The 144,179-nt window shown below is 44.4% G+C and overlaps 2 protein-coding genes across 5 annotated transcripts in view; one reads left to right on the top strand and one right to left on the bottom strand.

The window, feature by feature from the left end:
- Positions 1-6,011: 6,011 nt before the first annotated feature.
- On the bottom strand, positions 6,012-64,196 carry dclk2a (doublecortin-like kinase 2a). Of its 2 annotated transcripts, none has more exons than XR_003879931.1 (19): positions 63,139-64,196; positions 56,115-56,470; positions 29,308-29,437; positions 29,073-29,147; positions 26,531-26,638; positions 26,211-26,264; positions 24,545-24,639; positions 22,889-22,970; positions 21,044-21,149; positions 20,301-20,358; positions 19,387-19,506; positions 17,810-17,956; positions 14,869-15,002; positions 14,533-14,610; positions 12,274-12,370; positions 9,701-9,781; positions 9,496-9,606; positions 8,235-8,335; positions 6,012-6,158 (listed from the first exon to the last, which is right to left on the bottom strand). XR_003879931.1 is itself a non-coding variant. In XM_029766211.1 (19 exons), exons 1-19 carry the CDS (start codon positions 63,539-63,541, stop codon positions 6,142-6,144), a joined length of 2,265 nt encoding a protein of 754 aa, XP_029622071.1. In that variant the 5' UTR covers positions 63,542-64,196; the 3' UTR covers positions 6,012-6,141. The 2 variants fall into 2 exon arrangements, 1 of the variants encoding a protein (XP_029622071.1); XM_029766211.1 differs by lacking the exon at positions 8,235-8,335 and adding an exon at positions 6,742-6,754.
- Positions 64,197-127,853: 63,657 nt separating this feature from the next.
- LOC115202228 (mineralocorticoid receptor) overlaps positions 127,854-144,179 on the top strand; it is an 89,762-nt gene continuing 73,436 nt past the window's right edge. For 2 of the 3 annotated variants that reach the window (XM_029766212.1, XM_029766215.1), the window contains exons 1-2: positions 127,854-128,308; positions 130,220-132,166. In XM_029766212.1, the coding sequence (XP_029622072.1) occupies positions 130,239-132,166 (1,928 nt within the window). In that variant the 5' untranslated portion in view covers positions 127,854-128,308; positions 130,220-130,238. The remainder of the gene's footprint in view (positions 128,309-130,219; positions 132,167-144,179) is intronic. The other variant, XM_029766213.1, reaches the window with a different exon arrangement.

Consider the following 144,179-nt stretch of genomic DNA (forward strand, 5'->3'; position numbering starts at 1 on the left):
GAGGGGGACACCAAAAGTAGTGCTGTAACACATAGGCTACATTGTAATATGGTAAATGTATATTGAGGAACCAAAGAAATAAGGTGTTTGCCGTACTCCTAACTACCAGTACCCAAAACTACACAACTAATCACAACAGCAATACCATTGCCTTTAACAAATCTTAGTTCAGTCACCAGTTTAAGTTGAGAGTGGTGGTATCCATGGCATTTTCCAATTATGTTCCTATTTTACAAGTAAAAAAAATTGAGAACCTTTCATAATGTTGCCAAACAAAGACTCAACAAACTTACCTGAGACTCCCTGTCTCTGCCAGTCTGTCCCTGCATATCTGTCCCCAACTCTGCTGTCTGTGTGCCATCTGTTGCCTGCTCTGCCTAATGACATCATTGTGAAACATTTCCATTAGAATTTCATTTCTTTCTTATGAACATTTTATCAACTAGTCTGAGATATTAGGCTACTAGGGTTCTTACTTTGCGTTTGGTGTACTGAAAAATACTCTGATGTCCGTCTTTTATTTTTCTGCCATTTTTCTACCTGGCTGGCTGGCTACACACACACACAGTGTGTAGGTTATTTACAGTAGGAGATGGGATTCTATCATCTTATCTTTTATCATTCTATTTGGGCTTCGATCTAAAAGGTAGCTAGCAAATGTGAAACGGATTAAAATGACAAGAGTTGACAGCTGTATGAGTTCACCATTTACACAACATATGCTGCAACCTTTTGTAATTTTAATAGTTTGTTTCATATTGGCTGGCTTCCAACAATAGCTGAATTTGCAAAGCTAGCGAGCACCAATTCCATTTCAGTGGTGTTTGCTATAATCTTTGCTACCCGGGTTAAATAAAGGTGAAAATAAATGAATAAAAGTTCCCTTGCGACAATTTAGCTTTTGCAACGAGACCATTAAATATATTTAAGACAATGGTAGAAGAGAGTGTAGTTCTGTTCAGTTTGGACTTCAGTTTATTGCTAACCTTATCACAGGGACTTTGAAGCACTAATTTACATCATCTGCATGCTGATCTTGGAATAAATTGACTATAGCAAAGATTCCATCTTTGACGAGGCCACATAAATGGAATAGGTACTAGCTAGCTTAATAGTTAATATTTGCGCGGTAGCTCTGCATATTCAGCTAGTGTGGGGGCGCGATTGACTGGATTAACCTCACGTCAGTTACGTTCATTGAGTGCCTTTCAGACAGTGGATACAACCCCTCTGTTACCTTGCCAACTAAGGAACTGGCAGTGGATCAAGCCATTGTGAGGCAAAGGGTGGGGGGGTCGCAATCTTTTGAAACTTAAAAACGCGCTATTAAGTGTCTATAATCAGCACAATTGCTTTCATTGCGTATTATTAATATTATTTAAATTACATAGTTATGTTTCAGTGATATATTGGGGGGGACAAATCATATTTTTCCCAGGATGGGGGGGTCGTGTGTCCCCCGTCCCCCCGGGATTTCCGCCCCTGCAGCCAAGGTAGGTAGGTTTGACCCATAGAGAATGATAGAGGGCATATTAGCATGGGTAGTATCATTGAGGGCTTCCACCATTTTAATGTAGTTGACTGGGTGGGACTTCCATCTTCATTGGCTGATCCTTCCTGGTGACCCTGTTGGAGTCACATCCAACTGGGTCATCGGGCGGGATCAGCAAATTGCGAAAAACATTGACTTCTTCAAAATGGAGATAGCATGGGCAGCGCCATTGAAGCTGTCACAGACCCTATAATGGCACAGATACAAAGCCCTTTGTCCATAGGCAGTCCACTCATTGACTGAGCTACTATTCTCTGCCCAGTAACAGAAGGATGAAAAAACTTTCTAAAGGCTGTTGACAGCCAATGGAAGCCTTAGGAAGTGCAACGTGACCCCACAGACACTAGTTTCGATAGGGATTCAAAAGAACTACAATTCTCAGATTTCCTGGTTGGATTTTTCTCAGGTTTTTGCCTGCCATACGAGTTCTGTAATACTCAGACATCATTCAAACAGTTTTAGAAAATTCAGAGTGTTTTCTATCCAAATCTACTAATAATATGCATATTCTAGTTTCTGGGTCCGAGGAGTAGGCAGTTTAATTTGGGTACGTTTTTCATCCGGCCGTGATAATTCTGCCCCCTATTCTCAACAGATCTTGCCTTCCTGTGCATGAGTTATTCCTCTGCTGTCCTGATGGTGGCGTACACTGCACAAAGACTTGTCACATGTGTATCAGACAGTCATCATAGTAACAAGATGGCTGCCGGTGTGATTAGTTTGTTTGTATCCGAGTGTTGTCATGACGATCATTAGCTTTATTATGTATGTACTGTAACCATACTGATGAATAATATGTCTGTCAGTATAAACAAATGTCATGGGCTACGTCCTAATTTTGTAAAAGAGATGACAGTTGGAGAGTCTTCACCAGGACCTGCTCCTCTCCATGTGGCAAACCCCCCCCAACACAGTGCAGGTTCTGCCATCATAGACCACTCAGGCCAGGTGACCTGCAGAGCAGGGGGTTATGGGAGTCTGTGGTTCCCCATAGGCTCAATGTTAGAGCTAGATCTGGTAGATCTGGTAACTGTTTCTATCCTGGTGATTGGCTCAGATCTGATTCATCCGGATAGGTCTGGAGCAAAATACGTCAAATAGTTGTTTTCATTGGCTAATGGTTGGAATTAGGCCACGTTGTTGCTTCAGATATTTTCCACAGGAGGGCGCTGATGATCACATGGGTCTCAGTCACTTTACCTCATTGTGAATGGCTTATATCTGATTTCTACACCATCAACATTGGCACTGTGTTTTTGATTGTGTGAAAATGCCGAAGAAATAAAAACATTAAAAAAAAACACTGATTTGAATATTTTTTATTGCGTTTGAAGTTCTCCGATGTGCTCCTAATACAAAATGATAAAGGAGTCATAGTGGCTAAATGTCTGCACAAACAAACTACTGGCCAAAGCTGACAGCAGTGTTTTTCCTGTTTGAAATGTCATTTTCATACACGTATCCAGACTAAAACTGCAATAAAAAAGCATTATGATGACAGTGTAGTTAGACTAAACATTACACAACAGAAGAGCTACTGTACGTACAATAGTATCAGCTTAACGTTTGTGTGTGTGTGAGAGAGAGAGACCTGTTTTGTGGGGAGGCAGAGGGAGGAACATGACATGCAACTAAAGCCTCTTGGAGTAGTAGTGCTGTGCATCGGAGCCAATATCAATATCCGAAGGGTTAAACCCTAACCACTGCAGTAGGCTAGGTAAGGAGATACGGGATGCATCCCAAATGGTACCCTATACGCCTACATAGTGCACTACTTTTGGCCTATAACCTATGGGCCCTGCTCAAAAGTAGTGCACTATATAGGGAATAGGGTGCGATTTGGGACTTAACCATGGACTTTAAAACAAGTGCATTACCATTACAGACAAAGACAACAGCAAAGTGGAACAGCCTCACATTAGTATCAGGTAAATCTGGACTGATAAATGAGTCTATGAGGGGATAGAGCTCCCAGTGTTTCCTGACAGCTGGTTTCAGAAAAGGAATCTCTAACTACTGGGTCAGGTTCATTAGGGCACACAATGAAAAACCTTTTGCAACGGAGTGCGAAAATTAGCGTTTCTTACAGGACATGTCCAAGAAGTCCCTTCCTGTTTGTCTGTTTTCTTCCATTTTGTGCCTGAACATTTACATTTTAGTAATTTAGCAGACGCTCTTATCCAGAGTGACTTACAGGAGCAATTAGGGTTAAGTGCCTTGCTCAAGGGCACATTGACAGATTTTTCACCTAGTTGGCTCGGGGATTCAAACCAGTGACCTTTCGGTTACTGGCCAAACGCTCTTAAAACGCTAGGCTACCTGCCGCCCTGAACACACCCCTGATCCGGCAGCTATTTTCACAGGCACACCTCTCCTCATTGACACGTTCATCTTCTACTCTGTTGCGTCTCTCTTTTGGTGTTCAGCAGTTAAGCACTACAGGCGCCATAGTGGACTAATGATAAACAGGCTTACAGGCAAGAGAAGAAAACAAACTCAAACCTTCAACTTTCATTCGGATGCCTCATGTGTCTGTCATACAATACTATATACATCTACAGTAGTAGTTTATCTTACAACAGACGGCAAGCACGCCAAATAATACACTTCTACCCATAATCAACATGTGTGCGTGTCTACCAACCAACCACAGACAATAAATAAAACATTATCAGAAGTCATTCCAGAAAACCCATCTGAAACCACACAGACCCTAACTAGCCAGGCCTCGCTCTGTTTTCTCCATATCACTCATATATAAATACACACATACCGTATATACAAATCAACCAAAATGTACAAAACCCCTCAACTTCCCTCTTGGAGCGTGGATATGATGGGTTCTCTACAGAGATTGTACTGTAGGTTGTAGGAGCCATTTTGCTTTTCTTTTTTTTTTTTTGCCATTTGTTGCTTGGGAGCCTAGGAACGATACAGCAGTGGATATCAGCTGTTATACTGTTACTGGGGATGGAGGTGGAGGTTCTATCTGTATCTAGCCCCCTACATGCGAATCATAGGTCCGGGGATACGGCGGGTGGAGGTAAGGGGGCTGGAAAGGTACAAATTAGACCACGGTCCAGCAGCCAGTCTTCTCATCCATCATTCTTTCTCACAGCTCTCTGGCAGTAGCAGCAGCTTCAACGTCAAGGCCCACCAGGGGTGGGGGCACGGTTGGGGAGGAACAGGTAACAGGTGATGGAGGGGTGGGAGAGGAGGGAGAGGTGCAGGTCAGGGGTGAGGGAGGGCTGGGAAAGGCAGAGGAAGACAGAGGGTCGGAGGGAGAGGGGCAGGTAAAAAGAGAGGGAGGAGAGGAGGGAGAGAGAGGGGCAGGAGGAGAGGGGGAGGTAAAAAGAGAGGGAGGAGAGGAGGGAGAGAGAGGGGCAGGAGGAGAGGGGGAGGCTTTGCGTTTCTTAGGTGAAGAGGGAGAGGAAGGAGAGATAACAAGTACGGTAGGTGAAGAGGAAGAGATAACAGATTTGGTAGGTGAGGAAGGAGAGGGAGAGATAACAGGTTTGGTAGGTGAAGAGGGAGAGGAAGGAGAAGGAGAGATAACAGGTTTGGTGGGTGAAGAGGGAGAGATAACAGGTTTGGTAGGTGAAGAAGGAGAGGGAGAGATAACAGGTTTGGTGGGTGAAGAGGGAGAGGAAGGAGAGGGAGAGATAACAGGTTTGGTAGGTGAAGAGGGAGAGGAAGGAGAGGGAGAGATAACAGGTTTGGTAGGTGAAGAGGGAGAGGAAGGAGAGGGAGAGATAACAGGTTTGGTAGGTGAAGAGGGAGAGGAAGGAGAGGGAGAGATAACAGGTTTGGTAGGTGAAGAGGGAGAGGAAGGAGAGGGAGAGATAACAGGTTTGGTAGGTGAAGAGGGAGAGGAAGGAGAGGGAGAGATGACAGGTTTGGTAGGTGAAGAGGGAGAGGAAGGAGAGGGAGACATAACAGGTTTGGTGGGTGAAGAGGGAGAGGAAGGAGAGGGAGAGATAACAGGTTTGGTGGGTGAAGAGGGAGAGATAACAGGTTTGGTAGGTGAGGAAGGAGAGATAACAGGTTTGGTAGGTGAGGAAGGAGAGATAACAGGTTTGGTAGGTGAGGAAGGAGAGGGAGAGATAACAGGTTTGGTAGGTGAGGAAGGAGAGGGAGCGATAACAGGTTTGGTAGGTGAAGAGGGAGAGATAACAGGTTTGGTAGGTGAGGAAGGAGAGGGAGAGATAACAGGTTTAGTAGGAGAGGAAGGAGCTGGAGAGTTGTTGGGCCTGGTAGGGGAGGTAGGATAGATAGAGACGTTAGGCTTGGTAGGAGAGGAAGGAGAGACAGGGACAGAGGGAGAGGTAACAGGTCTGGTAGGTGTTGAAGGAGAGATAGGAGGGGATACAGGGACATCAGTCTGAGGACTCTTGGGTTCCTCCTCTGGCAGGGCAGGCTTGGTGGGTGATGCTAGCTTGGTGGGTACTGGCAGCTTGGAGTTGGGTGAGACTGGTGAGGCTTGCATGACTGGCATGGCTGCAGGAGGGACTACTTTCTTCCCAGGCGGTGGTGGGGGCAGAGGTGGTGCTGTGGGCCTCTGGCTGCGACGAGTCAGCTGGATCCTCTTCTTATCTAGAGCTGTGTTCTGGTAGAGGTGAGGGGTGTGGGGTGAGGGGTCAGGGAAAGAAAGTCAGACTGACACTCACCTGCTGTACTGTACAATACAACAGAACCAAACAGGTAGGGAGAGACAGAAATAAAATACTGTGTGTCAATATATAATGGAAAGAGAAAACTGCCCCAAGATAACATTCAACCTCACTGATCTCTGACAGTAAGGTCCATGGAGTAACGTTTTTATATAGTATTAAACACAGTAGATAAAACATATATATATGGACAGAAACATCCATAGATGGGATGATTTTACAGTGACAGACCCTTCACAGTAGTAGACTGACCCAACAAGACAGCAAATCATATCATCAGTGCTCAACATGCAGTGTAAGGGAAAATGAGAAATTGTGCCTCATCACAACCCAAACCAACTAGACACTGAAGATCACATCTGGAATTACAGATCATTTGGATTGCTATAATAATAATAACACTCAACTACGTAACAATCAGAAGGCATCAAGATTTCCCATGTTCCCTTAGCTGAGTGAGTCTTAGTGGCGTCAGTGAAGAAGCAGTAAAGAAGCGTAGCCTTCAGTGTTAGTACATACCATTGCCTTGGAGCTAATTCAGAGGGTGGCAATGTGGGCGTGTTGGGGAGGGGTGGAGGGGGCGAGGAGGAAGCAGAGGGGACAGAGACTAGTCTTACTCACAGCTCAACAACATTAGAGGAGACACAGAAAGCAGCGCTGTTTGATTCCTGCTCTGGTGTGCTGCAGCACTGCTGGTTTTCCTCTGTCCCTGGTAGCTAAGTGATCAGTTCATGCCATTGGTTAGCCAGAGAGTCCACTACTCACCTGGTTTCCAAGGTCTAAATCAAAAGAAGCAGTGGTGTCCCACTGGGCACAGACATCAATTCAACGTCTATTACACGTTGGTTCAATAGAATTGCATTGATATGACGTGGAAACAACGTTGATTCAACCAGTTGTGTGGCTCTCCAGGCCTGGAATTGATTAGCCTAAAGTCTGCTATGACAACCATCTCTCAGGATGCTAGTAAGCTCAATGACATCATATTAGAAATCTTAACTTCTGGGGAGTACTGTTCAATGTTAAATCCAAGGCAATATAAGCAATTTTCATCTGTCTCTCTCATCCAGTGCAGTAGTGCAGTTTAAATGTTTGACCACAAGGTGGTGGTAGAGCTCAACTGAACAATTATCAAGAGATGAATTGTAATGTATCCAAAGGGCTGGGACAGCAGGTTGAAATGTTTTGTCATGAATCTAGAGGCAGCTCTGCAGAGTGGTCAATAGCTGGCACAGCCACAAAGTAATATAATCTCATTTTAAACCTAACCTTAACCACACTGCTAACCTTAATTCCTAACCCTATCCTTAAATTAAGACGACAAAAAAAAAGCTCATTTTTGTTTTGCAGCTGGCCCATCTAGCAGAAATTGCTCAGCTCTGCCTCCAGGGTAAGATTCATAACAATAAATGTCAACCTGCCATAAACATTGCCAATACATGTAGGAGTAGGATCATGGCTTTACATAGACATCAAATATATTGTAAAATTGCCATAGACATTTCATGTCCCCAGGTTATTGTAGGGACATTAACTAGAAGAGCACTACTTTGGATGAGTGACAGAGACGGGGGCAAATTAAAAATTAGTTCAGCAGAAGCAATGAGGGCTTCTCTTAGGGCTAGTTAGTTAGCATGCCAAATAACCCCCCAGCCAGCCAAAAACAACACAGAATACAATAACATGTACAAATCTAACTCTCAACACAGCAGTGACATCATTGTCAACAAAGTCAGTCCACACAGAGACCAGTTGATTGATGAAGATGGTTATGAGAGAGATAAAAGTGGAGGATGAGAAAGGAGGATGAGAGAGAGAGAAAATAAAAGAGGCCCAATTGGAGGAGGAGAGAGGAGCTTAGGCAAATTACACCAGGGTGCAGAGCAGCCATGCAAACTGATTCAAGGCCACTGCAGAGAGTTACTGAGTTATTCTGCCCAGATCAATCTGTTAGAGAGGCATTATTGGAGCTGGCAGCGGGGGAGAGAGTGGAGGACGGGGGAGATCGGTACCCTGCACTCAGCTCCAAAGCTTCCCCTGTGGTCCTGGGATGAGGTGGGAGGAGGGAGTGGGATGAGCAGGAGGGGCGCGGGGATCTCCTTTACACCTCAAACTGTCGAAGGAGATTTACAACAAAATGAGGTTTAACCCCGAGTCAGGGGTATTCCCAAATGAACCCTTACGCACCCCTTAGCCCATGTTAATCCCCTTCTACTGCTGCAGTGGGTATACTGGACCCAGGTGGAAGCAGACAGCATGTGTGCATCTCAATAGTCTAGAGTGGCTTCCTCTCATTGTCTCCTTCATCAGGACCAGGGAAGGAGATGAGGGGGATCTAATTGAGATGTATCATTTGACAGACCTATGCTATATCGGTCGTGTGTTCGCAGGCCAGCTCCAGCTCAATAGACCTCCAAGTGGACCAGAGTGGGGAGGTGATGTGACCAGAAGAGTGCGGCAGATAGAGAGGAAGTTCACCACCCACAATAGGAAGTTACATAAATGTGCCAGGAGGTGCATAGGCTTGTGGGAAAAAGCTTAAAAACAGATAAAGATGATGGTAGGATATGACTAAGGATGTACCTCTTCAGACCAATGTGCTCTGGGGTCACTGAGACCACTAGCGTCAACGCTAAAACACGACATTTGTACTACAAGGATGAAAACGTGTTTTAGAGAAGATGATGAATCAGGATTTATCCATGTGTAATCCCAGCATTTTGAATAAATTCTGCTCCCTTAAAACCCTCAGTGATATGATTACATGAACAGAAGTTGTCCATTTCTTAGCTTTCCTGTCAGATAATCTCTTATGTTCTTTTGGATCAAACTCTTATGTAATCAACTGATTAATAGTACTATATGTGAAAATGGTTACTGTTCGTTTGAAAGTGAGTAGGTGTAGTGCAGAATTGACTAACATTTGTTACAGCTCATGTTGGTTTCCAATCAATCTTAAAATATAAGCGGATGTCAATAAAATCAAATCAGGAAGCTTATTTTAGCTTTGTTTTTGGTTCCTTCAGAAAACGACTGGTGGCAAGTAAATCAGGCCATGGTTGAACATTTCTGCAAATATCAAGAATCTACAGACGAGGACTCTGGAGTGTCTATGTACGACAGATGGTGGAATACAGAGAGTTCAGATGAGGGGAAAGTATATGGAGATACACAATGTGTGTATTGGAAACGTGACCAGAAAATAGTCTCAATAGAGAGTAGAGAGTTGTGTATAATGGGTTGTGATAGTGAATGTTGTTGTCCTGTTCTCACCATGATGACTGACACTCCTGCTGTGGTTGTGCCGGGCTTTGGTGCTGTGTTGAAGTGTGTCCTCAGTTTACCTGACACCTCCATCTTCATGTTGTTCTCCATGTTGTCATCCTGCAGAGACACACACACATTCTCCTTTATGCTCCTGAACACACACACACACACACACACACACACACACACCAAAGTCCACAAGACAAGTTACCGTGACCCAGGGATGAGAGAGGATGTCCTGTGCCGTGTAGCGAGCCTCCACGTTCACCTGCAGCATCCGCCCAATCAGCTCCTAGAAAACACATCAGGTCATGGTGACATCATCAGCGGTGACTTCTTTAGGGTCCAGTCTCTCTCAAGTCATGTCATCGCAACCTTTGACATGTCATGTCACACAGTGAGAACAATGTAGAAGTGTCACAGAAGGACATTACAAACACTGCTCTAGCACTGTTCGGCTACATTCACTGTGCCTCCAACCAGGGTCGTATTCATTAGGGCTTCCCATAACAAAACCTACCAAAATATTTAGCAACGGAAAACGAAAATGAGCATATCTTATTGGACAAGTTCAGGTAGTCCATGTCAGTCAGTCCATTTTCTTCTCTTCCGGTAACTAATAAATAGACTGTGACTGCAGCAGGCTGTTGAGATCTCTAGACGTAGGCCTCTCTTTGTTAAGTCGAGGTGCCACTGCAGCAGAGGATTTCATTAGTAGTTCAGCCTTGCTGTGAAATAGCTGTCGTCACTAACACATGGTGGTCATTTAGGGAGTAAGCGCCATGCCTTTTACCACACACTAGTCATTGTGAGTGAGTGAGTGAGTGAGTGAGTGAGTGAGTGAGTGAGTGAGTGAGTGACATTTAAATTCTACAACCACCTAAAAGGAAGCAATCCCCAAACCTTCCATAACAAAGCCATCACCTACAGAGAGATGAACCTGGAGAAGAGCCCCCTAAGCAAGCTGGTCCTGGGGCTCTGTTCACAAACACAAACACACCCCACAGAGCCCCAGGACAGAAACACAATTAGACACAACCAAATCATGAGAAAACAAAAAGATAATTACTTGGCCCTAAACAGAGAGTACACAGTGGCAGAATACCTGACCACTGTGACTGACCCAAAATCAAGGAAATCTTTGACTATGTACAGAAAGGCCACCGTAGGCAGACCTGGCTCTCAAGAGAAGACAGGCTGTGCACACTGCCAACAAAATGAGGTGGAAACTGAGGTGCACTTCCTAACCTCCTGCCAAATGTATGACCATATTAGAGACACATATTTCCTTCAGATTATACAGACCCACACATTTTTGTTGTTGTTGATAAACTCCCATATCTATTGGGTGAAATACCACAGTGTGCCATCACAGCAACACGATTTGTGACCTGTTGCAACAAGAAAAGGGCAACCAGTGAAGAACAAACACCCTTGTAAATACAAACTATATTTATGTTTATTTATTTTCCCTTTCGTACTTTAACTATTTGCACATCATTACAACACTGTATATATACATATGACATTTAAAATGTCTTTATTCTTTTGGAACTTATGTAAGCATCATATTTATTTCACTTTTGTTTATCCATTTCACTTGCTTTGGCAATGTAAAAATATGTTTCCCATGCCAATAAAGCCCTTAAATTGAAATGGAACATTTTATTGAATTGAGAGGCAGAGAGAGAGAGAGAGGCAGAGAGAGAGAGAGAGGCAGAGAGAGAAAGAGAGAGAGAGGCAGAGAGAGAGAGAGAGAGAGAGGCAGACAGAGAGAGAGAGAGGCAGACAGAGAGAGAGAGAGGCAGAGAGAGAGAGAGAGAGGCAGAGAGAGAGAGAGAGAGAGGCAGAGAGAGAGAGAGAGAGGCAGAGAGAGAGAGAGAGGCAAAGAGAGAGAGAGAGGCAGAGAGAGAGAGAGAGGCAGAGAGAGAGAGAGGCAGAGAGAGAGAGAGAGGCAGAGAGAGGAGAGAGAGAGAGAGAGGAGAGAGAGGCAGAGAGAGAGGAGAGAGCAGAGAGAGAGGCAGAGAGAGAGGAGAGCAGAGAGAGAGAGAGAGGCAGAGAGAGAGAGAGGAGAGAGAGAGAAGAGCGGAGAGAGAGGCAGAGAGAGAGAGAGATGCAGAGAGAGAGAGAGAGAGAGAGGGCAGAAGAGAGAGAGAGAGAGGCTCAGAGAGGAGAGAGAGAGAGGCAGAGAGAGAGAGGAGAGAGGCAGAGAGAGAGAGAGAGAGGCAGAGAGAGAGAGAGAGAGGCAGAGAGAGAGAGGAGAGCAGAGGAGGAGAGAGAGAGAGAGATAGAGAGAGAGAGAGAAGAGAGAGAGAGAGAGAGAGAGAGAGAGAGAGGAGAGAGAGGCAGAGAGAGAGAGAGAGAGGCGAGAGAGAGAGAGGCAGAGAGAGAGAGAGGCAGAGAAAGAGAGAGAGAGAGGAAGAGAAAGAGAGAGAGAGAGGCAGAGAAAGAGAGAGAGAGAGGCAGAGAGAGAGAGAGAGGCAGAGAGAGAGAGAGAGAGAGAGAGAGAGAGAGGAGAGAGAGAGAGAGAGAGAGGCAGAGAGAGAGAGAGAGAGGCAGAGAGAGAGAGGCAGAGAGAGAGGGAACAGAAAAGAGGAGTAATTAAAGATGTGAGAACAGAAGAGATGGTATGTGTACATCCCCTCTTTCTCTCTTTCCAAACCATCCCTCTCTTTCTTCACTCCCGCTCCCCTCCATTCCGTGAGACCTCAACGGGACCCTCCCACCCCCTCATTACTGGCACCCAAATTTAACGGGGGTGGTGTGTCTGTGTGTGGTGGTTACCTTGGCTGAGTCAGTGACGTTGTCCCAGTAGGGAGCAGGGAAGTCCAGTCGTCCCACCAGGATCTGGTCAAACAGGTCCTCTTGAAGGTTGTCCTCACTGTAGAGAGAGACATACTATGCTGTGAACAGATGGATATTTCAGCATAGACTCACAAATACTGTAGCGCACGCACACACACACATATTTTGGCATCACACATTATATTCATGTCACATTCAAAGACACACAGCGTCAGAATAACTCTGACACCATCGTCCTATCTATCCCCCACCCCTCCCCCTCACTCACTAACTTGCTGCATGCATTTTCCAATTTAGCACCAGGAATCAATTCAAGGACACACCAGAACATAACAAGGTAGCAACAGAAGAGGTACAAGTAGGGGGAGGATAGGACGACTGACTATGAGACATAATAAATCTCTCAGCTCTATTCTGGCAGACAATCCTCACTGCAATGACACTAATATCCAGAGACCTTGTCAATGCCTACCGGTTAATCTATGCGAGATCACAGTTACGCTAAACCGCAGGTATAAAAAAACCATCAAATGAAGTCATGTAAATGAACGTCTCCTGTATTTAAATAGCTGAATTAGTGTGCGAGGGCCAGACGCCTGGGTTTACACTAAGGTCGCCAAACGGATGTGCTAGGCTAGCCCACTCAACACTTGGTTTTCAGCGTAAGGACTGTCTATGGGAACATTTACAGGGCCTTCCCGAGACCAATTAGACATTTCTAACAGTTTTCCAACAGTAAGGATGTAATCCCTGTTTTCTGTAAGTTAAAGTACATGCCTTGACAGGCTAGTAGAGGTTTAACTGTGTGAATCAGATATGAAGCAGGTGGCCAATTGTAGAATTTCAGAGATTATCATGTTAACATTAAGCGTGGTGACTGTGTAATGAACGCTATCCCGTCAAGGAGCAGCCATGTTGGTGTGTGGTGTACCTGAGACTATATCCCTTTAGGTGTTCTGGAGGTTAAATAACATTGTGTAGTGTACTGTAGGTATCTGGAGGTTAAATAACATTGTGTAGTGTACTGTAGGTATCTGGAGGTTAAATAACATTGTGTAGTGTACTGTAGGTGTTCTGGAGGTTAAATAGCATTGTGTAGTGTACTGTAGGTATCTGGAGGTTAAATAACATTGTGTAGTGTACTGTAGGTATCTGGAGGTTAAATAACATTGTGTAGTGTACTGGAGGTTAAATAACATTGTGTAGTGTACTGTAGGTGTCTGGAGGTTAAATAACATTGTGTAGTGTACTGTAGGTATCTGGAGGTTAAATAACATTGTGTAGTGTACTGTAGGTGTTCTGGAGGTTAAATAACATTGTGTAGTGTACTGTAGGTATCTGGAGGTTAAATAACATTGTGTAGTGTACTGTAGGTATCTGGAGGTTAAATAACATTGTGTAGTGTACTGTAGGTATCTGGAGGTTAAATAACATTGTGTAGTGTACTGTAGGTATCTGGAGGTTAAATAACATTGTGTAGTGTCCTGGAGGTATCTGGAGGTTAAATAACATTGTGTAGTGTACTGTAGGTATCTGGAGGTTAAATAACATTGTGTAGTGTACTGTAGGTGTTCTGGAGGTTAAATAGCATTGTGTAGTGTACTGTAGGTTTCTGGAGGTTAAATAACATTGTGTAGTGTACTGTAGGTATCTGGAGGTTAAATAACATTGTGTAGTGTACTGTAGGTGTTCTGGAGGTTAAATAACATTGTGTAGTGTACTGGAGGTTAAATAACATTGTGTAGTGTACTGTAGGTGTCTGGAGGTTAAATAACATTGTGTAGTGTACTGTAGGTGTCTGGAGGTTAAATAACATTGTGTAGTGTACTGTAGGTGTCTGGAGGTTAAATAACATTGTGTAGTGTACTGTAGGTGTTCTGGAGGTTAAATAACATTGTGTAGTGTACTGGAGGTTAAATAACATTGTGTAGTGTACTGTAGGTATCTGGAGGTTAAATAACATTGTGTAGTGTACTGTAGGTATCTGGAGGTTAAATAACATTGTGTAGTGTACTGTAGGTATCTGGAGGTTAAATAACATTGTGTAGTGTACTGTAGGTATCTGGAGGTTAAATAACATTGTGTAGTGTACTGTAGGTATCTGGAGGTCAAATAACATTGTGTAGTGTACTGTAGGTGTCTGGAGGTTAAATAACATTGTGTAGTGTACTGGAGGTTAAATAACATTGTGTAGTGTACTGTAGGTATCTGGAGGTTAAATAACATTGTGTAGTGTACCTGCGGAAGGGAGGGAAGCCACACAGCAGGATGTAAGTGATGACCCCAGTTGCCCAGATATCCACCTTCAGACCATAACTGAGGGGAGAGAGAGACAGAAGAGATGGAGAAAGAGCAGAGAGAAAGAGAGAGACAGAGAGCAGAGGGGGAGACAGACCAGAGAGAGAAAGCAGAGAGAGAAAGACAGAGGGAAAGAGACCAAGCAGAGAGAGAAATATGAAGAAAGTGTTGTTACACATCAGTGTGGGTTTCCCCTTCAGCGGCGCTGGTCACTAGAATGTCTGAGTCTGATGCTATGGATACAAGTGCAGGGTCCCTGAGTTGGCAGTAACTCACCCAGCCTCAGCGATGATCTCAGGGGCCACATAGGTGGGGGTTCCACACACGGTGTGCAGGGGCCCCTCAACCACAGTGGCCAGACCAAAGTCCCCCAGCTTCAGAGACTTAGTGCCGTCAAGGTACTCACACACCTAAGGGACAGACACACAAAACATAGTTAACAACTCATGTCACCTCAATTCAAAAGGCATTGAGCATTTCATATGCAAATCTCATATGCAAAGACTTTAGCATGCCATATGAAAGTCTCAAATCTCATATCCATCATATACAGTCGTGGCCAAAAGTTTTGAGAATGACACAAATATTAATTTCCACAAAGTTTGCTGCTTCAGGTGTCTTTAAATATTTTTGTCAGATGTTACTATGGAATACTGAAGTATAATTACAAGCATATAATATAAGTGTCAAAGGCTTTTATTGACAATTACATGAAGTTGATGCAAAGAGTCAATATTTGCAGTGTTGACACTTCTTTTTCAAGACCTCTGCAATCCACCATGGCATGCTGTCAATTAACTTCTGGGCCACATCCTGACTGATGGCAGCCCATTCTTGCATAATCAATGCTTGGAGTTTGTCAGAATTTGTGGGTTTTTGTTTGTCCACCCGCCACTTGAGGATTGACCACAAGTTCTCAAATGGGATTCAGGTCTGTGGAGTTTCCTGGCCATGGACCCAAAATATCGATGTTTTGTTCCCCGAGCCACTTAGTTATCACTTTTGCCTTATGGCAAGGTGCTCCATCATGCTGGAAAAGGCATTGTTCGTCACCAAACTGTTCCTGGATGGTTGGGAGAAGTTGCTCTCGGAGGATGTGTTGGTACCATTCTTTATTCAGGGCTGTGTTCTTACGCAAAATTGTGAGTGAGCCCACTCCCTTGGCTGAGAAGCAATCCCACACATCAATGGTCTCAGGATGCTTTACTGTTGGCATGACACAGGACTGATGGTAGCGCTCACCTTGTCTTCTCCGGACAAGCTTTTTTCCGGATGCCCAAAAACAATCAGAAAGGGGATTCATCAGAGAAAATGACTTTACCCCAGTCCTCAGCAGTCCAATCCCTGTACCTTTTGCAGAATATCAGTCTGTCCCTAATGTTTTTCCTGGAGAGAAGAGGCTTCTTTGCTGCCCTTCTTGACACCAGGCCATCCTCCAAAGGTCTTCGCCTCACTGTGCATGCAGGTGCACTCACACCTGCCTGCTGCCATTCCTGAGCAAGCTCTGTACTGGTGGTGCCCCGATCCCGCAGCTGAATCAACTTTAGGAGACAGTCCTGGCACTTGCTGGACTTTCTTGGGCGCCCTGAAGCCTTCTTCACAACAATTGAACCACTCTCCTTGAAGTTCTTGATGATCCGATAAATTGTTGATTTAGGTGCACTCTTACTGGCAGCAATATCCTTGCCTGTGAAGCCCTTTTTGTGCAAAGCAATGATGACGGCACGTGTTTCCTTGCAGTTAACCATGAATGGCAGAGGAAGAACAATGATTCTAAGCACCACCCTCCTTTTGAAGCTTCCAGTCTGTTATTCGAACTCAATCAGCATGACAGAGTGATCTCCAGCCTTGTCCTCGTCAACACTCACACCTGTGTTAACGAAGAATCACTGACATGATGTCAGCTGGTCCTTTTGTGGCAGGGCTGAAATGCAGTGGAAATGTTTTTTTGGGATTCAGTTCATTTGCATGGCAAAGAGGGACTTTGCAATTTATTGCAGTTCATCTGATCCCTCTTCATAACATTCTGGAGTATATGCAAATTGCCATCATACAAACTGAGGCAGCAGACTTCGTGAAAATTAAAATTTGTGTCATTCTCAAAACTTTTGACCACGACTATACACTTACACTACCTATCAAAAGTTTGGGGTCACTTAGAAATGTCCTTGTTTTGAAAGAAAAGCACATTTTTCGTCCATTAAAATAACACCAAATTGATCAGAAATACAGTGTAGACATTGTTAATGTGTAAATTACTATTGTAGCTGGAAACGGCAGATTTTTTATGGAAAATCTACATAGGCGTACAGAGGCCCATTATCAGCAACCATCACTCCTGTGTTCGCTAATCCAAGTTTATCATTTTAAAAGGCTAATTGATCATTAGAAAACCATTTTGCAATTATGTTAGCACAGCTTAAAACTGTTGTTTTGATTAAAGAAGCAATAAAACTGGCCTTCTTTAGACTAGTTGAGTATCTAGAGCATCAGCATTTGTGGGTTCGTTTACAGACTCAAAATGGCCAGAAACAAAGAACTTTCTTCTGAAACTCGTCAGTCTATTCTTGTCCTGAGAAATGAAGGCTATTCCATGCAAGAAATTGCCAAGAAACAGAAGATCTCGTACAACGCTGTGTACTACTCCCTTCACAGAACAGCACAAACTGGCTCTAACCAGAATAGAAAGAGGAGTGGGAGGCCCCGGTGCACAACTGAGCAAGAGGACAAGTACATTAGTGTCTAGTTTGAGAAACAGACGCCTCACACGTCCTCAACTGGCAGCTTCATTAAATAGTACCCGCAAAACACCAGGTCTCAACGTCAACAGTGAAGAGGCGACTCCGGGATGCTGGCCTTCTAGGCAGAGTTGCAAAGTAAAAGCCATATCTCAGACTGGCCAATAAAAAGTAAAGATTAAGATGGGCAAAAGAACACAGACACTGAACAGATGAACTCTGCCTAAAAGGACAGAATCCCGGAGTCCTGTTTTTTTGCAGGTACTATTTAATTTAGCTTTTTAGCTTTTCTTTCAAAAACAAGGACATTTCTAAGTGACCTCAAACTTTTGAAAAGGTAGTGTATGTCTCGGCCAATTGTCACAACAATTCTGACATATTGTTAGGTAACTACTGTATGTCAATTCAACAACATATGATCTTACAGTGTACAGTGTAGCTGGCTACCCCAGTCTTCAGTGTGGTCCCTCACTACTCACCAGCAGGTTCTCAGGCTTGATGTCTCTGTGTACTATGTTCATACTGTGGAGGTACTTCAGGGCTCCAGCCAGGTTAAACACCATGACACTGGCATCTCTCTCTGTGTACTTAGTGGAGGATGTGATGGCATCAAACAGGTCGCCACCCTGCAGGAAATGGACGCATTAGACACATTAATGTTGAATTAAGTACTTACCTAAATGATAAGGTACCTAAAATATTAATGTTGCATGCACTGATGAAGTGCAGAATACTGCTGTAGAGGTCAGCAGTTGTTGAATAGATACTGTAGAGGTCAGTAGTGGTTGACTAGATACTGTAGAGGTCAGTAGTGGTTGACTAGATACTGTAGAGGTCAGTAGTGGTTGAATAGATACTGTAGAGGTCAGTAGTGGCTGAATAGATACTGTAGAGGTCAGTAGTGGCTGAATAGATACTGTAGAGGTCAGTAGTGGTTGAATAGATAATGTAGAGGTCAGTAGTGGTTGAATAGATAATGTAGAGGTCAGTAGTGGTTGAATAGATACTGTAGAGGTCAGTAGTGGTTGAATAGATACTGTAGAGGTCAGTAGTGGTTGACTAGATACTGTAGAGGTCAGTAGTGGTTGACTAGATACTGTAGAGGTCAGTAGTGGTTGAATAGATACTGTAGAGGTCAGTAGTGGTTGAATAGATACTGTAGAGGTCAGTAGTGGTTGACTAGATACTGTAGAGGTCAGTAGTGGTTGACTAGATACTGTAGAGGTCAGTAGTGGTTGACTAGATACTGTAGAGGTCAGTAGTGGCTGAATAGATACTGTAGAGGTCAGTAGTGGCTGAATAGATACTGTAGAGGTCAGTAGTGGTTGACTAGATACTGTAGAGGTCAGTAGTGGTTGACTAGATACTGTAGAGGTCAGTAGTGGTTGACTAGATACTGTAGAGGTCAGTAGTGGCTGAATAGATACTGTAGAGGTCAGTAGTGGCTGAATAGATACTGTAGAGGTCAGTAGTGGTTGACTAGATACTGTAGAGGTCAGTAGTGGCTGAATAGATACTGTAGAGGTCAGTAGTGGTTGAATAGATACTGTAGAGGTCAGTAGTGGTTGACTAGATACTGTAGAGGTCAGTAGTGGCTGAATAGATACTGTAGAGGTCAGTAGTGGCTGAATAGATACTGTAGAGGTCAGTAGTGGCTGAATAGATACTGTAGAGGTCAGTAGTGGTTGAATAGATACTGTAGAGGTCAGTAGTGGCTGAATAGATACTGTAGAGGTCAGTAGTGGCTGAATAGATACTGTAGAGGTCAGTAGTGGTTGACTAGATACTGTAGAGGTCAGTAGTGGTTGACTAGATACTGTAGAGGTCAGTAGTGGTTGACTAGATACTGTAGAGGTCAGTAGTGGTTGAATAGATACTGTAGAGGTCAGTAGTGGTTGAATAGATACTGTAGAGGTCAGTAGTGGTTGACTAGATACTGTAGAGGTCAGTAGTGGTTGACTAGATACTGTAGAGGTCAGTAGTGGTTGAATAGATACTGTAGAGGTCAGTAGTGGTTGAATAGATACTATAGAGGTCAGTAAGTGGCTGAATGTACCTTGACCAGCTCCATCACCAGATAGAGTTCAGTGGGTGTGTCCACCTCGTCTATCAGCTGGATAATGTTGGGGTGTTTGACTCTCCTCAGCACTGCCACCTCATTCTCTATCAGGTGCTCCTACACACACACACACACACACACACACACACACACACACACACACACAGAGGTTAGGTATTCCACCCTGCATTATTAACCCCCGGGCAGACAGACATGTAGTAGTTCATTGTGTTGGTCTTTGATCCTGTTAATCTCATGGAATCAGATTAGAGATTTATCATGTTTTATTCATGTCTTCTCTAATGTCAGCTGCTCTGACAGATACATGATATACATCACCTTGAGCTGAGAGGCTAAACCTTCATTAGATAGTTAAGAGACCAGAGCAATCAATAGTCATTTATTTAGAGTGTCCTCTTGTCTGAGTGAACAGTCTCTGTTGATACATGGTGCTGGTCCTCTGTCAGCAACACTGTCTGAGAGAACAGTCTCTGTTGATACATGGTGCTGGTCTTCTGTCAGCAACACTGTCTGAGAGAACAGTCTCTCTGTTGATACATGGTACTGGTCTTCTGTCAGCAACACTGTCTGAGAGAACAGTCTCTGTTGATACATGGTGCTGGTCCTCTGTCAGCAACACTGAGAGAACAGTCTCTCTGTTGATACATGGTGCTGGTCCTCTGTCAGCAACACTGTCTGAGAGAACAGTCTCTCTGTTGATACATGGTGCTGGGACTCTGTCAGCAACACTGTCTGAGAGAACAGTCTCTCTGTTGATACATGGTGCTGGTCCTCTGTCAGCAACACTTTCATTCATTCACAACCTGGGTTGCTGAGCTCAGCTGCTATTGGGTGACACAGTCAAAGAAATACAGTGGCAACAACATATTCTCTCCCTCTCACTCTCTTACCTTTCCACTGCACTTGGCCTTGTCAATGATCTTTAGTGCATACTCCTTCCCAGTGGACCTATAAAGACATACAGCAACACTAGTCCTTCAAATCATGGTGTATTGTATTTACTGTAAATCCTTCAAAACCAACCCAAATCATGTGCAACCATCTGCCAAACCATAACATTTTTTAACAAGTTTGAAAGGCACTTTGAATAGGTTAGCCAGTTTGGTTTCATCACAAACTAAGATTCTAAGTTCTATCCAACAGTAGACTGAACAGTGTTGCATCCCCATACACAGTCATAGGCTGAAGCATCAGACGGTGCGTGACAGTGTATTGGAGCGTCTAGCCCTTCTGATTAGAGGAAGGAGTCTTCTCTCTGTATATTACAGACAAACTGCTGAGTCAGAAGGGAAACGGTAATGAAGTGGATTTCATGGGCTGAACCCCAGACACACATACACAAACAGTAAATGCTTACTTCAATTCTATAAATGCCTGCTGTCATTAAGCCTTAGAAGCAGTTATGACATGTGACGTGGCGCTTATTAAGTCACATTGAAAGCTACTGATCAACGTGGTCATTTATAAATTGGGCTTTTTAAGTCCAACAGCCTAGTGAACATTCCTTACAAATATGAAAGTACAATTGGTATGCTATGAAACTTCCGGTCAAACGAGAAGTTAAAATTAAAATAAGGTTTTAAATCCATCAATGAGATGTAAAGAAATGTAATATCATTCTTAATTTACATACCGTTCTACACAGTCTTTCACCACTGCAAAGTTTCCGTCTCCTATGACCTTGCCGACCTTGTACTTATCCAGGACGGTTGTGATAGAGCTACAGCTGTTGCCGTTAACTGATGAGGAGAGACGTGTTACAACGGGGCACATCAGAATGCTCTTTCAGTTGCTTCCTGTGGCCCACATATATACAGACTGAACAAAACATTAAGAACACCTAATATTTTTTTTATTTTACCTTTATTTAACCAGGTAGGCAAGTTGAGAACAAGTTCTCATTTACAATTGCGACCTGGCCAAGATAAAGCAAAGCAGTTCGACACATATAACATCACAGAGTTACACATAGAGTAAAACAAACATACAGTCAATAATACAGTAGAAAAATAAGTCTATATACAATGTGAGCAAATGAGTGGCAAAGTAAATAAAATATAGCAAGTAAAACACTGGAATGGTAGATTTGTAGTGGAAGAAAGTGCAAAGTAGAAATAGAAATAATGGGGTGCAAAGGAACAAAATAAATAAATACAGTAGGTGAAGAGGTAGTGATCTGTGAGCTGCTCTGACAGCTGGTGCTTAAAGCTAGTGAGGGAGATAAGTGTTTCCAGTTTCAGCGATTTTTGTAGTTTGAGTTTTTGAGTTTTGAGTTGCACTCCCACCTTTTGCCCTCAGAACAGCCTCAATTAGTCGGAGCAAGGACTCTACAAGGTGTCAAAAGAGTTCAACAGGAATGCTGGCTGATGTTGACTCCAATGCTTCCCACAGTTATGTCAAGTTGGCTGGATGTCTTTTGGGTGGTGGACCATTCTTGATACACACAGGAAACTGTTAAGCGTGAAAAACCCAGCAGCGTTGCAGTTCTTGAAACAAACCGGTGCGCCTGGCACCCACTACCATACCCTGTTAAAAAGCACTTACATCTTTTGTCTTGCCCATTCACCCTCTGAATGGCACACAATCCATATCTCAATTGTCTCAAGGCTTAAAATTCCTTCTTTAACCCGTCTCCTCCCCTTCATCTACACTGGTTGAAGTGGATTTAACAAGTGACATCAATAAGGGTTCAAAGCTTTCACCTGGATTCACCTGGTCAGTCTATGTCATGGAAAGAGCAGGTGTTCATAATGTTTTGGACACTCAGCGTAGAATGACGTACAATACCTACAAGTACTTACTCTGGCAAAACTTGCATTGCAGTGAAATTAATATGATCTCTTTGGAGTTTCCACAACTTATGTTAAGACAAAGCGGCTGAAATAAAGAATCAATATTTTTTAATCTGATCAAAGTATAAAGTCATTAATTGCCCATTATCCCAGGCAGCCTAGCTCCTACCCTAGAACTAATATCTGGCCTCTCCTAAAGAGCGACCAGTAATATGATGCAGACACACAGCCCGAGGACGTGTTGATACCGCCTGGCTGTCTCACGCAGAAGCACACAGGTTTTTTCACTTGTTCTCCGCATCACACTTCTCTGTCCCTCTGTTGTGAGTGCTGCTGTGATGCGGCTTGTGTCGCTGAGTAAGCAATTCTAATATAACAACCTGAACCTGCATTGAGGCCCTAGGGGGGATCGGGGATGCATTGGGCCACGTGTTTAGGGGTGAGTGAGTGCAGGCAGGAGCTGTGAGAGTTGGCACAGAGACAGGATGACACAGGGTAAAGAGAGGAGAGGAGTAGAAGAAGGGAGGAGAGGAGAAGGGAGAAGAGCAGAAGGGAGGGGAGGAGAGGAGAAGGGAGAGGTTGAGAGGAGAAGGGAGGGATGAGGACAGGAGTGGAGTGGCGAGGTGAGGAGGAGGAGGAGTAGAGAAAACAGAAATGAAGAAAATGTCAAAGAAGGGGACACCTACCCTCAGGACTTATGTTATTGGCCAGCTCCAGACTGTGTGAAGACCCGTTCACATTGGTGGCAGATGTGTGATGTGTCGGAATCTGGAAAGGAGGACAGAAAGAAAGTAAGAGATGAAGAGAGGAGGGAAAGAGAAGAAAAAAAAAATAACAGAGGTCAGCATCCTTCCCCTTTCAGCCAACACTCAAGTCAAAACCTGGACACATGCATCACCATGGCAACTATAAATATCAAATATGTCATACACAATGGATTGGAGGTCAAGGTTAGCTGGGCACAATTGTTGGTTACGCGACTCCCAATCCAATGCTTTGTTTTGACATCAACACTAGCAGGGCGATCGAATTAGCCAATTACATCTCCAGAGTAATACAACAGGACAGGTCCGCTTCATAACATCGATCCAGAACTAAGCCCTGGGATCTAGGGACATTGACTAATGGTTTTGCTTTAAGTAGCATGCATCTGAAATCCAACATAATGCCATGACAGAGTGTGTCAGGATAACTAGCTCATGGATCCCCGTAGTGTTAGATAGTGCTTCAGAGTTCTGACAGGAAACTAATACAAAACACCCCCGCAATTATATTGTATAGTTTGGTTCTGGCACTGACCCTGTATATGGCTTACATTCTTCTGTTTGTTTTTTTCCCCCTCTTATTTCTTGTGGGGTTTTTAAAAATAATATTTTGATATTGAATACTGCAATGTTGGGAAGGGCTTTCAAGTTAAGCATTTCATTGTACTTGTGCGGGCCTTTTGAATTTATTTCAATTGACTGATTTCCTTATATGAACTGTAACTCAGTAAAATCTTGGAAATTGTCGCATGTATATTTTTGTTTGGTAAGAAAATGTTTGATATTGGACTTTATAATCCATTATTAGATAGGTAGCTCAATGGAAAGACAGAAGACGATTCCACAAAAACACGTCTCTTCTGAATTGCTCTTAGAGTTCTCCATTCTGTGGACGTTGTGTGCCTACCCAAACTCAAAAGAAAGTGAGCAGGTATGTATATCACTGTGTTAATTATGCATTTGGCGTAAAATAAGTGTTCTGCCCTTCAGAACAGTACAGGGTGTAAGGAACTATCTTAATGGATAGGCCTCCCCTACTGTCACTTATCAGAGAAAGAAGAAACACCAACTTTAATGGATCGAAATGATGACCAATGTTGAAAATAATGAATAATTTGACGAGAGGCTTTTTCCAAAAGAGACATGGCTGTTTTAATAGGTTATATGGGTTATTATAAGACTGCTTTTTCAAGCATTCTTGGCTTTCACATGAGACAAAATCCGCCAAGTCATCTCAGTAATCTTTTCTATTATGGAAGAGAAGCTCTTTCAACACTTCTACAAGTACATGGACCATAAGGCTTATTTCTGTTACCTGGACTAGAAAAGTGTATGCATTATTTAGTACACTATCTAAAGGAGGAATCTCAAGGTGAAACACCTTTGAACTGGGCGGATTACATCATCAAACTTTCTTTTCAATACGTTATTTTGTGATGTCTTTCAGAGTAACTAAGTTCTATCAAACATAAAAATATACAATCACTCTTCCTATACAGGTACATACAGTACAATATCATTATCTGGAGATTATAGGTGGTGTGTGTGTGTGTGAGACACGGTGTGTGTGTGACTCACCTTGAAGCTGTGTATACTGCGGGGGCTGGTGGGGGAGGAGCTGTTGGATTTGGTGGACTTGGGGGTGGAGATCGTACTGCTGGGGACACCATTGACTGGAGAGGAGAGAGAGAAGAGGGAAGGAGAGAGGGAGGAAGCCATAGTAAGACAATGATAGGGCTAGGGCTGGCCCAACAGGACGTGCTGATGTGGGGAAGGGCAAACGAGAGAGGAAGTCCGTTTTCCTCTGGAGAGGTGTGGCTGGTTAAAAGTGTATTACTGTTATTACATTGTGTATTCTATTTTTCTTCATTTTTTTGAATACTAAAGGAAATGCCTCGATCACAGGAAGTGATATACGATAGGGCAGGAAATCCATTTGTGACACAACAAAGTTCACTTTGAATGGGTTTACTTTCACTCAGTTGACAAAACTCTGAACTAATAGTTCTCCACCAAGAATTCAAGTCCCTGACCTTTCCTTAAGACCGAGTGCTAGATTTTCATCAGGTGTAGTATGGCGTTTCGTGTCTAGAACTGTGTGTGACTGTCCAACTTCCTGTCCGGTCCCCTGTGGGGAGAAACGGGTTGTGTTTGGCTCCAGCAGATAGGCACGCAGGGTCACCCCAGGTGCCTCCGCAGGCTGCCTGGATAATCTGTCTGCAGCTAAGGCCACACGAAAGCTACAACCCTGAGGGTTCAAGGGTACCTCAAGCAGCCTACCTCCAGGAACCTCCCTGTGTCACAAACAGTCCTCTCCTCAAACAACAGGGCCAGGCATTGCCTTTATTTGGAGAAATAGGCTGTATTGGTAATGGTACAGTGTGTTTCTGTGAAAAGCCTCATCTGCCACACACTCTAGGATCTCGGCAGGTACACTGCCACACGCTGTACCCGTTCCCTGAGACAAACAATCTGGACCTGCGAACAACAGTCAGAACCACCAATACAGTACATCACCTACTGGGAAATGTGATGCCAGACAACTGATGAGATTATTCAATTCAATTAGAAGGGCTCAGTGAAAGCAGCTGAAGACTAAAGCACTGAGGCTAATTTAGTACATGGGTTTGTATCAGCCGGTCCTGCACCAGTCTGTGCTCAGATTAGATGCATACTGTAGAAGCCAGAGTTTCTGGGCCAGGGCCAGGAAGAGAGGAGAGAGAAAATTAGAGAGCGAAAAGGAGAGAGCAAGAGCCAGAGAAAGAGGGGGAGAAAGAGAGAGCGACATCCAGAGATCTTTAAATAGTCTTGGGTCATGGTGGCAGGCCAGGGAGATCCACAGTGGAGCAGAGCTCCTTCAGAGTAATTGATGGCACTTCCCTACACAGCAGGAGGCTGACTGACATTACAACATACTGTACTGAAAGAGACTAACTGGACCTCTCGCAGGGCCCCGTCAGCCACAAGGTCAACCTCAGGCCACGGGTGCACTGACCAAGACTCCAAGCAGTCAGGAACATCAAAAGGGTTTCATTGGTGCCCTCTCTGAGAAAGACTCATGTAGTGATTATTGTTAACATATTGTGGTGATGATTAAAACCAGGAGTTATTCCTGGTTAGGCTTCATGCTCAGGGGAAAACTCAAGGTCCTAGTAATGATAGCTAGCTAGATGAAAATGAGTGGTTTGTTGTGGTTGGGTAATGGGCCAATAGAGTGGGCAGTGCAGGATGTCAACAGGCTTACCTGGGGATTTAACAGGAGACTGACTACTGGTGGAGTAATGGATTGGTCTTCTTACTGCAGAGAGAGAGAGAGAGAATTGCAAAAAACAATTTTATAGCTCAAGGTTTCAATGTCCAACTTAAAGCCTCAAAATCGATTTTTAACTGAGCTTAAGATAAATGTTCGGTATTTGGCCGGTAGCCTGCCAAAATCCTAAAACTCTTTTTGAGGTGATTACACTAGTTAGTGTCAGATGAAAATCAGTTACTCAGTCCATCACCCATTAACTGTGTGTGTGTGTGTGTGTGTTTGTTTGTGTGTACGTGCATGCATGTGAATACCTATGCCAGGGGACTTGATACGGCGTGAGAGTCCAGGGCTCTTGCTCCCAGCAGCCCTCGTTGGAGTGGGCGAGCGAGCAGAGTATGAGGACTTGAGCACCCGGCATTCTGTGAAGACAACACACACAGGGTTAAAACCACACTCACACACCGACCTCATTTCCTATCTAGCACAATTCAATACAGTCCCCAGTGTTCAAGTCAAACTATTCTAAAATAGCTCCAGCTAGGAACTAGCGCCGTAATATAATTGGCTCTCTTTGAGAAAGCATTAAGTATGGAGTGTTCAAGAAGTTAAGAATGTTTAATTCACGCAGAGAGCTTTCCACAAAAAAAACTCAGTTAAGCATTTGCTTTTTCCAAACGAACACCACATGTGCAATCGTCTGTGGCTCTGTGCGCATCATAACTCCATGAGAAATTCACAAGCTGTGGTAATTACGCTATCGTGTGTGCTGCCTGCTGCGCTGCTACCAACGCCGTTGTGTTAGTAGTGTTTCGCAGAGGTGCGTACACCAGCTGACAGCTGACAGAGCTGCGCTGCATGCAGTAGGTGTCGGGGTAACGAGGTCGGTGGTTCAACTGTTGTAGTGGTGTTGCACAGACACATAAATCAGTGGAGGCTGCTGAGGGGAGGACGGCTCATAATAACGGCTGGAAGGGAGTGAATGGGATGGTATCAAACGTATGGAAACCATGGAAACCACGTGTTCAACGTATTTGATACCATTCCACTGATCCCGCTCCAGCCGCTACACGAGCCCTGTCCTCCCCAATTAAGTTGCCACCAACCGCCTGTGATACAGAGTTGTTGTAGCAGCGTTGATAACAGACAGAGCGAGCTGCGTTCAGGAGCAGCATATGACTGGTTACTGTAATGAGACTAGTGGTTAAACTGTCTGGGTTAATTGGGGGGTGTGTTAGACGCTATTATGACACCGTGAACACAGAGGAGGTACCAACCAGCTGTGGCCAATTGGAGACAAATGATTCCCTATAAAGTGGACGTGACCCAAGCCTGTTATTGGAGCAGACCCCAGGTGCGATTCTGTTTACTACAATGCTAGCTACTGTACCACGCAAGTTTGTTTACTTGCAGTGTTGACTTTTTATATCGTTCCCTAAACCGTGTTTGGATTTGACACTGTTCTCCACAATTGAGTCTGACAGTGCAACAGCCCATTGGGACTCCTGTAAGACACTGTGCAAAGACTTAGCAGCTGAAAAGAGGTACCTAGAGCAAACACTTGTTTTTGAGAAGACCTAATTCTTCAAATGGAGCATGGCAGGAGAAGTAGGACAAGGAAGCGCTAAAACAACTGAAGAACAGATTCAGCTGAAGAAACTAAACACTCATCGTTAGAACAAACAGTGTTTACACCTGTGTGTGTGTGTTTTAAAGATGCAGAAATCACTCTGCCATTTCCTTGTTGCTAACATTCTAGTTTGCCTAATTTCTGTTTATGTAACAAAACAAGCAAGTATAGTGTAGAGAATCATTGTACCATCTAAACCGCTGTGAAATATATTTTCAGCTGGTGTACAAAACCGAAAGTAAAAGACACAAAAACTAAACTTAAAAATGGGCCATATAGAAATAGCGCACATAGAACAGATTTACCGCTTCTTAGACTTGCTTTCAATGCGAGTGACAGATCTATACCTCACATTTCTATGTGCATTTTGACAGGTTGTCCAAAAAGTGACATATTGCAGCTTTAAATGTTATGTTACAGGACCAACACTAAGAAAACAGGATGTAGCTAGAACCTTGGTGTCTAAAATTAGCCTGTTTAGAAATTATATACAGTACATCCTGTCTCCCCCTTATCTAGCACAGAGGACAGGGGACTGCAGAGGAGTTGTACTGACATCGGCCTCCTTAAGATAACAATGGGCTAGCAATGGACTAAAGAGGCCATATCCTGCTGCAGTAGGGGGTATCGCTGCGGACATCTTTTAAGTGATTTTCAAGAACGTCTTCTCAACATGGGAATGGTACATATACACATAATGACATTCACTCAAGAACCCTGGAATGGAATGTACTACTACAACTACACCCTACAAAATGTGACTGCAGCCACTTTCCCCTACAGAAGTCAGGAATCTGGTTGTGTTCAGACCGATAGTCTCACACATACTGTAATCAATCGTTTCCTCCTCTTGGAGGAGAGGAATGAATGAATGAAGATATTGAGCGATGATCACACTATGTTAGAGTCATGATTAAGCATCACGAGTCACCGGAACCACTTTTAGAACAATTGAGTCTCATTCAACTGAGAAAATGAACGTTCACTATTGTATGGTTGACAGATAATTATCATGTTACACCTTTCAGACACACTTCCTCCTGACTTCTAGTATGAAAAGGGGAAAGTGGTTTGGCATTGACATCTCTTTAGGGAAGTTACACTATACTATGACAGACAGAAAGGAGGGGTGCGTCCAAAATGGCAACCTATTCCCGATATAGTACACTCCTTTTCACCAGAGCACTATGGAGGCTCTATCGGGGATAGTGTGCAATTTTTATGACCTTTATTTAACCAGGAAGTCCCATTGAGGTCAGAAGACCTCTTTGCCGAGGAAGACCTGGCATGTCCCACGCACCCTATGAAGGAAATCGGAAGGAAAGAGGGAGGGAGGAAAAGGTTGGGACAGAGAGGCCATAGAAATATAGACACTAGAACAGGAATCTACATCTATTTGTATGAGAGAGACCAAGGTTTCACAACATACAGGTGATGTTAGATTTAGTTAGTCAGGCCTACCAGTCACAAAGGCTACAGAAGCCTTACCACTGTGATCCAACAGGAAGTCATCCTGGGCGTAGCGGTACTTCTCTGGGCCGCACGCGATGAACACGTCGTCCTCGCCGAAGAAGTCCTGGAGACAGGTGATCTGGGGAGAGGGAGAGAGGTACAGAGGAAGGTAAGCTAGAAGAGGAATCATCTGTAGGTCCTTGAGTTTAGAGGAAAAACTCTGGTTATAGAAATATTATGGGCCCTCGCAAGCCATCTTCTAATGGGGTGTACCCATACCGTGCATCTCTGTGGAGAATCAACTCATTTCATTTGTGGAAACAGTAGCTCATCCACCATTTAATATGCAGACAGAAGACAAATGGGAATCCAATCGTTTTACACCCTATTGTACTCACTATTGCATAATCTCTGTGTGAACATCCCACTCTCCAGGACATAGTCTTTCAGATGATTCTACTAAACATCACAATTATATTATAGCTGGATCCCACTCTGGTAGAACTGGAGGAGAAGAACGGGCCATTATTATAACACATGTCATGTTGTTGAAGGATGTCTGTGGTATTTCATTATTTTCCACGCATCACTGTGTGTGTGTGTGTGTGTGTGTGTGTGTGTGTGTGTGTGTGTGTGTGTGTGTGAGTGTCGCTGCATGCTGACAGCTCGCTCGAACAGCCCAATTAAAATCTGTCTATGATGTGACAGCGTTTTCATGGTTGCTAAGCTCAGTGCCACAATGGACGAGGCAACACTTTACAGCTTACAGCAAAGAGCTGAGGGTCAAAATATCACAACAATAAAGTACTGCAGAGTCTAAATACACTGTCATGTGAGGAAATCACTGCAGCAAGCATTTCTGTTGCGTAGGCTGTTTCTTTATCGCGCTCTCCCTTTTTCACCTTCCATCTCAATTTTGTCTTCTCTCCACTTCCAGGTTAGTGTTTTTCGTCATGAATCTTGCCCTGGAGGCAGCTCTGCAGATTGGTCACTAGCTGGGACATGATTCTAAACCTAATCTTAACCACACTGCTAACCCTAATGCCTAACCCTAACCACACCGCTAACCCTAATGCCTAACCACACTGCTAACCCTAATGCCTAACCTTACATTCATTTTGACTTGCAGCTGGCCCATCTAGCGGACATCTCTCAGTTCTGCCTCCAGGGCAAGATTCATGACAATAAACGTCAACCTGCCTTCCACCTCTCCTTTCTCTCATGTAATATCTATAGCTACCATGATTTAATCGCACAAAGCAGAGGGAGTTGCGCCTACATTACTTATCCACACACACACTAGCTCCTCTGCATTACTGTGGTAGTGCATTCAGCCCAGGCAGGCAGGGAGTATCAGTGGGTGGACAGGCAGGAAGGGGATTCCTTCATCATCATCATCATCATCATCATCATCATCATCTCACCCCCACACATCCCACTCATACCCTGGGAGATGGGAGAGAGGGTTGACTGGTTGGAGCCAGTTAGGGAGGCAGATGGGACAGCCACAGAAGCTTGGGGGTTGAGGCAGTGGAAGAGGGACTGTGTGTGGTGGGCCTGGACTCTGGAGCAGATGGAGAGCAGTCTGCTGGAGGACCTTCTCTCTCAGGACTGCAGATTTATAAATATGCCAACTCAAAACAGCAATCATAACACATTGACCAAAATCCTCTTCCAATACAGATTCCAAATCTCCTCCATCCCCACAAATCATTTTTAGGGCTCAGACAGAAACTCTGTCATGCTGACTTAATACATGAATGGATGACTTGACTTGGCAGTGTGTTGTGAGGCAAAATCAAAATCAATAACCATTGGAGGCTGAAACAGACAGAGACAGACAGGAGACAGAGAGACAGAAAGACAGGAGGAGACCGAGACAGGAGACAGAGAGACAGGAGGAGACAGAGAGACAGAGAGGAGACAGACAGGAGACAGAGACAGACAGGAGACAGAGACAGACAGGAGGAGACAGAGAGACAAGAGGAGACAGAGAGACAGGAGGAGACAGAGAGACAGGAGGAGACAGAGAGACAGGAGGAGACAGAGAGACAGGAGGAGACAGAGAGACAGGAGGAGACAGACAGGAGGAGACAGAGAGACAGAAGACAGACAGGAGACAGAGAGACAGAAGACAGACAGGAGACAGAGACAGAAGACAGAGACAGACAGGAGGAGACAGAGAGACAGGAGACAGGAGACAGACAGGAGACAGACAGACAGGAGACAGAGACAGACAGGAGACAGAGAGACAGGAGGAGACAAAGACAGACAGGAGACAGAGACAAACAGAGACAGAGAGAGATAAACAGAGAGAGACAAACAGAGACAGACAGAAACAGAGACAGAGAAAGAGAAAGAGAAAGAGAGCGGTGAGGTGAGAGGAGACATGTTTGTTTGGCAGGCAGTGGCTCTTGGGTGGCATAGCTGAAATGGCTGCCATTCCTCAGCCGGGATCACTCACACTGAGCAGCTGATAACCCGGACAACCAGCCATATGTTGGCATCGTCATGGCGACTGCTTTAAGACCGGGAGCAGTAGACATTGTTGGAACACTTCAGCTGCCTTTGATGATCTTTCCCATTGGACGAAGGCCTTCACAACACATATGTAACCTACAGGCTACAGATCCTATGAGATGTGATAGTGTACATGCACCATGGATTAAGTCCAGTACCATGAGTACATTGTTAATGAAAAGGACAAACCATATAAGCTAATGTCGTAAGCTGCTCAGTGGTACTGCCAAGTATTAGTATTTTACTAGGATTCCCATTAGCTGCTGCAAACATAGCAAATACTCTTCCTGGGATCCACACCAAACACACTACAGACTCATGTAAAACATTCTAAATATGCACTCACAGTGACACATCAGATATTCTCAGAATCTAGGGTCAGATCCAGGGTCAGATCTATGGTCAGATCCAGGGTCAGATCTAGGGTCAGATCCAGGGTCAGATCTAGGTAGGGTCAGATCTAGGTAGGGTCAGATCTAGGTAGGGTCAGATCTAGGTAGGGTCAGATCTAGGTAGGGTCAGATCTAGGTAGGGTCAGATCTAGGGTCAGATATGCCAGTAGTTTTCCATCCATCCAGGGCTGAGCTGTGTACAGTCCAGACAGAGTCTGCATTATGGGGACACAGTACAGCGTGTGACAGAGTCTGCATTATGAGGACACTGTGTGTGACAGCCAGCAGCCTCAGACTGCTGAGGTGGCCTTGTCACTGTGTCCCCTGCCTGGGTACAGGCCAATGGTGATGACACCAGCAGACAGGACAGGAGACGTTGGTGACAGTGCGGGGGGGAAATCTCTGGGATCTGGAAAAGCAATACGACACTATTATGGGTACAGTACACAACACAAGCCCAACACTTTTCACTTTCACACAGAAGTTTGACAATTTGACCACAGAAGAGGTACTAGTTAGTCTCTTCTGAATTCACCTTTTAGTTGTCAGAGAGGAGAGTGAATTAGACAGGGTCATTATGTATCGCCCCTAGAAACGGTTGCCCGGTTGATTGCCACCTGGGAAACCACTGTGGCGACCCCACAGTGGGGCGATGTGATTGTCCAGGAGGCTTCAGGCCTGGCTACCATCGTGGCAGCCTCCCAGAGGCTGAATAGGACTACTGTAGATCACTGTGGGTCATTTAAGATGGCCTGTGGTTCCCAGGAGGCCAAGGACAGACGGAGATAAGGGGGATGCACTCACAGGGTTTTGGAAAGAAAGAGAGGTGAGAAAGAAGGGATAAAAGAGGTCTTTAAACAAGGTTGTTTACAAAATGTCTGCTCCCACAGCTTGCCAGAAGAAGCACAGTCCCAATTTTGCCGATCAGATCCTCTGGAGAGCATCCTCTCTAAGTGCATACTGAGGCCACGGTACCGTCTGGGGGAATAGTAGTGAACAGATTAATAAGGCAGGATAAGGATGTCAGACCTCATAGTCCATGTTGCTGTTTGTGTTCCCTTGACAACCGCTGCCAGGATCAACAACAGCCAATGGCACACAGACCCTGTCAGGTTGAATTAGTCCTATCCGGGAGATGAATCGTTTGGGGGAGGAGGGGGGGGGGGGGATCTTGTGGCTGTGTGTCTTTGGAGTGTGTGTCTTTGGTGAGTGTGTGCATCTTCTGTATGTGTCTGTGTTTCTTTGGGGTGACATCTGTAACCTCAGTTTGCCCTCCCATCTCACACACTTCTTCAAATGTTGACCTTTCCTTGTTCTCTGTCTATCCCTCTCTGCCTCTGCTCTTCCCATCTCTCCTATTCTGCCCTGGCCAACCCAGCAACAGAGAGAAATATGGGTTGAGGACTTGGGGGGGGGGCAAAACACACCCCCTAAAACAGCTGCTGTTGTATGAGAAAGTCAGAACTAAAATATCTGATTTGATATATAATTAACGACTGTTTACTAGTGGTTCAATTATGAGGTTGGCATTTAGATGGACAATGGGATGTTCCTATGAGGATATTGATGTGAAAAATCCATCATTGTCAGACTCATGCTGTGGGCTATAAAACAACAATTTAAACAGATTAAAACATTCAGGATGATGTTATTACTTGCTAGAAGACGGCCTGTTTGGAAAACCATCAACAAAAAACATTGCTCATCCTAATTTCTTAATTCCATTATTTTAGATTTGTGTGTATTGTTAGACACTACTGTACTGTTGGAGCTGGAGAATCAAGTATTTCGCTACACTCGCAATAACATCTGCTAAATATGTGTACGCAACCAATAAAATTTGATTTGACATTGATGTGAGCTAAAATATATGTGTACGCAACCAATAAAATTTGATTTGACATTGATGTGAGCTAAAATATCATATGTGTACGCAACCAATAAAATTTGATTTGACATTGATGTGAGCTAAAAAATCCCTTTCACCCAATGGAGAATTGGGCTAAATTATCCCCGAAAGGGACGTGGACTCTGACTGAACTGACAGATGTGAAGGCCATTGAGCTAACAACCACTGTGGGACAGAAAGAATCCTACCCAGCTCTCATACAGGACAAGCTATACAGAACATCACAAGACCTTTTACGTCTTGAAACGGAGCTGGAATGTCATCACTCGTTCACAGAGAAAAAGATATTCATCAACTGAAAAGCAAGACAGCGGTTCTCATGAAAGGTGAGTGGAGTTGACTAGGCTACAGCTCTTGGTCGTTGCTTACTTCCCTTTCCATAATGAAGGTGGTAGCGGGTTGATTAGTGGGTGTACTCTGAGGCGCTGCAGTGGGAGTGAGGATGAAAATATAGACCCCATTATCATCATCATCATCATCATCATCACAGGCCTGACAGCCCAATCGCTGTAATCATGGGGTGGGAGGGTGACAGTAATAAGAGGGTACGAGGGGGTGGGATCTCCCGGAATGGAGGAGAGAGGGAGTGAAGAAAGAGAGGGATGGTTTGGGAGAGAGAGCTGGTTTATGCAGGAGAGAAGAGAAAGGGAAAAAGAGGGGGATAGTTTAGAAGGAGCGAGAGAAACTCTGTGCCTGCTGCCTTCAGCGAGGTCGTAGTAGCGTACTGCAAGCACAGCACCATGGAACAGGAGTCAGGACAGAGTGCATTGTGGGATATTGGGGTTGTCCTCACACGGGTTATCAACTATTCAGAGCCGTAGGCTACACACCATAAGTACGAACATGCAAATGAATCCTCCTCATTCCAAAATATGATAATTGTATTCCTCTTTTTAAGACTGGTGAGCTAGTTAGTTACTCTACGGTGCAGGATACATAAACTGTTGCTTAATCTGTGAGTGGAGTGTAGACTACTGGTTCATTATTTTAGATTAGAGTGGTAACTCTCCTCACTCATGTTAGACAACCAGCCTTTGACGAGACGGATGGAGAGGAAAAACACAGAACTAGGGGGAGAAATTAAGCTCATCATTAGCTAGCTGCGCTGAATTAAGACTAGCGATTAGCGGCTAAACACCGTAGGCTTTTTACCAGCGCAAATTCCAGTTGGGCTCAAATCCATACGGAGGTGGCTTTTGAATAGCCTAAACCACCAAACAACTGCAAAAAGGAGCTGGCTTTAGTATTCATCAGGCCTTCCTCAGTGAGACCGGACAACGGCAGCAGCAAGCAGAAACCAGTCAAAGTAACTCGCTTACATTCAAATCACAGTTGAGGGAACATTAATTGTGAGAACCTTTAACAGAGCAGTACCAAATGAACATGTCACTGTGGATTCTCTGCTACCAGGCCTTTTAGATGGAAAACCACGGCAATATAACATGATACATACTTAATGAGTGGCATTTTATATTACAACACCTCAAGAAAAATGTCTATTCCTCAGTCAAGGCGAATAGCTCCGAGAACGGTGACAATAAAATCTAAATGTCAGAGAGCTTCTCGCTCCATAGAAACACTAGTATTGCTGCCTGCTGGTGAAATCCCTGTAGCTAAAGACTAGCCTAACTCCCCCGTAGACAACTGAACTCTGGCACACCAGACTACAGAGAACTCAGCCCAGCAGGCCTATCTCTTACACACTCAGACAGCCAGCTGTGTCTCCCCTCTGAGATCTGAGTCACATCCCTGCGCAGTGACATGATCCTATACCCTAATAGTCCACCCCCTCTGATCCTATACCCTAATAGTCCACCCCCTCTGATCCTATACCCTAATACAGTCCACCCCCTCTGATCCTATACCCTAATACAGTCCACCCCCTCTGATCCTATACCCTAATACAGTCCACCCCCTCTGATCCTATACCCTAATACAGTCCACCCCCTCTGATCCTATACCCTAATACAGTCCACCCCCTCTGATCCTATACCCTAATACAGTCCACCCCCTCTGATCCTATACCCTAATACAGTCCACCCTCTCTGATCCTATACCCTAATACAGTCCACCCCCTCTGATCCTATACCCTAATACAGTCCACCCCCTCTGATCCTATACAGTCCACCCCCTCTGATCCTATACCCTAATACAGTCCACCCCCTCTGATCCTATACCCTAATACAATCCACCCCCTCTGATCCTATACCCTAATACAGTCCACCCCCTCTGATCCTATACCCTAATACAGTCCACCCCCTCTGATCCTATACCCTAATACAGTCCACCCCCTCTGATCCTATACCCTAACACAGTTCACCCCTATGGCAGTCTGAGTCTATACTAGCTGCAGTGCACTGAGTTTTAGGGGAGATGAGAGGCTGCGGGGCTAAGGCTAGTGCTGCAGCATGCAAAGTGAAAACATCTTCCTGCACACGCCGTACTGATTGATCTGCACACATTCACCCCCATCCCCTGCAGAGAGAGGGAGGGAGAGGGTAGCTGGATGTTGTATTGAAGAAAATGGCTGCGTTAATAATTGATACTTCCTGAAATGCAGCGGTGAGGGGGGATTCTGGCTTCACCGATATGAGAGAATCATTTCAAAATACAGTCAATAAAACTAAAGCATGAAGTTATACATTTACAATATGAACTACGCAAACAGATGCAGTACTACTATAGCTACCATTCTCAGTAACACAGTAAAACATTCTTAATCCCATGTACTTTCAGTCAGCACACCAGTCTCAAGTGTGATTCACGAATCTCAGATTTTACCCACGCCTGAGTCGTGCTCCGTTCCTCTGTTCCTCACCTCCTCCAGAATCCCTGAGCCTCCCTGCTGCCCCTCGTCCATTCCCCCTTTCTTTCACTCATCCTCTTCCTCCACTCCCGCTCTCCTCCCACGGTCTAATGATGGAGCCCAGGGGTCTATTCTACTCATTGGTACAGCATTACAAAACGTACATGGAAATAGGATTAATAGAAAATCGTTGTTATCTCTATGTACTCTACAATACATTTCTCATTTGTAGGTTGTGTAATGTTGAACGCTGTTGAATAAGCCTCTGATCTAGCCTCCACAAGGAGATCTGTGTCCCGTGTGGGTGAAGTCTGACGATACTGCTTCCGCTATCAAAAACTGTAGGAACACACTGGACAACACGGTCTGTCTATTCACCTAAACATCACAGCCCTCTCCAGTCCAGCTGACAGGCCAGGGACGCACCGGTCAGACAAAACAACTCTGCCATACGCCAATGAAAAACAGGCTTACGCGCGGGCCACTAACATCAGCGTCACACAATTACATCTGTTTTGGATATTATGTACCTTCATATCTACGTATAAGACATAATCCTTTGTGATATTAACCATTCTATTAGGGTAATGTACTGAGAACAGTGGGTGAATATGATTATGTGATTAAGCCTAAACAGTGTGTGGGCTGGGCTCTGGGCCTGTATTCACAAGAGTAGGATTGCTGCTATAGGATCAGTTTTAAATAAGATTAAATGGACAGGAGGGACCGGATCCTAGATCAGCTCTACTCAAACTCTTTTGAATACGGGCCCAGATGAACTGCGGAGTTATTTCAGAGCGTAAACTATCCCAGAGCCGCAGTCAGCTTCACAGGGATGCTGATAAGAAGAATGGCCCCCAGCCCCGGGCTGGACAAACAAAACATGGTGTTGACAATGACATCACAGTCAAACAATGGGCTCCCAACAACCAGAGAACTGCTGCATGTTTTGGGCCGTCCGTCAGCCACGTGCTCTCTCTCTCTCACTCTGTCCTCCGCCTGCTTGCTTTTTGGTTTGTCTGTTGTACACTGTCTGGTTGATGGTGATGTCAGTGTCAGAGAGAAAACGGCGGTTTAGTTTTGTTGCTTACTGGATATCCTATCTAAAAACATTGACCCCTAGTGGTCTGAATATTGACTTTGATCCCAGGCCCTTCATATGAAAAATACTCTCTTTTATGAACAAGTCTTATACATGGATACAATCTTTCTACAGATTATCAGCATACACCCAATATGTTCCCCATGTTGATGCTTATTATGCATTATGGTTGAACCAAAAGATTACATGTAACAACAAAAAATAGGAAATATATATTTAACTATGTGACATTGAATTAAACAATAATGTATGTTGATGCTAATATTATGTACAATATTTCATTATGTTTCCATATGATAACAATAGTCTGAACTGTCTCAACTGAGACTGCTCTTCTCTGTGTCACGGAGGCTCTCATCCTTCTAGACCCATCTGCTGCCTTTGATACTGTGAACCATCAGATCCTCCTCTCCACCCTCTCCGAGTTGGGCATCTCCGGCGCGGCTCACTCTTGGATTGCGTCCTACCTGACAGGTCGCTCCTACCAGGTGGCGTGGCGAGAATCCGTCTCCGCACCACGTGCTCTCACCACTGGTGTCCCCCAGGGCTCAGTTCTAGGCCCTCTCCTATTCTCGCTATACACCAAGTCACTTGGCTCTGTCATATCCTCACATGGTCTCTCCAATCATTGCTACGCAGACGACACACAATTAATCTTCTCCTTTCCCCCTTCTGATAACCAGGTAGCGAATCGCATCTCTGCATGTCTGGCAGACATATCAGTGTGGATGACGGATCACCACCTCAAGCTGAACCTCGGCAAGACGGAGCTGCTCTTCCTCCCGGGGAAGGACTGCCCGTTCCATGATCTCGCCATCACAGTTGACAACTCCATTGTGTCCTCCTCCCAGAGTGCTAAGAGCCTTGGCGTGACCCTGGACAACACCCTGTCGTTCTCCGCTAACATCAAGGCGGTGACCCGATCCTGTAGATTCATACTCTACAACATTCGCAGAGTACGACCCTGCCTCACACAGGAAGCGGCGCAGGTCCTAATCCAGGCACTTGTCATCTCCAGTCTGGATTACTGCAACTCGCTGTTGGCGAGGCTCCCTGCCTGTGCCATTAAACCCCTACAACTCATCCAGAACGCCGCAGCCCGTCTGGTGTTCAACCTTCCCAAGTTCTCTCACGTCCCCCCGCTCCTCCGCACACTCCACTGGCATCCAGTTGAAGCTCGCATCTGCTACAAGACCATGATGCTGGCCTTCGGAGCTGTGAGGGGAACGGCACCTCCGTACCTTCAGGCTCTGATCAGTCCCTACACCCAAAGAAGGGCACTGCGTTCATCCACCTCTGGCCTGCTCGCCTCCCTACCTCTGCGGAAGCACAGTTCCCGCTCAGCCCAGTCAAAACTGTTCGCTGCTCTGGCACCCCAATGGTGGAACAAGCTCCCTCACGACGCCAGGACAGCGGAGTCAATCCCCACCTTCCGGGACACCTGAAACCCCACCTCTTTAAGGAATACCTGGGATAAGATAAAGTAATCCTTCTAACCCTCCCAAAAAAGATAGATGTACTATTGTAAAGTGGTTGTTCCACTGGATATCATAAGGTGAATGCACCAATTTGTAAGTCGCTCTGGATAAGAGCGTCTGCTAAATTACGTAAATGTAATATATTCAATATGCTATAAACTATTGTTTAACAGTTTCACTCAATTCATTCAAATGAAGTTAATAATTATGACACACCCCTCACTATTGTCATTGGTTGCACTAATTGCACCGTTTGTCTACATAACCTGGTTCAAGCATTCATGGCATCACCCTGAAGGAGGCACGGTGATGCCCAAACATTGGTGATTTACCCAATAAATTCATATATATACAGTGTGCAACTCTATTTTTATAGCTTGTAGTTTCTTTGCCTTTAGTCAGCACCTCTACATAAAGTAATTATCTCTGGGTGTGTGCCAGCTCATGTTTTTTATTTGGTTTTGTTGCTTTAACAGGAATGTTGGTGGTCTTTGTATCTCTCTCTCCCGGGTAAAGGCTGACAGGGTCTGGGTGTCATCTGCCAGGGGTGCAGGGTTATTTCTCCTCCCCCATAGTGGGCACTGCCACCAGGCACGCCGTCTCCACATGAAGCCAATTAAGTTGGCCATTTGTGGTCTCCACACTCTGATTCATATCGATACTATCCTTCACAGAGCCACATATTTACTCAGGAAATGAAAAGTGTGATGGGATTACAGTGCTATCATTCACTCTCCAGAATTACCATAAACTCAGAGCTGACGTGGCATGCTATACTGTATGTATGGTGCATTTCTCTTCTACAATACCGAAGGTGGGAATATTTAACCCACTGTTTATCAGATGGTGCTGTATGCTAATGAGTAGGGATGCACGATATATCAGTGAACTTATCGGAATTGACCGATATTAGCTAAAAATGCCAACATTGGCATCAGCCCGATGTCTAGTTTAACGCTGATGTGCAAAGCCGATGTCAAAGCTGACGTGCAGACCTATATAACGTAGGTACATGACGTAATGACGCCACGTCAAATTTAGCGCTACACGTGCAACACAGCATTCATTTGAAAGAGTGAGAACATTTCAGCGAGACAACTCAAAGGCGAAATCCATTAACGACAAGATGATGGAATTCCTTGCCCTTGAAACATCAACCGTTCTCTGTCGTGGGTGATGTTGGCTTTCACCGACTGGTCGAGCACCGGTACACACTACCAAGTGCGCTATTTTTCAGATGTTGCCCTACCGGAGTTACACAGTAATAGCATCACTGCTGTAAAAATTGTGTCACTGCTATTAGCTTTACGACTGACATTTGGACCAGCGATTTCAGCCCAATGAGCATGCCGAGTCTGACAGCACAGTGGGTCGTCGAGGATATCGTTCTGAGGAAAGTCGTATTGCGTAAGAAATACGTTTTGATTATGTTTTACTGGTAATGGGGACATATGTAAATGCCCCCAAAAATTACTTTTGGTCAGTGTGTGTAACCTTTGTTTAACTAGGCAAGTCAGTTAAGAACAAATTCTTATTTACAATGACGGTCTACTCTGGCCAAAACCCGCACAACGCTGGGCCAATTGTGCGCCGCCCTATGGGACTCCCAATCACGGCCGGATGTGATACAGCCTGGATTCGAACCAGAGACTGTAGTGACACCTCTTAGACTGAGATGCAGTGCCTTAGACCGCTGCGTCCATGTGTGTGTTAACTATTTAACTGTACTAGAATGCTTAAAAAGGCCACAAAAATATTAAATATCGGTATCGGGTTTTTTTCGTCAAGGAAAATATTGGAATCGGCGAAAAACGTCATATCGGTGCATCACTACTAATGAGTTCAGAAAAAATATATATTGTCACATACACATTCCTAGATGGCTGTTGACCTAAATGGTGCTCTGCTCTCTAATCCACACTTGGCCCTCAAAACAACTCATACCTAACAGGGGTGTGTGTGTGTCTGTACCCTCTAGCTACAAGGGGAGGGGTGAAGGTGGGTTCCCCTCAACTAATCCCTATCTAAAGTCAAATACCATCTCCACCAACGGCAAGAATAAACTTCAGAAACGACAAGACGTCATACTCATCAATACCAATTAATCAGACGACTAGAAACTGTAGAAACGGACAATGAATTGCAGTATGAAAGATCCACTCCAATTCCGAGGCCATCATCTTACAATAACGTAATGAACAGTACAGTATCTTCCAGTTAATGCTGCAATATGAAGCCTCCCGAGTGGCGCAATGGTCTAAGGCACTGCATCACAGTGTTAGCTGTGCCACTAGAGATTTTGGGTTAGAGTCTAGGCTCTGTTGCAGCCAGCCGCGACCGGGAGACCCATGGGACGGCGTACAATTGGCCCAGCGTCGTCCAGGTTAGGGGAGGGTTTGGCTGGCAGGGATGTCCTTGTCCCATCGCGCACTAGTGACTCCTGTGGCGGGCCGGGCACAGTGCACGCTGACATGGTCGCCAGGTGTACGGTGTTTCCCTCAACACATTGGTGCAGCTGGCTTCCGGGTAAAGTGAGCATTGTGTCAAGAAGCAGTGCAGCTTGGTTGGGTTGTGTTTCGGAGGACACACGGCTCTCGACATCCACCTCTCCCGAGTCCGTACGGGAGTTGCAGCGATGAGATGACTAACTACCAATTGGATACCACAAAAGTTTATTTTTTTATAATAACAATACTTTTTTTAATTCACAGAAATATGGGTTATAGATCTGTCATTCTCATTGAAAGCAAGTCTGAGAAACAGTAGATCTGTTCCTTGTGAGATATTGCTATGCTTCCATTCCTAAATTCCGTTTTTGTGACTTTTACTTTCGGTTTTCTACACCAGCTTCAAACAGCTGGAAATACAATATTTTTGGTTATGGAAAATATATTTCACAGCAGTTTAGATGGTACAATGATTTTCTACTCTATACTGTCTTGTTTTGTCACAAACTGAAATAAGACAAACTATTAGAATTTTAGCAACAAGGAAATGGTGGAGCGATTTAACATAATATATAGATGCAATATATTCTAAAACAGACCTTTGTTGCACTAAAACATCCCTCAGCATTGAGGTCATCATGGTTAAGAGCGTATCATGTGAGGTGATGCCATGCTTTATCACGCAGGGTGCAGCTCCATGCAGAAGACCAGAGCCCTCCTCCCCATGGAATGCAGCTCCGTGTTGCGACCCATAACGCCGCGAGGGCCGCATTGTCTGATCTCGGATCAGCACCACGTGGAAGCTTTGTGATGGTTTGTACCAACAGGCTGAAAGTGATTCAGCCTTTTCATTCTTACTAATCCATTCCTGCCGAAGGGCACTCAAAAACAGCTTTCCCCATGCTATCTGAACACGCACATGCGCACACACACACACACACATTTCCCTCTTTCCATCTAGACTGGTACATTGAGGAATAACAATTTAGAATAATAACAAACTAGAAATGGCAAGTATCATTGCCAAGTATATTATCATGCAAATGAATTTGGTTGAGTTGTCAACTAAAGTGTATTCAAAGTGAAATCCACAACAACAAAAAAGAAACGTCGACTCAAATAGTTTTTGCCCAGTGGGAAGTGCTGTAACCAGACCCCATTCATTTCATCAGCTATAGAGGAAGAATGAAGGACACCCATCCTAATGAGATAAAAATGGACTCTGTAGCCATGCCAACAGTGGCCCTCATCAACCGGCCATTTGGCTCATATGGATTAAGTAAATTTGTATTGAGCCGGTTACTGCACCTTCTCATCAATGACCTCTAATACAAATCGGCACTATACCACATTCGCACTATGGACGTACACCTCTGCAAAGCACTGTACATACTCTGTACATTAGCCACGTCAGCATCCTGCCCTGGGCTTATACAGATATAGCCCCTCTTTAAAAATGGTATATAGCCCTTCTGTAAAAGTGGTATATTCCCACGGTACTTGATGTTTACTGTTCTGATATTATATATTCTGTATGATGTCTATGTGGACTTGTGTCTGTATTCTGATTGGATATGGTCTACTGCTGGCAGCACCTTCAGCAACACAACGATTTACTATGCAGCAAGGCCTACATCCTCAGACTACATACATGTAAACATAAAACCGTAGGACTAGCATCCCAGGCCCAGCTATCCTACATGATGTTCCCAGAGAGATGTCCATCCATCTCTAAAATGAAATATACACAACGTTGATCTAATTAACTATCAGTCAGTCAGGACTTCCTTTATTCCTGCCCCTACCTAACGGTTTGGCTCCTAGTCCCCTTCACAATGTCTCCTGTGTCTAGTCCCCTTCACAATGTCTCCTGTGTCTTGTCCCCTTCATCTAGTCCCCTTCACAATGTCTCCTGTGTCTTGTCCCCTTCATCTAGTCCCCTTCACAATGTCTCCTGTGTCTTGTCCCCTTCATCTAGTCCCCTTCACAATGTCTCCTGTGTCTAGTCCCCTTCACAATGTCTCCTGTGTCTAGTCCCCTTCATAATGTCTCCTGTGTCTAGTCCCCTTCATAATGTCTCCTGTGTCTAGTCCCCTTCATAATGTCTCCTGTGTCTAGTCCCCTTCATAATGTCTCCTGTATCTAGTCCCCTTCACAATGTCTCCTGTGTCTAGTCCCCTTCATCTAGTCCCCTTCACAATGTCTCCTGTGTCTTGTCCCCTTCATCTAGTCCCCTTCACAATGTCTCCTGTGTCTAGTCCCCTTCATAATGTCTCCTGTATCTAGTCCCCTTCATAATGTCTCCTGTATCTAGTCCCCTTCATAATGTCTCCTGTGTCTAGTCCCCTTCACAATGTCTCCTGTGTCTAGTCCCCTTCATCTAGTCCCCTTCACAATGTCTCCTGTGTCTTGTCCCCTTCATCTAGTCCCCTTCATAATGTCTCCTGTGTCTAGTCCCCTTCATAATGTCTCCTGTGTCTAGTCCCCTTCATAATGTCTCCTGTATCTAGTCCCCTTCATAATGTCTCCTGTATCTAGTCCTCTTCCTAATGTCTCCTGTATCTAGTCCCTTTCATAATGTCTCCTGTATCTAGTCCCCTTCATAATGGCTCCTGTATCTAGTCCCCTTCATAATGGCTCCTGTGTCTTGTCCCCTTCATGTCTTGTCCCCCTGTGTCTTGTCCCCTTAAAGAGTTGAGCGGGCAGGCCATTTCAGCCTAATCATCTCAGCAGTCCTAACAGGGCAGGCCTGTGTACCGTTCTGCTCAGGATAATGAACAAAATGCTATCCTGATGACATCACACACTGAAATAGTTGGATCGTGAAAGACCGTGGCATTTCGTTTGTTTTTCTTTTGACCATTTTCACTGACATAAAGGCAGAGGATGTTTGGAGAATGAATTTACAATGTGGAATGCGAAGACCTACAGTGGGGGAAAAAAGTATTTGATCCCCTGCTGATTTTGTACGTTTGCCCACTGACAAAGAAATGATCAGTCTATAATTTTAATGGTAGGTTTATTTGAACAGTGAGAGACAGAATAACAACAAAAGTATCCAGAAAAACGCATTTCAGAAATGTTATAAATTGATTTGCATTTTAATGAGGGAAATAAGTATTTGACCCCCTCTCAATCAGAAAGATTTCTGGCTCCCAGGTGTCTTTTATACAGGTAACAAGCTGAGATTAGGAGCACACTCTTAAAGGGAGTGCTCCTAACCGCAGCTTGTTACCTGTAAAAAAGACACCTGTCCACAGAAGCAATCAATCAATCAGATTCCAAACTCTCCACCATGGCCAAGACCAAAGAGCTCTCCAAGGATGTCAGGGACAAGATTGTAGACCTACACAAGGCTGGAATGGGCTACAAGACCATCACCAAGCAGCTTGGTGAGAAGGTGACAACATTTGGTGATTTCTGAATGCATTGGTTTCCAGTCTTTTTCCTTTGAGAAGGCTTTCCCGCTCACCCCTCTTCACCCCTCAGATGTCAATGGTAGCCTATAGTAACCTGACATCTGAGGGGTGAAGAGGGGTGAGCAGGAAAGCCTTCTCAAAGGAAAAAGACTGGAAACCATGGCCTAAGGACATTGATTACCAATGCATTCAGAAATCAGGCTTCAATGGAAAACACACACACACACCTATGGCAATTGACAGTAGACCATTTACAATGGACAAAATACTGATGTGTTTGGCATGACAGTAGATCAACGTCAAGGAGTGCAACCTTCGGCTGTCGTTAGTCAAAGTGGAATAGTGGATATGACTGTAATTGAATGAAAGGAATGAGAAACATACGAGCAATGGAAACCAGCCATCTTTTACAGACTACATGACAGTTCCATTCCCACTAACAATGACACCTACGCTTCTCCCAGGGGAAAAAATGCTTAACTGCTACAGTAGACTTTATTGGTGCGCTATCGTATCCTGCGGCATTTTGAAACGCTGTTGGGATTTGCTCTCTATTACCACTTAGAAGATTTCCCCTGAGAAAATAAAAATGTCTACCTCTTTATAAGAGCTCTAGGTAGGCTAGCTGGATGCGGCTGTCTCACACACACGTGCACACGCTCTCTCGCACACAAACACAGTGTGTAGGTTGGATTTCCTTCAGTTCCTCTTCCTGTAAGGATAAGGAGAATGAAAATGCTTGGTCTAAACGAGCAAACCAGCACATGGGGAGATTGGGGCCTACAGGTCACCCTCCGTGGATATTACCTCCAAATCCTCCATGTATTTATCTAATATGTCATCACTGTCCACAGCATCCCCAGATTGATGATATTCATCATATCCCCACGCCTTACATGTACCAAATGGATTTACATTTATAGATTTATCTAAGGTTAAAAAGGTTCATTCTGGGAGGGATTGTCAAATGTTGGTAGACCTGAATTGGCTGTCGGTTGCTTTGCTCAGTGGGGAACCTTAAGAGGGGGAGGACACAGGAGAAGCAGTAACAAGATAAGCCACAGGAGGAGCAGGTATATGTCGATGTGCCCTTGAGTAAGGCACTTAACCCTAATTTGCGCCGTACTACTATGGCTGACCCTGTAAAACAACATTTCTGGTGTACACACACACACACACACACACAGTTGAAGTCGGAAGTTTCCATACACTTAGGTTGGAGTCATTAAAACTCGTTTTTCAACCACTCCACAAATGTCTTAACTACAGTTTTGGCAAGTCGGTTAGAACATCTACTTTGTACATGACACAAGTAATTTTTCCAACAATTGTTTACAGACAGATTATTTCCCACTGTATCACAATTACAGTGGGTCAGAAGTTTACATACACTAAGTTGACTGTGCCTTTAAACAGCTTGGAAAATTCCAGAAAATTATGTCATGGCTTTATAAGCTTCTGATAGTCTAATTGACATCATTTGCGTCAATTGGAGGTGTACCTGTGGATGTATTTCAAGGCCTACCTTCAAACTCAGTGCCTCTTTGCTTGACATCATGGGAAAATCATAAGAAATCAGCAAAGACTTCAGAAAACAATTGTAGACCTCCACAAGTCTGGTTCATCCTTGGGAGCAATTTCCAAACGCCTGAAGGTACCACGTTCATCTCTACAAACAATAGTACGCAAGTATAAACACCATTGGACCACGCAGCCGCCATACCGCTCAGGAAGGAGATGAGTTCTGTCTCCTAGAGATGAACATACTTTGGTGCGAAAAGTGCAAATCAACAGCAAAGGACCTTGTGAAGATACTGGAGGAAACAGGTACAAAAGTATCTATATCCACAGTAAAAGGAGTCCTATATCAACGTAACCTGAAAGGCCGCTCAGCAAGGAAGAAGCCACTGCTCCAAAACTCCATAAAAAAGCCAGACTACGGTTTGCAACTGCACATGGGGACAAATATCGTACTTTTTGGAGGAATGTCCTCTGGTCTGGTGAAACAAAAATATAACTGTTTGGCCATAATGACCATCGTTATGTTTGGAGGAAAAAAGGGGAGGCTTGCAAGCCGAAGAACACCATCCCAACCATGAAGCACAGGGGTGGCAGCATAGTGTTGTGGTGCTTTGCTGCAGGAGGGACTGGTGCACTTCACAAAATAGATGGCATAATGAGGGAGGAAAATTATGTGGATATATTGAAGCAACATCTCAAGACATCAGTCACGAAGTTAAAGCTTGGTCGCAAATGGGTCTTCCAAATGGACAATGACCCCAAGCATACTTCCAAAGTTGTGGCAAAATGGCTTAAGGACAACAAAGTCAAGGTAATGGAGTGGCCATCACAAAGCCCTAACCTCAATTCTATTGAAAATTTGTGGGCAGAACTGAGAAAGCGTGTGCGAGCAAGGAGGCCTACAAACCTGACTCAGTTACACCAGCTCTGTCAGGAGGAATGGGCCAAAAATCACCCAACTGGTTGTGGGAAGCTTGTGGAAGGCTACCCAAAACCCAAGTTAAACAATTTAAAGGCAATGCTACCAAATACTAATTGAGTCTATGTACACTTCTGACCCACTAAGAATGTGATGAAAGAAATAAAAGCTGAAATAAATCACTACTACTTTTCTGACATTTCACTTTCTTAAAATAAAGTGGTAACTGACCTAAGACAGGGGATTTTTACTAGGATTAAATGTCAGGAATTGTGAAAAACTGAGTTTATAGTAATTTGGCTAAGGTGTATGTAAACATCCGACTTCAACTGTATGTGTGTGTATATGTGTTATTTCATAGTTTTGATGTCTTCACTATTATTCTACAATGTAAAAAATAAAGAAAAACCCAAAGTTTGGGTTTTTTGTTATTTTTACAGTGTAGAATAATAGTGAAGACATCAAAACTATGAAATAACACATGGAGTCATGTAGTAACTTTGAGACCCCTTGACCGAAGGCACTGTAGATACATAGGTGGAAGAGAGGGTCTGGAGTGGTGATGCTGCAGGCTGACTAGGTTGGGGGAGGGGAGTCTTTATCTCCCCCTCTCCCTCCCTTCCTGTGCTCTCATCCCTTGGCCTTGGCCAGATCCTCATCTGTGCTCATACAATTCTGATGATGTAGTCAGGTCCATCATAATGGTCCTACTGGCAGCCATTCACTGTGATAATGATACACTGGTGCCATAATATAGCCAGAAATATTACCAACGGTTGCTGACTGGGGGGGGGATAATAGAACCATGTGCTGTTCATACGCTGTGAAAAAGTTGTAAATGAATATGGCTACAGGTGTGTGTGTGTGTGTGTGTGTGTGTGTGTGAATACACATGCATGCTTTCTTACAATCCCACAAAGGGGGACATCGATTATCAAAATCAGCTCCTGCAGTGGACTGCACTATACTGTAGCTCCTACAGCATCTCTCCATCTATTTCCTTCCAGAGGCCAAATGTCAGTGAAGTTAAGCGGGAATAAACTAAATATTTCACTCTACAATGTTTACAGGACAGCTGGCACTTTCTTTCTTCAATACCACCTCCTGCCAAAAAGCTCCCGTTTTTTCTTTCTCCACACGGCTTTGGGATGTAAAACAGAGAGAAGTTTCTCTCTCAAAGCAGCAGCTGATTCTGTTGGCCCTGATGTAGCCCAGGGGATATCAATTAACATTCATCCAGGCTAGCAGCTTAGCAATCAAGTAGAGAGAGAGAGCGAGCTGGACTGAGAGTGCATTGTGTTTACAAATGGAGTACCCACACAAGCTGCACTTTAACCCCCTACACACATAGGCGCGCACGAACACACACACACTCCCTCAATTTATAAGTCTAATTACCCAGTGATGGTCAGGGCCCTGGTAGGGGAGCTAGGGGAGGGTGTTGGTTGGCAGACCCCTACAGACACAGACATTGCCTGGGATTGTTTGGAGGAGGAGCAGATGTCAGGCTGGGCTAGGTTGTAGTCGGCCCGTGGGGCCGTCCTTCATGTGTTAGCGCTGGTAGCTTGTTAGCGCTGGCTGCTAAGCCCAAGGGTGAGGCATTTGATGGGCTTTTTGAGACGTGTCTCTGGGGCTTTGGGTTCTAATACGCTAGCGGCTACGCTAACCGTACAAGGCTCTCATTTGAAGGATTTATGATGTTCTTACACAGCCAAAACAGTGTGATAGCGTTAAAGACTTAGAATCCAATGTTTTGGATTAAATACTGAATTTAATTATTTGGAGGGGAAACTAACACTTGAGAAAAGAGAACCCGTTCTCTCTGATAACAAAAGCATCCACTTTACTATAATACAGAGCTTAGATAAAAAGGACACACTGAAATGGCTCAACTCAAGGCCATGCCTCTCACCGTCACAGGACACATCAGACGTAATAGTGAGTGACATCATGTTACAGCCATGGGGGGACAAACAACAATACCTCCTCACTGCCACACACAGACAACCCCCTCCAGTCTGCTTTAGAGGGAATCACAGGAGACACGCCCGTCCAGAGACGTGAGCATGGGGAGCATCTCAGAGCGTGAAAAGCAGCTTAGCTGGAGGAGAGAGGCTCTGTCAGAGAGAGGGCAAGTCCTGTCAGATTATCCAGACAAGTCTAACGTAGAGAGAGTTCACTTGGCAGACAGGCAGAAAGGACAAGGAGAAGTGGAAAAGCAAAAACCCATAGATTATGAAGTTAACCATTTAACTGCTAAAGATTTAACATAATCAGAAGTTCTAGGTATAAGCATTGCTTATTTACTCAGACACAACAGTGTGATGACTCTATAAAGGCATGAACCTAAAAATATGACCAGAAATCCAAAGTAGTATTTGTAGTTATCTGAATAATTTTCATTCAGAACTCAAAATCAAATTATATTCCACTGACTGAATAGCGGTCATTAAAGTGGACGGAATCCATTATAGTCCAATTCTGTTCTTTAAGGGTAAGGATTCAGGCTTCTGCAGTTATTGTTTTTATTTCACCTTTATTTAACCAGGTAGGCTAGTTGAGAACAAGTTCTCATTTACAACTGCGACCTGGCCAAGATAAAGCAAAGCAGTGCGACACAAACAAGAACACAGACTTACACATGGAATAAACAAACAAAGTCAATAACACAATAGAAAAGTCTATATACAGTGTGTGCAAATGAGGTAAGATAAGGGAGGTAAGGTAATAAATAGGACATGGTGGTGAAATAATTACAATTTTACAGTTAAATCTCTAAATTGACACGAATCTAATTTTGATAGCCTTTAGAAGCCAAACAGAGTTAGTATTATGGTCATAAAACACAGTAGATAAAAAAGGCCACTCGTGTACTACAAATACATCCCAGTAAAACCCCACAGAACACTAAAGCAAAGCAGTGCTCTTCTCAAGGCCATGCCTCTCACCCTTCACAGGACACATCAGACGTAATACACTACCAGAGAACACTACCACAGTACATACCAGTACAGAGATATTGTATATTGTATTACATGTAAAGGATTTGACAAGACTACAGTTACAGTAGACAGCAGGCCACAGTATGGTCTGAGAGAGAAAAGGCCAATGGCCGGTTTCCTGTCTGTTCCAATGGGGCCGGTTTCCTGTCTGTTCCCTTATCCCATGCCAGAGAGGGGCTGGTGCCTGGTGGTTTCATGAGCAGGTGGCAGGGACTGATTTAGCTAAACTCTTGATCTCCGCCTGGTCAGGGACAACAACTGTTGGGGGGAAATTCCCAGCCGAGCATTGCAAGTATGATACTTCATATAACATAATGTGCAATCAGTCAAATGTCAATGTCTGAGTATTTATATGACTCACTTATGGTAAGTACACTTATGGTAAGTATTTGTAAACACAAGGTTATACAGACAAGTATGGGATCATGCTGGGATGATGTCCTTTAAACAAGATATTTACAGCCATAATGCCCCTACATTGACCTCCATTTTGAATGCATGTTTTGAATGACACAGCATCATGAGTGTACATCCTGTTTTGCGCCCAGCTCTGATTTGATACACACCAGTGGAGGCTGCTGAGGGGAGGACGGCTCATAATAATGGCTGGAACGGAGCGAATGGAATCAAACACCTGGAAACCATGTTTATTCTATTTGATACCATTCCACCTATTCCGCGCCAGACATTGCCACGAGCCCGTCCTCCCCAATTAAGGTGCCACCAACCTCCTGTGATACACACATAGATGGCCTTTCCTAGGATCTGCCTCACTGAATCAAAAGGACAGTTACTCAGCTATAGGGCCATGAATACCTCCCCATTAACCTCCAGGGATTATCTGCTTTTAAACAGTCCCCATCGATCCTCCTCAGTGACAGAAAACCGTTGTATTGGAGTTCTCATTCAATGGAGTCGTGTAGGATGTGGTATCCTGGTATATGCCATTACATGCAACAGAGGAGCCCCAACCAGCACTCTATCAAGACTGAAAGGGCTGATTATATGTCGATATAAATCAACCAATGGAGTGGATCATTACGAAAGCATGTGACAGGAAGAAGAGCGATCCCTCTCAGGAGTTGAACATACAGTAAATGGTCTGAGTAACTAATGGAGAATGACCTTATCATTAACAACCCATACTCTGAGTTACCAACTCAAACTCATCAAAACAGCTCAGAGAGAGTGGAACAATATGGGCCTTATCAATTTATAATGAACAACAAGAAATTACAGCATCTTACGTATGAAATATTGATCTGCTAAAACTCTAAATGAGGAGTGTGCATCCTATCCCTCAACGATGGTAGGAGTTACTGTAGGCTCCATTCATTATGCTATGCACATTGGTGAGATGGCTGTAGTGCCATTGGCTGCCAGGTATTTTTAAATGGTGTTTAAGCACATGAGCCATCCCTCAGAGCTCCACAGGCCTGGGCTGCTGTTAGGGTTGTGTACTGTCCTTTGAGCTAGCCTGGGTCCCATACTGTATGTGCAGTAGCCAACTATTCTATCGTTGTGATGGTTATAGATGGGTTGGTTGTTTAGCAACAAAACCGACGCGTATGCAACTATGGGGCAAAACAGACGGGGTTGGTTTAGATTGTTGGTAACACAACCTATATTTCGTCGCCAATGTTTACTGAAAACATAAATACATTTGCACAATTAGCACGTGTTGTCTCTCAAATACATTGTTACAGTTGCTAGCTAGTGAATTTGAGCCATATTAGCATAGACGTGACATCAAGAACAAGATAAAACTAGCTTACGACTCCCCACATGGCAGCTTCTTGTTACTAGCTATCTAGACATCCAGAATCACAACACACGGACTTCTGCCCCATTGAAGCGTGTGCATTGTTTGTGACGTTGTCAGCTAACCCGTCTATAAGTAAATGCAGTAACCCATAGTTTGCCATAACAAATTGCAAGCAGCATAATAACAAAATGCCATAGACCTGACAGTAATCTAACTGAAAGCTTCAGACAAAAAAACACACTTAACATTCTCTGTGAGCGAGAACAACTGTATTGTTGGAGCCAACCCGTTTCATTCATACATTAGCATAATCGTGTCATTTGCATATGCCTGGCAGCTCATGGACAATCTTTTGCATAGCGTTAGAATATACAAAAGAAACAGGGAGATTGGAAAGAGGAGGTTTCCCTGTGAAATCCCAGAGAGAGTCCACTCCAGACAGCCCTGCAGCGCTCGTTTGGATTTACCACCGGCCTCTTCAGGCAAATCCCCGGTGACATCATCAGTGCGCGTCGCAGTCAAACCGCCCGCCACATTGCACTTCAAACAGCCCTGGCGAGTCGCCTGCCTGAAGCGGTCCCCAAGGACATAGTAGGAAAGGCACTCCCTCTTTCTCTCACACCCCGTCTCTCTGCTTCATCTCTACACAAAACATGATTCCTCCTCTCTCTCTGTCTAGTGCCGACAACACTGAATGTTGACGGATGAATGGAGAAAACGTCCCAGTCAACTTGCAGCTGTGTTGCATCATCATTTATGAAGTCTTAGCCCACAGCACAGTCAAAACTGTTTAAGTGATCCATGAAGGGATAAAGACAGACAGAGTCAGTAGTCTTTCTGTCACAGACATGGGGACTGAATTAGTAACGGGGTGGATATCTAAATGGGGCATTCTCAAGGATCCATCATGCTGTAGCCTATGATTGGCAATTTTTGAAAGAGCAGCAATGTTGAGTACCAGAGGGAGTAAGCGAGACCATCAATTCAGAGGTGATGGCTGATTTTTTCAGTCATCGCTTGTTTCTCCTCTCGTTCCATCCCTTACTCTCTGTGGATGGCCGAGTAATAAGCGGCCAGAGTTGGACTGAAGGGGTGAATCACTGATCATGTACCTAAAACATGCTCTCTCTGGGCTGAAAATCAAGCTTGGTCAGCCATTTCTGGTCCAATACTGCCATGTATTTCAGTTTGTGCTGCAAGACTGGTTCATTGCCACAAAACAAAAGCAAACAGGTGCAGATACTGCAAGTGTCTACTGTACACATTAACTGTCTTCTCTGCCAGAGAGAGAGAGAGAGAGAGAGAGAAATCATCCAGACCATGCCTCTCCTCTTGATACAGAGCCTCCTCTGAGTAGAGGCATCAATATATTGGGCTGGCCGGCCTGACTGTCTGAGAGGATAAGGATCCTTATTTTTCATGAGTCACTTCTCTGGACCGTCCGTGAAGATTCCCGCCGGCTCCGGGAATCTGTCAGGAAAGAAGGGTCAACTGTGTTCTCTGCCAGGACAATATTCAGAGTTCAGATAGAAGGAATGGGATTTTGGGGGATACTGCTTCTCCTTTCTTTAGCCTTGCCTAGCACTGAAACCTTCACTGCAGCATTAGATGTCTCAATGTCTTCTATACTTCTAAGCGAACAATCCTTTACAAAAACTTGACAGGCATCATGATCCTGCCGTTATCAAAGAACCACTTGCCTAACACCTCTCAGCAGTGTCATAACCATTGCTTGTGAAATAAGAGGTCCAACCGTTAAAGCTCTGTAAAAAAAAAAAAAAAAAACAGACTGCATTTCAATACAGATTTATCAGAAAATCCACTTATCTTTAACAACTGTGGAACTTGACTTCTAGGAAATGTTCTAAATCCACTCCCCCTTAATCCATTATGATGGAATCTTCTTCCTCAGATGAGGCTAGCAGCATTTATATCAATCTAAAACTAAAGCACCTGATGGAAAATTAAATGCATCATGTGTTCATCACTAGCACATTAGGTTTGCGTCCCAAATGGCACCCTATTCCCTATGTTGTGCACTACTTTTGACCAGGGTCCATAAGGCTCTAATCAAAAGTAGGGTGCTAAATATGGAATAGGGTGCCATTTGTGACACACTGTAGATGTCTAGATGGAAATACTAAATAGGACCATACAATGCTGTCAAAAAGTATGCCTCCTTTCTCATTTCCTCTACTTTTGCATATTGTTGATACTGAATTTTATCAGATCTTCAACCAAAACCTAAAATTAGATAAAGGGAACCTGAGTGAACAAATAATACAACAATTACATACTTATTTCATTTAATTCATAAACAAAGTTATGCAACACCCAATGCCCCTGTGTGAAAAAGTCATTTCCCCCTAATAACCGGTTGAGCCACCTTTAGCTGCAATGACTCCAACCAAATGCTTCCTATATTTGTTGATCAGTCTCATGTCGCGTGGAGGAATTTTGGCCCATTCTTCCATGCAGAACTTCTTTAACTCAGTGACATTTACACCAATCTAAACTAAGCTGGGGGGAAATGCAAAGATAAAGTTCTTGATAACTAACACTGCGTAATCCTGGACTGCTCGTTTCAAGTCCTGCCACAACATCTCATTTGGGATTAGGTCTGGCCATTCCAAAATGTCATATTTGTTGCTTTTTTGCCATTTTCATGTAGACTTAATTGTGTGTTTTGGATCCTTGTCTTGCTGCATGACCCATCTTTGCTTCAGCTCACAGACGGATGGCCTGACATTCTCCTGTAGAATTCTCTGACACAGAGCAGAATTCATGGTTCCTTCTATTAAGGCAAGTCGTCCAGGTCCTGAGGCAGCAAAGCATCCCCAAGCCATCACACTACCACCACCATGCTTGGCCGTTGGTATGAGGTTCTTACTGTGCAATGCAATTTTTGGTTTTCACCAGGCAATCTGGGACCCATGCCATCCAAAAAGTTATACTTTTGACTCATCTGTCCATAGAACATTATTCCAAGAGTCTTGATGGTCATCCAGGTGTTCCAGGGGCTTTTTGGTAAACTTGAGTCAACGATGTCTGGCCAAAACCAAACACTGTATTCCAAACAAAGCATGAAGTTTGTTGATTAGGTCGACTCTCGTGGAGATACTTGTAGTGCACCATGGGGTTTGTGTTGATTAGCGATAGTATAATGGTTGAGTGCTGATACAGCTGAAACTCATAAATCATGAAGCATCTATGCTATAGATAAGACCTTTGGCCAGAGAACTCAATCTGGATATCCCATCTGGTACTGATTCCCATCTCCAGTACAGCGTTGGGTTTAACCCAACATACTCTAATATAGAGTCCCTGAAGTATCGTTATTCATTACTTGCAACAGCAAGGTTGAGGGTTTGATGCCTGCATGGGCCACATATGTTGAACACAACTGTCTGTAAGACATTTAGGAGAAGATAAAAAATGGCTAAATAACCATATCATATACCTCAGGATTGGAGTTGAGACCCTGTGCTATAGGAAGTAACCATGTTGTTGCATTTACAGAATTACTACCATCTTACCTGTTTTCCCTCCAGTGTGTAGAGCCGTTTGACCGCCCCGGAGTCCAGCTTGATGGCGTCCGTGATGTCGGTCAGCACCTGTTCGAAGGAGTGGGCCGTCTTCTTATTCAGCAGGATCCTCACAGCCTTCCTGGGCTTGACCCCGCTGCGGATGACCGTCACCAGCTTGGGCTTGATGAAGTCTCTGGTGCCGAGGCTGGCCTCGCTACGCTGCAGCTCGCCCTTTACCAGGGTGCTGAGGGAGGACAGGGAGCGGGACTGGCCGGCCTTGATGCCCACTGACCAGTTAGGGTTAACGTTCTTGGTGTAGTCCACTCGGCGGTAGGGCTCGTTGGAGGCACACACGTAGCTCTCACCTAAAGGGAGGAAGAGGGGAGAGCTAGTTAGAATTTAAGCTTCTTTAAAAAATATATATTTCATAAAAATTGTGGAATCAACTGTTTATAAAAACTGCTATCAAATCGATCAACTGCTTATCAAATGTAGGGCAATTTAGTTATTGAAGCTACAGTAATCAACTCCATCGCATTTTCCAGCTCTGAATGCTACTTTAAAACTGTCAATGGATAACCATAATTTTTTTACATTTTAGTCATTTTACATTTCATACATCTTTTTTTTGTTTTTTTTTCCCCCTCTCCCTGTACTGGTCCCCCATGGGAATCAAACCCACAACCCTGGCGTTGCAAACACCATGCTCTACCAACTGAGCCACACGGCCATGACTAAAGGAGTGTTAATTAGCCACATGACTTGGAAAGTAACTCTAGTCGGCTTGACTGTGGATGACAAGGAGTTAAGGTTCCCCAGTGGAAACAAAAGTCACATTGAGACGGAGGCCAGCCAGTCAGCGTAACTCAGCCTTCTCTGTGAGCTCACTCGGCCTGCCGCATTGGACACTCTCCAAAGCTAAGTATTTTCCTTTTCCTTGCCCGCATTCCATTCTAGCAGTTAGCAAAATGTGTTTGTGTGAGCGTTTCCCCTCAAGCCAAGACCAGATTAATTTGACGACTGAAAAGGCTGATAAATGGAACCACAATAAGGGAAAGAGGAGGATGTGAGGGTGGGTGATTGTGTTTGAAGGCGGTTTGTTGGAGGACAACACATTCAGGATTTTTATTTTCACATTCTGGGCATGGCTAACCTCTAATCTTTCATCATGGATTTTACTGTTTGTCACAACACTAATGAAACCACAGAATGGCACACTGTAGCAGCATGTAATATGCTATGCATGCAACTAAGTGAACCCATATTGCTGCCTTTAATGTCCTTGCTCTGTCACGACATAGCGCTATACTTGAGTATCTGGCCTTCTACCAGTTTAAGCTCAAGGCACCAATCGATGACAACATGACTGAACTAAGAAAGATGAGAAAATGTTATTATATGTAAGAGATAGAGATGTGATGCTAAATCACACTAAATGAACTAAGAAAGGCGAGAGAACATTGTTATTGTGTGTACAAGAGGGAGAGAGGGGAATCTGGAGGACCTGAAGGGGAACGAACAATGAATGAACAGAATCTATCCATCTAGAATCGTATAGAAAGCTTACAGAAGCTAAGGTAAATTTGAGTTTTTTTCCTAATGCAGTCAAGCTTGCTCTTATTATTTGATAACCAAAACATCTTATTCTCAGCAGTCAGTCATCCAGGAACAGGAAGACAACAGTGAATGAGTCACCTAACGACAGTGGAGACAGAAGAACAGCTTGCTTAAATAAAGGTGTCATCCGTCAGGGAAAGGAGTCACTTGCGAGAGTGGTGTGAAGACGATGTCTAAACCTCCAGAATAGCTCAATACCCAGCATTATTTTCAAGACCCACGACTGAAAAAGATGAAGGTCCTTAGGTCATAAGACCACCACGCTGAGATCAACCTAAACCAGGACCATCGACCTGAGGTTTACATCAATCTGTCTTCTCAACTACCTTTTCATGTTGGACATTTCAGTATTATCTGCTGCTCTTCTCATGGTTCCTCTCATTTGCTTTAAGACAAAGAAAAAGGGATGGAAAGGAGGAGGACAGAAGGAAGGAGAATTCCGAGACAGCGAGTCCCACGACACCTGGATTTATTCATCTACCAATTAACCAAAGGCTAATTAACGACACTAGGCCACAGCTGGGGGACCCGAACAGATGAAAACAGTGACACCAAATGAGACCCGGAGCCATCATCAATTCAGATCAGAACGCCTGGAGAAACAGAAGTGGCCTTCTGAAGGGGGCTCAGGGGTGACAGTCCCTAACACCCCTGGGGACGAGAGGGGGTCTCAGGTGCAGCATCACCAGAGAGGTTAGCGGACCCTGGGTGGGTGATACCCTTCAGTGGCCCTACAGCGGGGACTCAAGTGGACCACAGCTGAGATCCCAGCCCCTTAAACAGCTCCCTAACCAAACATCAGCTGGTCACTATGGAGGAGAGGGGGCAGATCCATCAGTGTGTGCTCTGATCCATCACTGAGCAAATACACACAGGCGCCATCACTCAGTGGGGTAAGTGAGAGGTCATGGATTGAGAATGTGTTTGTCTGATGTAGTCCCTAACACTATGGTGTCATCTAAACAAGCAATGTTTTCCCATGAGTGAAGTCTGATGTTGAAACAATCAGCTTATTACATACACTGGATCTTATCAAAGGACCGACGCGGGGTCAGGTGCATCATACTTCACCAGTGGGTTGAAGATATCCCTCTAGTGAAGATATCCCTCTAGTGGTCTGAGGGCTCTGCTTTGGCAAAGTGGGTGGGGTTATATCCTGCCTGGTTGGCCCCGTCGGGGGGTATCGTCGGACAGGGCCACAGTGTCTCCCGACCCCTCCTGTCTCAGCCTCCAGTATTTATGCTGCAATAGTTTGTGTCGGGAGGGCTAGGGTCAGTCTGTTATATCTGGAGTATTTCTCCTGTCTTATCCAGAATTTAAGTTCTCCCTCTCACTCTAAATGATCGGCTGTGAAAAGTCAACTGACATTTACTCCTGAGGTGCTGACCTGTTGCACCCTCTACAACCACTGTGAATATTATTATTTGACCCTGCTGGTCATCTATGAGCATCTTGGCCATGTACTGTTATATTCTCCACCCGGCACAGCCAGAAGAGGACTGGCCACCCCTCAGAGCCTGGTTCATCTCTAGGTTTCTTCCTAGGTTCCTGCCTTTCTAGGGAGTTTTTCCTAGCCACCGTGCTTCTACATCTGCATTGCTTGCTGTTTGGGGTGTTAGGCTAGGTTTGTGACATCGGCTGATGTAAAAAGGGCTTTATAATTACATTTGATTGAAAGTCCTCCTCAAATGGCACACAATCGGTGTAGCATAAGACTACTATCGTGGTTTGGCTTGGTTTGGATCCAATCCAATGCCTCACTGTCATTTCAATAAGCACACTACAGCAGAGACAGTGTGGTGGATGTCACAGGGTAATCCCATTCATCCAGCCATCCATCCATCGATCACATATGAATGAATGAATGAATGAATGAATGAATGGATGGAGGCTTGATGAGGTTCACACAACAGGCCAGGCTGGGCCAGTAGTCCTCAATCAATGGGGCTGGGAGCACACACACACTAATCCATTTGATGGCTGAGTACACAAAGACAAGACTCTGGTGTTCGGCCTCCAGCATCTCCAGTCAAAAGGCCTCGTTCACAGCCAGGCCAAGACGCTCCTCTGACGGATTGACTGCATTCCTCCTGTCTCTGTGACCTGACCCCTGACAACAGCCGTGCCCTATTTCTCCACATCACAGCAGGAGGACAAGGGGACAGCCACTGAGGGTACAGCCGCAACCCACTGACAAAACAAGTTACTGAAGAGGCTACGATAATTAGGACTTATCATCCTGACCAATGGAGTCTCCACTGTAAAGAGGGGACTTCTTGAGTGGAACCCAATCCGTGTACTGTTTATGGAACGACTTTGGAGTCCAGTCATTGTTTTACAGTAGAAAGAATGGAATGGTTAGAGGGGTTCCAAAATAAACTTGGCACCATATCAAATGTCCAATAGGATTGGCTTAAGAGCTCAAACTCTACTCCTATAATAAGGTAAAACCTATACAGAACTCTTCATTAGCCACAGTACCTACAGTATGACCTCACAGGCCACTATACCTACTGCAGTATAAACCCAAATACCCCCAAGATGAGAACAACAAGTTTTTACAGACAGAGAAAGTGAGTTGGCCCACTTTCCTTTCAAATCAGAGCAGAGAAAGTGTGATGCCTGCCTGGAGGATTCCAGCTTTGAACGGTTACTTGGCAGAAAACAGGCATTACATCCAGAGGTAAGGCAGAAGAAGTAGGAAGTAGTAGGCCTGGCTATGTGTTGGTGCCAGTCCATCTTCTACCACACTCACTGTCCCACGGCAGCACCCATTCTCCTTCCTGCCAGCCCAACCAGAAGTGATGCAATGTGTCTCCCAGCCACGGGATTGGGCGCTGACCTAAATCTACCACCCCATCCTCTCTGGGGACATGGGCGGAGGAATGAGTGCAGAGGCTTATATTTGGAAGGAAGGATGTCAGCTGAAAATAAACAGGGGGATGAGAGAGGAGAGGGGGATCAGGCGAAAAGGACAGCGGTGAAGTAGAGACAAATCACAGCCTATAGCTGGAGGTGCTGACTAATGGGAGTCAGGAGATAAGCTACAGTATACAAATGAAAAGACAAGTCCCACACTCATCTCTCTTTGCTGTGGATTGATTTGAATATGACAGCGCTACCATGGTGCGATAACCGTAACCTTTCACGCTAAGACAGGATCGTAGAGAGGTCACAGGTCAGACAGCAGAACTCAACGCGAAGATTAACGTATTACCCAGACACCGGCCACTGTCACTGCTGCAGCCTGCGACACAGAGAGGAGAGAGTGGCTCACGCACAGACAGAACCACTGTGGAGCAGTGGAGGCTGGTGAAAGGAGCTGTAGGAGGACGGGTTCATTGTAATGGCTGGAATGGAATCAATGGCACGGAGTCAAACATGTGGTTTCCATACGTTTGACATCGTTCCTTTGATTCCAGTCCAGCCATTAAAATGAGCCTGACCTCCTATAGCTCCTCCTACCAGCCCCCATTGCTGTGTAGGTCTATATATAGCAAATCTACCGAGTAGGGAGAGAGATCTACAGTAAAGTAAAGAAGGTCATGTTGAAATTTCTCAACCTTTGCATACTTTTCTGGAATAATACTCACACACTTCAGAATTAATTTGCCTTTAGTTGTGTAGGATCTAGTCGGGACAATATACATGATTGTTCATTAAGCATTCCTGTGAAATGACTGAGCTAATAAGTCATGTTGTAATATAACAATGGTATGACCTGACCATGTTCAGTTCATTGAAGGCAGTTGTACATATCTTATTTGGACTATTAGTACAGTTATAATAACAGCTTCCTCTACACCTCAATGTTGACCTTTTCCATTCTCCTCCCTCATTATGTTCGAAGTGAACAGATCATCGGCAGAGGTATGAAGTGGGTGCAGAGGGGGACACTTCCATGTTTTATGCCCAGAGGGTGAAAAATCACTCTAAGGACTGTTTTAACAGCCATGAAGCACAGAACACTGGCCAGAGCACACACTAACACACACACTGCTCTAAGATCAATGGAGGAGAGTGTACATTCATGAAAACTGTGCTGCCTACTACTACAGCGGGTCTGTCATCTATGTGGCTTGCGCACACACACACACACACACACACACACACACACACACACACACACACACACTCTATGATGGCTGCACACTACTACTGGGTCATGTGTGTCTCACAACTGCTTAACCAAAAAGGAAGTCCTGCTGATTCAAGCCAGACTAATGACCTCAAGATTCTCAACCAAATGTAATCTACATTTTAGTCATTTAGCAGACACTCTTATCCAGAGGGACTTACAGTAATGAGTGCATACATTTTCCATAGTGGTGCCCCGTGGGAACGGAATGCACAACCCTGGTGCTTGCTCCATGCTCCATCAACTGAGCCACACGCGACATCATCTATCCTATCCTAGAGTTTGAGAGGCATGCCCATAACTCACTACATAGGTTACAATTGCATTACAGTAGTAAACCTGTTTACTGTATTTACATATGTCTTTACTGTAAAATGCCTAAGAGAGGAAAATCTCTACATGGCATATACTCTATAGGCCATGTAGAGGCTATAATGTAGTATAATTAAAATCACTTTATTGGTCAATTGCACACAATGTCCAACCGAAATTTGACTTCCGCTTTTAACCCAACCCTTCTGAAAGACACATACATACAGGTTTTGGAGAGGTTCCCAGGTGGTAGCCCCCCACACCCGGGGAGGTGTTGTTGAGGGGGTTAAGTGACTTGCTCAAGGGCACCATGGCAGGCAATTGCATCTAGGATTTGATATCAGCAACCCTCTAGTTGCCAGCTAACTTCCTAACAGACTTTTTCCATCGGACCCAGGATCTGAACTGGCAACATCTAACAGCTAGGCTACCTGCTGCCCAATGAGGCTATAATGTAGTATAATGAGGCTATAATGTAGTATAATGAGGCTATTAATAATTGCTTCATTATACTACATTATAGCCTCATTATACGGCATTATAGACTTATACTACGTTATAGCCTTATTATGCTACTATATCATATATCATAACTGCCTTATACTACTATATCATATAATGTAGTATAATAGGCTATAATGTAATATAATAAGCCTATAATGCAGTATTAGCTAGTCTTCTTCCCAAAGGGAAAGCTGATAGCAGAATACACCTGCATATGTATGAACAAGGAGTCAATGTAAAACAGCTGGTGGAACTCTGATGACAAGCAGGACATGAAATGGTTTATAAGACCGTATGATGAGAGATACGAGTCTGTCTGGTGAAATCTAATAATGAGTACTTTGGATTAAATCAGCTCATTCATCAATATGCGCGAGTATTGATCTCTACCTGATTTATTATGTCATTTGTAGGACTGGGCTGTGTGTGGGGAGGGGGCCGTGGGTGACTGCTTGTCCTTACCCTCCACTAACTCGTCCAGGCTGCTGATCTTCTTGCTGCCGTCCACCGTGTAGATGCTCCGGACACCTTGAGGCAGGTTGACGTTGTCCGAGAGAGACCGGGTAAGCTCCATAAGCAGGGCGTCTAAGGACCTAAAACGGTCGTTGGACACGGCATACACCAAACCCTTGAAGTATTTGTCCCCATTTCGGTAGAACCGCACTTTTTTGGCTTTCTTCTCGGAGGTGAGCGACTGGAGCGTGCGCGTTCGGTAAAAGCTACAGTGCGCGCTGTGCGCCGGGCTGGGCACGAGACCGTTGCCTCTGGAGCCTGACTGGGATCCCGAGCCGTTAGCCCGTGATGAACGGTGCGTTTTGTCCCGTTCCTCAAAGTGTTCCCATTCAATACTTCTGCTGAGCGACATGTTCGATCTGTTAATATTTTGATCTATCCACAGGAGAAAACAATAGCGGATGGCTCCTCCAGGCAAGCCCGATTGTCCAACGCGTTCCCAAAGACAGCTGTCAAACAACGCTTTGGCAATCACTGATACAGTAATCGAGAGGACAGTGCACGTGTAGGCTAGTTCCTCCTTGCGCCGTCAAGATAGAATGTTGTCATTTTCCGGGGATACAGTCCGCTATTAATATAACTAGGGGTACAGTAGCCTGAGTTACGGTTACAATCTTACCTTGTTAATAATAAGGCTGCACAATAAACTCTCGGTTATTGAAATACCAAAGGCTAAACGAAAAGGATTGCTCCAAAACTCAATGTCCACAAAAATTCACCGGCAAATTTAAATGAATACCAGGTGCAGAGAGCCCAGACTTGATTGACAGTCGACTGATGCAACCGCTAGTTTACCAATGAACGGAGCCGCACAGGAAAACACTCGATTCCAAGCTATAAGAATGTATCCTGTAGAAAACACAAAGGGGAAAAACGAATTCCATTTAGCACAAATACATTGCATGTAAAGCCGGTGTCCAAAATCCACAGAATCTAACAAAGCCGCATGCTTGCTACAGAAACCGCAAGCCTCCTCTTCTCACATCCTTTCTCTGACGGACGAACCGTTCAACACTAACACTGTAGACGAGAGGCCATCCCAGTCCTGTCATCCAATTCAACGAGGGAGGGAATGCTGCTTCCCCTCAGGGTCCTAACGGTAGTCGCGGTCCAGATGCAATTTGGCCTCCAAATTTGAACTTATATGTTATGTCATTATTTCTGATGTGCCATTTAGGTATTTATGGTATTTATTTGGCAATACCATTCCCTCGAAAAGCTAAAGGAAAAATGATAACCACAAATAGGTGCTAATGGCCAAATCCAGCCACTCTTGTGGGGGATTGAAAGTTAAGAAGCAGTGAGAGTGAGACACCCTGATTAAGTATTTTTTAGCTTAGTATTTTACTAGGATCCCCATTAGCTGTTGCTGAAGCAGCAGCCACTCATCCTGGGATCCACACAAAACATGAAACAATACAGAACATTAATAGACAAGAACAGCTCAAGGACTGAACTACACAAATAAGTGTAAGCTGATGCCCCTACTTGGCGTATTTTAATGATGTCTTAGCCCACACATTAGAGGCTTATTAACTTTCAAACCCACAAGAGTGCTTGGATTTTGATATGTCATTTAGCACCAAATTTGTAGTTATAAATCTTCCTTCAGCTTTTAAATTACGATTCCCCCCCAAGAGCACCTGTGGTTGTTTTGGAATACCTGAAGCACTCCTCCTACTTATTTTCCCTCAAGAATACTATTCCCTCATTGACATAAGTCAGTGCTCTTTAAAGGTTATAGACTCAAGCAATACATTGGACATACCACATCTCATCTACACTGTGTGTGTCCACTGTCCAGTCACCAGAGTGCTACCAAGGTCATAGGCTTACAGTGGCCAGTGGATTACACAGCGAGAGTGATGCCACTTTCTCTCTGCCAGCCTAGCGGGTGCCTACCTACCTGCGTCATCATCACCTGGCACAGCACCACAGGAAGGGCTCAGACCTAGGTCTCATGGTGCCACGGCATCCAATCCTTGAACCAGGAAGTATCAAGGCAGTTAATAACATCAATAGAGAAACATTATTAATATTGAATAATATTGCTCATTATGAAAATAATACAACAATACGACTTACGTGCATACATTTTTACTTATGGGTGGTCCCGAGAATCAAACCCACAATCCTAGTTTGCAAACGCCATGCTCTACCAACTGACCCATCCAGGACCTTTGAATCTAGTGCCAAAGCAAACAACATGAGCAACTGAGGACATTGATCAGGATGTGACACACAGGGATCAGTCCCACTGTCCCTTCATATCCCCCATGTGACAATGCCTGGACGTATGGAGGTGAAGAACAAATCCCAACCAGTGTGGTGGACCTCAGTTTACCTTCTTCTTAAAGATCCATCAACCGAGACACATAAGGAACTCTCCAGAAAACAAGCATAGCAGCTGCATCGGAATGATGCATTGTTGGTAATTCCTCTATGAGATGAAAGGGGATGAAAATGGGGATGAGGAAACAAGGCAGGAAACAAATAGGAAGTCACTAGTCCTCAGGAGAGAGGATATCCTGCACACAATGACAAAGCAGAAAATCCCCCTGAATAATACGATTGAGAATCCCTTTTTCAAAAATGAAAGAGTGAAAATGGAGGGATAATAATCAAGAGGATAGACAGTAGAATACCCTGAAAAGGTCTGTCTGTCTGGATATCGGCTAAATGTGTTATATAAAGGAGTTTTCATTCTGTTTTAGGAGGACTTTGGGGATGGATCCACTTAAAGACTTTCCCCCAAAAAATCCCTGAGGACATTTTAATCAGCTACAGTGGAAGAAATGCATGCAGTAGAAATTAGGAAGGTGACATGGACCGGGGTGACTTGTTTACGGTTGCTTGATAACTCATCAAAACAACTAGTTAACAACTATTTTATAGAAGTATAAAACTCTTTATACATGTGATTCACAGTGTTGTACAGTCAATAACATCCTCCTTAATCATGCTTCTACAAGATCAATTCAGTTTTCAGACTGGAGCTCAAGTTGTCATGCAGTTATTAAGTTTCCATTTCATTAGTTCTTCTCAACCACACGGAGGAGCAGATACAGGTGTAGGATCTTAATTTGAGCCAGTTTGCTACAGAAGGAAAATAATCCTGCAACAACAGGAAATGTGAATTATTATGTGGATTATAATTAATGAAAATGTTTGTAGGGGTTGATACATTTTTCATTAGGGCAAATCAAGTCTGACATTTTAAACCTTGAATACACTACATGTTTGCATTTCCTGCTGTGCAGGAACAAAAGAGGGATCAAATTAAGATCCTACATCTGTAGAAGGCATCTGGAGATTACAATTCAATTTCTTTCTAAGCTGACAGGCTGGTGTTGGATGTGTGTATGCATGTAAGTGTGAATGCACGCATGTGTGTGTGTGCAGGTTTGTGTGCACAAGCACATATGCTAATTTGGATCCAGGCATCAGGTGCTACAGCACAGTGTGATTTAAAATGGGGTGGGAGTGGCTGTAGGTCAGAGGTCAAGGGAGTGAGGAAAGGGGAGGAGTTGACCAGCTCATGTGACTGAGGAGGGCCGTTACTAGTTAACACAGCCACATAAACCCCGCCCATTTCCACAATTTACTTTCTTCAAATAACCTTAACCACACTGATAACCTTAAACCTAACCCTAAACTTAAATTAAGACCAAAAATCACCTATTTTTTAAAATGAATTTTTACGAGATAGCCAATTTTTACTTTTTGGCTGTGGTACAGGACAACTTCACCGCATCAAAGGGACGATGGACCGGGCCATGTACCGTCAAATCTTGGGTGAGAACCTCCTTCCCTCAGCCAAGGCATTGAAAATGGGTCGTGGATGGGTATTCCAGCATGACAATGACCCAAAACACACGGCCAAGGCAACAAAGGAGTGGCTCAAGAAGAAGCACATTAAGGTCCTGGAGTGGCCTAGCCAGTCTCCAGACCTTAATCCCATAGAAAATCTGTGGAGGGAGTTGAAGGTTCGAGTTGCCAAACGTCAGCCTTGAAACCTTAATGACTTGGAGAAGATCTGCAAAGAGGAGTGGGACAAAATCCCTCCTGAGATGTGTGCAAACCTGGTGGCCAACTACAAGAAACGTCTGACCTCTGTGATTGCCAACAAGGTTTTTGCCACCAAGTACTAAGTCATGTTTTGCAGAGGGGTCAAATAATTATTTCCCTCATTAAAATGCAAATCCTTTTTGACATGCGTTTTTCTGGATTTTTTTGTTATTATCCTGTCTCTGTTCGCTGCCCTGGCACCCCAATGGTGGAACAATCTCCCTCACGACGCCAGGACAGCGGAGTCAATCACCACCTTCCGTAGACACCTGAAACCCCACCTCTTTAAGGAATACCTGGGATAGGATAAAGTAATCCTTCTAACCCCCCCCCCCCCAAAAAGATATAGATGTACTATTGTAAAGTGGTTGTTCCACTGGATATCATAAGGTGAATGCACCAATTTGTAAGTCGCTCTGGATAAGAGCGTCTGCTAAATGACGTAAATGTAAATGTAAATGTCTCTCACTGTTCAAATAAACCTACCATTAAAATTATAGACTGATCATTTCTTTGTCAGTGGGCAAATGTACAAAATCAGCAGGGGATCAAATACTTTTTTCCCTCACTGTAACCAGTGACAACCAGAGTCTCTTTGAACCATTTTAAGAACCCTATGTGCATTACATTCATGGCTTCAGTAAACAATGTAATTGCAGGTCTACGTAACAAGCAGGAATGTTGACGGTTGGTATAATATAATCAATGTAAGCCTACAATACATGCATGGATGACCCTAATGAATGACTGAGACATTATACCAAAATAACTAACCATCATCCTGTTTAAAATTATCATAGACGAGCAAGCAATTCCACCACCTGCAAACCTACAGTTCCACCACCTGCAAAATCCCAAATAATTGAATTAGGTATTTACATTTGACTCCCAGATAGTCCATCCATGTTGTTCTCTCTTCAAAGCCCTGTGGTTACAGAGCTACTCTGTGTCCCTCTCACCCTACACACTTCTGGGTAAAACCATGCATCAGGCCTGCAGCTGCAGAGCTGGAGGTCATGTGGTCCATGGCCACACAATTGAATCCTCTGAAGGGTATTCTCCATAGCATGTGTGCAACTGGCATGCATGGGGTTCCATATTGGAATCAGAAGCAGGGTTGGGGAGTAACGGATTACTGTAATCCATTACATTACCAGCAAAAATATTGTAATCAGATTGCAGATACTTTTGAAAAACTAGAGTATTACTTCGAGCATTACTTTTAAATTCAGAATGGATGTTTGTGGACAAAAGTCTTTGACACTTCTCTGTTTTCTCAATGACATTAAATTAACATAGAAAAAAGCGCACATTTAAGTTTGTTCCACCTGAGCGTGTCCGACCACAAGTCAGAGACCGCTATGATGACACACCAAATGTGTTTGATGGATCGCGGGAAAAGAGCAGAAATAGGCTTTTGTAGGCTACAGTCCAAATTATGTCTTCCAATGGTGCGACTGCAGTCGGCATCCAAAGATGATCCAATTTGAATAAACGTTTGGAGGTAAGGATGAGCGCAGTGGTGTAGCCTACGGCGATACGGATATCACTTATTATTGATATCTACATGGCGCATTGATGTGAATCACACTGCTGCTCTCTCATTTAGCTATTAGCGCTTTACGGATTGTGGTTGTTGTGGATGGCTGTTCACAAATCTAAATGTGTATTTGAACCCAATAATGGTTCAATTCAAGAACTTAAAGCTGCCTATCAATCATTGTTATGAAACCAGCGGACAGCCTGTGAAAAATACCCTCTTGCAACAGCTGCATAGTGCGGATCCCAGCCTATGGAATAAAAGTGGGGTTTATATTGCTCAATCTAATTCATGCTGATAAAATAAATAATCCATAGGCTTAATGGACACATGCTCAAACTTGCACACTTTTGATAGACTTAAAAGGGCAATCTGTAGTGGCTACATCCATTTTTGGATTTCTAAATGATATATATTAATGTAAAGATATAATTTAATCATATTATTATATGTAGTAGAAAGCGATGGGTTAGAAGAAGCCTACATAACCAACCCATAAAGTAAAATTTAACATCCATATATGGTCAGCTATGTAAACTTTAACATTGATTTATTCTGCAATAGATGTTGATAAATTGGTAACATACATTTTTGTCTTCTTCTAATGCCTCTTAAAGGGAAAGTAATCTAAAAGTAACTGAATGTAATCAGATTACGTTACCGAGTTTGGAGTAATCCAAAAGTTATGTTACTGATTACAATTTTGGACAGGTAACTAGTAACTGTAACGGATTACATTTAGAAAGTAACCTACCCAACCCTGATCAGAAGTTAATGTTGTTGGCTCACTGGGACCTAGGGACGAAGGGGTGCGTCACTTGAGTGGGTTGAGTCACTGACGTGGTCTTCCTGTGTGGGTTGGCGCCCCCCCTTGGGTTGTGCCGTGGCGGAGCTCTTTGTGGGCTATACTCGGCCTTGTCTCAGGATGGTAAGTTGGTGGATGAAGATATCCCTCTAGTGGTGGGGGGCTGTGCTTTGGCAAAGTGGGTGGGGTTATATCCTGCCTGTTTGGCCCTGTCCGGGGGTATCATCGGACGGATCCACAGTGTCTCCTGACCCCTCCTGTCTCAGCCTCCAGTATTTATGCTGCAGTAGTTTATGTGTCGGGGGGCTAGGGTCAGTCTGTTATATCTGGAGTATTTCTCCTGTCTTATCCGGTGTCCTGTGTGAATTTAAGTATGCTCTCTCTAATTCTCTCTTTCTCTCTTTCTTTCTCTTTCTCGGAGGACCTGAGCCCTAGGACCATGCCTCAGGACTACCTGGCATGATGACTCCTTGTTGTCCACAGTCCACCTGGCCGTGCTGCTGCTCCAGTTTCAACTGTTCTGCCTGCGGCTATGGAACCCTGACCTGTTCACTGTGATTACAATTATTTGACCATGCTGGTCATTTATGAACATTTGAACATCTTGGCCATGCTCTGCTATAATCTCCACCCGGCACAGCCAGAAGAGGACTGGCCACCCCTCATAGCCTGGTTCCTCTCTAGGTTTATTCCTAGGTTTTGACCTTTCTAGGGAGTTTTCCCTAGCCACCGTGCTTCTACACCTGCATTGCTTGCTGTTTGGGGTTTTAGGCTGGGTTTCTGTACAGCACTTTGATATATCAGCTGATGTAAGAAGGGCTATATAAATAAATTTGATTTGATTTTGATTTATACCACCTACATGATCAAAACCTTGTGTAGTATGTCTCCACACAATGTAGGCCAGTGGCCTGGTAAGAAAGTCGAAATCAGTCTCTCTCTCTAACACAAGCACACCCTCTTGATTTGTCTTTCTCTCCCCTTTCACTATCTAAGCTAATTGAATTATAGCAGGTCTCCTCAGGTTCGGGCATCTGTGGGGGGACCGGGTTTCCCATGACCCACTTCTCTCACATTCTATTAGAGGCAGGAGGGTTGGCATTGCCGCGAGGTCAGCCGGTGTATTCCAGTTCCTCAGCAGTTTGGAAAGAGAGAGACATTCCTGAGACTACTTAGGCTAACAACAGACGAGAGAGAGAATCTGGCATGGGATTTAGAAAGGTAACACTGCAACCAGACAGTGTGGGTCGGCAATGGTCAAAGTATCACTACAATAGTATACAATAGTATAATATTTGGTTTTCTGTTGTGAAAATGTCTGAGATTACTAAAATGAACATAGAGACAATTTCCAACTTTGACCACAAGATGGAGCCCAAAATCTTCTATATTGAATCTTCAAGCCAAGCTGCAATGCATGTCCTTTTCATGTATGAAACATCTCAATAAAACATCAGACACCTTATCTGAAACAGAGGAGGCAGAGTGTGTGATTACACATGGGATATGATGACATTAAAACAGACAGTGGGAGTGAATGAGCTGACCGGATAGAGGTGCTGATTCACCCACACCATGTTATGTTTGATATTCACAGTGAAACCGTCCATGGATGCAACTGCTGCTGCAATGCTAAGATCTGGCACTGTATATTCTAGTGAGAGGAGTCATCATGATACAGACACTTAATATACACAGTAGATTATAGTCTAGACTCATTTACACGGTTTTTCCTGACCAGAGTTTTTTTTTTTTTCTTGTCAGGTGAAATGTTCAGGAAAAACTCCAAGCCATAATTATTAAGGCTACAACTAACATTTTTTCCTGGTCAGATTGAGTGTTCAGGAAAACTCCTGGAAATATCAAGTTGTTATAGAGGGGCAAAGAGGGAAGACCAGGGCCTAGAGACACTGTGTGGTTCTGTCCTCATTGCTCTCCCATAGAACCGCCACCTTGACATAAACCCATAACCCCATGTCACATGACAAACAGCCACAGATCAATGCTAGAATGTAGTCATTGTAGCTGATGGATAGTTGCATGCATCTTATCCCCCTCGGTTAGCCCAGACCTCCAGTGATTTATCCAGAACTTGTGCCGTTAACCCAGGGATGAGACACTTTTCCCCGGGATGAGAGAGATGAGCCAGGACCCAGGCTGGGGGTTCGTTTGACAAGTGTCAGCCTTGATTAGTCTGTCGTGAATGAAATTATGCCAACCTCCCCCTCCGGTAACAAATATCCGGCTTGACAGATTCATGATGGCGCTAATGGACTAATATTTTCACCCGGCTGCATGCTAGGACTGGAGTATGTTATTTATCAAATGTTATTCATTTAGTGATATGGAAAGTCCTCCATGAGAGGAGAGTATCATGATGCGTGATCAATTGACATAATTCAAAGGTCAAATCAAAGGTCAAATAGGGGTTGGTATATTTGTCCTCCACTGCATGTACAAGTGGGTAACCTGTCCGTGTGTGAGGTGTGTAATGGAAAAGTGTTTTTGTATATCCCAACTCCCCCTGAGAGCGGGGTCACGGCCAGGGAGCAGCCATTATTCACCGCGACCCTGGAGCAATTAGGGTTAAGTGCCTTGCTTGAGGGCAGATGGACAGATTTTTCACCTTGTCGGCTCAGTGATTCAAACTAGCAACCTTTCGGTTACTGGACCAACACTCTAACCATTAGGCTACATTTGTGGGGGTGGGCTGGGAATGGAAATAGGGATAGGTTGTGTGTGTGTTAAGCAAATGTCCCTCAAGGTCAGAATTTTAGGGAGGTTAGTTGCTCTAACGCATGGCTGTAGACACCATACGAGTCAACAGCCATGTATCAAGGAAAGAGGGTTACCTGAACCTAGATCTGTGCCTGCTGGAAGGCAACTTCCTGCTTGAGCAGCTGATATAGGGCTAGAGCACAGATAGACCTTCGCTGTGGAGCTACAGTCCAGAGCCAGACACATAGATGATCAATAGATGGCACTGTTACCCAGGCTCATTGCTCTCCCTTCCTCCCTCTCTCCCTCCCTTCCTACCTCTCTCTTTCCCACCCTCTCTCCTTCCTTCCCTCCCTTCCTCCATCCTTTCTCCCTCCATCCCTCCCCAGACCTACTCCAATCTGGCTGAGGTGAGTTAGGTTCAGGGAAATGAAAACTTTTCCAACAACTCCAGTATGATTCTCCTCACACAACCCAAACCATCCGTCGCTTAGAAAGCTACCGGGGTTGCCCATAGCAACGCACAAAAATAATACATTTAGTAGGCCATATTTCTCAACAAATTAACACTTTCAGAAATTATTGGCATGGGTTTTGAAATGCATTTTTAATTTCAAGACATTTCCTTAGTGAGAAAACGGATCCATTCCAAATTGGAGTCGGGCGCTAAAACGGGATTAGCGACATAGATCGTTCCACCCGGTGCCTGAGACAATAGTTGCTGTGGTTGCTAGGAAACCCGTCCCTACCGTCTTTACCAGGAGGCTTACCACCTAGCCGAGCCGTGTGCCCATGCTAGATAGATCATTCTTTCCTCATGATGGATAGAGGAGAAATGTAACCAGGCAACAGAACCTAACCTCACAGCTGTTTAGGTTGCATATGAAATGGCACCCTATTCCCTATAAATGCACTACTTTTGACCCTCAGTCAAAAAGGGGTCAAATGCAGTGCAATAGGGTGCTATTCCATAAGCAGACTTATACCTAAGAATAAATACCTCAACATGACAGGGAATATAACATGACAAATAATTTTCAAACTGATCAAACATTCACATCATAATAATGCTCTGTCATTGGTAAGAGAGGGTGAAGGGAAAATCAAATCCTCCCTTGATATATGGGTGATAAATACAGATATTGGTTTCATGTGCTTGAATATGTTGACTCTGAATGTTCAGATAAATGGTTTATTATGATAGCAATGACCAGGCTGTTTGAGTGTGTCTAAATGCTACCCGGGTCCATCTGAACGGTGTCATTTTGTCTTTTCATCCATGCTATCCATCTGTTGGGCATTTCCATCCCTCTATCCCATCATCCCTTCATTCCTCCCTTGTTCATCCCATGCTGGTCCAGGAATGTTGTATATTTTGCCGCTTTGGGTGCTTTTTGGAAAATATTCCCTATATCTAACACTGATGTGGTTTAGTGTAATCTCTAACAGAGCATGACGCACTGTAGGGCCACTTCAAATATGATAACAACAATACTTAACACAGAACTTGGACCGCCTCAGGGTGCAGTGGCATAACACAAAATATGACAGGCTATGAAGTTTGATCATCTTTCTCACGTTTGACTATGTTGTATGTCAATAAGCATAACACAAAACATGACATATGAAGTTTAACTCATGTTATCCGATGTTTTATGTCAATAACGTTTTTTCCCTCCCAGTCGTACAGTAGTTGGGTTTAAGTGAGGCAAGGCGAGACGCTATAAGGTGATATGGAGGGCCACTGCGGATTTGTCTTGAACAGGGACACCGTTTTGGTGTTGTGCCAGACTCTGGCTCCGACGGCACAGTTGCTCTCGTAAAATGTTTTGACACCCCCAATAAGTCGGCGAGGCAGAGTGCAGTGTTTTACTGTGATTAAATCCCCCGGCCTGTTTGCAGTAAAACTGTAGAGCTCTCTCTTTCTGCCGCTCTCGCAATGATCTCTCTCTCCTCTCTCTCACTATGTTGCTCTCTCTCTCTCTCTCTCTCTCGCTCCCTCTCTTCCTCTCTCTGTTGCTCCCTCTAACTCTATCTTTCGCGACCTCTCACTCCATCTCTTCCCCCTCACATACCCTTTAACCTCTCTCTCTCAGTGTGACCCAGACTCGGGGGGAGAGAGGTTAGTGAGGACAAGCCTGAGAATCCTGTTAAACATGATGGTTTAGACACTCATTACTGGACTGGATTCAAATAAAACTGACTGAATATAGATTATACACAGTTTAACTGTGTGTCCCTAGATTAGAATAACCTAGTATTATACAAATGTTTGGTTTGAGCAATATAATCTAAAAAATGTGTATACATGTAACCAATTGAATAATGAATAAAGGTTTTGCCGTAGGTTTATATTGTTTGGAATAAATCCTTTTTGACAACCCAGTTGTCAGTTTGATAATTGTTTAGATGAATCTGCACTAAAATGTGTGACTCGTTGCTATAGGCAACTTTCTCAAATTATGTAATCTTACACTACCTTGTTTGAATAGGAGTCCAACTGGCCCTGCGTTCTCTTCGTTGACAGTTTACAGTCGACGGGAAGAGTCCGGTAACAGTATCACATCACTGCCTGATTTCGGATCCTATCCTGATTCACAACAAAGTTTCAATGATACAGCTCTGACCTCCGTCAGATGCCATGGTCATATCATAGAGACTCTTCCTCCTCCTCTCTGCTGCATTCCCACCATGATGCTGAGTCTTCATAGCCCACATTTGTCCTTCCGATGATGACTGATCGTTAAACCAAACGGCCTAATTGTTTAATTAGGTTGGTCAAAGGAGAAGTGACAGCTGCAGGGTGATTCATGTTGTTGCTACGTTTCCTGCTGCAGTAATGGCCTGTCAGCGGGCGGTGGCGGGCGGTAGTGTGCAGGCGGGCGGAGGGGTGGCGAGGAGTGATGCGCCCTTTAGCAGGAGAGCTGGCATCTGTCACTCGTGTCAGGGTAATGGGGGAGCGAGACGCTGCCAGGTGGAACTGGGTGCTTGGCTTTCTTTGTTTGCTTCTACACTGGGCTTAAACTTTCTCTCTGTTTCTCATTCCTAACTCACTCGTTAGAGTCACAGTGTGCAGTTTAGAAGAAAGGGAAAATAAACAAATGTGAGGTAATCTGTTTTACAGTGTCCAGTATCCGATCTGTACTACTAACAATTCTCTCATTGGGAGATTCTCAATTGGGAAAAGTCCATCCTCGACTCCTCCATCCGGTCAAGAAGAGTGTCAATTTGTTAGTAGGCGAACTAAGTAGTATCCTCTCCTCCTGGATTACCTCCTTCGGTTAGAAGATGCACAAGAGTATCTAACCAGCGTCTATCGCAGAAGACTTTTTTACATTTGAGTCATTTAGCAGAGCAACTTACAGTAGTGAATGCATACATTTCATACATTTTTTTTCTCCATACTCATCCACCGTGGGAATCAAACCGACAACCCTGGTGTTGCAAACACCATGCTCTACCAACTGAGCCACACGGGACTTTTGAAACCACCCACGCCCCCTTTGAAACAGCTGTGGTTCTCTCGGAGGAGGAAAGCACATATTTAAAACTACGATACATATCCTTTTATCTATAAAAGGTCTAGCACAATTAGATTTGTTTTTAGAATTTTACACATTTATTTTGTTATTCCCTGTGAACGTAATTTGCACGATGACACTCTAGTGATTACGAAGAGTCTAATTTCTTACAAGCACATTTGTTTCCATGTTTTCTCTCCTCATTTATCTTTGACCTTTTTCAAAAGGAACATTTCCTGTTGTCCTCGGTTTCCGCCCAGTCTTTGTCAGCCTAGACAGTGGGAAGTCAGTCAGTCAGTCAGTCAGTCAGTCAGTCAGTCACATGTGTCTTCTCCGAGTGTGTAGTTTGTGTTATGCCTTGTTGAAATTAAAGGTCCAATGCAGCCATTTTAATCTCAATATCAAATCATTTCTGGGTAACAATTAAGTACCTTACTGGGATTGTTTTCAATTAAAATTGTAAAAAAAAGCAAAAAGCTTCTTAGTAAAGAGTAATTTCTCAGGCAAAAATTTTACTAGGACTCTCTGGGAGTGGTTTGAGAGAGGAGGGACAAACTGAAAACTAGCTGTTATTGGAACTGACTTTTTTGTTTGTCACCAGGCAGGCCAAAACTCCACCCCACCAAAACAGGCTGAAATTTCTGTATTTTCAAACAGCTCTTACACTAAAAGGGCATTTTCATCCTTTTCACAATTTCACAGCATTATTCCAACCTCATAGTGTGGAACCACTAAAACACAGGAAAAATAAAAATGTTGATTGCACTGGGCCTTTAATGCTCGGGCGCTTTTGGTTTAAATATTTCAAAATAAGATGATCGGATGAAGTTTCCTTGTTGTGTGGTGACATCCATTAGTGTGATGTTCCGAGCCCATCCTAAGGGGGAAGGGGAACGAAGCCAGCAGGGAGAGAAGACCCCTAAAAGGATTTCACTATCTGCCAATAGACTTTTCTCGCTGGCAGCTGTGTCACCCACAACAGCTAGGCTACACTACTTTCCAGAATCACATCACCTTAGGGCTGAAGTTGTTGATGCTGGGAAGGATTTATGTGCCAGCTTTCTCTGATGTTTGCTTTAAAATGTGACCTGATTAAACACCTCAAGTCTCTCTCTCTCCCTCTCTATCGACCTCCCTCTCTTTCTCACACCCCTCCCTCTATCTTTCCCTCTTCTCCGTCTCTCTCTTTTTCTTCCTTCTGTCTCACTGGTCTCTCTCGCTCCCCCTCTTTCTCTCTCTATCATACACTAACACGCTTCATCTTTTACAAGTCTGTAGATTGGGACAGGTGGTCTTTACATAATTGACCACATTGCTGTGTGGGCTCTTCTCCCTCCCCTCCCTTGGCGTGTGGGGCGGCTATGCCGGCTAAAAGTCAGCCATGCTGCTTCCATCGAACCCCTCAGCTGAACCCTTCACTCTGTATCTAGAGCTAAGAGCAGTCGCTAAGAGGAATCTCTCACAATCTCACAGACAAACTTTTGGGTAACTGCATAATGCATTATGATTGAGGTATAATGCATTGCAAGACTTGTCATAAGAATGTTATGACACCTTTATAATGGATTATTGATGACTGTCAGAAAAGCCCAACCTTGTGTGGTACTAGTACTATGGAATGTTCTTCACGAAGGAATGAAATATCAAATAACATTGGCTCTGGTCCAAACAAACTGCCATCCGTAATTTACTACCCTGGTAATGAGTTTATCAGGTAGAACAGCAGAATGGGTTGAGTAACAGTTGGGATAATTGTAGATTGACTCTGACAACATGTGTTGGTTGCATGGTTGGTGTTTTTATACTGGAGAAAAATACAAAGGCAACCTGTAAAGTGTTGTTCCCATGTTTCATGAGCTGAAATAAAAGATCCAGGAAATGTTCCATACACACAAAAAGCTTATTTCACTCAAATTTAGTGCACAAATTTGCTTACATCCCTGTTAGTGAGCATTTCTCCTTTGCAAAGATAATCCATCCACCTGACAGGTGTGGCATATCAAGAAGCTGATTAAACTGCATGATCATTAGTAAAAGGCCACTCTAAAATGGCCGATTTTGTCACACAACACAATGCCACAGATGTCTCAAGTTTTGAGGGAGCTTGCAATTGGCATGCTGACTGCAGGAATGTCCAGCAGAGTTATTGACAGAAAATGTAATGTTAATTTCTCTACCATAAGCCGCCTCCAAACTTGTTTTAGAGAATTTGGCAGTATGTCCATCCGGCATCACAACCGCAGACCACGTGTAACCACGCCAGCCTAGGACCTCCACATCCAGCCTTTTTACCTGTGGGATCATCTGAGACCAGCCACCCGGACAGCTGATGAAACTGTGGGTTTGCAGAACCAAAGAATTTCTGCACAAACTGTCAGAAACCATCTCAGGGAAGCTAATCTGCGTGCTCATCGTCCTCACCTGGGTCTTGACCTGACTGCAGTTCGGTGTCGTAACCAACTTCAGTGGTCAAATGCTACCCTTTGATGGCCACTGGCACGCTGGTGAAGTGTGCTCCTCACGGATGAATCCTGGTTTCAACTGTAGAGGGCAGATGTCAGACAGCGTGTATGGCGTCGTGTGGGCGAGCGGTTTGCTGATGTTAACGTTGTGAACAGAGTGCTCCATGGTGGTGGTGGGGTTATGGTATGGGCAGGCATAAGCTATGGACACCAACCACAATATATCAATGGCAATTTGAATGCACAAAGATACTGTGACAAAATCCTGAGGCCAAGTATTTTTTTTTTTACATTTTAGTCATTTAGAAGACACTCTTATCCAGAGCGACTTACAGTAGTGAATGCATACATTTCATACATTTCTTTTTCCGTACTGGTCCCACGTGGGAATCGAACCCACAACCCTGGCGTTGCAAACACCATGCTCTACCAACTGAGCCACACGGGACATTGTCATGCCATTCATCCCCACTTCTTCCATGGCCTGCATACTGACATGTTTGGGATGCTCTGGATCGACGTGTACGACAGCATGATCCAGTTCCCACCAATATCCAGCAACTTCGCACAGCAATTGAAGAGGAGTGGGACAAAATTCCACAGGCCACAATAAACAGCCTGATCAACTTTATGCGAAGGAGATGTACTGTGCTGCATGAAGCAAATGGTGGTCACACCAGTTACTGACTGGTTATCTGATGCACGCCCCTACTTTTTTAAGGTATCTGTGACCAACAGATACATATCTGTATTCCCATGTGAAATCCATAGATTAGGGCCTAAAGAAAGTATTTCAATTGACTGATTTCCTTATATGAAATGTAACTCAGTAAAATCATTGAAATTGTTGCATGTTGTATTTATATTTTTGTTCAGTAGTATCTTATTAGGATCCCCATTAGTTGTTGACAAGGCAGCCCCAGCACTTCCTGGGGTCCAAACAGGAATAAAACAATTCTTCATAACCTACATCGTAAAATAAAACAGTACATCAAACGAGACATTGTGCATTATACATATGTACACTGCTCTATTACTACATCCTGTATTTACAGTATAAAATGTACAATATTACAATGTGTGGGTGTGTGTAGAGTGTATGTGTGTGTGTCTCTTCACAGTCCGCGTTGTGATGCGAGGTGTTGTTTTATCAGTTTATCTGGTGTGTGATTTATATGGCCTACTGTATATTACAGTTGTAAGTCCCTGGAGCCAGTCGGTGGAGCCATGCCAGTCTCATGCCTCCGCGGCTGTAAATCACTACCATTGACAGACTGAATATCGGTCTGGGGAAATCTCTAGGTGTGTGTGTGCCTGCCCTGGGTTCCTCTGTCATGGGGAAACATGCAGAGGGATGGATAGTGGGTCGAACTGGGTTTTGTTACCGGATAACCTAGCCCTATCAAACATGGCTTCAACAGACTATGTCAAAGATGCTGACATAGGCGTTTCACACTCATGTCTTCTAAGCTTTACATTGGTTGATAGTTACATCAGTGAGCTCCTGGTGTTGAGTGTGTTTCTATATTTGTTGTGCAACCTGGCCTGCTCGTAAAGTTTGGTCGAAGAATCGAGAGTCCCATCAATACGATCAAACATCCCTCTCTTCTGAAAAACGCCACTCAAACAGACAAGCTATAACACATTCTCGTTTTGGATAACAACCTAAAGCAATACCAAAATGTCGCTATGTTGCCAATAGCATGTTAGGTAGCTGACTTGCAGCACTGCAGAACTACAATGACAATGCAATTGGAACAATTGTGATTATTCACCAAGGGGACAAATGAGGACTTGTTGAAACAGTCTAGACATACCAGGGGAATGTAGATGAGACAGTGCGTGCAGTAGAACTATAGACATACCAGGGGAATGTAGATGAGACAGTGCGTGCAGTAGAACTATAGACATACCAGGGGAATGTAGATGAGACAGTGCGTGCAGTAGAAGTATAGACATACCAGGGGAATGTAGATGAGACAGTGCGTGCAGTAGAAGTATAGACATACCAGGGGAATGTAGATGAGACAGTGCGTGCAGTAGAAGTATAGACATACCAGGGGAATGTAGATGAGACAGTGCGTGCAGTAGAAGTATAGACATACCAGGGGAATGTAGATGAGACAGTGCGTGCAGTAGAAGTATAGACATACCAGGGGAATGTAGATGAGACAGTGCGTGCAGTAGAAGTATAGACATACCAGGGGAATGTAGATGAGACAGTGCGTGCAGTAGAAGTATAGACATACCAGGGGAATGTAGATGAGACAGTGCGTGCAGTAGAAGTATAGACATACCAGGGGAATGTAGATGAGACAGTGCGTGCAGTAGAAGTATAGACATACCAGGGGAATGTAGATGTGACAGTGCGTGCAGTAGAAGTATAGACATACCAGGGGAATGTAGATGTGACAGTGCGTGCAGTAGAAGTATAGACATACCAGGGGAATGTAGATGAGACAGTGCGTGCAGTAGAAGTATAGACATACCAGGTGAATGTAGATGTGACAGTGCGTGCAGTAGAAGTATAGACATACCAGGGGAATGTAGAGGTGACAGTGCGTGCAGTAGAAGTATAGACATACCAGGGGAATGTAGATGAGACAGTGCGTGCAGTAGAAGTATAGACATACCAGGGGAATGTAGATGAGACAGTGCGTGCAGTAGAAGTATAGACATACCAGGGGAATGTAGATGAGACAGTGCGTGCAGTAGAAGCATTTGGAGAAATTCAAGAAATTAGAAGTGAGAGGTTGGGACAATATATCAAATCAAATCAAATTTATTTATATAGCCCTTCTTACATCAGCTGATATCTCAAAGTGCTGTACAGAAACCCAGCCTAAAACCCCAAACAGCAAGCAATGCAGGTGTAGAAGCACGGGGGCTAGGAAAAACTCCCTAGAAAGGCCAAAACCTAGGAAGAAACCTAGAGAGGAACCAGGCTATGAGGGGTGGCCAGTCCTCTTCTGGCTGTGCCGGGTGGAGATTATAACAGCACATGGCCAAGATGTTCAAATGTTCATAAATGACCAGCATGGTCAAATAATAATAATCATAGTAGTTGTCGAGGGTGCAACAAGTCAGTAACACAAGAGTAAGTGTCAGTTGGCTTCTTCATAGTCGATCTTTGAGAGTATCTCTACCGCTCCTGCTGTCTCTAGAGAGTTGAAAAGAGCAGGTCTGGGACAGGTAGCACGTCCGGTGAACAGGTCAGGGTTCCAGCAGGTCTGGGACAGCAGGTCTGGGACAGGTAGCACGTCCGGTAAACAGGTCAGGGTTCCATAGCCGCAGGCAGAACATTTGGAACTGGAGCAGCAGCACGGCCAGGTGAACTGGGGACAGCAAGGAGTCATCAAGCCAGGTAGTCCTGAGGCATGGTCCTAGGGCTCAGGTCCTCCGAGAGAGAGAAAGAAAGAAAGAGAGAAAGAGAGAATTAGAGAGAGCATATTTAAATTCACACAGGACACCGGAAAAGACAAGAGAAATACTCCAGATGTGACCGACTGACCCTAGCCCCCCGACACATAAACTACTGCAGCATAAATACTGGAGGCTGAGACAGGAGGGGTCAGGAGACACTGTGGCCCCATCCGATGAAACCCCCGGACAGGGCCAAACAGATAGGATATAACCCCACCCACTTTGCCAAAGCACAGCCCTCACACCACATATATAGGCCAATCATTTAATCACTTTCCCACTTTTCCTGTCCGTGAGAACTAATATTACAGAGTGAAATATATATAGTATGTAGATGCAGGGGAATTGCCCTAAACATTCACATATAGAACAGAGACAAAATGGCTGAAATGGATCGTTAGAGGAAAATTGCAAACAAGCACCATTCCAAGAAACACAGTATATGTAATGGCCTACATTATGAGATATGACAAGAATGTATGTGGGAAAGCGGTGTGTGTGAAAACAGTAGGACTTGTTTAGCATTAGGCTATATGGTTGCTGGGTCTACAGTAATGTATTATTTTAGAGTCTCCTATGTTATGATGTCGAGGTTTCTGGAGATAACTTGGGGACTTGGTAACAGAATGCCAAAATAAAGTATTGGGGGAGTGGATATAATAGGAGATGTTTAGGTTAAGTGTAAATAAGGACACTTCCTCGTTCCTCATACAGTACCCTGAGTACAACTATCCAAGGTGCTGGACACCTCACATACTCTACGTATACAGATACTACAGTAAAAAGGAATTTGAAGCAGTTGCCATCAAGAAGAGTCAGAAAAAAGAAACGTTTTCCAATAATTGGGAGATTGTGTGTGTGTGTGTGTGTGTGTGTGTGTGTGTGTGTGTGCAACTCGCAGGAAGCTCATTAACACTGGAGCCATGGCAAATTCAACAGCTGATATACTGAATGTGCTTTGGCTAACTATCTAAGACTCTGGACAGGCTTAGATTGGAGTCATAGGTCTCTCAATTATTGAGAATGGATATTGTCATAGGAAGAGCCAGATCAAGGTTCCTCAGGGGACCAAGAGAAACTTTCAGAGAAACCATGGATGAAAAGGAAAACTTCAACCAGGAATCAAACATACTGTTAAACTTGATAACCCAACCAATATATAAAACATCAAACAAAAACGGAATCTCTAGGGCTGTCAAGGAGAACAACAACTAAACAGCTCAACAATACAGCTTGAGTCTGAATCTCTGAGGTAAAGGTCAAGAACAACAACGTGCTGATTTGTGGTGCAGGAGTTTCCCCTAAATCCCCTCCAAAGGATGAGCTTTAGGCCTGGCCCTGTTATGTTTGTTAACTCACAACACACCATGAAGGGTGTGACCTTTCCCCTCCTACACACACGTGCGCACGCACACACGCACACGCACACACACACACACACACACACAGCTATTCTTTTGTGGCCTCAGGGCGGCTAACTTCCCCTCTGACTGACGAACAAGTCCTCTGCTCTGTGATTCTGACTCTGACCCAGTGGGGTCTGGCCTGGGGGGAAGGAAGGAGGTAGTATTTCCCATCAGGAAAGTCAAATCTTGCCAACGGTCAGCAGATCTGGAGTTATTCCTAAAACAACTAAAAATAAAACAGTCTAACCTTTATGTACCTGTTTTGTCTTCACTTACTGTACAACTAGTCTCAGTGGGCTTGAGTCCTGTTATCTGCTGTGTTATTGAATGGTGAGTTAGAGGGACGTCCCTGCTTCACTATACACAGTATCTGTGTCTTTATAACACACCAACATGGTTCTCCTACTCTTTTCACACTGTTTTGCTGACCCAATCCGTACTATGCTGCCTTGGATATTTTCAGCATAGTTCCAGAAACTATGTTGGATTGAGTAACTAGGCCAGCCCAGTACGGCTTGGTTGGGCTCAGTAGTGTAGAAAGGGTATCAGAGGATGTTATGGTCCTTCTAAAGGTGAAGTGTGTGTTTTCTGTCATGTGACTCTGCTTGAGGGCCCATGTGGGTTCCCTCTGTGGATTCCTCCCTAACAGATGGTTATGGGCTGTGTCTGTGTGTGTCTCTGTCTTTCTCTCTCTATCTCTCACTCTCTCGCTCTCTCGCTCTCTCCCTCTCTCTCTGTATGTCTCTCTATCTCATTTTCTCTCTGTGTCTCTTTCTCTCTCTATCTCTTACTCTCTCTCTCCTTCTCTGTGTGTCTCTCTCTTTCTTTCTCCCTCTATCTCTCACTCACTCACTCGCTCTCTCTCCCTCTCTCTCTCCCTCTCTCTCTGTGTGTCTCTCTATCTCATTTTCTCTCCGTGTCTCTTTCTCTCTCTCTCTCTCTCTCTCTCTCTATGTCTCTCTCTCTATGTCTCTCTCTCTATGTCTCTCTCTCTATGTCTCTCTCTCTCTCTCTCTCTCTCTCGCTCTCTCTCTCTCTCTGTATGTGTGTGTCTACTGTACAACAACCCTGTGGTACTGTATGTTATTAGTACAGTAGGTGACCTGTGGGCGACCTGATCCTTTAGTGAATGGTTTATCACTCCAAAGGGAATTATTTAGCCAGGTCCTTTATCCCAAACTGACCTATATTTTACATTGAATTACTTGTTGCTTATCATTTTGCTTTAATTGTAATGTTTTACCTCAGGTAACAATCAGGAACAGTCAGTCTAGACAACCCACAATCAATTCAGGACAAATACTCCTACGTTGACCTATTTTCTGACGAACTGAATCAACAGTGCATATTTTGGGGTAAATGTGAAATGGTAATTATTCTTACAGATAATTAGAGGGATAACAGTGAATATTAAAATGTCTTATGACAATGTCAGAAATAGTCAGCTAGATCAGGTGAAAATGTAAAACTTCACAGAGTCAAGAGATGTTAAAACTATTTTCCGAACCCCAAAAGGCACAATTAAAGGGGATAAGTGTCTATCTATCCCCTTTAAAACAGTATACTGAAATCAGTATTCAGACATTTCTCTTACACAATGACCTTTCCTTGAGGTATAGGTTGTGCTATATTTGATGTTGCACAAAAGCAGAATCTTTAGTAGCTTGAATGAAACTGACTGTCCACTGGTGCATTCAGCAGATGGATACACAATTATGTTGAACAGTGTGTGTGTGTGTGTGTGTGTGTGTGTGTGTGTGTGTGTGTGTGTGTGTGTGTGTGTGTGTGTGTGTGTGTGTGTGTGTGTGTGTGTGTGTGTGTGTGTGTGTGTGTGTGTGTGTGTGTGTGTGTGTGTGTGTGCAGGACAGGTATAAGCCAGAGGATCTGTTCTTGTCCCACTGTGCTGTGGACAGTGATGTTAGCCTACTTTGCATGTGTTTGTTGTCTAGGGGTTGTTCAGCTCAGGTTTGTGGCAGAGCTAACCTTTGTTTTGCATTTTCATTTGGGTTTAAACTACATTAATAAAATATTCATTTTGCATGCAATTTGCATTCATGTCAGTTCCCATAAGGGCACGCCAACGTCACATGACTACAATATTTCTGGCAAGCGTTACAGGTTATTTTTGGCGGCCTGGTTGCAGAATATGTTGTTAATGACAATTCAATTTTTCATAAGGTGTTAGAAATGTACACCGCTCAGTCTCACACTCTCCCTACAACAATAATATATTAAAGTGACAAGGAGTAATCAGGGGACAGAAATGTACCATTAGGAACACCCTTAGCGTTTTGAATATTGTTGCAATTTGGCAGAAACCTTACTTGAACTATGAGAAATGATTATGTGTTTAATCACTTTATTCTCAAACTGATGAGGAAGCCTCACAGCACAGGTGTCACTACAAACCTTCTTCTCACTACCCATCCCTACAATACTACTAGCTTCACAAGCATACCATTCTCCGACTTCTCACTGCAGAGCAAAACAGCACTGCCCATAATTAAATAAGTCTATCAGCTGAGTGAAAGATATGATTACATCCACTGACTATGTTTTTACAGTATATTCCGTAGGGCTGTAGCTCCTGCCAAGGAAATCTTGTTAACCTACAGGGCCATTCATTAATGTTGCATCATCCTCTCATACTGTCTGTCTGTCTGCCTGCCTGTCTGTCTGTCAGTCTCTGTGTGCGTTTGTGTGTGTGTGTAATGACTTATTGTGGAAAGGTGTTTACAGAGGAGTTGTCAGGACATGCAGAGTCAACGAGTGCCTTAGGGGATGCTTCACTCCTATGCAGTAGTAATTAAAGAATCCTCCAAATAGGCCTAGTTTGAGAGAAAAGACAATTACTGTAAATTATTCAAAGGGTTTAATATTTCAAATTAGAGAGAATCGAATTACCAAACTAATTTCCTACAGACAACCCCTCTATCTACGCAGCTCTCACACAGGAAGGATTCAAGAAAGGCAGTATCTTGGAATCACCTTCATGTTATTGTTTAAGATGAACTGGGCTGTTGCCACGACAATGCCTGGGAGGTGTGGGCTGCCTCAGCCTGCCTAATTTCTTGTTTCCTGAAATAGCCCCTTAGCGCTTTAAATTGTTTAAACAGATAACTGGAAATCTGGCCCTGTGCCAGGAGCATGCCCCACTGCCACATGGGATATTAGAGGCGGCACAAACAGAGGCCCGGCCACTGCGAGGGAATAGGTCCAGCAGCCAGCGAGTCACATCCCCCTGATCAGTCGCTTTCAACCAGCCCGGCCTGCTAATTGTCTTCATCTCAGTCAGCGAAGGTCTCCCATTTGCTATCGAATTAGACCAATAAGGAGCTAAGTCATAGGGGGCTGTTGTTGGAGTGGAGGGGGAGGAGGGTTGATGTCTTTGACTTTAGCCAAGTGTAGGCTAGATAATTAGATAATAAATGAATGCTGTCTAGTTCATCGAATAGGCTTGGCTGTCATAAGATACTAGAACAATAGTGTTACATTAAAACCAAGACAGGAACATGTTCTGTTGACTATTAGTTATATTGTTTTCATGGCATTATTACTCAGAAGAGGGCATTCCACACACACACACTCACTCACACTCTCTCTCTCTCTCTCTCCCTGGCTGCTGGGGTCTGGGGGAGATAATTATCAGCTACATTGGCAGCAGGCTCCATGTCCCTCCATTCCCCCAGCGAGCCAGCCAAGTCCCCTTGATGAAAGCCATCAGTCACTGCTGACCAACGGCTCTGGTCACTGGACTGTGAAGGGGATGTCTCTATAAGCACCTCTCTGCCCGCCGCCAAATTATGATTTAATGCCTTTAATTCCCACCTTCCCGGGGCTTATCAAAAGGTTAGTTCAGGAGCACCCTGACAAGTTTATAAGGGCCTTGTTGGGTGTTTGACTGGGGGACACTGCAATGCAATTGCTTTGGACTCCGGACACACAAGCTATGTATGGCTTGTTTAATGCATCTGTTGGTGGTTGTTGGTTACCACCGGGGCTGTTGGTGGTTGTTGGTTACCCCTGGGGATGTTGGTGGTTGTTTGTGGTTGTTGGTTACCACCGGGGCTGTTGGTGGTTGTTGGTTACCACCAGGGCTGTTGGTGGTTGTTGGTTACCACTGGGGCTGTTGGTGGTTGTTGGTTACCACCAGGGCTGTTGGTGGTTGTTGGTTACCACTGGGGCTGTTGGTGGTTGTTGGTTACCCCTGGGGATGTTGGTGGTTGTTGGTGGTTGTTGGTTACCACCGGGGCTGTTGGTGGTTGTTGGTTACCACCGGGGCTGTTGGTGGTTGTTGGTTACCCCTGGGGATGTTGGTGGTTGTTGGTGGTTGTTGGTTACCACCGGGGCTGTTGGTGGTTGTTGGTTACCACCAGGGCTGTTGGTGGTTGTTGGTTACCACTGGGGCTGTTGGTGGTTGTTGGTTACCACCGGGGCTGTTGGTGGGTGTTGGTTACCCCTGGGGATGTTGGTGGTTGTTGGTGGTTGTTGGTTACCACCGGGGCTGTTGGTGGTTGTTGGTTACCACCAGGGCTGTTGGTGGTTGTTGGTTACCACCAGGGCTGTTGGTGGTTGTTGGTTACCACCGAGGCTGTTGGTGGTTGTTGATTACCACCAGGGCAGTTGGTGGTTGTTGGTTACCACCGGGGCTGTTGGTGGTTGTTGGTTACCACCAGGGCTGTTGGTGGTTGTTGGTTACCACCAGGGCTGTTGGTGGTTGTTGGTTACCCTCGGGGCAGTTGGTGGTTGTTGGTGGTTGTTGGTTACCACCAGGGCTGTTGGGAGTTGTTGGTTACCCTCGGGGCAGTTGGTGGTTGTTGGTTACCACTGGGGCTGTTGGTGGTTGTTGGTTACCACCAGGGCTGTTGGTGGTTGTTGGTTACCACCAGGGCTGTTGGTGGTTGTTGGTTACCACCAGGGCTGTTGGTGGTTGTTGGTTACCCTCGGGGCAGTTGTTGGTGGTTGTTGGTTACCACCAGGGCTGTTGGGAGTTGTTGGTTACCCTCGGGCTGTTGGTGGTTGTTGGTTACCACCGGGGCTATTGGTGGTTGTTGGTTACCACTGGGGATGTTGGTGGTTGTTGGTGGTTGTTGGTTACCACCGGGGCTGTTGGTGGTTGTTGGTTACCACCGGGGCTGTTGGTGGTTGTTGGTTACCCCTGGGGATGTTGGTGGTTGTTGGTGGTTGTTGGTTACCACCGGGGCTGTTGGTGGTTGTTGGTTACCACTAGGGCTGTTGGTGGTTGTTGGTTACCACTGGGGCTGTTGGTGGTTATTGGTTACCACCGGGGCTGTTGGTGGTTGTTGGTTACCCCTGGGGATGTTGGTGGTTGTTGGTGGTTGTTGGTTACCACCGGGGCTGTTGGTGGTTGTTGGTTACCACCAGGGCTGTTGGTGGTTGTTGGTTACCACCAGGGCTGTTGGTGGTTGTTGGTTACCACCGAGGCTGTTGGTGGTTGTTGATTACCACCAGGGCTGTTGGTGGTTGTTGGTTACCACCGGGGCTGATGGTGGTTGTTGGTTACCACCAGGGCTGTTGGTGGTTGTTGGTTACCACCAGGGCTGTTGGTGGTTGTTGGTTACCCTCGGGGCAGTTGGTGGTTGTTGGTGGTTGTTGGTTACCACCAGGGCTGTTGGGAGTTGTTGGTTACCCTCGGGGCAGTTGGTGGTTGTTGGTTACCACTGGGGCTGTTGGTGGTTGTTGGTTACCACCAGGGCTGTTGGTGGTTGTTGGTTACCACCAGGGCTGTTGGTGGTTGTTGGTTACCACCAGGGCTGTTGGTGGTTGTTGGTTACCCTCGGGGCAGTTGTTGGTGGTTGTTGGTTACCACCAGGGCTGTTGGGAGTTGTTGGTTACCCTCGGGCAGTTGGTGGTTGTTGGTTACCACTGGGGCTGTTGGAGGTTGTTGGTTACCACCAGGGCTGTTGGTGGTTGTTGGTTACCACCGGGGCTATTGGTGGTTGTTGGTTACCACTGGGGATGTTGGTGGTTGTTGGTGGTTGTTGGTTACCACCGGGGCTGTTGGTGGTTGTTGGTTACCACCGGGGCTGTTGGTGGTTGTTGGTTACCCCTGGGGATGTTGGTGGTTGTTGGTGGTTGTTGGTTACCACCGGGGCTGTTGGTGGTTGTTGGTTACCACCAGGGCTGTTGGTGGTTGTTGGTTACCACTGGGGCTGTTGGTGGTTGTTGGTTACCACCGGGGCTGTTGGTGGTTGTTGGTTACCCCTGGGGATGTTGGTGGTTGTTGGTGGTTGTTGGTTACCACCGGGGCTGTTGGTGGTTGTTGGTTACCACCAGGGCTGTTGGTAGTTGTTGGTTACCACTGGGGCTGTTGGTGGTTGTTGGTTACCACCGGGGCTGTTGGTGGTTGTTGGTTACCACCAGGGCTGTTGGTGGTTGTTGGTTACCACCGGGGCTGTTGGTGGTTGTTGGTTACCACCAGGGCTGTTGGTGGTTGTTGGTTACCACCGGGGCTGTTGGTGGTTGTTGGTTACCACCGGGGCTATTGGTGGTTGTTGGTTACCACCAGGGCTGTTGGGAGTTGTTGGTTACCCTCGGGGCAGTTGGTGGTTGTTGGTTACCACTGGGGCTGTTGGTGGTTGTTGGTTACCACCAGGGCTGTTGGTGGTTGTTGGTTACCACCGGGGCTGTTGGTGGTTGTTGGTTACCACTGGGGCTATTGGTGGTTGTTGGTTACCACCAGGGCTGTTGGTGGTTGTTGGTTACCCCTGGGGATGTTGGTGGTTGTTGGTGGTTGTTGGTTACCACTGGGGCTGTTGGTGGTTGTTGGTTACCACCGGGGCTGTTGGTGGTTGTTGGTTACCCCTGGGGATGTTGGTGGTTGTTGGTGGTTGTTGGTTACCACCAGGGCTGTTGGTGGTTGTTGGTTACCACTGGGGCTGTTGGTGGTTGTTGGTTACCACCGAGGCTGTTGGTGGTTGTTGATTACCACCAGGGCTGTTGGTGGTTGTTGGTTACCACCGGGGCTGTTGGTGGTTGTTGGTTACCACCAGGGCTGTTGGTGGTTGTTGGTTACCACCAGGGCTGTTGGTGGTTGTTGGTTACCCTCGGGGCAGTTGGTGGTTGTTGGTGGTTGTTGGTTACCACCAGGGCTGTTGGGAGTTGTTGGTTACCCTCGGGGCAGTTGGTGGTTGTTGGTTACCACTGGGGCTGTTGGTGGTTGTTGGTTACCACCAGGGCTGTTGGTGGTTGTTGGTTACCACCAGGGCTGTTGGTGGTTGTTGGTTACCACCAGGGCTGTTGGTGGTTGTTGGTTACCCTCGGGGCAGTTGTTGGTGGTTGTTGGTTACCACCAGGGCTGTTGGGAGTTGTTGGTTACCCTCGGGCAGTTGGTGGTTGTTGGTTACCACTGGGGCTGTTGGAGGTTGTTGGTTACCACCAGGGTTGTTGGTGGTTGTTGGTTACCACCGGGGCTATTGGTGGTTGTTGGTTACCACTGGGGATGTTGGTGGTTGTTGGTTACCACCGGGGCTGTTGGTGGTTGTTGGTTACCACCGGGGCTGTTGGTGGTTGTTGGTTACCCCTGGGGATGTTGGTGGTTGTTGGTGGTTGTTGGTTACCACCGGGGCTGTTGGTGGTTGTTGGTTACCACCAGGGCTGTTGGTGGTTGTTGGTTACCACTGGGGCTGTTGGTGGTTGTTGGTTACCACCGGGGCTGTTGGTGGTTGTTGGTTACCCCTGGGGATGTTGGTGGTTGTTGGTGGTTGTTGGTTACCACCGGGGCTGTTGGTGGTTGTTGGTTACCACCAGGGCTGTTGGTAGTTGTTGGTTACCACTGGGGCTGTTGGTGGTTGTTGGTTACCACCGGGGCTGTTGGTGGTTGTTGGTTACCACCAGGGCTGTTGGTGGTTGTTGGTTACCACCGAGGCTGTTGGTGGTTGTTGGTTACCACCAGGGCTGTTGGTGGTTGTTGGTTACCACCGGGGCTGTTGGTGGTTGTTGGTTACCACCGGGGCTATTGGTGGTTGTTGGTTACCACCAGGGCTGTTGGGAGTTGTTGGTTACCCTCGGGGCAGTTGGTGGTTGTTGGTTACCACTGGGGCTGTTGGTGGTTGTTGGTTACCACCAGGGCTGTTGGTGGTTGTTGGTTACCACCGGGGCTGTTGGTGGTTGTTGGTTACCACTGGGGCTATTGGTGGTTGTTGGTTACCACCAGGGCTGTTGGTGGTTGTTGGTTACCCCTGGGGATGTTGGTGGTTGTTGGTGGTTGTTGGTTACCACTGGGGCTGTTGGTGGTTGTTGGTTACCACCGGGGCTGTTGGTGGTTGTTGGTTACCCCTGGGGATGTTGGTGGTTGTTGGTGGTTGTTGGTTACCACCAGGGCTGTTGGTGGTTGTTGGTTACCACTGGGGCTGTTGGTGGTTGTTGGTTACCCCTGGGGATGTTGGTGGTTGTTGGTGGTTGTTGGTTACCACTGGGGCTGTTGGTGGTTGTTGGTTACCACCGGGGCTATTGGTGGTTGTTGGTTACCACTGGGGATGTTGGTGGTTGTTGGTGGTTGTTGGTTACCACCAGGGCTGTTGGGAGTTGTTGGTTACCCTCGGGGCAGTTGGTGGTTGTTGGTTACCACTGGGGCTGTTGGTGGTTGTTGGTTACCACCAGGGCTGTTGGTGGTTGTTGGTTACCACCGAGGCTGTTGGTGGTTGTTGGTTACCACCAGGGCTGTTGGTGGTTGTTGGTTACCACCGGGGCTGTTGGTGGTTGTTGGTTACCACCGGGGCTATTGGTGGTTGTTGGTTACCACTGGGGATGTTGGTGGTTGTTGGTGGTTGTTGGTTACCACCAGGGCTGTTGGGAGTTGTTGGTTACCCTCGGGGCAGTTGGTGGTTGTTGGTTACCACTGGGGCTGTTGGTGGTTGTTGGTTACCACCAGGGCTGTTGGTGGTTGTTGGTTACCACCAGGGCTGTTGGTATTTGTTGGTTACCACTGGGACTGTTGGTGGTTGTTGGTGGTTGTTGGTTACCACCGGGGCTGTTGGTGGTTGTTGGTTACCACCAGGGCTGTTGGGAGTTGTTGGTTACCCTCGGGGCAGTTGGTGGTTGTTGGTTACCACTGGGGCTGTTGGTGGTTGTTGGTTACCACCAGGGCTGTTGGTGGTTGTTGGTTACCACCGGGGCTATTGGTGGTTGTTGGTTACCACTGGGGATGTTGGTGGTTGTTGGTGGTTGTTGGTTACCACCAGGGTTGTTGGGAGTTGTTGGTTACCCTCGGGGCAGTTGGTGGTTGTTGGTTACCACTGGGGCTGTTGGTGGTTGTTGGTTACCACCAGGGCTGTTGGTGGTTGTTGGTTACCACCAGGGCTGTTGGTATTTGTTGGTTACCACTGGGACTGTTGGTGGTTGTTGGTGGTTGTTGGTTACCACCGGGGCAGTTGGTGGTTGTTGGTTACCACTGGGGCTGTTGGTGGTTGTTGGTTACCACCAGGGCTGTTGGTGGTTGTTGGTTACCACCGGGGCTGTTGGTGGTTGTTGGTTACCACTGGGGCTATTGGTGGTTGTTGGTTACCACTGGGGCTGTTGGTGGTTGTTGGTTACCACCGGGGCTGTTGGTGGTTGTTGGTTACCACCAGGGCTGTTGGTGGTTGTTGGTTACCCTCGGGGCTGTTGGTGGTTGTTGGTTACCCTCGGGGCAGTTGGTGGTTGTTGGTAGTTGTTGGTTACCACCAGGGCTGTTAGGAGTTGTTGGTTACCACTGGGGCTGTTGGTGGTTGTTGGTTACCACCGGGGCTGTTGGTGGTTGTTGGTTACCACCAGGGCTGTTGGTGGTTGTTGGTTACCACCAGGGCTGATGGTGGTTTTTGGTTACCACCGTTGCTGTTGGTGGTTGTTGGTTACCACTGGGGCTGTTGGTGGTTGTTGGTTACCACAGGGGCAGTTGGTGGTTGTTGGTTACCACCAGGGCAGTTGGTGGTTGTTGGTTACCACTGGGGCTGTTGGTGGTTGTTGGTTACCACAGGGGCTGTTGGTGGTTGTTGGTTACCACCAGGGCTGTTGGTGGTTGTTGGTTACCACTGGGGCTGTTAGGAGTTGTTGGTTACCACCGGGGCTGTTGGTGGTTGTTGGTTACCACTGGGGCTGTTGGTGGTTCTTGGTGGTTGTTGGTTACCACTGGGGCTGTTGGTGGTTGTTGGTGGTTGTTGGTTACCACTGGGGCTGTTGGTGGTTGTTGGTTACCACCAGAGCTGTTGGTGGTTGTTGGTTACCCTCGGGGCAGTTGGTGGTTGTTGGTTACCACCGGGGCTGTTGGTGGTTGTTGGTGGTTGTTGGTTACCCTCGGGGCATTTGGTGGTTGTTGGTTACCACCGGGGCTGTTGGTGGTTGTTTGTTACCCTCGGGGCAGTTTGTGGTTGTTGGTAGTTGTTGGTTACCACTGAAGCTGTTGGGGGTTGTTGGTTACCACCGGGGCTGTTGGGGGTTGTTGGTTACCACCGGGGCTGTTGGGGGTTGTTGGTGGTTGTTGGTTACCACAGGGTTGTTGGTTACCACTGAAGCTGTTGGGAGTTGTTGGCATTACAGTCATAGATTCTTTAGTGAGAGCATGTTGGTGCTCTACACATTCACAAACACACCCAAACACACACACACACACACACACACACACACACACACACACACACACACACACACACGCACACACACACACACACACACACACACACACACACACACACAGACACAGACACACGCACGCACGCACACACACACACACACACACACACAGACACACACACGCACACATACACGCACACGCACACGCATACACACACACACACACTGGGAGTAAGAATGATGTTTGACTGAGTGAGATCAATGTGTGGGAAATGTAATATATGCTCTTGGTGACTGTCTAGATGAAGAGTCATGTCTTGGGGAGTGACATGTTGAAAATAACATGGAGGGAGAGCGGATATTCCCATGATTGTAGATAGCACACAAACATTTAGCGAGGATAGTTTTCTTGACTCTGTTGATAGCCTGCTTAAACCAGACTAAATGCCGCAATCAACATTGTGAAACAACGTTCAGTCGGTTTCAACCAAGCTAATCCACCAAAGTTTTTCCTACACATAAATGGGTCTCTGTCAATCACCCCCATCATGTCTTCTTATGGAGTGATTTACACAAAATATATTCTGATCGAAAGGTAGTCATAATAAGATGCAGCTGCCATACTCGTGCACACACACACACACACACACACACACACACACACACACACACACACACACACACACACACACACACACACACACACACACAGAAATGCTTCCATGATTTCATGAGTGGTGTGCAAAACAGATCATGCCTAAGCCTCAGATTTATCTGTCAGCACCAATTTATGACTGTCATCATCATTATCATTGGGAGTAATGTCTTTGGAGTACATATGGAGCAGTAAATTCTATTCCTGGGTGTGTTGTTAATGGTGAATATTACTCCTACACAGCCTATCTAACAGACATGTCATACACTGTCTGTCTGAGTACATAATCTGGTTATAGGATGGATATGCCTGAGGATCCTCCCTATCTACAACATATGGGAAGACAAGATAGCTTTTATTTAGGGGGAATTGGGATACTGTTGTATGTCCCTATAAGAATTTTTTTAAATGATGGTGATTATGTGGATGGTGATGATGATTTTGTTGTTGATGATGAAAACATCAATGGAAAATACAAATAGAATTGTTGAACTCCTCCTTTATATGATTAGGAATGACTTACAAAGACAATCACTTTGATATTCACTCTTAAAACAAGGGTTCCAAAAGGGTTCTTCGGCTGTCCCAATAGGTTGGGTTCTACATGGAACTCAAAAGGGTTTTACCTGGAACCAAAAGGGTTCTTTAAAGGGTTCTCCTATGGGGATAGTCGAAGCACCCTTTCAGTGTTCTAGATAGCACCTTTATTCCTATGAGTGTACTGTAGGGCTAATAAAGCATTGTCACCATATGCTTATGGCTGTTCAATATGATTATCCATAGGGGCCTCCTCTCCTCAGCCCAGTGACAAACCATCAAATGGAGAACATAAAAGTCTACTAGTAGAGTTGTGAGAATGGCACGGATGAAAGAACCTGTTTTCAAAGGGACTCCTTTTCTTTGTACTGTGTCATGCACATTTAAACCAATATTCTCCAACACATCACAGTGACCTGGATCTGATCTGAAGCCTGTGTGGAGGAAACCAAATAATGAAAGTAGCTATAGTTCCAGAGGATTTTTTTATCCTTAGATAATTAAAGATTTGCCAAACCGATTCCTCTGTGAGCCGTAACCATGTAAGTGAAAGTTTGATTTATTTTATTTTATTTTAGAAAAGAGGATTTGTGATTCTATATCAGACTCGTCATGGTTGAGGAAATAACTATCAAAGACTAGAGAAAAAATAATTCTCCCCAATCCCGAATGAAAAGGAAATGTATTTCTAAGATCTCTGAGCCAGATATGCCTTTTGTTTTGCTAGAGGTAATTACTTTGCTGCATTTAATAACTGCTCTTTTTACATGTTCTCGAATCAAAACAAGACTGGAAATGTTTTATTCAAAACAAGTTATTTAATGAATTTAGGTCAGATCATTCTCTATATATATAAAGACATCTGCATATTTCTCTATTTAATTTAAAAACAATATTTTTGTTGTTGTTGGATGTCTGCTATATCTGCCAAGATAGACTTTAACATGGACAAAATAAGGACGGAATTATGATACCACTTATGTAGAGTACTTGTGAATGTATTAAAATAATATACTGAACAAAAATATAAACACAACATGCAACAGTTTCAACAATTTTACTGTGTTACAGTTCATATAAGGAAATCAGTCAATTTAAATAAATAAATTAGGCCCGAATCTATGGATGTAATTTGAATGGGCATAGACTTGGAAGCCAGGCCCAACCTCTGGGGAGCCAGGCCTAGCCAATCAGAATTAGTTTTTCCCCACAAAAGGGCTTTATTGCAGACAGTAATACTCCTCATCAGCTGTCCGGTTAGCTGGTCTCAGACAATCCGGCAGGTGAAGAAGCTGGATGTGGAGGTCCTGGGCTGGGCTGGCGTGATTTCACGTGATCTGTGGTTGTGAGGCCGGTTGGACGTAGTGCAAAATTCTCTAAAATGACGTCGGTGGCGGCTTATGGTAGAGAAATTAACATTAAATTGCAAGCTCCCTCAAAACTTGAGACATCTGTGGCATTGTGTTGTGTGACAAAACTGCACATTTTAGAGTGTTGTTTTATTGTCCCCAGCACAAGGTGCACCTGTGTAATCAGCTTCTTGATATGCCCCACCAACAGGGATGTATACAAAGTTGTGCACAACATTTGAGAGAAATATGTTTTTTGTGAGTATGGAAAACTTTTATTTCAGCTCATGAAACATGGGACTAAGACTACATGTTGCATTTATATTTTTGTTCAGTATAGTCGTGCTGTACTTCGCTCCGCGGGTAATATTACATTTCATTACATTACAACGCTACGATTTGATTTAATTAGCTAGCTAGCTAGCTACATAGTTGTCTTTGCTGTCTTTGTATCAAGGATAATGGTGTAGCTTTGAGAAACTAACAAGGTTAGCTAGCCAGCTGTATTCGTTCGCAGCGACGCAGCAACGCCGTTTTACAAACGGCATCAACACCACAACACCACAACACCACAGCCACTGCTAGCTAGCCAACTTTACCAACTAGCAGTACTGTAGAAACTAAATACATTACAACGGAATGTTTTGATTAGTGTAATGTTAGCTAGCTGCATAGTTGTCTTTGTATCAAAGATAAAGGTAAACGCAGCCATTGCTAGCTAGCCAACTCTACCAGCTAGCAGTACTGTATCATTTTTAGTCAATAAGATTTTTGCAACGTAAGCTTAACTTTCTGAACTTTCGAGTTGTGTAGTCCACTTGTGTAGCTAGCAGGACTGACTTTGTGTTAGCTAGCCAACGTTTAATTACTTCTGCGTTATGAAAGGAACTAGACACGGACACGAATTATCCATTGGTAGTTTGTTGTAACCAAGTATTGGTGCTAACCGTGTGTTATTGGATGCTAGCATGCTAGTTAGCTACGGTGTCATAGGATACAGTGCACTGGGTGGGTTTCACGGAAGAATACTGTACCAAGTTATCTAGCTGAATAAACTAAGTTTGAGCCTATTCCTGGAAACATTGAACCACTGTAGTTTACATCAATTATAATTTCTAAAGTGGAAGTTGGAAAAGTTATATTTGAGTGTTTCAGTGAATGGTTAGTGAGGGAGGCCCTGCTCTCTCGCTTCCCCAGTTGTTTAGTTAATTTTCATTCCAATCTCCTTTGCATTAGCGTAGCCTCTCCTGCAGCCTGTCAACTATGTGTCTGTCTATCCCTGTTCTCTCCTCTCTGCACAGGCCACACAAACGCTTCACACCGCGTGGCCGCTGCCACTCTAACGTGGTGGTCCCAGTGCGCACGACCCACGTGGAGTTCCAGGTCTCCGGCAGCCTCTGGAACTGCCGGTCTGCAGCCAACAAGGCAGAGTTCATCTCAGCCTATGCTACCCTCCAGTACCTCGACTTCTTGGCGCTGACGGAAACATGGATTACCACAGAAAACACTGCTACTCCTACTGCTCTCTCCTCGTCTGACCACGTGTTCTCGCATACCCCGAGAGCATCTGGTCAGCAGGGTGGTGGCACTGGAATCCTCATCTCTCCCAAGTGGACATTCTCTCTTTCTCCCCTGACCCATCTGTCTATCTCCTCCTTTGAATTCCATGCTGTCACAGTCACTAGCCCATTCAAGCTTAACATCCTTATCATTTATCGCCCTCCAGGTTCCCTTGGAGAGTTCATCAATGAGCTTGACGCCTTGCTAAGTTCCTTTCCTGAGGATGGCTCACCCCTCCCAGTTCTGGGTGACTTTAACCTCCCTACGTCTACCTTTGACTTATTTCTCTCGGCCTCCTTCTTTCCACTCCTCTCCTCTTTTGACCTCACCCTCCCACCGTCCCCCCCTACTCACAAGGCAGGCAATACGCTTGACCTCATCTTTACTACATGCTGTTCTTCTACTAATCTCACTGCAACTCCACTCCAAGTCTCCGACCACTACCTTGTATCCTTTTCCCTCTCGCTCTCCTCCAACACTACTCACTCTGCCCCTACTCAGATGGTACTGCGCCGTCGCAACCTTCGCTCTCTCTCTCCTGCTATTCTCTCCTCTTCCATCCTATCATCTCTTCCCTCTGCTCAATCCTTCTCCAACCAATTCTGCTTCCTCAACCCTCCTCTCCTCCCTTTCTGCATCCTTTGACTCTCTATGTCCCCTAACCTCCCGGCCGGCTCGGGCCTCCCCTCCTGCTCCGTGGCTTGACGACTCATTGCGAGCTAACAGAACAGGACTCCGGGCAGCCGAGCGGAAATGGAGGAAAACTAGCCTCCCTGCGGACCTGGCATCTTTTCACTCCCTCCTCTCTACATTTTCTTCCTCTGTTTCTGCTGCTAAAGCCACTTTCTACCACTCTAACTTCCAAGCATCTGCCTCTAACCCTAGGAAGCTCTTTGCCACCTTCTCCTCCCTCCTGAATCCCCCCCCTCCTCCCTCTCTGCGGATGACTTCGTCAACCATTTTGAAAAGAAGGTTGACGACATCCGATCCTCGTTTGTTAAGTCAAACGACACCGCTGGTCCTGCTCACATTGCCCTACCCTATGCTTTGACCTCTTTCTACCCTCTCTCTCCAGATGAAATCTTGCGAATTGTGACGGCCGGCCGCCCAACAACCTGCCCGTTTGACCCTATCCCCTCCTCTCTTCTCCAGACCATTTCCGGAGACCTTTTCCCCTACCTCACCTCACCTCGCTCATCAACTCATCCTTGACCGCTGGCTACGTCCCTTCCGTCTTCAAGAGAGCGAGAGTTGCACCCCTTCTCAAAAAACCTACACTACAAACCAGTATCCCTTCTTTCTTTTCTCTCCAAAACTCTTGAGCGTGCCGTCCTTGGCCAGCTCTCTTGCTATCTCTCTCAGAATGACCTTCTTGATCCAAATCAGTCAGGTTTCAAGACTGGTCATTCAACTGAGACTGCTGTTCTCTGTGTCACGGAGGCTCTCCGCACTGCTAAAGCTAACTCTCTCTCTTCTGCTCTCATCCTTCTAGACCTATCTGCTGCCTTTGATACTGTGAACCATCAGATCCTCCTCTCCACCCGCTCCGAGTTGGGCATCTCCGGCGCGGCTCACTCTTGGATTGCGTCCTACCTGACAGGTCGCTCCTACCAGGTGGCGTGGCGAGAATCCGTCTCCGCACCACATGCTCTCACCACTGGTGTCCCCCAGGGCTCAGTTCTAGGCCCTCTCCTATTCTCGCTATACACCAAGTCACTTGGCTCTGTCATATCCTCACATGGTCTCTCCTATCATTGCTACGCAGACGACACACAATTAATCTTCTTCTTTCCCCCTTCTGATAACCAGGTGACGAATCGCATCTCTGCATGTCTGGCAGACATATCAGTGTGAATGACGGATCACCACCTCAAGCTGAACCTCGGCAAGACGGAGCTGCTCTTCCTCCCGGGGAAGGACTGCCCATTCCATGATCTCGCCATCACAGTTGACAACTCCATTGTGTCCTCCTCTCAGAGTGCTAAGAGCCTTGGCGTGACCCTGGACAACACCCTGTCGTTCTCCGCTAACATCAAGGCGGTGACCCGATCCTGTAGGTTCATGCTCTACAACATTCGCATAGTACGACCCTGCCTTACACAGGAAGCAGCGCAAGTCCTAATCCAGGCACTTGTCATCTCCCGTCTGGATTACTGCAACTCGCTGCTGGCGGGGCTCCCTGCCTGTGCCATTAAACCCCTACAACTCATCCAGAATGCCGCAGCCCGTCTGGTGTTCAACCTTCCCAAGTTCTCTCACGTCACCCCGCTCCTCCGCACACTCCACTGGCTTCCAGTTGAAGCTCGCATCTGCTACAAGACCATGGTGCTGGCCTACGGAGCTGTGAGGGGAACGGCACCTCCGTACCTTCAGGCTCTGATCAGTCCCTACACCCAAAGAAGGGCACTGCGTTCATCCACCTCTGGCCTGCTCGCCACCCTACCTCTGCGGAAGCACAGTTCCCGCTCAGCCCAGTCAAAACTGTTCGCTGCTCTGGCACCCCAATGGTGGAAGAAGCTCCCTCACGATGCCAGGACAGCGGAGTCAATCACCACCTTCCGGAGACACCTGAAACCCCACCTCTTTAAGGAATACCTGGGATAGGATAAAGTAATCCTTCTAACCCCCCCCTCCCCCCCAAAAAAGATATAGATGTACTATTGTAAAGTGGTTGTTCCACTGGATATCAGAAGGTGAATGCACCAATTTGTAAGTCGCTCTGGATAAGAGTGTCTGCTAAATGACGTAAATGTAAATGTAAGTATAGTTTGGGCTAAATTAAGAAAACGAACAGTTCTTATATGAGATTGGCACCCTGGCCCATCCTCTTTCCCCGCCTCCCCGGAACTTTTGTGGGTCCTCAAACTGACCTTTGACTGCAGTAGTGATGAAACATGACCTATACAGTAAGGCAACCAACTACTTTGAAGCGCAACTTTGTTTTAATGTTAGGATATTATGTTTACTCAGATAACCCAATTCCATCCTGTTTAATATTCATACTGCCAGTGCACACGTATGATCCTAATTTACTCCCAACATCACAGCATAATGTAACTGGCCACATAAGGACGAAAGCTTGTTTTAGTTTCTTTTTGTATTGTTCAATTCTTCATTTTTTTTAATCTTAAAAATAAACCAGAATTCCTAGGAGATGACTAAAGAACATGTGCAGCCACAACACTTAGCGATAATGAGGCAGACTACAAACTAAAGAGTGAAGAACTACAGACAACAACACAACTCGTTTCTGAAGTAGTTTGTGTGTGTGAGTGTCTTCTGGGCGGTTGAAGCAGCCTTGAGTGTGTAGCTAAGCTAAGGGCTGCATACCCACTGATGGCTCTGTATCGAACAGACGGTGTTGTCTGCCACTCCAGGCCATTCACGCAGACTCTCGGCAGAGGAGAGTGAAATATGAACAGCTGTCTCCTTTTGCAATTAATCTCATTCTGTTGTCCAGCAATGAGGTACGGTCCTGTATCAAGGTTACTAAAGTTCTGTGTTTTTATATTAGTTTACTACAATAAACTTGTCTTGTATTACCGTATTGATCGCTTGGGAGGACTGCAATATACTGTATTATTGACAGAGAAAAAAGGAAAAAGTTCTTGATAGAAACAGTTCTGAATGCCACCGAGGAAGTCAAAGGTTGATCTCACTGAAGGACAAGTTCATAGCACTGTATGACACTGTACTGCCCATAGTTCAACTATACCATCATGGTATTAGCCTGACCATGAACTTTCTTATTATCGCCATTGTCTCACGTCTGCACTGACTATCCAATGAGTTCTACAGAAACGAAGGCAATAGTTGACCACTAACACTGTAGCGTTCCTATCTTCTTCTAGACTTTGCTGAGAAACGCAGTGAAACTGGCTTTAGTGGAATCCTTCACTCAGATATTACAGGACCAGATGAGGTCATGTAATCATTTGAGTCTCACAATTTTGTAGTGCATTGAATATCTAAATACCTACTGCTCTGTGGCCGGCGAAGCCTGAGATGCACTGACAATATTACCTGTAATAATAGAGATCTAGACTGGATCTGTCGATGTTAATACCTGGAACAATTACCCTCCATCTCAACTTACAGCAGCCAGCCACTCAGGTCAGAACTCATATTCCAAAAACCTGAAAAGTTTCAAAAAGTTTTATTTCTCCTGTTGGCAAAGTGAGGACTGTGAAGTGAAGAAAATTATTGTGGAAGCAAGACAAATTTACACCTTGGCGGAATATCATGAGTCCTGCAATTTCACACAGACCCAGTTTTTTGCTCCACAGAAACAGCCAGGAAAACAGCCAAGTCTGCCACTTTCCAGATGGAGGGTATGCTTATGAATAATGACTAACTCCGAAAGTTGACTCTGACTGCCGGTGTTACAATGTTAGCCAAGGCGCAAATTTTCATCCACATTACTTATATAACAGAGGATAACTAATTGTGTGTTCGTTTGGGGCCAAGGTTTCTTCATTGTTACCAAGCACAGGGCTTTAAAGGTAACAAGAACATGCAATTACAGTATGACAGCATGGTAATATACTGAAGAGGCTATTTGTTTACTGACATGAACAACACATACTATCAGGTATGAAGGTAAGACCCAGATGCAGACAACGTCGAATTAACAATGGTTTATTAATCCAACAGGGGCAGGCAATAGACAGGTCAAGGCAGGCAGGGGTCAGTAAACCAGAGGTGGGGCAACGGTACCGGACGGCAGGCAGGCTCAGGGTCAGGACAGGCAAGGGTCAAAACCAGGAGGGCGAGAAAAAGAGAGACTGGGGAAAAGCAGGAGCTGAGACAAAACGCAGGTTGACTTGACAAACAAGACGAACTGGCAACAGACAATCAAAGAACACAGGCATAAATACACAGGGGATAATGGGGAAGATGGGCGACACCTGGAGGGGGGTGGAGACAATCACAAAGACAGGTGAAACAGATCAGGGTGTGACACATACAGTGCATTCGGAAAGTATTCAGACCCCATTTTGTTACATTACAATTTTATGCTAAAATCAATCTACACACAATGCCCCATAACTACAAAGCAAAAAAGTGTTTGGGAAATGTTTGCAAATGTAATAAAAATAAAAAACTGAAATATGACATTTACATAAGTATTCAGACCCTTTACTTTGTTGAAGCACCATTGGCAGCGATTACAGACTTGCGGTCGGAGACCGAGCATCATACCCAGGTCTTCTTGGGTATGATGCTACAAGCTTGGCATACCTGTATTTGGGGAGTTTCAAATCAAATTTTATTTGTCACATGTGTGGAATACACTGAAATGCTTATTTACAAGCCCTTAACCAACAATGCAGTTTTAAGAAAATACCCACAAAAAAGTACAAAATAAGAAAAAGCAGTAGATTTAAATGTTTTATTTTATTGAACCTTTATTTAACTAGGCAAGTCAGTTAAGAACAAATTCTTATTTACAATGACGGCCTATCAAAAGGTAAAAGGCCTCCTGCGGGGATGGGGGTCTGGGATTCAAAAAATAAAAAAATAAATACAATATAAATATATAGGACAAATAACACATCACAATAAGAGAGACAACACAACACTACATAAAGAGAGACCTAACACAACAACATAGCAAGGCAGCAACACATGACAACACAGTATGGTAGCAACACAACATAACAACAATATGGTAGCAACACAACATGGTAGCAGCCCAAAACATGGTACAAGCATTATTGGGCACAGTCAACAGCACAAAGGTCATACATCACAAAGCAGCCACAACTGTCAGTAGAAGTGTCCATGATTAAGTCTTTGAAAAAAGAGATTGAGATAAAACTGTCCAGTTAGAGTGTTTGTTGCAGCTTGTGCCAGTCGCTAGCTGCAACGAACTGAAAAGAGGAGCGACCCAGGGATGTGTGTGCTTTGGGACCTTTAACAGAATGTGACTGATAGAACGGGTGCTGTATGTGGAGGAGGAGGGCTCCAGTAGATATCTCAGATAGGGGGGGTGAGGCCTAAGGGTTTACAGAGATGACCAGTTTATAGAGGAGTATAGAGTGCAGTGATGTGTCCTATAAGAAGCATTGGTGGCAAATCTGATGGCCGAATGGTGAAGAACATCTAGCGGCCCAAGAGCACCATTACCTGCCGATCTATAAATGATGTCTCCGTAATCTAGCATGGGTAGGATGGTAATCTGAATCAGGGTTAGTTTGGCAGCTGGGGTGAAAGAGGAGCGATTACGATAGAGGAAACCAAGTCTAGATTTAACTTTTGCCTGCAGCTTTGATATGTGCTGAGAGAAGGACAGTGCACCATCTAGCCATACTCCTAAGTACTTGTCTGAGGTGACTACCTAAAGCTCTAAACCCTCAGAGGTAGTAATAACACCTGTGGGAAGAGGGGCATTCTTCTTCTTACCAAACCACATGACCTTTTTTTTGGAGGTGTTCAGAACAAGGTTAAGGGTAGAGAAAGCTTGTTTGACACTAAGAAAGCTTTGTTGTAGAGCATTTAACACAAAATCCGGGGAGGGGCCAGCTGAGTATAAGACTGTATCATCTGCATATAAATGGATGAGAGAGCTTCCTACTGCTTGAGCTATGTTGTTGATGTAAATTGAGAAGAGCGTGGGGCCTAGGATTGAGCCTTGGGGTACTCCCTTGGTGACAGGCAATGGCTGAGACAGCAGATTTTCTGACTTTATACACTGCACTCTTTGAGAGAGGTAGTTAGCAAACCAGGCCAAAGACCCCTCAGAGACACCAATACTCCTTAGCCGGCCCACAAGAATGGAATGGTCTACCATATCAAAAGCTTTGGCCAAGTCAATACAAATAGCAGCACAATACTGCTTAGAATCAAGGGCAATGGTGACATCATTGAGGACCTTTAAGGTTACAGTGACACATCCACAACCTGAGCGGAAACCAGATTGCATACCTGAGAGAATACAGTACTATAGACATCAAGAAAGCCAGTCAGTTGATTATTGACACGTTTTTCCAACACTTTGATAAACAGAGCAAAATAGAAATAGGCCTATAACAGTTAGGATCAGCTTGATCTCCCCCTTTAAATAAAGGACAAACTGAGGCTGCCCTCCAAGCAATGGGAACCTCTCCAGAAAGGAGAGACAGGTTAAAAAGGTTGGAGAGAGGCTTGGCGATGATAGGGGCAGCAACCTTAAAGAGGAAAGGGTCTGACCCAGATGTTTTTTGGGGTCAAGTTTAAGGAGCTCCTTTAGCAGCTTGGATTCAATGACTGCTTGCAGGGAGAAGCATCGGGGATAGTCGCATTAGAAGGGGTGGGAGATGAGGAAATGTTGGACGGGCAAGGAGACATGTCTGAGTCAAGTATAACAATAGCGGGGCTATATACAGGGGGTACCGGTCGGTACAGAGTCAATGTGCGGGGGCACCGGTGTCAAGGTAATTGAGATAATATGTACAGTTGAAGTCAGAAGTTTACATAAACCTAAGCCAAATACATTTAAACTCAGTTTTTCACAATTCCTGACATTTAATCCTAGTAAAAATTCCCTGTCTTAGGTCAGTTAGGATCACCACTTTATTTTAAGAGTGTGAAATGTCAGAATAATAGTAGAGAGAATGATTTATTTCAACTTTTATTTCTTTCATCACATTCCCAGTGGGTCAGAAGTATACATACTCTCAATTAGTATTTGGTAGCATTGCCTTTAAATTGTTTAACTTGGGTCAAACATTTCGGGTAGCCTTCCACAAGCTTCCCACAATAAGTTGGGTGAATTCTGGCTCATTCCCCTTGACAGAGCTGGTGTAACTGAGTCAGGTTTGTAGGCCTCCTTGCTCGCACACGCTTTTTCAGTTCTGCCCACAAATTTTCTATACGATTGAGGTCAGGGCTTTGTGATGGCCACTTCAATACCTTGACTTTGTTGTCCTTAAGCCATTTTGTCACAACTTTGGAAGTATGCTTAGGGTCATCGTCCATTTGGAAGACCCATTTGCGACCAATCGTTAACTTCCTGACTAATGTCTTGAGATGTTGTTTCAATATATCCACATCATTTTCCTGCCTCATGATGCCATCTATTTTGTGAAGTGCACCAGTCCCTCCTGCAGCAAAGAACCCCCACAACATGATGCTGCCACCCCCGTGCTTCACGGTTGGGATAGTGTTCTTCGGCTTGCAAGCCTCCACCTTTTTCCTCCAAACATAATGATGGTCATTATGGCCAAACAGTTCTATTTTTGTTTCATCAGACCAGAGGACATTTCTACAAAAAGTACAATCTTTGTCCCCATGTGCAGTTGCAAACCGTAGTGTGGCTTTTTTATGCCGGTTTTGGAGCAGTGGCTTCTTCCTTGTTGAGCAGCCTTTCAGGTTATATCAACATAGGACTCGTTTTACTTTGGATATAGATACTTCTGTACCTGTTTCCTGCAGCATCTTCACAAGGTCCTTTGCTGTTGTTCTGGGATTGATTTGCGCTTTTCGCACCAAAGTACGTTAATCTCTAGGAGACAGAACTCATCGCCTTCCTGAGCGGTATGACGGCTGCCTGGTCCCATGGTGTTTATGCTTGCGTTCTATTGTTTGTACAGGTGAACGTGGTACCTTCAGGCGTTTGGACATTGCTCCCAAGGATGAACCAGACTTGTGGAGGTCTACAATTATTTTTCTTAGATCTTGGCTGATTTCTTTTGATTTTCCCATGATGTCAAGCAAAGAGGCACTGAGTTTGAAGGTAGGCCGTGAAATACATCCACAGGTACACCTCCAATTGACTCAAATGATGTCAATTAGCCTATCAGAAGCTTCTAAAGCCATGACATAATTTTCTGGAATTTTCCAAGCTGTTTAAAGGCACAGTCAACTTAGTGTATGTTGAATTTTGATACAGTGAATTATAAGTGAAATAATCTGTCTGTAAACAATTGTTGGAAAAATGACTTGTGTCATGCACAAAGTAGATGTTCTAACTGACTGGCCAAAACTATAGTTTGTTAATAAGACATTTGTGGAGTGGTTGAAAAACGAGTTTAGCATAGCAATGTAAATGGTCGAGGTTGCCATTTGATTAGCTGTTCAGGAGTCTTATGGCTTGGGGGTAGAAGCTGTTTAGAAGCCTCTTGGACCTAAACTTGGTGCTCCGGTATCGCTTGTTGTGCGGTAGCAGAGAGAACAGTCTATGACTAGGGTGGCTGGAGTATTTGACATTATTTAGGGCCTTCCTCAGACACCGCCTGGTATAGAGATCCTGGATGGCAGGAAGCTTGGCCCCATCGATGTACTGGGCCATACGCACTACCCTCTATAGTGCCTTGAGGTCGGAGACCGAGCAGTTGCCATACCAGGCAGTGATGCAACTGGTCAGGATGCAGCTGTAAAACCTTTTGAAGATCTGAGGACTCATGCCAAATCTTTTCAGTCTCCTGAGGGGGAATAGGTTTTTGTTGTGCCCTCTTCACGACTGTCTTGGTGTGCTTGGACCATGTTAGTTTGTTGGTGATGTGGACACCAAGGAACCTGAAGCTCTCAACCTGCTCCACTAGAGCTCTGTAGATCCTCAAGCTCTGTCAGGTTGGATGGGGAACGTCGCTGCACAGCTATTTTCAGGACTCTCCAGAGATGTTCGATCGGGCTCAAGTCCGGGCTCTGGCTGGGCCACTCAAGGACATTCAGAGACTTGTCCCGAAGCCACTCCTGCGTTGTCTTGGCTGTACGCTTAGGGTCGTTGTCCTGTTGGAAGGTGAACCTTCGCCCCAGTCTGAGGTCCTGAGCGCTCTGGAGCAGGTTTTCATCAAGGATCTCTCTGTACTTTGCTCTGTTCAGCTTTCCCTTGATCCTGACTAGTCTCCCAGTCCCTGCCACTGAAAACATCCCCAAAACATGATGCTGCCACCATCATGCTTCAACTTAGGGATGGTGCCAGGTTTCTTCCAGAAGTGAAGCTTGGTATTCAGGTCAAATAGTTCAATCTTGGTTTCATCAGACCTGAGAATCTTGTTTCTCATGGTCTGAGAGTCCTTTAGGTTCCTTTTGGCAAACTCCAAGCGGGCTGTCATGTGCCTTTTACTGAGGAGTGGCTTCCATTTAGCCACTCTACCATAAAGGCCTGATTAGTGGAGTGATGCAGAGATGGTTGTCCTTTTGGAAAGTTCTCCCATCTCCACAGAGGAACTCTGGAGTTCTGTCAGAGTGACCATTGGGTTCTTGGTCACCTCCCTGACCAAGGCCCTTCTCCCCCGATTGCTCAGTTTGGCTGGGCGGCCAGCTCTAGGAAGAGTCTTAGTGGTTCCAAACTTCTTTCATTTAAGAATGATGGAGCCACTTTGTTCTTGGGGACCTTCAATGCTTCAGACATTTTTTAGTACCCTTCCCCAGATCTGTGCCTCGACACAATCCTGTCTCGGAGCTCTATGGACAATTCAACCTCATGGCTTGGTTTTTGCTCTGACATGCACTGTCAACTGTGGGACCTTATATAGACAGGTGTGTACCTTTCCAAATAATGTCCAATCAATTGAATTGACCATAGGTGGACTCCAATCAAGTTGTAGAAACATCTCAAGGAAGATCAATGGAAACAGGATGCACCTGAGTTCAATTTCAAGACATAGCAAATGGTCTGAATACTTATGTAATTAAGGTATTTCTGTTTTTTATTATTAATAAATTAGCAAACATTTCTGTCAACCTGTTTTCTCTTTGTCATTATGTGGTATTGTGTGGAGATTGATGAGGGAAAAAAATAATTGTATCAATTTTAGAATAAGGCTGTAACGTAACAAAATGTAGAAAAAGCCAAGGTGTCTGAATCATTTCCGAATGCAGTGTATATAGAAGAAATTTGACAAAATGACTTGTTGGATAGATGGCATTCTATGTCACGATACAAGTCACTGAGCTCTTCTTCAATCAGGCCATTCTACTGCCACTGTTTCTCTATGGAGATTTGCATGGCTATGTGCTCGATTTTATACACATAGCCAAATCCACTAATTTGAAGGGGTGTCCACATACTTTTGTATATATAGTGTTTATATTATATAAAATAAACAGGTGAAATGAAGGAGAAATACACAAGGAAAGCTTGCAGTGAGTGGTCACACTCCCTCCGATATGTTACATTTCACTGAAGAATCCACTTCCCTTTTACTCCTTTCAGGCTAGTTGGCATTCTCTCCATTCCTCCCCTCCACCCCACTTTCCCCATAGCTCTCAACATAGCAGCAGCTACTCCTTCCTCAAAATTAAAAGGCACTAAAACCTGACAGCACTTGCGGCAAGTCTCCGAGAGAAAGAGAGAGAGAAAGAGCGAGAAAGACAAGTCTCCAAGAGAGAGAGAAAGAGAGAGAGAAAGAGCGAGAAAGACAAGTCTCCAAGAGAGAGAAAGAGAGAGAACAAGAGAGAAATACAAGTCTCCGAGAGAGAGAGAGAGAGAGAGAGAGAGAGAGAGAGAGAGAGAGAGATGCCTGAGATACAAAGAGAGATAGCAAGTGATACAGAGATAGGGAGAGAGATAGAGATAGTGAGAGCAAGAGAGGCACTAAAACAGCCGCCCGGCTGTGGCCTAGATTTTCTTTTCAAATCCGCTCTGGAAGCCCTCGTCTCTCATCCTCAGCTGCACTGTACCGCGAGCTCCGAGCTCTGAGTGGAGCTAGGCAGCCGTCTCTCGCCTCGCCGATCTGTGCAGCACAGCACATCAAATCCCAATCTGTGTTAATTTGAGTGTGGGTCATTGTTTATTTTTAGCAATTGCCCTCGTTCTTGGGAAACAGGCAGTGATTTCTTTTTGCACCGGTGACTCCAAACCTAGAGAGAGACTGGCTGAATATGTACTGTGTGTAGACGCACGTTTCTAGTTTATGGATACTGTATTTGATACGGTCTGTATATTCATGCTGTTTCAATATGTTGTGATAAATCAAGACTACAGTAGTTGTAGTTAGTTTTCTTTTGTTCATCTTCACAACTTTTCGAATTTAGACCTATTAGGATTTAGACCAATTATTTTCTAATCCATATGGAGTAAAGTAATTGGCCTTAAATGCGTTATAATTAATCAGTAAGGCACGAGGGGGGGTGATATATGGTCAATATACCACGGCTAAGGGCTGTCCTTACGCACGGCGTAACGCGGAGTGCCTGGACACAGCCCTTAGCCGTGGTATTTTGGCCATATACCACAACCCCCTGAGGTGCCTTATTGCTATTATAAACTGGTTACCAATGTAATTAGAGCAGAAGAAAAAAGTTTTGTCATACCCGTGGTATACGTTCTGATATACCACGGCTGTCAGCCAATCAGCATTCAGGGCTCGAACCCCCCAGTTTATAATTATAAACAGTATTTACTTTCCTATCACTCCATGTAGTCCAAGTCAGGTCAGTCAGTGTGAGTGAGTCAAAGCAGTGCTGTACTGAGTTTGGTAGCCACCCCCCCTGACACATTGTATGGCATGTTATGCAACCAGTATCACCTAAATCACCAGTGACAACACATAGTGTTCTATACTATAGCCTAATCCCTACTAACAGTGCAATATTTTTGTCCAGGGCCCACTATTTAGGAAATAGGGTGCCATTTCAAACACAATCCCAGTAAGCAACCCAATTTGTGACGAGTTTGGTAGCCGCCCACCCTGACACATAGTATGGTGCATTATGCAATCAAGTTTCACCGCCTCCTAATTGCCAGTGACATCGCTCAGAATGCTTCACTGTGAAATTAATCACAACACAAGCGCCAGGCAGCTCTACATATTTTACACCCAGCGCAGCTTGTAATTCACAACAGACGAGCTAATTAATAAACCACATGCAACACAAATACCAATGAGCTACATTACAAGACACTTGATGTCTAAATGATCATCGGCCACCTGTAAAACGATGCGGGGGACTCCGAGTCAGAATACCAAGCAGATCATTTTTTAGATCTTTTTTTTCCACTAATTGGTCTTTTTACCAATCACATCAGATCTTTTCCCATCAGATTTGTTTCAGAGCAGATCTGATTGGGCAAAAGACCAATTAGTGAAAAAACGAATTTTGGCTGCCTGTGTAAATGCAGCCTTAAGAGCAATATCCAGAATCAGATTGCTTCTAGGTACAGCATGGACAGATAGAACTGATTGTATTTAGGACCACGGTGTATATCCAAGTCAAAAGACATTCAAAGCTCATTATAAATTGGGTGGTTCGAGCCCTGAATGCTGATTGGCTGACAGCAGTGGTATATCAGAACGTATACCACGGGTATGAAAAAACATAGATTTTTACTGCTCTAATTACATTGGTAACCAATTTATCTGGGTTTGTGATACACTACCAGTCAAAAGTTTTAGAACACCTACTCATTCAAGGGTTTTTCTTAATTTTTACTATTTTCTACATTGTAGAATAATAGTGAAGACATCACAACTATGAAATAACACATATGGAATCATGTAGTAACTAAAAAAGTGTTTAACAAATCAAAATGCAATTTACATTTTAGATTCTTCAAATAGCCCCCCTTTGCCTTGATGACAGCTTTGCACACTCTTGGCATTCTCTCAACCAGCTTCACCTGGAATGCTTTTCCAACAGTCTTGAAGGAGTTCCCACATATGCTGAGCACTTGTTGGCTGCTTTTCCTTCACTCTGCGGTCCAACTCATCCCAAACCATCTCAATTTGGTTGAGGTCGGGGGATTGTGGAGGCTAGGTTATCTGATGCAGCACTCCATCACTCTCCTTCTTGGTAAAATAGCCCTTACACAGCCTGGAGGTGTGTTGGGTCATTGTCCTGATGAAAAACAAATGATAGTCCCACTAAGCCCAAACCAGATGGGATGGCGTATCGCTGCAGAATGCTGTGGTAGCCATGCTGGTTAAATCACTGACAGTGTCACCAGCCAAGCACCCCTACACCATAACACCTCCTCCTCATGGTTGACGGTGGGATATACACATGCGGAGATCATCGGTCCACCCACACCGCGTCTCACAAAGACAAGTCGGTTGGAACTAAAAATCTCCAATTTGGACTCCAGACCAAAGGGAAACTTTCCACCAGTCTAATGTCCATTACTCGTGTTTCTTGGCCCAAGCTAGTCTCTTATTCTTAATGGTGTCCTTTTATAGTGGTTTCTTTGCAGCAATTCAACCATGAAGGCCTGATTCACACAGTCTCCTCTGAACAGTTGATGTCGAGATGTGTCTGTTACTTGAACTCTGTGAAGAATTTATTTGGGTCTGCAATTTCTGAGGCTGGAAACTCTAACGAATGTATCCTCTGCAGCAGAGGTAACTCTGGGTCTTCCATTTCTGTGGCGGTCCTCATGAGAGCGCTTGATGGTTTTTGCAACTACCTCATGAAGCTGGTTGAGAGAATGCCAAGAGTGTGCAAAGCTGTCATCAAGGCAAAGGGTGGCTATTTGAAGAATCTCAAATATAAAATATATTCTGATTTGTTTAACACTTTTTTGGTTACAACATGATTCCATATGTGTTATTTCATAGTTTTTATTTCATAGTTTATTCTACAATGTAGAAAATAGTAAAAATAAAGAAAAACCCTTGAATGAGTAGATGTTTTTGACCGATAGTGTACATGGCCAATATACCATGGCTAAGGGCTGTGTCCAGGCACTCCACGTTGCGTCGTGTTGTGCCTGGTATTAATAATATAGTTATTCTATTGTCACGATAGGTTGAATAAGATATAATGTGAAGATAGCGTGTCATGAAGTTACATTTTGAGAGCTTGGGACTATATCTGCAACAAGATGATTCTGAGATAATTGGCTTTAAAAGTTCCAAAACCTCATTGGTTTGAATGGTGTCAGCAATTTTTATATTGTATTCTTTTTTGAGTACTATATAGGTAGAGAACATTGAACAGAACAAGGCTATGTCAATAACTACATTTTGACAAAAATGCAGATATAACCTTATAGTCCCAAGCTCTGGATTTGTTTGGAGAGGTAATGCAGGGAAAATGGCGGCCTCAGACTCATTATAAAGTTATGCTGTCTGTATCTGGATACCTATGAAGAGTAGTTTATCCCCTCCCGTTTTCATAGCATTAGAAGTATATGAACGGTTCCCTCAGAAACACACACGACTGTACATAGGAGTCGAGCATAATCGATGTGACATGCATTTCACATTTAGTACACTTTAACTTCTGGAAGGGCTGGTTCTGACCGGTTTCTGATGTTTGGAACACATACGCCCGGCATGGAGAGATAGTAAGCTGCCCAATTTGGGACGAAGCACAGGCTAATTGGTATGACATCTCGCTTTTGTTTAATGAGTGTTAAAATTAGGTTGGGATCATGTTTACATGCTGGTAAACCGTGTTTCTTTTCATGGGTCTATGATTAGCTTTGATCTTCGGCGAGGGCTTCTAAGTCTAATTGCTCGGATTGTTTTTTTGTCTGAAAAATACAAAGAAAATAAGTTGCTGCCTTTTCCTTCGAGACATCTTTAAGACGGAGAGCAGACAGACAATTTGTTTATTTTTACAGCAATGAAAAAGATGTGAAAAAGTCAAACATTGCTCTTTAGATCTCTATTGATTCTGAAGTTCTTTATTGGTCTGAAGTTCTTTGTTATTCTCCACACGAATGCCCAATGAAGTCATGCTTCATCCATGAATGACATGAGATCTCAGTCTCAAACGTGATCACCAGTGCATCCTGACTGTCTTGTTCTCTGAATAGCATAGCTTCAAGGTGACTGTGTGAGTTAGTGACAGGTCATTTCACCATATTCACCATGTTTTTCCACCCTTCTCTGAGGCAATCCTTAGCTGCCTCCCACCTGCTCTGGCTGAGATGAGTGTATGTGTGTGTGTGCGTGTGTGTATGCGTACATTTATACGTGTGTGTATGTGTGTGTGTGTGTGTGTGTGAGTGTGGCTAGAATGAGTCAGATTGGGCAGACGGCGAGGAGAGAGAGAGATTTACCAGACATTCAGGAAGCTGGCTACAACCTCTGGCCGACCAGATTGAATACAGCACTTTAATCAACTAAAGAGATGTGGAGCGCCACAAATCAACTAAAGAGATGGGGAACACCACAGATTAACTAAAGAGATGGGAAACGCCACAGATTAACGAAAGAGATGGGGAACGCCACAGATTAACGAAAGAGATGGGGAACGCCACAGATTAACGAAAGAGATGGGAAATGCCACAGATTAACGAAAGAGATGGGGAATGCCACAAATCAACTAAAGCGATGGGGAATGCCACAAATCAACTAAAGAGATGGGGAACGCCACAGATTATCTAAAGAGATGGGGAATGCCATAGATGAACTAAAGAGATGGGGAATGCCACAGATCAACTAAAGAGATGGGGAATGCCATAGATTAACTAAAGAGATGGGGAATGCCACAGATTAACGAAAGAGATGGGGAATGCCACAAATCAACTAAAGCGATGGGGAATGCCACAAATCAACTAAAGAGATGGGGAACGCCACAGATTATCTAAAGAGATGGGGAATGCCATAGATGAACTAAAGAGATGGGGAATGCCACAGATTAACTAAAGAGATGGGGAATGCCATAGATTAACTAAAGAGATGGGGAACACCACAGATTAACTAAAGAGATGGGGAACACCACAAATTAACTAAAGAGATGGGGAACGCCACAAATTATCTAAAGAGATGGGGAACACCACAAATTAACTAAAGAGATGGGGAATGCCATAGATTAACGAAAGAGATGGGGAATGCCACAGATTAACTAAAGAGATGGGGAACACCACAGATTAACTAAAGAGATGGGGAACCCCACAGATTAACTAAAGAGATGGGGAACACCACAAATTAACTAAAGAGATGGGGAACACCACAGATTAACTAAAGAGATGGGGAATGCCATAGATTAACGAAAGAGATGGGGAATGCCACAGATTAACTAAAGAGATGGGGAATCCCACAGATTAACTAAAGAGATGGGGAACACCACAGATTAACTAAAGAGATGGGGAACCCCACAGATTAACTAAAGAGATGGGGAACGCCACAAATTAACTAAAGAGATGGGGAACCCCACAGATTATCTAAAGAGATGTGGAACCCCACAGATTATCTAAAGCGATGGGGAACCCCACAGATTAACTAAAGAGATGTGGAGCGCCACAAATTAACTAAAGAGATGGGGAACACCACAAATTAACTAAAGAGATGTGGAACACCACAGATTATCCATCAATAGTCTAGCTAGATAGAGATGTTTATCTTTAATCAAAGCCAACAACAATCCACAAAATCCACAGACAGATAGACGCACACACGCACACAGGCACACAGACATATACACAGACACACAGACACACAGACATATACACACACACAGATACACAGATATATACACACACACAGATACACTGGAGGTGGTTGTACTAATCCTTTCCCCCTCCTGCCTGGAAAGTTACATCACAGTCAGTCTGACCCATTTAGAAAGCTTGTCTCCGTCTCTGCATCAGGGCTCACATCCAACAGGTTCAGGTCAGGTCACTAGGATCTAAAACCACCCACGGAGCGCAGCGCAAGCCTATTCTATATGTTGTGTGTGTGTGGCTGAGTGTGTGTGTGTATGAGGAGAGAGAGAGATGTTGTGTGTGTTTGTCTACTGTATGTGTAATTGCATGTATGTATCTACAGTATATCTACGTCTGCATTTGCGCAGGTGTGAGCCTCTGAATCTTTACAAGGTACTGCCAAATAAGATGACCTTGCAAGAGAGATGCAGTATATTATGGATACCAATTCATGCTTGCATAGAAAAACAGTGACTAACGTGTCATGGAAAAACAAGGAACTCAGTTGAACCGCTATGCAAATGAATCTGTATTCACCTCAGCGGCTTAACTGAAACTGGCGCCCACCTATTTTCCAACAGATAATAAATCCTTTTTGTTTTCTTCAAGAAATAACTTTCCTGGACAGAGACAAAGGAGAACGGTAATTCAAACCACTAATTTGTCCAGATTGAACCTTGTCGTATTTTTCTAAGCCTTTCACCTCTCTAAGTGTCTCGTTGTCGCTTGAAATCAACCTGCACAAAAACACCACTTATCATGTCAACAATCAACTCTCTGCGACCATCCGCGACCATCCTGTTGATCCAAAATGGCCACTGATAATATATGATCCTCCCCCCTAAAATGCTGTTTAAATAAAGCTGACACCATGTGGCGATGCATAATTCAATTTACAGTAGTGTCCCGGGTGTTCGGATTGGAACCAGGGGCCTTATTTATAACTGTTGCGCAAATTTCACACTAAATATCTGCGTGCGGATATATGTTGACATTTATGAACTTGGCGTACACCATACATACGTATGATTCCCGTAAGCCTATAAATTGTGAACAAGCACTATAAGTCTGCCTGGAAAACGCCCTCCATTCACCTTTTATGGTGACAATAATGTCCATTATTTGCTGTATAATTTGGAACTATTGAAATCGGGTCACGGCAGTTTCTAAAAGAAAGAACAATTAAACATTTTATCAAATGTTTTTGTTGGTGTTGGCAGAATATTTTAATATTTTGTAGTAATTTATGCTGTATTTGCCAAAGGACTGTGACTGTAAGGTTCTGTATTTATTTTCTTAGTCAACCTTGTGTTCTGTTTCGTTGTGTTCTTGAACGTAGCCCAGTCTTTCATTTTTGTTCATTGATTTCACCTGTGTTAGTTACTCTCCTGGTCTCATCAGCTCCTTATTTAGTTCAGTTCCTTCTGTTTGTGCCTTTGTGAGGTATTGTTCGTTTCGACTCTACTAAGCCTTTTCCTAGCTTGTTTGTGAGAACCAGTTATAGCCTTCAGTCCTAGTTTTGATTCACATACCTGTTTGTCTACCTGTGTATGACCATTGCCAGCCTGTGACCACGATTCCTGCCTTCTGCGAAGGCGAAATAAACACCTGCCGCGCTCTGCGCGTGAATCTACACTTTTTTCTCCCTGAGTTTCATTACAGTGACAGGAGACTGGAAAGATGTGGCATGGTTCCTCAGATCCTCAAAAAGTTCTACAGCTGCACCATCGAGAGCATCCTGACCGGTTGCATCACCACCTGGTATAGCAACTTCTTGGCATCTGACCGTAAGACACTACAGAAAGTAGCGCGGACGGACCAGTACATCACTGGGGCCAAGCTTCTTGCCATCCAGGACCTATATATTAGGCGGTGTCAGAGGAAGGCCCCAAAAATTGTCAAAGACCCCAGTTACCCAAGTCATAGACTGTTCTCTCTGCTACCGCACGGCAAGCGGTACCGGAGCATCAAGTCTAGGACCAAAAGGCTCCTTAACAGCTTCTACCCCCAAGCCATAAGACTGCTGAACAACTAATCCCCCCCCCCTTTGTTTTTACACTGCTGCTAGTCACTTTACCCCTACCTACAGTGCATGTACAAATTACATTGACTAACTGTACACCTGCACATTGACTCGGTACCGGTACCCCCTGTATATAGCCTCGTTATTGTTATGTACATTTATTTTGTTACTTTTTGATAGATTTTTTAAAACATTTTTTGTAAATATTTTATTAACTCTATTTCTTGAACTGCATTGTTGGTTAAGGGCTTGTAAGTAAGCATTTCATGGTAAGGTCTACACCTGTTGTATTCGGTGCATGTGACAAAGAAAATTTGATTGGATTTGAGTTTCTGAAAGGAAAAAGCAATGGCAAGTTGGTGCAGACCGGTCAGCAGAATGTTTGAATTCAACAATGTTTTGCATTGACATTTTTTCCCCAACCTAAATATGCTGGACTGCCCACAGACCTGCAGCACTCACCTCGGTCATCATGAAAACCTTTGAGCGCCTAGTACTGTCCCATCTCAAAACCGTCACCTCGACCCACTGCAGTTTGCCTACAGAGATAACAGGTCTGTGGACAATGCTGTCAACATGGGCTTACACTACATCCTCAAACACCTTGATAACCCAAAAACAAATGCAAGGATATTGTCTGTGGGCTTTAGCTCTGCGTTCAATAGCATCATCCCAGAACTGCTACAAGACAAACTCTCCCAGCTGAATGTGTACAGCTCCATCTGTCCATCTTGATCCCTCAGCACTGGAGCGCCGCAAGGATGCGTGGACTCACCTCTACTCTACTCACTCTACACCAATACCTGCACCTCCAACAACGCATCTGTCAAACTACTCAAGTTTGCAGATGGTACAACTCTGGTCGGTCTCATCACCAACAACGATGAGTCCATGTACCGAGGCCCGGCTAGTGGCCCGGTGCAGTCGCAATAATGTGGAACTCAACACAGACAAAACCATGGAAATGGTGTTTGACTTCAGAAAACGTCCCCAACCATCTCTCCCCCTCGAGATTGATGGCTCAGCTGTTAGCACGGCTGAGTCATTCAAATTCCTGGGGACCACCATCTCCCACAACCTCAAGTGGGAGGACAACATCACAGCGTTCACCAAGAAGGCCCACCAGCTGATGTGCTACTTGCGGCAGCAAAATCTCCCAGTCAATCCCGATCCGGTTTTACATATCAATCGTTGAGTCCATCTTCACCTCCTCCATCACCGTCTGGTTTGGGTCTGAGTCTGCCCGCTGCAAGGACAAACTGCAACGCATTGTCCGGTCTTCAGAGAGGGCCGTCGGCTGCCACCTGCCCTCCATCGAGGAAAGATCATCGCCTACCCCTCCCACACCGGTCCCCCCCCATCCTCCAAAAATTCACCTCTGGCAGGCGTTTCAGGTCACTGATGACCAAAACCTCCCGCGACCTGAAAACGTTCTTCCCCCGGGCTGTGGGCCTCACCAACTGGCCATCTGGCCCATAAAGACTAAAGGACTATGCACTCTATGCTGCACACCGCATCAAGCCTTCTCTAAACTCTACACAAAATAACTGCACTATACTGCATTGCACTCTGTCCATCTCTCTGTAATAACATATATTCATACTGATGGTGTAAATGTGTACATCCACTGTATATCAACCATATACCCACTATACATTTGTATATCTGCTAATTCTGTATTAGCTCTATGCTCACTCTACCTAGTTGTGTACAGTATAATATAAGTCAAATTTGTTAACACTCTGTTGTCTGTATTATGACTCTAAATGTTGTCTATCACTAGCTGCACCATGTCACCACGTAATATTTCAAAAATATATATATTTACCTTTATTTAACTAGGCAGGTTAGTTAAGAACAAATTCTTATTTTCAATGACGGCCTATGAACAGTGGGTTAACTGCCTTGTTCAGGGGCAGAAAACGACAGATTTTTACCTTGTCAGCTCGGGGATTCAATTTTGTAACCTTTCGGTTACTAGTCCAACGCTCCAACCACTAGGCTACCTGCCGCTCAACATTCTGGGTATATGTAAATGTACTTAGTGAATAAAGGTGATTCTGAAACATTGTCTAGGCTATGGCCAAAAATGTAATAATAGTAGTTACAGTAGTTGAATACATACTTCAATGTAAAAGGTCAACTGTCTGTTCACCTGTTAAATTTGTATGTTATAAATGCACATAGCAAAACTTGAAGTATATATTTTTACTAGGCTACTAGCTCAATTAAATGAGAGATGTGCATGGTAATTTGTTGTATGGCAACTTCGGGAATGCATCACGCCAAAAAAGATGACACATTTATTCTGCAATGGTTATGAAGATTAAATAAATAGACATTATTTTAGATTCCAAAACCAAAACATGTCGATTTTCACTAACAGACAACGGCTGCATCTTGTTATGTTTTAATTTTGTAATACACAGTATTGCAATTAATAAGCATGCCATCATATTGTACTTACTTGCAATACAATACTTCAACCACTAGAAAATGTGCGTACGCATGGTTGGAAGTTTGGGTGGAGGTAAGGACATTCTCACGCCAAGTAAAATAAACAAAACATTTTTAGTTTTTATAAATGACAACTTTTGCAGGAAAACTTGAGCACGCACGTTTTGATGTATATTATGTACTTACACAATGTTTATAAATGAGGCCGCTGGCACCTTGGGCTATTTATGTTTTGAATGTTTTCCCTGCATCCCATGCTGCTTTGGCATCTGGTCCAACTCGGGCAAGGGGGAAGGAAACGTGTGCTAGAAGGTAACTGGGGAATATCAATTTGTAATCTACTTGACACAATTTCGTCAAACATCCCATTATGTAGTGATGAAAACGGACATGTTAATGTGCTGATCTGGAGTCAGGGGATGTAGCCTCTATACCCGGTGTTCCTACTAAATATTGATCATGTGTCTCATACTGCCAGGCAGCAGGAGTAAACAGGTTATTCAATAATAAACACGTTTCAGCTGGCTCGCCTATGCTTTAGTTAACAGTGTACAGCTGTAGGATCTTAATTTGAACCAGTTTAACCACTTTGTATGGGTTGATGCATTTTTCGTAAGGGAAAATCAATTTTCAGATTCGAGATTACAAACCTCAGAAGCATTTTTAAAGCTCAAGTACACTACGCATTTTAAATGTCCTGCATTGCAGGAAAGTTCTCCTGCAAAAGGGTGATCAAATTAAGATCCTACATCTGTAGGCTAAATCTCCTAGGGGTATTCAAATAAATACTGGCTAGCATTTTATATAGGGAGTAGGTTATTCGAGGCTTAGGTGTTATATCAACCTGTCATATTTATATCAATACAAAAACATGTTACGGTGTACAACTGTGTCAAAGGCTGGAGATGGTATTTGCTGATATTCACAAAGTACCTCAGAGTAGGAGTGCTGATCTAGGACCAGGTCTCCTCTTACATATAATCTTATTATTTAAAAGAAGAAACAGATCCTAGATCAGCACTCCTACTCTGAGATCCTGTGCTTTGTCTCTGAACAAACTTAGTAAAAGGAGACAGTGTCACGCCCTGACCTTAGAGCTTTTTTTTATTCTCTATTTGGTTAGGTCAGGGTGTGACTTGGGTGGGCATATCTATGTTTCTATACCTTTGTTGGCCTAGTATGGTTCCCAATCAGAGGCAGCTGTTTATCGTTGTCTCTGATTGGGGATCATACTTAGGCAGCCGTTTTCCCACCTGTGTTTGTGGGTAATTATTATTTTCTGTAAGTGTTTGTGTGCGCAACAGTTGCGTCACATTTGATTTCTGTTTACCTGGTTTTTGTGAAAGGTTTCACTCCCATTAAAGATGTGGAATTACATGCACACTACGCCTTGGCTCGTTTATGACAGGGAGTTTGAAGACAGTGATCGTGACAGACAGCTAACAGTCAGTTGAAGTCTCACATGTGAGGGCTTAAGGTACGTGGCAAAAAGGATATTTAGACAGTCTGTCTTTGATTTCCATCGACCTATTCTATTATGGGAACGAATCAAAGCGCTTAAACTTTTATTTTGAGGGATCTAAAGGCCATATATTGTAGAATTTGACTTTTTTTGATGACTCTCTCTCCCCATCTTTCTTTCACTCACTTTCACATACTCTCTCTCTCTCTCCTCCCCACTCTCCCTCTTTCTCCCTCTTTCTCTCTCTCTCTCTCTCTCGCTCGCTCTTTCTCCACGTGAGGTTATTATGTAGTCTGGGCACCTGTGAAAACACCGTAACCTTTCTCAGTGTGCCCTTCCTTGGTATTGCCAAGAGGGACATACAAGCCATGGCCAGCCAGCGCCCAACAATGGATTCCTCTGAAAAACATTAGTAATTGCCCTGAGGGGAGAAATAACGTTGAATTGAATCAGTTGTCCAATATAATTTTTAGTTTTCAAAATATTTGCACGTGAATTTCCACCAAATCAGACTCAAACGTATGAGATGATGCAACCTCCATAACCCCACCTCTGTTTTTTATGTTACTAGTATCACTGCTGTAGGTTTGCTTTGCGCATGCGTCCGTTTTCATTCTTTCTCTCTGAATCACAATGTAGTTCAATGGGGCAAATGGGTGGCTGGATGGATTATTACATTGTAGTACATTATGGCTAATTGCTCTTTTACCAAATTGATAAGTACATATAAAGGAAACACAAGTGTTATCAAAAGAATCTGACTGTCTGTAGGCTGTAGTTTCTACGTAGGCTTTGGTTATGTTATTTCCCAATAACTGGCATTATATATTTGATATCAACTAGGCACATCACGTTCATGTTCAACTAACTCCACTGACCCAATAACCATACGACACCTAACAGTCTTAACATGAGTTATACATCTTATTTTGACGAAATGTAATTACAGTTGAGTACCTTAGCACCATTCCCTGACCTATATACTGCACATTAAGAGTCTGGCTAGCTCCGGTTTCAAAAGAGATGAGTTAAGCCATCCTAACAACACATACCCTTTAGCTGACCTTTATGGACTAGCTAGAGAGTTAGAACCCCACAGTGAAGACAATACTGTGTGTGTGTGCTGTATATGCGTGTGTGTGCATGTACTACGCCCCGTATGCATTATGGTGTGACGCCGCAATGCATCATGGACGTGTTAACTAAAGTCGGACACACGCAGTGAGACCAGGTTGCTCATCCAATATGCTCCTGGCACGGCCGAGGATCCACCTCATTTACTAAAGAAATGGTTTGCGGTGGCAATCGGACAGAGGCTGTCGTTAGAGACGTATCGTTGTGTCTTGTGTGTTCCCCAAATGAGTCACTGTGTCCAAACAAACAACCTTAATGAAACCTACACCCATGGGCCCTGTTAGCCCACTGAAACGTAAGACACACATAGCACGGACGACGGATACAAAACGTGCCACACACGGGCAAGGCTGTCAAAGAACACTGCTTACATTTACATTTTAGTCATTTAGCAGACGCTCTTATCCAGAGCGACTTACAGTAGTGAATGCATACATTTCATACATTTTCATTTCATTTCATGCATTTTCTCTTTTGTACTGGCCCCCCATGGGAATCGAACCCAAAACACCATGCTCTACCAACTGAGCCACAGGGAAGACATTGGTGAAAGTGGGTACTGGCCTGTACACTTGACCAGTAGTGTGGGTTTATCGCAATCCAACCGTTTGACAGCTAAATATATTCATTGAGCTAAATAAAGAAGATGAGGTTGAGGAATAGCGTCATTAGACAAAACAAACTGTGTCATTAGACAAATTAAAGACACAATAACATAGGGAAGAAATGGCTTAAAGTTGTGGGGAAAAAACGTATTGTACTGAATACAACTGTTGACTGGTAGTGTCCCAAAAAAATCTTTTTAGTATTGCTGGAATTGAACATTAGCCAGTCTATGGCTGAGATGAAAAATGACACTGCCGACATTCGAGTGGGACATTAACAAAACAGGGGATGTCGGGTTGGCAGTTGGCTGATTAGAACTAACACCATAATTACTACATACAGTGGGGACAGTAACTTCTGCTGTTGCGGAAGTGTTTTGTTTTGGAGTTAACATGCTCCAATTCACCTGTCCCCATGAGGCACCCTGTACCTCTCCCTCTCATGATCACGTCGCTGCTGCTGCTACAGTAATCTGCCGTACCGTCTACAATACCGCCTGACTCCGATCACTGGAGCGGATGATGTCTCTAATCATAGTTATCATTCAACCAAGAGGACTAACTGTCACTACAGATGTTGGATGTTCATTTGATCACCCTGTTGCTGGAGAACTTTCCTGCAATGCAGGAACATTTAAACCTGTAGTGTATTTGAGCTTTAAAAACGCTTCTGAAGTCTGTAATGTCCCTTACGAAAAATGTATCAACCCCTACAAAAATGTCCGTTAATTATAATCCACATAATAATAAACATTTCCTGTTTCTGCAGGATTCTTTTCCTGCTGTAGTAAACAGACCTTAATCTTAGAGCAGTTTGAATCCTGCTTCGAAAATACATCAGGTTAAGTGCCTGAAGCAAGAGAGATCCCAGAAACTATGTAAAATCTTCATAATCAGAAATTCTATACAGTAAATGCATTGATATATACCAGTAAAGTCCTTATAGTGAAAGTTCGCCAAAGACTTTAAAGGTCATGTATCATAATAAAAAAATGTAAAACTATAATAAGAGGGGGGGTATTGCCACCTACAAGTGGTTTATATTCCATTTTTGGGGGCAAAATGTAATTGCAACCTGGTCTTTAAAGATCCATACCCTAGAGAGAAGTTAAGCCCACGAAACAGACATGTTTATGATCTGGTCTGTACCTATAGCAGGCAGCGATTGATTGGCGGCCATTTTGTGAGATAAATGAGGAAGAGCTGCCTGGCTGCCAGAGCGGAGGCGGGAAACTGTGGTGGTTATCTCCTCCTTGGGAACAAATTTCCTGCTCTTTTAAGCAGGTTCCCAACCATGCAGGATTAACAGCCAGCAGAGCAGACCAGGGAAAGGCAATGCTGCAGGTTGGGCTCTGTCTGTCTGTCTCTCAACACTGTCTGCTGGTAGATGTACTGTAGCTAGCTTCACCTTGGTCATGGCCCTCAAATGAACCTGTAAATACCATAGAGAAGTGTGTTTTTTTCTCTCTCTCTCTCTCTCTCTCTCTCTCCTCTCTCTCTCTCTCTCTCTCTCTCTCTCTCTCTCTCTCTCTCTCTCTCTCTCTCTCTCTCTCTCTCTCTCTCTCTCTCTCTCTCTCTCTCTCTCTCTCTCTCTCTCTCTCTCTCTCTCTCTGTCTCTCTCTGTCTCTCTGTGAAGGCTGGTAGGAGGAGCTATATATGAGGACGGCTCATTGTAATGGCTGGAATGGAATAAATGGAACGGTATCAAACACATAACACACATGGAAACCACGTTTGACTCAGGTCCATTTATTCCATTCCAGCCATTACAATGAGTCTGTCCTCCTATAGCTCCTCCCACCAGCCTCCAGTGCTCTCCACTGACTCCCAGCTGCCGATTCTCTTATTTGGGTTATGTCTGGCTCAGGGGAAACTGAACTGGGATCATGGTATACTGAATTCAGCCCACTGGGTACAACTGTTTTTGTTCCAGCCCAATACTTAGGGAAAAACAGTCGCGAGTTGCCCAGTGACACAAGCCTACCAGACGAGATAAATTACTTTTATGCTCACTTCGAGGCAAGTAACACTGAAACATGCATGAGAGCATCAGCTGTTCCGGACGACTGTGTGATCACGCTCTCAGTAGCCGATGTGAGTAAGACCTTTAAACAGGTCAACATCATTCACAAGGCCGTAGGGCCAGACGGATTACCAGGATGTGTACTCCGAGCATGCGCTGACCAACTGGCAAGTGTGTTCACTGATATTTTCAACCTGTCCCTGACTGAGTCTGTAATACCAACATGTTTCAAGCAGACCACCATAGTGCCTGTGCCCAAGAACACTAAGGTAACCTGCCTAAATAACTACCGACCAGTAGCACTCACATCTGTAGCCATGAAGTGCTTTGAAAGGCTGGTCATGGCTCACATAAACACCATTATCCCCCCCCCCTCCTCTCCCCTGTAACTATTCCCCAGGTCGTTGCTGTAAATGAGAACATGTTCTCAGTCAACTTACCTGGTAAAATAAGGGTAAAATTAAAAATCCCAAAAACCCTAGACCCACTCCAATTTGCATACCGCACCAACAGATCCACAGATGATGCAATGTCTATTGCACTCCACACTGCCCTTTCCCACCTGGACAAAAGGAACACCTATGTGAGAATGCTATTCATTGACTACAGCTCAGCGCTGAACACCATAGTGCCCTAAAAGCTCATCACTAAGCTAAGGACCCTGGGACTAAACACCTCCCTCTGCAATTGGATCCTGGACATCCTGAAGGGCCGCCCCCAGGTGGTAAGGGTAGATAACAACACATCCTCCACGCTGATCCTCAATACGGGGGCCCCTCACAAGTGCGTGCTCAGTCCCCTCCTGTACTCCCTGTTCACTCATGACTGCAGGCCAGGCATGACTCCAACACCATCATTAAGTTTGCCGATGACACAACAGTGGTATGCCTGATTCCTGACAACGATGAGACAGCTTATAGGGAAGAGGTCAGCGACCTGCCGTGTGGTGCCAGGACAACAACCTCTCCCTCAACGTGATCAAGACAAAGGAGATGATTGTGGACTACAGGAAAAGGAAGACAGAGCACGCCCCCATTTTCATCGACGGGGCTGTAGTGGAGCAGGATGAGAGCTTCAAGTTCCTTGTTGTTAACATCACCAACAAACTATCGTGGTCCAAACACACCAAGACAGTCGTGAAGAGGGCACAACAAAGACTATTCCCATTCAGGAGACTGAAAAGACTTGGCATGGGTCCTCAGATCCTCAAAAGGTTCTACAGCTGCACCATCGAGAGCGTCCTGACGGGTTGCATCACTGCCTGGTATGGCAACTGCTCGGCCTCCGACTGCAAGGCACTACAGAGGGTAGTGCGTACGGTCCAGTACATCACTGGGGCCAAACTTCCTGCCATCCAGGACCTCTATACCAGGTGGTGTCAGAGGAAGGCTTAAAAAATGTAAAAGACTTTTGCCACCCTAGTCATAGACTGTTCTCTCTGCTTCTGCAAGGACAAAGCAGTACCGAAGCGCCAAGTCTAGGTCCAAAAGACTTCTTAACAGCTTCTACCCACAAGCCAAAAAGACTCCTGAACAGCTAATCAAATGGCTACCCAGACTATTTTCATTGCACCCCCCCACCCTCCACCCCTTTTACACTGCTGCTACTCTCTGTTTGTTATCTATGCAGAGTCACTTTAACTCTACCTACATGTACATATTACCTCAATTACCTCGACTAACAGGTGCCCCCACACATTGACTCTGTACCGGTACCCCATGTATATGGCCTTGCTATTTTTATTTTACTGCTGCTCTTTCATTATTTGTTACTGTTCTTTTTTCTTTTTTACTTAACACTTCTTTTTTTCTTAAAACGTTATTGTTGGTTAAGGGCTTGTAAGTAAGCATTTTACTGTAAGGTCTACACTTCTTGTATTCCGCGCATGTGACAAATACAATTTGATTTGATTTAATACGATTTGGAGTGCCAGATCAGAAACCGAAATATAGCGCCATCCTGTGGACACAATTTCTCCAGTCATAACATGTTGCAATACTGTACTAAAACTGAGAGCTCCACTGTATCTCTCCACTGTATGTATATAGGCTATAAAGCCGAGAGAAATCACTGAATTCACCTCTATGACTTAGTGACGTGTCCAGTGTGCTGGTATTTATATATTATGGGTTATTAGTCGCTCCTATCTAAGATCAAAGGATGTAGTCAGAGGAAAAGCACCAACATCCTGTTTTGATTTCACTCTGCTAACACTACACAGCAGAATGGTTTTTTTTTCATCTGAACCTGACTTGTGTATTATCATGTGTTATTCCCACTACATATCATCTTTAAGGCTAATTTGATGCTTATTTATGATTCATAGGCACTAAACAGTTACTGTTGTTGATGGTTTTATCTTCATAAGCTATCTCTGACTAAGAAAGGTTGATAGATTATGCAGCCAGTTCCTGCCAAGGGGGAAGATGTAACAGTCTCATTAGGCCTATGCCCTATATGTCAGACAGCTATTAACATATATCCACTTCAGGGGCTGTGGGTGTTTTACTCAAACAACAAGTTGGCATACAGTTAGTATAACCTCACACCAGCACATTATTACAGATAAATGTGCAAAATGTCAGCCTTGCAAAGCACAGTGCCATTGTCAAAGAGCAATACTGAGATTTCAAAGTGGTAAACGATGCATAATATGCATAATATACCTGGGGTTTTTTTGCAACATGAATAGGCCTACTGTTGAATAGGCCTGCTGTGTAATTTATTCAAGTTTAATGTAGGCCTATTAGTAAATGTCGTATTTATAGCCTACTGCAATGTATTATTATGTTCTACACTATCTAAACAATTTTTTGACAGCTGTCATGTTTATTTCATCTCGTTCAACGCTCTTGAGACGGTCTCCTCCTATCCAAAAAGCATGTTGAGTATTAAGTATTAAAACGGAGAAACTCAACCATACTTCAAATGTAAAGGTGCCCTATTTCCAGCGCAATAGCGTACCTGTGCTCAGGAGCCTGCGACCGAACGCACTCCCTCCCTTCCTCTCCCTCCCCCTCTCTCGTCCCTGCCACCCCTTCAGAGTTTGTATTGCACTCGTTACAGGAGGAGGGTTCATGTGCACAGAATGACGTCGCACTGCAAGTCTGTCTGACTCCTTCGCTGTTTTTATCAGTCATTCTATCGAAGGGCTAGAAAATCATAAATCTGCGGAATTATGGTCCGAATGTGAGAATATCTGATGCGTCCGATCTATATGTCGCTCTCGACTGGTGTGTCAAAGCAGCGTCTTGATGTTGAGGATTACGAGTGATATAGGCTACGCAGCTCAGCAGAGTTCTAGCCTACTGTTCTGTGCGTTGAGCTGTCAGAACTGAAACTAGTGGATGTATGGCAAGAGAAAATGCAGAATAGCTGAAGTGGGGGATATTGTAAAGAAGAAGAAATAAGGTACAGGCTTGGTTTCGTGTCTTTATTCTCTCTTCTGGATTATTGCCGCCCAGCAACACAGCCACTTGACAAATCTGAATGTCGTAATTAAGGTAAGAGCGCAGAATGATATAGCTCGAGGTAGGTAAAAGACGTGTGGTTATTATAATGCTTAGATTAATATGTCCACTCCCTATACGAAATGTAAACCACTTGAATTATCACCTGAATTATCCCCAGGAAATCTTTAACTTTGAACTATATCCTGGGGGACAGCTCGGACAGATTGTGACCTACAGTATAGACTATAAATACAATTAAAGGCTGCTCTCTTATTCTCTAAACAATAAAAATAGCCTAATAATAATAATAATAATAATTTGACTTATTTGCGCCCAGCAGGCTATTGGGCGCATTTATTTATTATGGAATCTAAACTTAAAATCAGTTGTTTATGACTTTTCAAAGATCAGTTAATAACAATTTGAACTTTGTCTCCAGCGACATTTCCATCAGATAATCATTCTTTACAATAATAAATAATGGATAAGAGTACGGCTTGCTCTGCTGTCATTGCAGAACTGCGATGTCTGAAATGACCTGCATTCTAACTATCAATGCACTTTTGAAATAGTTTTGCACACTCTTCGATCAGTTACCATCAATGTCAAAACTGTGATGTGCATTTTGGTAGATCAGATTGCCCCCCGAAATATTGCATAGCCTTCATCTGTCGTTACAACCTGGCATGTAGCCTACCTGTTTTTGTAGTTTGTGCGTCGACAACTATCCTATCTCATAAGCTTTCTCATTTATTATAGCCTGACCCGTAATTAGGTCACCTCAATCAAAATATCAGTGTTTTTCTTTAGTCCTTCTCTTTGACAGTAGGCTAAAACATAAGTTTACCAGGGCATAAGTTTAGGAACAACAACATTACATTACGCATAATACAAAGGGCTAAATGTGATAGCATGGGTCAATATTGCGCATTGAATTATTCTCCAAAGTTGTTATATGTTTTCCAGAAGACGCTCAAAGATAGATACCATTTTCAAGTTATGTCGCAGCTATGTTGTGTCTGAAAAAACAATAGGGGATTGACAGAATAGTCGGACCAATCCGTGAATGGCGTGATGATAGTTTATGTGACGCTGTGTCTGTCTCTATCCAATGGAAGGCCCCAAGAGGAGGAAATGAACACTATAAAACTACGTGATGTATTTTTTTTTAAATCAAACTATTGACTTGGCGATTTAATAGTACAGTTAGTGCAATTAATCCGGCAAACCAGAAGTTATCATGTCATACATCTAAAGAAATTATAAGAAGGAACTTGTTATGTATGATAAGGTGTGATGGGGAATTGAGTCATAGAACTATTATTACCCAGACATGACAACACACAATCTATAATAATAATTGAATAATCGTTCTATGACCCCCCCCCCCCCATTTTCTCAGGTCTCCAAACATGATTTAGGCTGTCCAAAATGACACCCTATTCCCCCATAAGGCTCTGGTCAAGAGTATTGAACGTTAAAGGGAAAAGGGTGCCATTTGGGATACCGTGACTTAGACAAAGTTCCCCTGTATAACCATTTCAGGGATTCTTAGTTTAAAAACCAAAGCAAATAAACAGTTAACTAAGTGAGGAGGAATGTCTAAAATGATTTTGCAGAAATGAATATGACTTGATTGACAGAGAAAATGCTTGCTGATTTAAAAGGATACTTAACTTGGATACTGTAGATGTTTGGCATAATTTTCCCGCTATAAAACACACTTAAGTCAATCTTAATGAAATCGCCATCCATTAAATAAATACTTTACACTGTTCATGATTTAATAAATATTTGTGTTAAATTACAGTTTTTATATTCAGTAGTATGCTCTCAGTTTCGGCAATGTGAGATTCCAGTGGCTTTTGCATGCTATGTCAATAATGCATTAAAAATACCCTACCACTTTGAATTCATATTTAAAGAGCATTCATCAAATTAATGTATTTCTTCAACCTGCAGGTAAATCAATGACCCAGCGATGGAGACCAAAAGATACCCAAGTTTCTTCGAAGGATCCACGGACACAGAGAAGAACAGATGGTCCCATGTCCCCAGCAGTGCCATGGACTACTGCTGCAGTGGAGCCGAGGAGGCCGACAGCCTGAACCTGAACAGCAACAGTGATGTCCTGATGGACATAGTCAATGTCAGCTGCTCCCCCAGCAGCAACACAGCCGACAGCAAGGAGAGTAACAATAACAACGAAGAGAAGAAGAAGCCAGAGCAGCAGCCTACTCTCAAACTGACCCAGAACCAACGGCAGCCTTTTGTTCTCCCCCTCTTTAACAGTTCCCTCCATGGGAGGAAGCCAGAGATGATGGACTCCAAGGAGCTGTCCAAAACTGTGGCTGAATCCATGGGCTTGTACATGAACGCGGCCAGGGAGGCCACAGACTTTGGCGGCTTCGGCCAACAGGGGGGCCATTGTAGTCCGGGGAAGATGTACCCAGCGGGAGTTTGCAGGCGCCTCTGTCTCGAGGACAGCCAGTGTGCTGCGTCCACGGGGAGCCCCAAGTTGAAGTCCCCTTCTACGGGGTTCCCGAAGCAGCCTAGCTCCACCCCAGGGGATTGCTGCTCATCTGGAACCCCAGCAGGGTCAGCCGTCTTAGGCTTGTCTCTGTCCTGCAGCCCCCAGACGCCCAGCTCCATCTCCAGCCCCGGGGGCAGCAACAACCTAGTTTCGTCCACCACCAGCCCCACCTGCTTTGGGGGGCCGTTCGCCTGTTCGACCATCAGTAACCCCGTCAACCAGCATAATGCTGCTGGACCAGCTCTGGCCCACAACCACGTCCACAGGAGGAACTCGGCCACCTGCAGCCCGGCAGGCTCCAGCACGGTGGGGTCGCCTCCGCTCACCAGCCCCCTCAATGTGATGCGCTCGCCCATCTCCAGCCCCCAGAGCATGAGCAGCGTGCGCTCCCCACCGTCATACAGCACCTCTACCAACATGAGGTCATCGTCTGTCTCCAGCCCCACTGGCAGCACCAACAACATGAGGGCTTCATCGTCTATCTCCAGTCCGACCACCGGGGGCCCCATGGCAATGTCCTCGAGCCCCAGGAACTCCTCTGGCGGCGGGGGTGGGTTTGCTGTGTCCAGCCCTGCTAGTGAACTGGGCCTGGTCCAGAATGACTCCAACAGTCCCGAGGGACGAAGAGACCAGCAGGATTTCAAGGAGTTTGAGTTCCCCAAGGTGGAGAGCGTGGACGGGGAGATGTTCAACGTAGGCCTGGACCACATGGGTATGGTGAAGTTCATCAAGAATGAACCCGACACAGACTATAGGAGCATGTGTCTGGGTAACGGTAGCAACAACACAAAGTGTAACCAGGCCACCAGCTGCCCCGGCAATGGCTCACCTTTCATCACACAGATAAAGAGTGAGCCAAACAAAGATGGCGGCGGATGCATGAATCCTCAGTGCTACACTGACCAGCAGCAGCAACACTCTATGGGTCTCTTCCAGTCAGGTCCGTCCGAGATCACCTACTTGTCTCTGAGGGACAACATTGACGAATACAGTCTCTCTGGGATCTTGGGACCTCCGGGCACGGAGATGAATGGCAGTTACGAAGCCGGCGTGTTCCCCCACAACCTCCTGTCTAAAGTTAAACAAGAGAACAACGATGGCAGCTACTACCAAGAGAACAACAACAACGTTGTGCCCACCTCGGCCATTGTGGGTGTTAATTCAGGCGGACACTCGTTTCACTACCAGATCGGAGCGCAGGGGACAATGTCTTTCTCACGGCACGACCCAAGGGATCACGGGACGAACCCCTTGTTGAATCTAATTTCGCCTGTTACCGCGTTAATGGAGTCGTGGAAATCTCGGCCCGGCATGTCGCAGGGTCCAAGAGGAGAAGGCTATCCAGGTCACGGCTGCATGCCAGACAGCATGTCAAGGTAAGAAAGAAATCGATGTATGGACAAAAACAAACAGCATTGTGGGTACCCTAGTGCTGCTGCACAACTCCAGCACAGTAAGAGCGGCTGGCTGGCTCAGAAATGTTTGTTACTTTCAATATAAAAAAGTTGAAGGAGAAAACAAACTGCATTGTGGGATTGTAGTGCTGTTGCACAACTCCAGTACAGTAAGAGTGCTGGCTCAGAAACTGTTATGTTACTTTAGACTTGTTATAAGACGTGATGGATTGTCCACAGCATCTGCACAAAGCACACCCAGTGGTATAATCCAAGGGCTCTCATGTGCAGAGAGATGCTTCCTGCTATGTAGCTTTTGGGTGGAACTGAGTCTGTTTACTACATTGTGACAGGATGAATGAAGGGGACAGTGTGTCTGACTTAAAGACCATGTTGCTCAGGACCGACGGGTTAAAGAAGGGCGTTTGCGCCGAGTCGGGGACTACCAAAATACTAATATCAACAAGGCTTGTGTAACCGATGTGAAATGGCTAGTTAGTTAGCGGTGGTGCGCACTAATAACGTTTCAATAGGGTGACGTCACTCGCACCGAGTCCTGAAGTAGTTGTTCCCCTTGCTCTGCAAGGGCCGCGGCTTTTGTGGCGCGATGGGTAACGATGCTTCGTGGGTGTCAGTTGTTGATGTGTGCAGAGGGTCCCTGGTTCAAGCCCAGGTTGGGGTGAGGAAAGGGACAGAAGCAAGACTGTTACACTTGGGAAAGGGAAAAGCAGCGGGATGTTGGCTTAGCTGGGAGAACAGGAACTAAGGGATGGGGTTCAGCATGGGATAGCAACATCGCAACATACACTTCTGCCCTGGCCCTATTCTCCACTGTATCTAACAGAGGCTAAAGTTTGCTCTCTTATCAGAGCTATGTGTATGGACAAAAACAACATTTATTGTATTGTTATTGAGATGTGCTGAAGGGACCTTGTGTAATGCAAATATATTTTTACGAGCCTGGGCTGGCCATTATGTGGCGACGTCATAAATTATTATGAATGATTGATCACATGCTTTTGTTGCCAGATGTAGGAAACAAAACAGTTGCCTTGCAGGGCAGAGCCCCGGCCACCAAACAAAAACAAACATGCAGAAATACGGTTTGTTTTGCACAGGCAAATATGGCAACGTCTAACTTTGACACAGTTGTTGTTCGAACAGTTTATCTGATGTCCCAGTTGAGTGTGAAGCTAAATACAGCATTATGATATTAAGATCCAGGATGAATAAAACAAAAAGTATCACAGCTATGAAACCAACCAGGAAATTGGAAAATATTGTCCAACTTTGTTGCAATTTCAGTATGTGAAGGATTTACATAAGGAATTCCTTCCTTGCAGAAGGAGCTTGTTTATTTGTTTACAGTTAATTTAAAGATATGAAGATATGATTATGGCTCGGGTATTTGGAGAGTTTGGGATTTGTTTTGGGTGTGATATATTTCTTAATTTTTTCATTTCACAGAGGGGATGTATATTAATGGTGGTATAAAATCTAAGCTGATCACCGAAGTCGTAAACGTATGCACGACATGGCACACTGTAAATGCCCTGCTTATTATTGCATTTTTACAAGCTCGAGTCAGTGCAGGAAGCACTAAACAAATCTGCAAACGGTATCCCCTCCTGACTTACAAAACCTTGATAGTCAGATGTTTCCCTAAGAGAAATACATGTGATTATTTGTGGCAATGGGGCCTGGCTTGGTATGTTTGTGTTTGTTGGTTTTCCCCAGAGACAAGCAGAGAAGATTAGGCCCACTACTGCTAGGAACTAGGCTAGCACAATGGGTCAATGTGTTCCAATGTGGTTGCAACCAATGATTTATATATACACTAGTTGACTGATAGGGGGCACTGTGTTGAAACCAACGTGCCTCCATTTTAGCACTCCCTTACGTTGTAAAAAATATTTTTGGAAGCTTTAGAACTGCATTTATTAATGTCTACATTAATTTTGCCACATGTACAGTGAGGGAAAAAAATATTTGATCCCCTGCTGATTTTGTACATTTGCCCACTGACAAAGAAATTATCAGTCTATAATTTTAATGGTAGGTTTATTTGAACAGTGAGAGACAGAATAACACCAAAAGAATCCAGAAAAACGCATGTCAAAATTGTTATAAAATGATTTGCATTTTAATGAGGGAAATAAGTATTTGACCCCTCTGCAAAACATGACTTAGTACTTGGTGGCAAAACCCTTGTTGGCAATCACAGAGGTCAGACATTTCTTGTAGTTGGCCACCAGGTTTGCACACATCTCAGGAGGGATTTTGTCCCACTCCTCTTTGCAGATCTTCTCCAAGTCATTAAGGTTTCGAGGCAGACGTTTGGCAACTCGAACCTTCAGCTCCCTCCACAGATTTTCTATGGGATTAAGGTCTGGAGACTGGCTAGGCCACTCCAGGACCTTAATGTGCTTCTTCTTGAGCCACTCCTTTGTTGCCTTGGCTGTGTGTTTTTGGTCATTGTCATGCTGGAATACCCATCCACGACCCATTTTCAATGCCCTGGCTGAGGGAAGGAGGTTCTCAACCCAAGATTTGACGGTACATGGCCCCGTTCATCGTCCCTTTGATGCAGTGAAGTTGTCCTGTCCCCTTAGCATAAAAACACCCCCAAAGCATAATGTTTGACGGTGGCGATGGTGTTCATGGAGTCATAGGCAGCATTCCTCCTCCTCCAAACACGGCGAGTTGAGTTGATGCCAAAGAGCTCCATTTTGGTCTCATCTGACCACAACACTTTCACCAGTTGTCCTCTGAATCATTCAGATGTTCATTGGCAAACTTCAGACGGGCATGTATATGTGCTTTCTTGAGCAGGGGGACCTCGCGGGCGCTGCAGGATTTCAGTCCTTCACGGCGTAGTGTGTTACCAATTGTTTTCTTGGCGACTATTGCCCCAGCTGCCTTGAGATCATTGACAAGATCCTCCCGTGTAGTTCTGGGCTGATTCCTCACCGTTCTCATGATCATTGCAACTCCACGAGGTGAGATCTTGCATGGAGCCCCAGGCAGAGGGAGATTGACAGTTCTTTTGTGTTTCTTCCATTTGGGAATAATCGCATCAACTGTTGTCACCTTCTCACCAAGCTGCTTGGCGATGGTCTTGTAGCCCATTCCAGCCTTGTGTAGGTCTACAATCTTGTCCCTGACATCCTTGGAGAGCTCTTTGGTCTTGGCCATGGTGGAGAGTTTGGAATCTGATTGATTGATTGCTTCTGTGGACAGGTGTCTTTTATACAGGTAACACGCTGAGATTAGGAGCACTCCCTTTAAAAGTGTGCTCCTAATCTCAGCTCGTTACCTGCATAAAAGACACCTGGGAGCCAGAAATCTTTCTGATTGAGAGGGGGTCAAATACTTATTTCCCTCATTAAAATGCTAATCAATTTATAACATTTTTGACATGCGTTTTTCTGGATTTTTTTGTTGTCATTCTGTCTCTCACTGTTCAAATAAACCTGCCATTAAAATTATAGACTGATAATTTCTTTGTCAGTGTGCAAACGTACAAAATCAGCAGGGGATCAAATACTTTTTTCCCTCACTGTATTGTATTACAGACACCTTAATGCATAATCTTAAATTATATTATGTGAGCTAAACATAAAAACATAAAAAATACATGGTATATTTTCCTTTAGTATATATTTTTTAGCTTACTAATGTTACTTTCCCCGCTATAGCAAAAGATACTTCAATACATGACATTTTGTCATTAAAACATTTAATTGAAATACTGTAGAATTCCATTCATTCCTATGGAGGACTGCTCCTACTGGGGGAAGAGCCAATATGGCCGACCGGTGACTTCAAAGCCTCTCAATGGCCAATACATAGCATCAGCAATCCAGGGTTTATATACATCATTGGTCGTAACTAATGATTTCTCTCTCTCCCCAAACACTTTATTTGAACACACTCACAAACAGATCTACAACAATTATCCAGTCTCACTCAAAATAGCACCATCAGGCTGGTTAAAAATGGGGCCATGATCATGTCAGCCTTTGTCCTGAGGCTGTTATGTTGGTCCAGGAGGTCAGTCCCTGTCCCATTGACCTCCTATCGATAGACCATGCTACAATTCATCCAGTTGTTCTGGCTGTCTGATCAGGGCTATTCTTGTCATACCTGGCAATGGAATGGTCAGTCCACTTTTGGCATTCAGGATGTACAGTAGAGTATGTGACAGGGGGTTAGGGCATGTATTCAAAAAGTGTTTTTAGAGTAGGAGTGCTGATCTAGGGTCAGGTTATACAATGTTCATAAAATGTTATTCATTATGAACTAAAAGTCGTAACTGATCCTCGATCGGCACTCCTAATCTAAAGGCTCTTTGTGAATATGGGCCCAGAGACTTAGTTGAGATCAGGTGGGAATGAGTTAGATGTACACGTCATTCTGTCAGTTCAATTTCTATGGTTATATACAAACTCATGTCATTTACTGTAACAACCCCCCTAAAAAACAATTTTATACTGCCGTTTATGACCTAAATACTTGACTCTGCTTGTATAACCCTCTCTAACCCCCTCTTTCAAGATATCTGGTTTGACCCCCCCCCCCCCACTGATTTGAATAACGCTGGCTCATGATTAACAGAAATCAATTTCTCTTTCAACAGTGAGAATGATTATCCCTAGGGTACGAGCAGCAAATGAACTCAATGGTTTTTCCTAAACGGTTGGTCCGCCCTTGGCTTCATTGTGTTTTAAATCAATACTGGACACAGAGGAATAGCCGGATGTTTGATTGGCAGAGAGGGAGCTGATGTCTATGTGCAGTGGAGTGACTATACGTGTGTTTGTCTTTACGCACGTGTATTGGTGTGTGTGTGTGTGTGTGTGTGTGTGTGTGTGTGTGTGTGTGTGTGTGTGTGTGTGTGTGTGTGTGTGTGTGTGTGTGTGTGTGTGTGTGTGTGTGTGTGTGTGTGTGTGTGTGCATGTGTGCCAACTGCGCCTGCCTACAGTATCTGTGGGTTTCTGTGGGATAACAAGGCATGCAGTTCCTGCCAAATGATCTGGCCGTTACCTTGGAGACAACCTGTCTCTTCCCCTATGGTGGGAGCCAGAGCTTCAAGTGATGTTGACGGGATCACTGCCACCGTAGGCCTAATGAGATACAGCTTAGCCCCCTAATGTCAGGCAGGATGACAGTCAGAGGTGGGGCCTGGCCGTATGGCAGAGACCCAGATACAGACACAGCTCTGGAACTGCCCCTCTCTATAAAACTATACACTTAGCTCCTCACAGGAGAGGTTCAATCAAACACGCACTGGGGAAGACTAGCCAGAGTCCTGCTGCTCTCAGAGAAACAACACTTCATTCCAACTACACATAGCTCATCACAAGAGGAGGGGTTCAATCAAAACTGCACTGCAGAAGACCCATATGCCTGTGGTTAAGAAATATTGCTTTATTTAGTTATATTCCTGTGCTGATATTGCTTGTTTTTATGTGATTAATCAAAGTTTTTTGGACTCAGTTTTACTCAGTAAACATTGTATATGGTACCTATTAATTACATTTTATTAGGGTGTTTACAATCGTTCCAAGTAGCCAAGCGTTGCCGCAGTGTGAGTTGGATTGACTTCCTGCCAGGATCACATAACCCCAAAAAGTCCAATTGCAGGAATTCTATGGTCCAGTTCAGCTCTGGATGGGTTAGTATTGTGCCCAGGCCAGTATTTCATCAGGAGAAAGTTACATAACCATTAAAAACCAGCAAGAAACTGGAACTTCCTTTGATCAACTGAAGCGTTGGATGGGAGGGCGGGAGGAGGAGAGAAGGAGGGAAAGAGAAAGAAAGATTGAAACAGAGAGACAGAGAGTGAGAGAGGGAGAGAAAATCGAGAAAGAGAGAGAGAGAAAATCGAGTGAGTGCTAGGTCGAAGTAGAGAGAGAAATCCCTGTACAGTTAGTATTTTTTTCAGGCTTCACTTTGGTTTCCTCTGTAAATGGGGTAATGTTTTTAATTAAAAATGACTGTTCGTCGGAGGAGTCTGGATTACTCAGAGCGAAAGCGTTTTAACTTTAATTCACAAGAGCAAAAAAAAAGAGAGAGAGAGAGAAAAAGAATCTCCTTGGCCCAGAATTATTTTCTGTCAGAGCCTGGTTTGCTTCAGTGCTTTGGGAGAAACAGGTGGCCAGCTGTATGCGGTGCAGAGATTGACATTTTGAATGCGGAGGATTTCCCCTGCTGTATTTAAATAAGATTATATTTGACTGTATGTTTGTAGGAAATCCGATAGAAGTATTTACTGTTTAAAGCTTGTAAGGGACCCTATAGTCCCATGTACAATACAGTACTACTTCAAAGTCTATGTAAAAGCTTAAAATCTTATTTTCAGTCTAGTTTCCTTACCTCCTCAATTGAGATATGCACAGCCATGATCAAATGATACATTATCTGAACAAAATATATTATTATAAAATGACCTAGTTTTGGGTGCTGGATTATTTGTGTGCTCATTCCCTAAATCTCCAAATCTCGTCACCCTATTTAGAGAGTGCCCTGTTAAGCATTGACTGGGACTATGCTACAGTGTGTTGACATTTCGAGAGTTTTGTTTAAAACTCTTGAGACGTCATCCTAAATGACGAGCTACTTACAGGATAAATGCTGTCAAGCACCATTAAGTCATGGAAATTATGTTAGTGTTGAACTCAATGTGGCCAGGGACCAAATGAAGATAGAACCTAAAAGTCCCAGTACACTTGTAGGTACCTAGTAGGTGGCTGGGTCTAAATCAGTACCATAAACATGCAAATACAAAAAGAAAACATATTTCTCTATCATCCTCCCACTAAATGTTATGCTTATGGATAAAAGAGAGTATTGATTTAAAGTTACGCCGATGTTTATTTTTTGCACATACTACATCTAGTCATTGTACTTCTATGGCATCAGCCTGGAGAAGAGGAGTAGAATCGAGTCAGGCGGAGGAGAGGAAGTGCCGGTTAAAAAGGAAAAGAGAACGCTTTGCCTCTGGACCTGGGCCAAGTCCCAATGTTCTACTGGCAGGATGAAAGGGCAGACTCCTGAGAGAACGCTAATAGCCCTTTAATTGTATGTTCTTCTACTAAATTAATGAGTGGCATTGATTTGATTAATTCAGACGCGGCTGGATACTAATATCTAATTAAATCCACGTCCTCGTGGTGTGGCTCGGTACGGCTGGCCCCGGTGCATTGTGGGTTGTGAGGCTTTGAGGGACGTTAGTTGCTCGTTTGATGTGAATGTGAGACAGGGGTGTTGGGGGTTCATGTCCAAGGTGTCTTTACCTGCCCTAGCAAGGAAGGTGTTCCTTGAGGAGGTAAAGACATTGAAGCCTGGGTCGTTGCTAATTCCACGTGGTCACATGAGAACTACTGTATGTCTGGTCCTCACTTTTGTGTTTGTATGCGAGTGTGTGACATACACACACTATTTTATGTTGAGTGCGGTATAATGCTGGATAAAAGAGGACTTAATAAACGACAGAGCTAACAGATGGGAAGTTAGTCATAGACTGGAGGTATCACAGGGGTGATATATAAAAACACCAGTCATTATTATCACTACAAGGATTATGGGAGAAATGTGCTCAAAAAGAATTACTTGAAGCTATGGACTAAAATAAAATAATTATTACAGTTGTCTTATGAAATACATTTTGTATTATGACATTCAAAGACTGCCTTAGTTAGAAACACTGAACATGATTCTCTTCATAAAAAGATGAGAGGAGAAGGGAAGGATATGACCTAATTAATTGATACTCATACAGCGGTAACTACTAGTCTCCTACCTCCCCGTCTTTCTCTGTTGCTGCATCTCCCCTCTCTCTCACGCTCTGACTGTACATTCCTCTCTCCCTTCCCCCCTTTTCTCTCTCGTTCACTCTCTGACTCTCTGACTTCCTCCCTCCCTCCCTCCTTTCCCCTCTCTCTTACTGTACCTTCCACCCTCCCTCCTTTCCCCTCTCTCTTACTGTACCTTCCTCCCTCCCTCCTTTCCCCTCTCTCTTACTGTACCTCCCTCCCTCCCTGTACCTTCCTTCCTCCCTCCCTCCTTTCCCCTCTCTCCCTCTCTCTCTCTCTCTGACTGTACCTTTCTCCTTCTCCTTCTCCCTCCCTGCTGGGATCAGAATGCCTGTCCTCATTTCAACCTCTTCTTGAAACAGGGTTTGATGAAACTTGCCCAAATTTCCAGGGTGGGCCGTACTGTAGGCAGTAGGCACAGTGTGTGTGTGTGTGTGTGTGTGTGTGTTTGTGTGTGTGTGTGTGTGTGTGTTCAGACTTTATTACCTATCGCTGACATACAGAGGCTTGTCCCTGTCCGTCATTGAGCTATTTTACATACTGTATGAAGAGAATGTAACTGTATACTTCTTTCACTACAACACAAAGCATGAGATTATTGTGACGGCTGCCCTGGTTTCTATCAATAAAAGCTGTGTGAAATGGATGAGAATAGTGTCAGGCCTAGTTGCTGAAAGAGTTGTCAAGACACTGAGGCTCATATCATTTATATAGACGACTGTTTATGAGCTTCCACAATGCCCCTTTAAGTTTGTTCTTCATTGTTGGTGTAGGCTACGATTCATAACACAAGAATTCGATTGTACGATGTTGATATTACGGTAACTTAATTGTGTCCAGATGGATTTTAAGGTAGCAAATGTTTGATTTATATCGGTTTGATGGACAAGGACATAATTCACATTCATCCGAGCTATAAAAAGCAATGTGATCCATACTACATTTAGTTTAGTTCTTTGAGTGTGATCCATACTACATTTAGTTTAGTTCTTTGAGTGAGATCCATACTACATTTAGTTTAGTTCTTTGAGTGAGATCCATACTACATTTAGTTTAGTTCTTTGAGTGAGATCCATACTACATTTAGTTTAGTTCTTTGAGTGAGATCCATACTACATTTAGTTTAGTTCTTTGAGTGAGATCCATACTACATTTAGTTTAGTTCTTTGAGTGAGATCCATACTGCATTTAGTTTAGTTCTTTGAGTGAGATCCATACTACATTTAGTTTAGTTCTTTGAGTGAGATCCATACTACATTTAGTTTAGTTCTTTGAGTGAGATCCATACTACATTTAGTTTAGTTCTTTGAGTGAGATCTATACTACATTTAGTTTAGTTCTTTGAGTGTGATCCATACTACATTTAGTTTAGTTCTTTGAGTGAGATCCATACTACATTTAGTTTAGTTCTTTCAGTGTGATCCATACTACATTTAGTTTAGTTATTTGAGTGATATCCATACTACATTTAGTTTAGTTCTTTGAGTGAGATCCATACTACATTTTAGTTTAGTTCTTTCAGTGTGATCCATACTACATTTAGTTTAGTTCTTTGAGTGAGATCCATACTACATTTTAGTTTAGTTCTTTGAGTGAGATCCATACTACATTTAGTTTAGTTCTTTGAGTGATATCCATACTACATTTAGTTTAGTTCTTTGAGTGAGATCCATACTACATTTAGTTTAGTTCTTTGAGTGATATCCATACTACATTTAGTTTAGTTCTTTGAGTGAGATCCATACTACATTTAGTTTAGTTCTTTGAGTGAGATCCATACTACATTTAGTTTAGTTCTTTGAGTGTGATCCATACTACATTTAGTTTAATTCTTTGAGTGAGATCCATACTACATTTTAGTTGAGTTTTCTGAGTGGATTTCCCTCCTCTCCTTCTCAGTGCATCATTGTCTTCCTTTCTGCATTCTGATCTGCTCTACTGACCAAATAAGGGCATGGCTCAATTCATCATTCATGTTTAATTGGAGTTTGTATTCAAGTTCTGAACTGCTGTGTTTACTTAGTCTAGCTAGCAGCTAGCTCATCGCTGGACATGACGGGACTCGACTCACTGACATAGGCGGAAATGGATGTCATTAAGGAAAACACATCCAAAATGTTTTAATTGTTCTGCTTCAGCAGTCCGTTAACTAGGTCAACACACACCCACGTACACATACGCGCTGTTCTCTTCAGAATGTGTCTAATACATCTGAAGAAATGGCTAGCACTATGGCTATGTGATGGCATCGACCTACAGTAGTAGTAGCATACTCTCACACAGAGCTTCTCTTTATATTCTAACCCGGTCTATGGGAAACAACAACGGCTGTGTCAGTCAGTGTGCTCTGTGCTTTGTCGGGTCTTGAGTTGCACCCATAAAAACCCACCCCATAAAATCCCTGGTAGATTGTTATGACTCAGGCTATTGGGAGCTCGGCTTTGTCACAAAGATCATGTATGTAGCGCCCTGGGGACAGGCTCTGATAATGTAGCACCCTGGGGACAGGCTCTGATAATGTAGCACCCTGGGGACAGGCTCTGATAATGTAGCACCCTGGGGACAGGCTCTGATAATGTAGCACCCTGGGGACAGGCTCTGATAATGTAGCACCCTGGGGACATGCTCTGATAATGTAGCGCCCTGGGGACAGGCTCTGATAATGTAGCACCCTGGGGACAGGCTCTGATAATGTAGCGCCCTGGGGACAGGCTCTGATAATGTAGCGCCCTGGGGACAGGCTCTGATAATGTAGCACCCTGGGGACAGGCTCTGATAATGTAGCACCCTGGGGACAGGCTCTGATAATGTAGCACCCTGGGGACAGGCTCTGATAATGTAGCACCCTGGGGACAGGCTCTGATAATGTAGCACTTTTGGGACAAGCTCTGATACAGTGACCCAGCCAAGGTAAAATGAGACTTCCAGGGGTCTGATGACAGTCCATAGAAAAGACACTGTATCACATTACACGCAGAGCTGACGCAGACGCAATTGGGTGACCAAGACATAAAAAGGGGTAAACTGGTTTAGCAGGAATCAAAATGGCTGCCTATTGCAGGAAGGGATGGAGGGTAGGGTTAGAGAATCATCCTGTAATTGCCAGGGCTTTTGTGTTAATGACAATGACATTGACCCACAATGGCCCCTGTTATGTAGAACAGATCCAACGGTATTGTGTACAGGTTGTGTGAGTGGATTTGTTGGGGTGGCTCTGGCGCCCTAGAACACTTGTGTGACTTACAGGCTGTTGTATTGTTTGCAAGAAAGCCATGTTGTGCATCCTGAAAAATGTTGACTTGACAGTGAAATTTTCATACAGCAATGGTTAGAGATATTTGTTCCCATGTCTTGTTTACGAGTGTGCCTGGCTGCCATGTCCAAATAGCCTGGTGTCTTTTTAGGAGAAGACCTGGTCATAGGGCAGCCTGGACCAACCTAGATCCAAAATGGCAGATCAGGATACACTAGAACCATTGTGTTCCCTGTCAATTGGCTCCGTGGACCCACAACGTTTCTCTAAAGTGCACTGCCCTAGGACTGGCAACCCCTTGGCCCTGGTTTTACTGCACTGTACCTGGCACAGGCCAGACATTCCCTGTTTACTGTCTGCAGTTGTTTCGGCTGCCACCAGCCACTTGGTTTCAGCTGCTTGGTTCAGTCTAATCGGTTAGGGAGACAGGGCGGCTTTTATTTGGATTTAGCCCTGTTAAGCAGGTGGGTTTCTGTCCCGGCTTCAATAGGAGCAATGTTTTATATACAAACTTGCCCTGGGTTAGTAAGCCAGAAGGGGTTAGGGTGGTTGTGTTGTTAGTTACAGTGGCCCATACTGTGAGATTATGGTTCCAGCCACAAAAGACACCAATGAAGTTATGTTAGTTTTACTTTTGAATAGTTACTATACCTTATTCTCAACACAATACTTGTTATCTTCTTCTTTGAGTAACGTATTCATTGGCAAGGTAATTGAGAGGGTAGAATTATCCTGCATGCTTCAGGTGTCCATGCATATGATTCCTCTTGTGCTACTCCTGATTTCTAGGAGATTGACCTCATTTAGAACACAAAAAAGATTTGTCTTGCAGGAGCACCATCTTGTCTAAAAAAACAAACAGAGAAAACTAACAGTGTTTTTCCTCTCGATGCAAATTCAAGTAATACCCGTTGCAGAGTAAATC

This window comes from Salmo trutta, chromosome 11 (assembly GCF_901001165.1).
Source record: "Salmo trutta chromosome 11, fSalTru1.1, whole genome shotgun sequence".
NCBI lineage: Eukaryota > Metazoa > Chordata > Actinopteri > Salmoniformes > Salmonidae > Salmo > Salmo trutta.

What these genes read in the sequence shown, in the direction of transcription:
- dclk2a (XM_029766211.1), bottom strand. Translation starts at nt 63,541, where the DNA reads ATGTCGCTCAGCAGAAGTATTGAATGGGAACACTTTGAGGAACGGGAC. An exon ending in GTGAAAGACTGTGTAGAACG is followed by an intron (nt 20,359 to 21,043) that starts GTATGTAAATTA and finishes ATGTCTTTATAG; the next exon opens with GTCCACTGGGAAGGAGTATG. An exon ending in GGCTTCCCTCCCTTCCGCAG is followed by an intron (nt 12,371 to 14,532) that starts GTACACTACACA and finishes CTCTCTCTACAG; the next exon opens with TGAGGACAACCTTCAAGAGG.